The sequence below is a fragment of the Protopterus annectens genome, chromosome 3.part1, assembly GCF_019279795.1.
Source record: "Protopterus annectens isolate FY-2018-M chromosome 3.part1, PAN1.0, whole genome shotgun sequence".
Taxonomy (NCBI): domain Eukaryota; kingdom Metazoa; phylum Chordata; order Ceratodontiformes; family Protopteridae; genus Protopterus; species Protopterus annectens.
In genome coordinates, this window is record NC_056732.1 from 632,238,564 (window position 1) to 632,382,742 (window position 144,179).

Consider the following 144,179-nt stretch of genomic DNA (forward strand, 5'->3'; position numbering starts at 1 on the left):
CTGCATACATGTGGCAGCTGTGACATTGCCACATGACTCACATAAACCACAACTGGACCATAGAGGTGATTCACAGGTTACCTTTGCACATGCTACCCTAGTAGTGTGATTGCCATGGTGAGTACCAACACATAGGGCCAATGGGGAACAACATACTGAAGGTGTGTATGTGTGAGTGTACTGCTACTGTTTCATAGCACTGGCATATATGACTACACACATGGGTAAATGCCAGGTAAGACATGTGCAATGTATCACAGGCAACGTACATGCGAACAGGACGGACAGTGATGTTCTGCCATGTGTAAACCTGACATACGTATCGTACACTATGCAGATGTCACTAGGAGTCCACAGAAGCACTGTAACTCTGCATTGCAGGTATAAGCAGTGTTCCAGGGAACCCCAAGCGAACATGCATGCAAACAAAGCTACAGTAAGCAGGGCTGGAAGTAGTTCATTGTACAACAAAGAAGGGGTAACACTAACAGTAAGTAACAATGCAAATATGTAGGCACTATCAACATGTTCCCAGGAATACACAGCGCAGATGCCCATGGTAGACCTGATATTATGTCATAGTTAATTGTGATTTGGATTACATTGGTACTGCACATATATCAACAAATGCAAACATCCACATTGCATAGTCGTTGTGGGCAACTTGACACCATTACTGTACATGTCCACCATTGCATATCACTACTTGCGTTAGCTTCCCCCCTGTACTACCCATGTATGAGGCTATCTGTTGACATCCTTACCACCGGCATGCAATTATGTGCAGCTGTTACACTTTGGTACGTACTATGGGTGCAGATAACAATTCAGGACATTCATACGGTTACTGCATCAGGCATGCTGGGTTATACACACAGTCATATCAGCACACTGTACTGTTACCAACATAATACTACTAATACACTTCTATGTAGTCACCCTGTGCATCAGCAACGTGTTTACCTGTTCCCGCAATGATGTTGGAGATTGCAGGAGGTGGCACAGTGTCATCATATGCACAGGGTGTGAATTAGGTATGCCTGAGTCTGCCACTGATACCACCAATTGACATGTGTGTGTATATGTGTTGGTGAGGGGCAGCAGTACAGGGAGGGGCACTGTTGGTGCAGTGTGTGCATGTATGTGGTCACCCTAGGTGTTAACATTTCGCATGTGTGTATGCACGCACACAGTTTCACCTCATGGCTGCCATATACAAGGGTTTGTGGACAGCCACAGACTGCACCTGGCAGGTCATACAGATCAGTGTCTGTGGGCACGGACACGGTACCTGTGCCTGGCAGGGGTGCTACAGACTGTATCCAGTACTAAGCCAGACTGGGTACTGTCATCAGAAGCGGGAGTGTTTTGACTGGACACAGGTCCCTGTTGGGACTGTCCAGAGCCACTTGCACGACAGCACAGACCCAGCATTGCTGGGGCTGCTGCTGGCACTATGGGGGCATGCATGTGCCTGTTGTCATCCGTGCCGACTGCCAGCTGCTGCTGTTGCTGGCATACGGCCACGTCGACATTGCAACCACCCACCATTGCCCTGGCTCATGGACATTTGGTTGTGGAACTGCTGTAATATGTCCCCACAATGTCTGTCTATGACATCAGTGAAATTACGGATAGCATCCGCGATGTCACGCATACTGTCAGTCATGGCTGTGTGACATGCTCTCAGCTCCCTCAGACCCTGTCTGGTGTACCTTTCCATACGCGACTGTGCCTGTATGACAGCCCGAAACATAGCTGAGGTTGACAGACCTCTTTGGGCACGCCTGCCAGAGGCAGTAAGCCCACGGATGCTCCCATGAGAACCCATGGGCAACTGTCTGTGGTACCATCAGCAGGACCCTGCCCATGGCTGCTGTGTGGGGAAGCATGTGCCACAGATACCACATTACCCTGGTCAATGCCCACTGTATCCCGTCCATCACCTAGGACAATGGTGACAAAGGATGTACTGGCAGGATGACTGTAAGCACGATGGGGTTGATAGCTGTGTACTGTCAATTGGCTGACCAATGGCGGACCATGACACACCTTCCTGTACCATTACACAGATATCATCATTACCAGTACCTGTGGCACCAGGTTCAGGTTCCCTGCTGCAGGACACCAGAGCAGCACCAGAACCTGTGGGAGGAAGACAGGAAACACAGATTACAGTGTCCATACATTGTTACCAGTGATGCATTTATGCACACATGCACACATGGACACAGGCACACATGCACACATGGACACAGGCACACATGCACACAGGCACACATGCAGACATGCACACGTGGACACATGCACACAGGCACACATGCACCCATGCACACATGCAGACATGCACACGTGGACACATGCACACGTGGACACATGCACACATGCACACGTGGACACATGCACACATGGACACATGCACACATGCACACGTGGACACAGGCACACCTGCACACATGCACACATGCACACATGGGTACAGGCACACCTGCACACATGCACATGCACAGGACATACAGGCACATGCACATATGCACACAGGCAATGGTTTTTTAAAAACACCCCCACATGGATGGCCCCGGCCCCCAAACCCGCAAAATGAAATTAACATGGGCAAAAAGGCCATTTAACTGCCCCAAAGAACCCTGCAGTATACAACCCGGCCTTTTCTGGTTCACTGTGTTTTTGCCCCTATCCCCCGGACAAATTAAAATATTTTTAAACACATACCACGGACCCCTTCCTGTAACAGGACCGCAAGGAAATGGAAATGAGATTAAAGTCGTGGGCCCCCCAACTGTGCCCTTTTATTTCTTTGGTTTTTTGGGGGGGAGACAAAACCAAATTGCCCTTTTTTCTGGGGAGGGGGATTTGGGCCAAAAACCCCCCTCCTTCAACCTTTTTGCCGTAAAACCAGGCACCCTTACACATTTTTTATTAAAACTCAGTGTTCGAACCGTCAATGTCCCTTTTGGCATTTACCCCCGGCAAGGCTTCCCATGGTTCCGTGCTGCTGGGTTTTTAATCCCCCCCGGGCCCCCATCTTGTGCAGGTGGTTATTGCTGTTTCGTTCCCGGGGCGGAACCCCAACATTAGGAAATTTTGGGCCCCTTCCCGTCTTAGGGGGATTCCACCCCATTGTTGGGAATGTTGGTGGATACCATAAGTACGGAATTTCTGAAATTAAAATCCTGCCCCAAATTCCCACCTGTCATATGTCCAAATGCGGGGCCAATGCAAACCCCTCGGGGACCCCAAAGGGCTTTTAAGTGGGGGGCCCTCCCTGGTTTATTCCTTACTGGGCCGGGGAAAAAATATTCCCCCCAAACCCCACCCCCAGGCTCTTTTTTGTATTTTCATTTTCCGTTGGCGAGAGGGGGGTTCCTGAGCCCCCTCCTGGAAGAAACCCAAACGGATTTAAAACACCCCGGGCATTCCCCCAAATTATAATTGGGACACATTTTTTTTAACCCAATATACGTTAGGATTTCCTACCCCAAAGGGCAGTTGTTCTGGGGGATAAAAAACAATTACATTGGGAAAAATCGTGGTCAGCCAAAACCTGGGGCCAAAAAATCCCGGGCCACCATTCCCCAAAAATAGGTAAACCCCGGGCCCCTTTGGGAGACACTAAGGCCAAAAGCCCAATACTCTGGGGGTTTACCAATACTTAAAATTACCCAAAAAAAACAGGTTATTGGAACAATTTTTCGGCCGGTTCTACCCCCCCCCCCACCAGTTGAAAAAATTTATAAGTGATTAACCCCCCCCATTCACTTGGGGAGGGACCCCCAGAAAAAAGGAACCACAGCACACTGGGCCAGGTTTTGGGGGCCACAAACCCCCAAAGGGGTACCCCTTTAAATGTTTTAACGGGCCCTTTACAGGGTTGCCTGGAACTTGGGAAAACAAAATTTCCCAAACCCAAAAACCCTATGCCCAAAAAATTAGGGATCCGCCGGTTGGCCCAAAACAAGGGAATTGTATAACAATGCAGGAAAAGGTACCCGCAGGGCAGAGCCCGTTTCCTTTGGGAAGGGGGATCCCGTTTTAACCTGGCTTTTACCTTTCAAAACAAGGCCACGGGCCATTGGGAGGGAAAAGGACAACCTAGGATAACCAAAACCCCTTTTCAGTTAAAGTTACACCCTTTTGGAACATCCCAAATATCCTCTTTAATACAACCTATTAACATTTACCAAAAAACAGATATTAACCTTCTTTTCAACCGGTTTTTGGTGGGTACCCTCCCTTTTCCCCACCAGTTTAAAACTTAATCACAGGTTTTATGTTTTTTTTTTTCTCCTGTCCTGGGGGCCCCCTTTTTGCCCAGAAAACAAGAAACATGTGTGGGGTGGTTTTTGGATGTTTTTGGTACTGCAATCCAAGGGGGCCCTTCAAACCCAATTTAAGCCGATTTTAATTTGGGGCAACCCGGTTTGTACCCGGACCCCTGGATTTTTGGAAAAGTGGCCCCCCCCAAAAGGGTTTTGAATGGGAATTCCCTTTTAATTTTAACCACCTGGCTGGTAAGCTTGGAATTTTCGTATGGGATATTTCCCTGATTCGGTTTTGAGACACTTTTCCCACCCTTTTGTTTTGTGTTTTGGGGGTTGCCTTTTTAACCTCTATTTAAAATATAAAATTTAAAATTAAAAATTTAAATCATCCTAAAATTTAAAATTTTACATTAATGTTTTTATCAATCCCCTTTGGTGGCTTTACACACAAAATTTTAAACCCTGGACATAACCCAAATACAGCCTTTTTTTAAAACATTTATTCCCACATTATCCAAATATTAAAATGTTTTTTTATTTTTCCTGTTTTGTTGAGCTGGGTTGGCATATACCTTCTGCCTTTCCCGGGGTTGGCTACTGGGTTTTTTTTGCTTTTAAAAGCTTAAGGGGTCAACAGGTGTAAGGGGTTTTTTTTTTTTTTTTCTCTCTCTGGCCCTGTCCTCCCCCCCCCGCTTCCCGAAAAGTGCAATTTAAAATTTTTTTCTTTGGAAAAAAATGGGAGACAGGAAAAATTTGAAAAGGGACTGCATAGGGCCCGTTGGGTTTGCAAATTGGGAAGGCCCAAGGCCCCTTTCTTTCATCAGCCAGTTGTTTTATGAATTTTTCATTTCCTTCCCCCCTGGGATTTCAGGACAACAAAAAAATTGTTTTAAGGCCAAATTTTTTAATTGTAAACCGGGGCCCGCGGAAAGTGTGGAATGGGCGTATGTAAAGGGGATAAATTTTTTGGTGGGTAAAATTCCCTTTTTTTTTTTTTTTAGGGGAAGTGGTATGCAAAGGGAACCTAAACTATATTTAGGTAAAAAAAAAAAAAAATAATTATAATTTAAAATTAGGGGGGAAATATAACCCCTACCCCCAAAAAAATGGAAAATTAACCCCGGCATTATTTCCTTCAACTCCCCAAAAGGGGTGGCTGGGGCTGTTCACCAACAAGGAAACCATAAATTTTGACCGTTTTAAAGCTGGGGGGGTAAAACAATCCTTAAATTTCCCTTTTCCACCACTATTACAGGGGGATTTTTTTTAGCCCCAACTTGAAAGGGGGGTCCCCCCGGGCTTAAAATGGAAGGGCCCAATCCCGACTACTGTTTTTAAGGGTTCCCTGGGTTGGGGGGGTGGGGGTGGGTTTTATTTTGTTTTGAATGTCAGGGCCGTTTGGGAGTGACTTTAAACCCCTTTTAAAAGTTGTAACCGGTTAGGGGTTTTCCCAAAAACCAAAAACCCGGGTTTACCCGCACAAAAACAGCAAATTTAAAAAAACCGCCAACAAATGCTTATTGGGCAAAACCCCCGGTTTTTTTTGAAAGGGGGAAAAGAAAAGGGGGCAGGAAAATTTTGAAAAGGGGACAAAGAGGGGGGAAGTAGGGGGAAACCCCAAGTTGGGATTTGGAAGGGGGGGAAAAAAATTTTAAACCCCAAAACCTCCCAAATTTCTTTTTAAAAGCAAAAATTTCCCCTATGTTTAATTTGGGGTTTCCATTTGAAACCTTCCCCCCTTGGGAAGGTGTTCGGAAAAACAAATAATTTTTTGTTTTTACACCAATTGTTTGTTAGTTTCCTGTCCAAAACAAAACAAGTGTGGAAAGGGCAGCTATTATTTTATTAATTTTTTTGGGTAAACCCGAGGCCCTTTTTTTTTTGGTTTTAAATGGTTTTTTCGGTTTTAAGGAAATATACTTTATTGGGTTTTTAAACGGGCAAGACAAACCCAAACCTTCCCCGTTTTATTTTTTACGGGGGGTTTCACTTTAGGGATTTCAGGTTTTTGGTTTTTCCCAACCCCAGAGCCCACCTTTTTCAACAGTTTAACGGGGTATTTCCCCCCCATGGATTTTTCCCCTTTCCTTACTTTTTCCCGGCGGGTTTTGCTTTTCTTAAAGGGGGCAACAGGAAAAGCCGCAATTTTCCCCCTGTTTTTTAAGCTGGGGAACAAGAACAAAAATCCCATTTTCCCCACGCACAATTCCATGCTACATGATTTTTCCCCCGCCAACTTTCAGAGGGGGAACCCACCCCTGGGGCCAAGGGGACCCGGGGCCACCCAAAGGGGGTTTCCCGAAAGGGCACCTTTCCCGGTGAATTAAATGAAGGGGGAATTTGGAAACCCCCTTTCCCTGTTTAAATTTTTTCAAAATTAAAAGTAATTACCCGTTTGGGGTTGGGCATTTTCCATTCCCCAAATTAATTGGGCCGCTTTCTTTTATTTCCCATTTAACCCCACCCCGTTTAACCCCATTGAACAGAGCCAATAAAACCCCCCGCCCCCAAATTTCCCCCAAACCGGCCCCATGAGGGGTTGATTGTGGAAAAGGGCCAACCCGGGTTTTGGGTTAAAGCCCCCCCGTGCTCAAAAGCAAATATATACCCCAACGGCCAAAGTCCCGGGGGTTTAAAAGTTTAAAACCTTTTTCCGTAAAGGGGTTATATGTGGTTTTATAGGGGGGGTTTGGAAATTTAATTTAACAACCCTTTAAAACCTCATTGCTGTCCCTTTTAATTATTCCATATATTTCCAATTTTTGTTTAATACGTTTCCCTTTTGGTTAATACCCTTAAATTGGTGATAGGACCCGGGGTTAACCCGGGAAAATCTTTTTTTTTTATTTTTCTTCAACAACATTTCTTTAAAACTTTTTTTCGGGTTCTCACCTTTCCCCCTTTGCTTTTTGCTTAGGGGGGTGGTTTGGTTTTGGTATACAGCAATTATCTATCCCCATTTTGCAAAAGAAACCCCTTCCCCCTTTTGGGGATACCCCCCTTTAAATGAGCCACTTTGGGGAACGGATTTTTTTTTTTTTTGGGTTTTAATTTTTTCAAAAAAGGGGATTTCATTCTTTTACTCAGTATTTTTTTTATTTTTAGGGGTTTATTTTTTTCTTAAATTTTTTTTGGGGTGGGCCCTGAACCCTTTCCCAAAACTCTCCCACTTTTTTTTCTTTTACTTTCAATTTATTCTTTAGGGTTTATTTACTGTTTTCCCGTGGGTTTTACCAAACCCCAAAAAAAGCTCACTTCTTCAAATTTTAAAAAATTTAAACAGGGGGGATATTTCCCCTGTGTTTGATTCCCTTTCCTGGACCCGTCTTTTTACCTTTTTGGGGATTTTACTTTTTTCTTACAGGGTGGGGCACCCCCCCCTTTCAGGGGTTTAGCCTTTTATTTTCCTGTTTGGAAAATTCAGACTGCAAAACACTTTTTAATCAAACCTATTAAACACACACTTTAACCTTTCCCAATTTTTTACTTTGTAAACCCCCACCCGGAAACCTTTTTAACCGGGGCCCAAAAATTTTTTAAACTTTTAAATTAAATGGTAAATTAAATTTTCTACCTGTTTGGGGAAAAGTATGGGGGTTTTGGTCTTTTCCAAAAAGGACCCTGGCTTAATTTTTTAAAAGAAGAATATTGGAAAACCATCCCCATAAATTTTAATTTTTTTTAAATTTCTTTAAAAAATTACTTTTTAAAAATTTTAAATTTCCCCAGTAGGTTTGGGGTTCTTTTGGGGTTTCCTTGGATTTAAAAGGTTCAAAATTTTCTTTTGTTTTTTAAAGGGGTTTAAAAAAACCTTTTTTAAAGTCCTTGGAAAAAACCCTTCCTGGTAGACAAAAGAAATTCCCCCCGTTTACCCCATTTTTCTAACCAAAACCCCCCCATGAAAAATTGGGTCAATTGTGGCAGGACCAAAAAAAAATTAAATAAAACCCCCCTTGCCCCACCCCTGTTAAACAAACACCCTATACTTGGTCATTCCCGGCTGCAAACTAAATCGTTTTTGCTTTATTTCCCAACCCTTAATTTGTTTTCCCCAAAAACGTAAAAAAGGCCAATTTTGGTTTTTTTTTTTTTTTTTTTGTTTAGTTTTTTATTTTTTTTATTTGTTTTTTTTTTTTTTTTTTTTTTTTTTTTTTTTTTTTTTTTTTTTTTTTTTTTTTTTTTGTTTTTTTTTTTTTTTTTTTTTTTTTTTTTTTTTTTTTTTTTTTTGTTTTTTTTTTTTTTTTTTTAATTTTTTAAAAAAAAAAAAAAAAAAAAAATAAAAAAAAAAAATAAAAAAAAAAAGAAAAAAAAAAAACAAAAGAAAAAAAAAAAAAAAAAAACAAAAAAAAAAAAAAAAAAAAAAAAACCCGCCCTGGGGCCTAAAAGAAGCAGCCCAAAAAAACAATTCCCTGGGCTTTTTTCCCTTTCCCAAACAAAAATTAATTTAACCTTTCCCTTTTTTTGGAAACCCCCCTTTTTTTTTTTTGGTTAAAGGTTTTTTGGGCCAAAAAATTTCACATTTCCATGGACTCTGTCGTGGGTGTTTACTTTGGGCACTTTTACTCTTCTGGGGGTGTGTCTGCTTACAGGGCTCAGCCTACGGACACGCCCCCTACTGTCTAACACGGACCGTGTTAGCCTTAGGTGTGATTCAGCATGCTCTCATGAATATGCAGAGCATGCTGACATCACTCCGTTTAACTGCAGCCTCCGTGTATAAGTTATAACTCTTACACGGAGGCTTCGTGAATCCTGCCCTAAGTGTTTCTTAGCTAGTCAAACCCCCATACCCGGGAACCAGTATAAATTAACCAGGGTCCAAATTCTATTATTAAACTTAAGTATAACTAAGGCCATAAGTCCATCATTATCTACATGTTTGTAAATGATATGGGCATTTAAGAAAGTCTTTTTCCATAGAATTGTTACTCGTCTGGTCTTATTTTTATAAGAAGATTGAGCAAGTATTGTGTATTCCTTAGGGTCCCACATAAATGTGTAATTTATTTTAAAGTGTGTCTCTTGGAGAAAAACTACTTGAGCTTTGTTTAGTTTAAGATACCTTAGTAGGTTGGCTCTCTTATATGGGTTGTTTAAACCATTAGTATTTAAGGATATCAAAGTTAAATTCATATCAGAATTCTTTAAAGAATAAATAATAAAGGAACTTGTATTAATAGAATCCTGTATACATAATACTCTTCCTGAATAGACAATAGAATATCAATTGTTGTATTTCTATTTATCTCAATCCAAATAACTTTCCCCATGAAAGATAAAAGTAAAACAATTGTGTCAGGCATTTCAAAACTAAAAAAAAAAACAGTTAAATAACACAAAATTAGCATATTTCACTCTGATATAAACTTTAATACACCCTATACATGGAATGAGATACATTCCTAGTCTAGCAAACTAAATCTGCTAGACTACATATCCCAACCTTCAACCTTTGTTGGTTCGAGCCCATGAAAACAAAGTAAAAAATAGGTTCATAGGTTCATAGGTTGGTACTAGGCTATCAGCCCTGGGGCCTATAGAAGCCTAGCCATAACAATTCCCTGGCTATTTCTTCCCACACTATTTACTTCCCTGGACCCCTGTGTAGTAGGGCAACTGACGTGATCCCCGGGGTAAATTTCCTTTCTCCCATCCAATCATCAAGGTTCCTTTTGAAGAGGGCCAAAGAGGTGCTCTGCTTGACATGTATGGTAGGTCTATTCCAGAGTCTGGGGAGTCTCTGGGTCAGGAACCTATTCCTCCAGCATGTTTTGTTTATTGTGATGACAAGGTTTAGATCCCTGGAGTGTGTGGCTCTGAGGGATTGGGATTTCTTTAAGTGTAGCATGTCCAACGGCTCTGGGTTTGACATGACCTTGTACGTTAAGCAAAGATCGCCTCAGAGTAGATGATATGCGACAGAGTATAGCTGGAGTTTTTTAAGGCAGACAGCATAGGGCATCTGCTTTAGGCCTGTGATTGTTTTAGTGAGGTATTTCTGTGGCCTTTCCAGTTGTTGCAGATGTCTTGAGAGGTACATACCAAATGGAGTGCTGTATTCTATAATGGGTCTAATGAGGGATGAGTACAGTGGTTCAATGACCTCCTTTTTTTCTGTATGAAAAGCCCTTAGTGATGAGGTGTGCCACATAGAAGGATTTCCTGACTGTTGTGGCGATGTGGTTATTGAAGGTGAGACCACTGTCCACCTGTGTCCCTAAGTCTCTTATCACACTTTAGGAGTTTAGTGTACTGCCACCTATGTGGTAATTCATGGGTACATGTTTTTTCCCAAAGGGGATAACTATACATTTCTTGGCATTGAGCTTGAGCCCATGGCTCTGGCACCAACCATCTGTTTCTGTAAGGCCCTTTTGTAGAGTATCGACATCATTTGAGGATTCAGTAATGGCTCCCAGTTGGCAGTCATCTGCAAACTTTGTCAGCCAGAGTCCCTTATCATGTTGCCAAGTTTAATGTCCTGAACTGGCTGTGCATGATCTGATTGTTTAGCTGGGACAGTAGTCGAGGTATTTGAGGTCAGGTCCAAGCCGGGTATAGAGATAAGTTCCTTAGTATTGGATACCAGTACTGGCGTGGCCAGTCTGGGGCAATCAGTATCATCTTTGGCTTGTTCTGTCTGACCTTTAGGAGCACCTTGGGGAGGAGAAGCAGTGGAGGAAAGGCATATACTGATAGGTTTTTCCAGCTGAAAGAAAAGGCGTCCACTTTCCATGCTTGTCTGTGATAAGTCCTTGTGCAGAATCTTTTTAGTTGGTAATTGAGAGGGGAGGCAAATAGATCAATGTCCGGGCATCCCCATTTTCTTGTTATCATGCTGAAGACTTGTGGATCCAGCTTCCACTCGTGGGAATCCATGAGGTTTCTGCTTAGTTCGTCTGCCAGAGTATTTTCCTTTCCTGGCAGGAATTGTGCCTGCAGATGTACTTGGTATGTCAAAACTGTGTCCCACAAGGTCATGGCTAGTCTGCAAAGGGGGTAAGAGTGTATGCCCCCCTGCTTGTTTATATACCACATGGCCGTGGTGTTGTCTGTCTTTATCAGTAGTTGTCCCGGATGAAGTAGGTCCTTGAAGGTTGGCAGGACATTTTGAACAGCTAACATCTCTTTTTGATTGATATGTAGATGCATTTGGTTTGAGGACCATGTGCCCTGAATGCATCTTCCTGCCATGTGGGCTCCCCAGGCATAGTCTGATGCATCCATTGTTAGGGTCTGCATGGCTGGAGGTAATGTGAATGGCTGTCCCTTGTTATGGTGACAAGCCTTTGCCCACCATTGAAACTCCTGTTGCAGGCAGGGAATGAGAGTAATGATTGTTTCCAGGCTGTGGCAATGTTGAGTCCAAACACGTTTTAGGTACCACTGAAGTTTCCTCATATGCAGTCTTGCATATGGAATTAGTAGGATGCAGGATGCCATGAAGCCCAACACCTGCAGAATTATTCTTGCAGATAGCTGGGCCTTTGTTGCCAACATTTTGAAATAGGTAGCCAGTTGCCTTTGTTTGTCTGGCGTGAGATAAGCCATCTGGGCAGTTGTATTTAAGCTTGCACCCAGGAATGTTATCTCTTGTGAGGGTACTAGTTTTGATTTCTTTTTGTTGACTGTGTACCCTAGGCATGTTAGAAGTCTTTTCACAAACACCAGATGTTGAAGAAGAATGTCCTTGTTCTCTGCTTGAATGAGACAGACGTCCAAGTAAGGATATATTTGTATTCCTCTTTGTCTCCAGAATGCAATTACTGGTGCCAGGCACTTTGTAAAGACCCTGGGTGCAGTAGATAAGCCAAAGAGCAGTGCAGAGAATTGGTAATGCATTGAACCAGCCTTGAATCTTAGGTATCTTCTGCATGATTGTCTGATTGGGACATGCAGGTATGCCTCTTTTAGGTCTAAAGTCACAAGCCAAGCATTCTTGACCAGCATGGGCAGAAGCTGCTGGAGAATATATTATACATTAAGAGAAAAATAGTACTGATAAACAACTAATCAGATATTGATTCCAGTTAGGTTTTAGAGATGAGTTACATACACTATTATTAGAAACATTAAACATTTATACAGTAATTATTCACTAAGGAAGCAAGAGACATATTAGGATATATATAATCTTAATTTAGTGCTTAATAGATTAAGGAAACATTAGCTTTATTAACAATCTAAATGATTACCCAAAATACCTAAGCATGTCATCTGTATTAGTTCTAATAAAAACTTCAAAATGGCAGAACAAATCAAAGAATCATTTAGCATTTGTATTTACTTGGCCTCTGAATAAATCTTATCATGACAAACTCCCACTAAATAAACACTTCACGAGAATTGGGTGTTAGCACATAGTGAGTGTGTATCATTCCCAAAATATGTTAACATAGATTTTTAGAAATATTCCATAAGACATATTTGTCCTTAATTAACTCCTAAACTTTTGGAATAGCAGATGTTTAAATAACTGACTAAAATCAGTAATAACTAACTGACATCAGTTAAAATGACAAAAATTAGTAAAAAACATTATTTATATAAAACTTACTATGGATAACAGGTCTTAAAGGTGAATGACTCAAAGACAAATTAAGATAGAGATAGCTGTAAATATCTACCATAGTAATAGGGTAATACTGAAACTCATAACTTGTTTGTTGTGTTATCACAAGTCATAGATATTACTGAGCTCTTTCTCTGTCATAAAGTGCTAATATACTAAAAAACATGACTTTATAATAACTGAAAATATGACATCTGAAATATAAATAATATCTAGGATACAATATAGCAATAACCCACGCCTGGGTGTGGGTAATGCGGGATTTAACCACGGTTGGCGTGGTTTGGTCCCGTGGGCGAAGCCCGAGGGACCAAACAAAGACAACCGTGGTTAATCCATTACCAGAAGTGGTTATTACTATATGACATTATTTAAGAAAAGAAACAATTACTTTTAAATAATGGCATTGTATAATCCTCTTTGCTGCCCTTCGCGGCTGTCTGGCATCAGCGGCAGTTCTGATGTACTGCGCATGCCTACACAGTACATCAGAGCTGTGGCCAAAGTAGCGGAGAAAGCAAGATCTCCGTTGCTTTTTACTGTTCGCTATGTTAAATGGGTTTAACATAGCGAGACTTTAAAATAAGCAACGGAGATGTCTGTTGCTTATTTTAAAGCTGTCTCGCTATGTTAAACCCATTTAACATAGCGAAACAGTAAAAAACAATGGAGATCTTGCTTTCTCCGTTGCTTTTTTTTTTAACCTGTCTCGCTATGTTAAATGGGTTTAACATAGCGAGACAGCTTTAAAATAAGCAACGGAGATCTCTGTTGCTTATTTTAAAGCTGTCTCGCTATGTTAAACACATTTAACATAGCGAGACAGGTTTAAAAAAAAGCAAGGGAGAAAGCAAGATCTTTGTTGCTTTTTGCACACTGTGTCGCTATGTTAAAGGAGTTTAACATAGCGAGACAGCTTTAAAAATAGCAACGGAGATCTCCGTTGCTTTTTTTAAACCTGTGTTGCTATGTTAAACTCTTTTAACATAGCGAGACAGTGTTTTAAAAAAAGACTTATACTAATGGAAAAAGTCCGGGCGACCGGACCTTTTTCCATTAGTATAAGTTCATTTACAATGTGCACGCTGGCCAATCAGCGTGCATGTTTTGGAATATTAATAGGGGGTCATGGTATAATAAGGAAATCAACATATTAAATGCATAGTAATTATAGTTCAATCAAAATTATTCATACATATATTTGCTAGGATGTAGTATGGTGTTTGAGTATCCTTACAGTTATTACCATTAGTCATAAGCATTTCCTGTAAATGTATAAGCCTGTACTAAACACTTGCTAACTGCATTGTAAATTTATATATAAAGATCTGTTTATAAACAACACCAGTATATTCACTAGAAAGAGTGCTATAATTAACTGTTTACAACAAAAAAAATAACATTTCTGTATATATCTGATCACAAAATATAGTCACTATTATAAAAGGGAACCATGAATATGTTTGCAGACAGTGTAGCTCATAATTCTTGTAAAAGAAGCCTACTGTGAGATATTAACCAATCAGAGACTTGACATTCACAATTAGGCTTGCATATACACCTTAGATGTAATGTAAACGGATCTGCATGCATAGAATGCATGATGTCACAAGCTAAATAAGCTTCACTTCTTAGATTTCAAACTGACATTTCCCCCCCCCCAGCATGCTACACAGTACAGTTTCATTACCTCACTTTACCTGTATCACAAAGTCTGCTTATTTACAGTAACAAATGCAACGTTTAACTGTCAGATACTTGCAAACAGTAAAATAACATTCAATGCCAATGAGAGAGAAAACAGCACTTTAACATTAAACTGTACAGGAAACATAACGTGTAATCATTTAAAAACCTTGTGCCATAAAACATGCAAGCATATAACTATCAGAGAGACCCAATTTATGTCAAAAGCCGGCAAACAGCTTTTTGTTCACACAGGTACCAATATATATTCTGAAACAATCAGAAGTTATAAATATTAAAGAAACTAGTTAATAGATACTAAATCATAGATATGCCATGTTATCCCATGTATCCAAAACAGTTTTGATAAATAATCTAAGCAGTGACTATGCCTGTGTAATAACTCAGAAGAACATTTAGCAGGGCAAAGGGCTATATATTATTTGAAATAAAGCATGTCATCTTAAGGTCATAAAAGCAAAGACAGATTACTGTTCAATTATATCATTCAATAAACCAGTAATATTATACTAATGTACCAAAAGCATAAACAGTTATTTAATTTGTATATGAACAAAAAAAAGTATAGAACTAAAAAAGCAAAAAGACAAAGAAAAGCAGTAAGAAAAATATTGTCATGACATACCTTACTTGAAGATTTAGCAAGTATAAAACAAATTAAAGTCCAGTTGCAGTAGATGCTTTGAGAGATTTAATGGGAACAGCAATCTTTGACTCAGGTTTTGTTTTTTTTTTCTTTTTAACATCAGTCCAAGACACTTTATGAGTAACTTTCTTCAGAGATGCAGATGCCCATTCCATATCTTCAGGTAAGGAAATAATGTTATTGTTTTTAATAAAGGCAGTGGCTTCCTCTAGGGCATTAAATGATCTCATTTCATTCTGATATAGAATTTTTATTTTGGCAGGAAAGACAAGCTGAGTTTTGATGTTATTCTGCTTTAACAGTTTTATTAATGACCAAGCTTTTTTCCTCTGTTCCAAAACCCTGGTAGGATAGTCATTATCAGACCTAATTGGGTTTTGATTAACTTTTAATGGACTTTCCTCCAGGCAGATTTTAGGACCAACTCCTTGTCCAAATAAGATAGAAACTTTATGACTATTGATGCGGAAGGAGTATGTTGACACTGGCTTTCCTAAAGCTCAATGAGCCCTTTCAATACCAAAGGGCAGACCCTCCTTTAAATCAAAAATCTCTAGAATCTAGGTATTCAGGAAAGAAATGATATCTTCTCCTTCAGCTCTCTCAGGGATGCCAAAAATCCTTATATTTGACCTTCTCTCCCTGCTTTCCATGTCATCCACTTTATTGAGAAGCCAAATATTTTGTTTGATGAGAAAATCTTTCTGGCTTTCTTCTTCCTACAGTCTTCCATCAAGGTCATTCAAGGATGCTTCTAAGTGTGTTGCTCTGGATTGATGCTGCTATATAAGTTCCTTGAGATAATCTGTTTGTTTCTGACAATTTTCTTTGAGGTATTGTAAATTCTCCTTAAAATCATCCATTTTTAGTAAGAGTTCTTGTAGAGCAGATGTCACAAGCTGCATTTCTTTCTTTAAAGCCATGTCAGAATGAGAAATCTTTGACGTGCTCATCTCCACAAATGATATATTCTCCTTTATAATTTGATAGGAAAAAAACTTTCCTAAGTTCACCAAAATTACTAATAATATAGTTTATACTTTCATCTATCAATTCTAAGCATTTTTTGCTAAAATAAAATAAGTTATTTCCTGTTTTTTATATTAGTTTCCTGGAGCTCTGAAAAACTGCTGCTATCAGTTGGCCATCTTGACTCCGCCCCACAAACTGGCCTCTGTTAAATTGTTTTGTATTTGTTTTATTATTAGTATATACATTTTTATATTTTTGATGCAAAATAGTTCTTTTACCTAACATTTCAAAGTTGCTGTAGGCTATGTAATTGGTGTTGGTGGACATATTTTACATCCAAAATATACATATGTACACTATTTAGACTCAAAGACTCACACAAATGTGAGCAGCATTTCAGAAACTTTCTTGATTGTCTACACCTCAGTTGTCTCAATGTGATAAAATAAATGAAAAAATATATACATACAGTGCAAAGGACTGCAATCCCCCCTACATGCACACACACACACACACACACACACACACACACACACACACACACACACACACACACACACACACACACACACACACACAATTCTTAGCTGATTATGCCTCATATTTTTGCTCTGTCCCTTGAGAAACGTTTTATTATCTGATAAATCTCTGAGAATTAGAGTCAGTCAATAAATCTAGACATTTATTTATTTGACATTTGTTTATTGGGAAAAGTCAGACTGGAATAATGTCTCATTTTCCACAGAGGCAGAGGAAGAAAATCTTCACATTGATATAATATGGTTACAATTAAATAATGAAGTTATTCCAAAACCTAATAAAGAAGAACAACATATTAACTAAGTAAAAAAATTCACAACTTCAAGTTTATATTTGTAAATGTATACATATAGACTGCAAATTTCGGGATGGAGATAAGTTGAAAATAAGTACATTCCAATAGTTAAAGAATTTACAAGTTACAGTTCTTAGAAATAACATTATACGCAGAGTACACACTTTGGAACATAAATGACTAGGTAGCATAGCCTAAGCAAAATTGTATCAGTCTTTTATATAAGAAAAGGGTTGGCTATGTTCAGAGAGAATGAACTAGTTCAGCCTGTGAAATAACAGTTTTGTAGTTCTTATTGTCAAGAGAAATCATGTTTATGCAAAACCTCATGCCTTTTTAAGTGAATTAAGGTAATATTTAAAAATTGTCCCTGATTTTGCATCTTTATACCCCCATTACCGTTGGCTTTTTCTTGAATTCTTGAGCAAAAAGGTTGTGTGGTACATGCACTCTTGTGCTGTCTATCTCTTTGTCTCTTTGTCTCTCACACACACACTTGCATTACTTTTTATGTATTTTCCCCATGGTCACTAAATATGGCTTTATAAGTCATGGTTACTGAGTGGATAGTTAAACAGCTGCCAACGATAGAAATAAGCAATAAGCAAACACCAAAATATGCTAATTTTGGTGTTTGCTTATTGGATAGTTAAACGGCAAGTTCTAGTAATTGCTCCTACAGTTACTTTTGTAACTTGACTCATTTGTTTGTATTTTCTGTTTATTTTCTTAGGGTTTTTTTGTACTCTTGCTTAATTGATGCTTTTAGTGAGGGTAAACAAGATTGGAGCCATTTTTGGGAGGTGGAGAATGTCTGTTCTCCAATAACATATGTTTAAGTTCCACCCATCTTCTAAGAGGAAGTTAAACAGTACAGATGAAGTAAGTTAACAGATATTTATTTATAATAAACAAAAGAAAAAACTTCTAATGAAGAGCAGTACAAAAACAACAAATAGATGAAAGAACAAATGCCATAAAGGACACAACAACCAAAACTTTCAGTTTATAAATGATACAAAGACTTCATCAAAACAAATTATTACTACTACCAAGATCATTTAAATACCTTAAAAAAGCTAGGTGACTACAAAACCAGAAGACCCAAATGTTTAAGCACATTCAAAACATAAGCACAATGCATATAAATAAAAAGTAAATAAAACATCACAATGGAAGTAAAAAAAAAATACCTTGTGACAAAGGGAGATACTGCCAGTGCAGCTATCTGGAATTTTGTAAATAATTACATGTCATTTGTGAATATCAACATGATGTATATAAGATGCATGTGTTAAAATGTATTAGAACTGTATGTCGTATGTATATCAAACTGCTTGAATGTATTTGCAAGGTGCCATTTGAAATGTAACCACAGTGTACCCTACTGAAAAAGAACAGAAATGTACATGCCCTATTGTAACTGTTTAAATGCATATATTTTAACAGTGTGGAAACTGGGATACAGGAGGTTAACCTCAGTCCAGTAAATTTTAGAAAATTAGCTGAAATTAAATTACTTTATGGCTAAGCAATAAAAGATGATTTTTTCAGTTTCAATGCAGCAAGGAGACACAATGGGCCGATTCACGATGGCTTGCATGGACTGTACGAGTAGAGTAAGACTCCATGCAGCCATCATGTCTGACGAGTGATCCAGGAACAGCCTGGAGGGGCGTATAAGAGAGCTCCTAAAACGTCTCCTACACGGACAGGGCTGGGATATGCAAATTACCTCACTTGCAGCCAAAAGGCATGCAAATGAGGTAAATTTGCGATCCAGGAAGCACAAACCTGTCCGAGTAGGAGCCGTGTTAGTTGCAGAAATGGACTTAGTTGACAACTGAGTAAGGTTCTGCAAATAGCACAATGGAGCCTCGTCAGCTCCAAATAAAGGTTGCATATGGTTGAGGAAGCATGCCAATCACCAAATAATCGGCCAATGGAAATGTTCCCAGATGCAAAATTAAAATAAAAATACTTTTTTTTTTTTAGTGATTTCCGATGTTTAAGCATAGCGCAGCGCCGCGCAAACTGGGTGCGCTATAAAAACCATAAAATAAGAAAATAAAAGCCACAAACGTGGAACTTATGAAAATTGTTAAATTACAATGTAAGAGAATAGCAGGCTGAAGACAACATGGCCACCGAGTAGGGGTTGCTAAGGGGAGAAGCCCAGTCTAAGACGTGTAACCAAGCATTAGTAGGCAATCCTATGTAAATGAGTGTTAGGATAGTGAATCACACTTTTACATAGCAAATGAGCACAGTCAGTGGAGTGTAGGAGTAGGATATGGGGAGTAACAGAGTAGGAGATAGGTGACATCACAAGGGGGGTATGTATGAAAGTAGTGAAGCTCATTGGAGCAGAGTGGCATGTGTTAGCTGTCAGTTAGACATCATGGAAAGAGGTGTGTCAACAGGTAGGCCAGGGAAAGCTAAGAAATGGAAGATGTATACTGTGGATAACACCAAAGTTTCTTGCTGAGCGGGTATGCGCACGTGTGCGTGCCTGTAAACTCGAGTAAGACAGAGTTTGAGCGTTTAAGCCAGAGTAAGCATGTATAAGGCTGTTTAAAGACCTGTAAGCATGTTTGCACTGGTCTGCATGCATTTTAACCCAAATAAGCAAGTATTAGTCTGTCTAAGCATGTGTGCGTGCGTGTGAGCTGCTGTGAGCGTGTTTGAGCTTGTATGCGCATAGCTCTCCCCTGAGGAAACAGAAAGGAAAAAGGAAGTACAACAAATAGTAGGAAGCTACCAGGGAATACTAGTAGAGCTAGCAGGTGCAAACAATCGGAATCAGGCAATTACACAGGCAGCACACTAGCCCAGCCCAGCACTTAAAACTCTGCAAACAACAGTGCAGTTTGTTTCTCTCAAGAGACACTGCAACACTGGAGTAAGCTACTAGAAGTGAAAACTGAAAAAGCTTCACTCAGACAAAAAATGCTAAGGGCTGCCATTGCTGTTATAAGGCGACATATGCAACATGCTGAGGGTGGTGACAATGCAAATGCTGCCGGACAACCCACAGTGAGGAGACGGAGAAGAGTGTACAGGCCCAGGGTCACCTACCAGGGGTTACATGAGCTGGAGATAGTGGAGCGCTATAGAGTGGACAGAGACCTCCTGCAGCAAATTGTTGAGCTGTGCAGGCCACGCCTCACACACAGAACCAACAGAGGGGAACCCATCCCAGTGAAAACCAAGGTATGTGTTGGCCTAAGAATACTAGCAACAGGTACCTTCCAGAGACCAACTGGTGATATGATGGGGATATCACAGGCATCAGCATCCAGGGTACTGCACCAGTTCCTGGATGCCATGTCAGCACATGTCAGTGATCATGTATATTTCCCCAATTCCTGTGAGGTATTGGCCAGCAATATGCGTCTCTTCCAGCAAATAGCAGAATACCCTGAGGTAGTGGGTGCAATAGACTGCACACATATATGCATCAAAGCACCAGCTGGTGAGTGGGGTAGGGTCTACATTAACCGCAAGGGCTTCTCCTCCATCAACTGCCAGGTTGTGTGTGATGCCCAGGGCATAATAATGAATGTGTGTGCTGGCTGCCCTGGAAGCTACCATGATTCCCATATTTGGCATCTGACGCAGCTGTACCAGACATTTGCCAGTGGGGACATTCCACATGGTCACCTAGTGGGGGATGCTGGCTATGCACTGGAACCATGGCTGATGACACCTATCAGAAATGCACACACACCTGAACAGGAACGCCATAATGAGGCACACACACAAACACGAAATGTAATCGAGCGTGTGTTTGGGTTGCTCAAGTCACGGTTCTGGTGCCTGGACACATCTGGTGGAGCCTTGCAATACTCACCAACTACATGTACCCAAATTGTCATGGTATGTGCCATTCTACATAATATGATTCTGTGAAAACAGCTGCAGCAGGACAAGTATAGGCCTGGGCCAAACAGCCCCCCACCATTGCCAAGGCCATCACAGGCAGAGTGTGACTCGGAGGAGGAACAACCTGAGCCTGCCCCAGTAGGCAGAAGGAGGCGTGCCCAGTATGCCTTGGCCTTGGCAAAGAGGCAATGCCACTGGCTCAGTAGGAACCCTGGAAATGATACCTCTCTCTCACTCCCACATATAGTGAAAGGGATGCCTACATTGACACAACCTGCTTTCAAACATGTGCAGGGAGTGTAGTATGTGCATCTGACATAGGCAGCCCAGCAGCACCACCTGAGGCATGATTGTCATGTGTTAAGCAATCTAAGGTAGTGCTAAACAGCATTTACCACCATGTAGTATATGCAAACTTGATGACCTTGAGTATCATCCTACCCTCACCAAGCATGATGCCACAATATGAAGACAAGATGATCGATTACAACAATTGGCTTAAGTATTGGTGTCAGTGAAAGGGGATCCAATGCCTGTCAGCCTGGGATGACATGCTTGACAAGACATGATGCTTCGCTAGGGATGGCTTTCTCCTGTCACCTGTGGCCTTTTGGATATTGCCAAAGGCTCTTGTCACCCCCATAGTGCCTTTTTTAGGTAAGGCTGAAAAGACAAACCCACCTCCATAGGTATCACAAGGGATAAGAAACTAGAAGTAATGCTACTCAATGCCAGAAGTCTAAACCGCAAAATGCACGCACTCCAAACTTCCCTCAGCATGGAGAATGTTATCTGTGCAGTAACAGAAACCTGGCTCAAGGCTCCCAAGAGCACCCTAGCACTAACAGGTTACACCTCATACCATGCTTTACAGCCACAAAACATGGAACAAACTACAAAAGGAGGGTGAGTATCAATATTTGTCAAAGATACCCACACCCCCAGGTTGGTGGCACAGCATGAAGCATCAGAGATTATCCATGTGCAACTAACAGTGAGTAAAACCACCTTCCAGTTCATAGCCTGCTACAGACCACCCTCCTAAACCCAGGAACCACACTTGGCTGACTGGAGAACACATGAAAATATGAAGGTCTCCCCAAACACCATTATATTGGGTGACTTCAACTACCCAAACATAGACTGGGAGCATTACCCTAGCTCCAACACCCTAGCCCAAAGGTTCCTAGAATTTATAAACTCAAATGCTATGGAACAACTTCCTACCACTCTCACAAGAGGGGAAAACATACTGGACCTGATCATCACCAACATGGGGACTCTATGCCCAAGACCAGAAGTGTATCCCTCACTGGTAAGATCAGACCATAGAGTAATCTCACTGAATATTCACATCCCGACCCCAGCCCATGGCCAGAAAACCACAGTGAAAAATTTTCACTAAAGCAAATGTCACACTCCTCCAAACTGAGGTGGAATCCTTCACAGCCCCTGTGCCTGTGGAAAATATGGCCCAGACCTCAGAACCCTTTATAAACGCATTCTATGAACACCTTCAGGAATGCATGGATCATGCAATCCCAAATAAAACCAAGACCCAATCCTCCAAAGGCAGGCATCCTGTCTGGTGGACCCCAGCCATAAACAAACCATACAATACAAGGAGGAAGCTACTATATGATAGAGTAAAATCCCAAAAAGGGAAGGCATCTCTGATCAGTATTATTAAAAAACTACGGCCACACATAAAATCGTCTAAGGCCATCTTTGAGATAAAAATTGTACAGGACACTAAGGATAATCACAAGGCTTTCTTTAGTTATGGTAGGGACCTGGGTGGGAATTCCCAGATATGCTCAGAATTAGTCCTAAATGACAAACAATACACCAAACCCACAGACATTGCCAACATCTGAGCTGACAGGTACAGTGCAAACTCCCCCCCCCCACCAAAAGGGCAAATATCTATCCCAGCAGAGTGCTGGCCCCCTGACATCTCAGGTACTCAAGTAACAGCCAGCCTCTCCAAAGCAAAACACACAACATCAATGGGACCAGACAGTGTCCTGGGCTGTGTCCAACATGAACCGCAAGAAGAATTGAACACAAACATAAAACCACTGTTCAGTCTCAGCCTTACCACAGGATATCTACCCAAAGAGTATTGTACAGCAACAGTGGTCCCTCGCTACAAAGGTGGTGCCTTAATGGATACTGCAAACTATCACCCCAGAAGCCTGACTTGACTAGCTTGGTCTGCAAAGCTATGGAAAGGATCATCATGGACCTCAGAAATAAAGATATTGGGGACCTACAGACACTGGATCCTACCCAGTTTGGCTTTGTTAAGGGCAGATCCTGCCTCTTAAACCTGGTTGTGTCATTTGAAACAGTCACCAAGTCCATTGAAGAGGGGTTGGTGGTCCATACATCCTACCTGGACCTCGCAAAAGCCTTCCATACAATACCCCACTTGGTCATTATAGATAAGCTCACCAGCTTCAATATAAACCCCTATGTCACTAGATGGGTTGCAAACTGGCTCAAGGATAGAACCCGCATGGTCAGAAATTCTGGAGCCATGTCAGACCCCAAACCAGCTACAAGTGGCATCCCACAAGGCTCAGTCCTGGGACCTCCCTTGTTTGGTATATATTTCTCGGAGGTACAGGCCAACACAGAAGAACTGTGGCTGAACAAGTTTGCAGATGACTGCAAACTGGGCGCCATAATCAACCCTCCAGCTGACACAAGCATCCTACAAAAGGGCTTCATAGAAACCGACAACTGGTGCCAGAGACATGTCCTCAAGCTAAACGCAAAAAAGTGTATAGTCATCCCCTTTGGCAAAAACTAAGTGCCCACAAATTACCACATAGGTGGTAACCCATTAAGTATGGAAGAAGTGATAAGGGACCTGGGGACCCAAGTTGATAGCAATCTCTCATTCGACAACCACGTGGCCAAAGTGTTTAGAAAAACATTTCATATAGCCCACCTAATAATGAAGGTATTCTCATCTAGATCAGGGGAGGTCATTGTGCCTCTTTACTCATCTCTCATCAGGCCCATAATTGAGTACAATGCCCCTTGTGGGATGTACCTTATCAGACACCTGCAGCAGCTGGAAAGACCACAAAAGTACCTCACCAGCAGGATCAAAGGGCTCAAACAGATGCCATTTGCTGCCCAGTTAAAGAAACTGCAGCTCCACTCAGTGGCATACCGCCTGCCCAGAGGCGATCTGTGCCTGATGTATAAAGCCATGTCCAACCTGGAATCAATGGACATGCTGCACCTCGGAAAATCCGAATCCCATCAAGCTATGCACTCAAGAGACCCGAACCTCAGGACTGAAATAAATAGGACATGCTGGAGTGACAGATTCATAACCCAGAGGCTCCCTCCACTCTTGAGTAAACTCCCACTCCAGGTTAGCCAGAGTCCCTCATTGACTCTCTTCAAGAGGAATCTTGACAAGTGTATGGGAAATTGTAGGTTTACCCTGGGTATCACTTCTATGTCACTGTTAGACAGAGGCACAGTATACTAACCTTGAAAAATGTCATGGCAAACTCCACTTAAAATGTGTGTTGAAAGCCAAACACACTCTGGCTAGGATTGTAAATGCCCTAGGGCAGATAGCCCAGAATGAACCTATGAACAGAATCACACACACCAACTAGTACAACTGTGGTCAATGTGGAGTAATGTTTGGCAATGTCCACCCAAGTTGGTGAATACACAGCAATGTTGGACAGGCCTGGTTTAAGTAGGCCATAGCTGAGCAAAATGCAACGTGCTCATAGTTGCCTAACTGGCCCTTAACCAGTCTGGTCAGTATGAACATTTAAAGCAGTGATGGGACTCAAACCCATGATACTGTGCACCATAGTGAAAGCACTGAACCGCTACACCATGACAGCATTGTAGTGGTCAGCCAGTATGAAAGAATCTTGACAAGTCTTTGCAAACTATCCCATGGAAACCCTGCAGGCACAGCATAATCCCTGTTGAGTTATGACACAAAGGAGTCTGGCAGTAAGAACACAACATGACTTCCAACACACACAGTATAAATGTCAATATTGGTCATGTTCACACACAACCACAAATCTAGTGGACTTCAGATCACAACATATGGAAAGGTTACACTGGGTATGCTCACACACTTGGATAAGTGAGTCATATGTCAGGCAACAAACCATGGAAAGCCTGAACTGGGCATGCTCACACACTTAGGCCATGTCTGAGTATAGCAGTCAGCCACACACATCTGGCAGTTGTATGTGTTAAGCCAGGAACCTCCCACAATCCAGCAATCCGCCCTGTGCACACAGTTAAATGACAACAGACACATATATTAATATACTGGAATCCTGTCATGATCAAACATGTTACGCAGATACACAAGTTGTTTATAGAAACTGGGAAAGCTACGGCAATAAAGACCTGCAAACAGTATCAGCAACAAATATTGTGCATCATGAACATAAACATAGGTGCAGAGGTCGATACTAGGCTGTCTTCCCTAGGGAATTCATAAGCCTAGGCAGAGTGTATTTGGTGTCTGCCTCCCCAGTAGAGTAGCCTACTGTGCCTCTGTAAAGTAGGTCACAGAAGGCACCCTTTAAGGCTAGTTTGCTGTGCCTCTGTCAAGCAGGGACACAGTGGAGATCCCAGGGGTGAATTTGCAAGTTCCCATCCATGCGGCTGGATTTTGCTGGAACAGGGTTGGCGAGGGGCTATGTCTAACTCTAATTGGGATTCAATTCCAGAGTGAGGGGAGACTCTGGGTAATAAATCTGTCCCTGCAGCATGTCCTATTTAGTTTTGTGCTGAGGTTTAAGTCCCTGGAGTGTGCAGCTCTAAGGGTCTTGGATGTTATGAGGTGGAGCATGTCCATTACTTCTGGGTTTGACATGGCTGTGTACGTCAGGCATAGATTACCTCTGAGTAGGCGTTAAGCAACTGAGTAGAGCTGGAGATCCTTTAGTTGAGCTGCATAGGACATCTGTGTGTAGCCCATGATCCTCTTGGGGAGGTACTGTTGTGGTCACTGTAGTTGCTGCAGGTGTTGGGTAAGGTACACCCCAAAAGGGGCATTGTAGACAAACATGGGCCTGATGAGTGACTAGTAGATGGCCACAATGATCTCCCATAATCTACATGCAAACCCCCATGTGATAAGGAGGGCTATATAAAGTTCTTTGCAATGACTCTGTCAATGTGATTAGCAAAGGAGAGGTTATGATCTATGTTGGTCCCCAAATCTGTAAGTACATCTTCTGTACTTAATGGATTACCACTTATGTGGTAATTTGTATGCACCTTGTTTTCCCCAAAGGGGATGACTATGAATGTCTTAGCATTTAGCATGAGGCCATGGCTCTGGCAACAAGCATCCATCTCTGTGAGACCCTTATGGAGGAAGCATGTGTCAGCTGCAGTGTCGCTTATGGCCCCCGGTTAGCAGTCATCTGTGACGTTTGTTAGACATAATCCCCCTGTGTTAGTCTGAACCTCAGAGAAGTACATACCGAACAGGACAGGTCCCACAACTGAGCCCAGTGAGATACCAGTTGTAACTGCTCTGGAATTGGACATGGCACCTGCAATTCTGACCATGTGGGTTACATCCCTGAGGCAGATAGCAACACATCTAGTGATATAGGGGTTGATATTTAAGCTGGTAAGCATATGTATGATGCCTGAGTGGGATATTGTGTTGCAGGCTTCTGCAAGGTACAGGTAGACTGTGTGAACTACCTTGCCCTCATCCATGGCTTCAGTAACCATTTCAAAGATATGAACTATGTGTAAGAGGCAAGATCTACCCTTAACAAAGCCGAATTGTGTATGATCCACTGTCTGGAGGCTCACAACATTTTTGATTATGACTTCCATGATAATACGCTCCATAGCTGTTTCTACCACACTAGTCAGGCTTATGGGGTGATAGTTCCTGTGGTCCATTGTGGCACCACCTTTGTGGAGTGGGAGTACTGTATCTGTATGCCATTCTCAGGGTACATATCCTGTAGTAAGGCTAAGTTGGAACAGTGACTTAATGTGAGTGTTCAGTTCTACTCAGAGCTCATGTCGGACACAGCCTGGGACACCGTCCAGTCCCATACATATGCTGTGTTATTTGCTGTGGAGAGGGCACCTTTCACCTGTGCATCTGCGATGTCAGGGAGGTTACATTCATTTGGGATGGGCATCTGTACCCTTGGGGGGTAAGGGGGGGACGTCTGTGCAGACTCTGTCTGCCAGGGTGTAGGCTATGTCTGTAGGTTTGGCATATTTTGTGCTGCTATGCAACAATTCAGAGCATATCTGGGTGTTTCCACACATATTCCTGACATAACTAAAGAAGGCCTTGTGATTATCTGTAGTGTCTGGTCAATTTCACTGTCAAAACTTGCAAGTGATGATTATATGAGGGATTGAAGTGTCTTGCCAATACTGTTCAGAGATGTCCTCCCTCTGTGGGATATTGCTCTGTTATGTAGTAGCTTCCTCCTTCTGTTGTACAGCTTATATATGGCCGGGGTCAACCAGACAGGTCTCCTGTTTTGGAGGAGTCATGGTTTTATTTGGGATAGCATTATCAATGCATACCTGCAGGTGCTCATAGAATGCGTTTGTAAAGGATTCTGCATATTGGGCTGTATTATCCTCCAGCACGGGGCCTTTGAAGTATTCCACCCCAGTCTACACAAGTGTAAAGTCTGCTTTTGAGAAATTCTTTGCAGAGATTTCCTTGGCTGGGGGTGGGGACAGGATATGGATGTCCAGGGAAAGTTGTTTATGGTCTGATCTTAACAATGAGGGTTCTACCTCTGGTGTGGAACATAGAGTTCCCATGTTGGTGATGATCAGGTCCAATATGTGTTCCCCCTTGTGGCTGTGGTGACTGGTTGTGCCATAGCACATGGATTCACAAATTGTAGTGGCTGTAAGGTGATGTTGTTGAGGCCTGAGTAGTATCCCCAGTCAATATTCGTGTACCTGAAGTCAACCACTATAATGGTGTGTGTGTGAAGACCTTCATATCCTACACTGTTCCCAGGAAAGCCGAGTGCGGTTCCTGGGTATGGGGGGTGGGGGTGGTCTGAACTACACACCAAACCAAAAGGCAGTTTTGCACAATGGTAGTTGTATATGTATGGCCTGTCATGCTTAGTGCAGTGGTACCAACCCAGAGGTGTGTGTATCTGTGATGTATATGGATACACCCCCTAGTTGTGTTGTGTGTTATAAGTCCTGTGGTCACGAAGCATGGTATAGAACATAACCTGGCAGTGCCAGTGTGCATATGTGACCCTGAACTAGGCGTCTGTTAATGCACAGATATTGTTATCCCCCATACTGAGGGATAGTAAAAGATGCACATTCCTCTTTGGAAAGACTGATGATGTCAGCACCCTATAAATACAGCAGGAGAAGGGAAACCATCCAATAATGCAAATAGCATGCTGTGCTAATGCGTCTCTTTCAAGTATCATAACATACTTAGGTAGGGGGTTGAATCCTGCAAACGCTGTGTGCGTGTGTGGGGGGTGTGTATGCAATTCTCTGTGAAAAGAATGGCCTTTTTGAAGACTGGGATAACACACTAAAAGATGTACATTCCTCTTTGGAAAGACTGATGATGTCAGCACCCTATAAATACAGCAGGAGAAGGGAAATCATCCAGTAATGTGAATAGCACGCAGCGCTAATGCATCTCTCTCTCAAGTATCATAACATACTTAGGTAGGGGTTTGAATCCTGCAAACGCTGGGGGGGTGTGCATGTATGCAATGCTCTGTGAAAGGAATGGCCTTTTTGAAGACTGGGATAACACACTAAAAGATGTATATTCCTCTTTGGAAAGACTGATGATGTCAGCACCCTATAAATACAGCAGGAGAAGGGAAACATTCCAGTAATGTGAATAGCGTGCTGCGCTAATGCGTATTTCTCAAGTATCATAACATAGTTAGGTAGGGGTTTGAATCTTACAAATGCCATGTATGTGTTGTGTGTTTTGCTTTTATTATTGTATGACATATTATTATAACAGTAATTTCAATGCACACATCAGGTATGTGTGTGCCACATACAGATATGTACCTGTGACCTTTAATAGTTCCTATGTGTGAAGCCTGCCTCATAGGAATACAGTTGTTACCTTTGCCAGCATGTGCCACAGCTTCCCAGACCTTAGGCCTAGGCCAACTATGTGACACACACCCATAAAAGCTTTGATAGATTAATGTGGGTGAGGGTTCATGTCTGAAGTATATGTCAGACATGTTAAAACACAGCAAAGTCTGTGAGTGATGGACATCCAGTGTAGGTGTATGGCAACTGTTGCCGATATGCATACAGACACCTTCTTGCTGAGGTGATATACCGAGGGACTGCAGAATACCTTTGTAAATGTGAATATCACAGGATAGACAAGATAACACTTGTCCACATGTACACACCATTACCCGTTCTACATGATGGGTGCTACCACCTACATGGTACTGTTGGAATACTATGTTAAGTACATGCTGATGACAATGCTACAGTTGCGTTACAGCAATACAGCATGGCTTGGACAACAGGTATCTGTCTGTACGATACCCTTGTGGTGGTTAAGTGTGTCATGTGTAGAATGCATTGTAGGCCACTGTATGCATTTGCAGTCATGGATGGACATATCCGTAGTGTGTTGGCATGTACGTGAGACTGCTATATGCCAAAGAGTATTGTTCCCAGGGATGTGTGGGGCTCAGTAAGAATGGCTACTGGTATAGTGTAGTACTGCAGGGATATCACTGACACCGGGTTCCTACATCTGTGTATCAGTTGAGGAGACACCATGTAATGACCACTGAATGTCAGGCTATGTAGGCTGTGTATACTACCAGAATGCAGACCATTGGCATTTGGAAACCGTATCACCCACAGCATACTGTCAAACCATGTCATGTTCCATGCTAACCATGTTCACAAATGTACACCTGCAACTCTGTGCTGCAAACATCACACATGTATTGTCCACACCCCAACACATTCAGGCACAGGTACACACAACAGCCATGTGGCACATGTGCAGACGGTACACTTTGGGAATTAACAATGGTGTATACAAAACTACAATGACAATCATAGTGTTAATGCATCATGCATGCTCGGATATACCCACAACGATATCATTATACTGTACTGTTAACAACATGATAATATTACTACAGTGCTATGTAGTCACCCTGTGCATCAGCACCATGCTATCCTGTTCCTGCATCAATGTTACAGATGGCAGGAGATGGCACAGTTTCATCATATGCACAGGATGTGTACTTGGTTTGCCAGAGTCTGCCATTGACACATCCAATCGACATGTATGTGTGTGTGTGTTAGTGAGGAACAACAGTACAACATGGGGCAATGTTGATGCGATGTGTGTGTGTATGTGTTAGCCCTAGGTGTTAGCATTATGTGTGTGTGTATACATGCACACAGTTCCACCATGTGGCTGCCATATACGGGTGTTTGTGGACAGCCACAGACTGTACCTGCCAGGTCATACAGATCACTGTCTCTGGCCATGGACACGGTACCTGTGCCTGTCAAGGGTGCTACAGACAGTATCAGGTACTAAGCCAGACTGGGTACTGTCATCAGAGGCAGTGGGTTGTTGACTGGACACATGTCCCTGCTGGGACTGTCCAGAGCCACGTGCACGTGGTCTTCTAGGATGGTCTAATGACAGCACAGACCCAGCATTGCTGGGGCTGGGACTGGCACTATGGGAGCAGCTGCGGGTTTGTTGTCGTCCGTGATGACTGCTAGCTGATGATGTTGCTGGCATACGTCCACGTCGACACCTCAACCATCCTGCACTGTCCTGGCTCCTGGACATGTAGTTGGGGAAGAGATCTAATGTGTCCCCCCAATGTCTATCAATGACCTCGCTGTTATTATGGATGGCAGCTGCAACATCACGCATAGTGTCATTCATAGCGGTGCAATGTGCTCTAAGCTCCCTCAGACCCTGTCTGGTGTACCGTTCCATATGTGCCTGTGCCTGCATTACAGCCCGGAACATAGCTGAGGTTGAAAGACCTCTGTGGACATGTCTGACAGGGGTAGTACGACCACAGATGCTACCACGAGAACCCCTGGACATCTGCCTGTGTGGTACCATGTCAGGAATCTGGCCATGGCTGCTGTGAGGGGATGCATGTGCCAATGATACCACACTACCCTGGTCAATGCCCACTGTATGCTGTCCCTCAGCTAAGGACATTGGTGACAATGGATGTATCGACAGGATGACTGTGCGCATTGATGGGGTTGACTGCTGTGTAGTGTCAATTGGCTGACTAACGACAGACCCTGTCACACCTCCCTGTGCCATTACACATGTATCATCATTATCTCTATCTCCAGCAGTGGCTTTAGGTTCCCTGCTGCTCTCCACCAGAGCAACATCAGAACCTGTGAGAGGAAGATAGGAAACACAGTTTACAAATGTGTACACGATGTTAGCACACATGCACACAGGCACACAGGCACACAAGCACACAGGCACACTCCTCAGTACAGCAGATACAAACACAGACACACCTGCAGTCCAACACATACACAATACTGTTTGAGGATGGGTGACAATATCACAAGGAAAAACATCACTGCACACATGTCAGCATGAACATTATGTGTTGCACAGGAACATGCAGTGCAAGTGTAGACAGCCCTTGTTAATAACAGTATACGTGTACTTGATGCTTGTGTGTAGTTGTTTAGTGATTGTCTCCACCCTGGGACACAATGTGTACAAGGAAAGAACAATGTTGTGCAAGTGCTACAAGCTGTGGGTGCATATATTTGCAGACACACACACACACACACACACACACACACACACATACACACAAAACCCATGATGTTGCTATGCAATAACTATGTGTACTTTTGTGGTCAGTGGAACTGGATGTGGTGTAGTAACGTGAAAAAATAATCAACATGCTTTTTGTGGTCAGTCAACAATAATAATGTGTGCCAGACAGGCAGCTAGCATGCTGTACCTGAAGTGCAGTAACATGACTACATCCACAATTACACAACCACTTGTTACATGGGTGTGTAAGGTGGCCAATAGTGAGCATTGCCTAACATGAATGTATTATTTGTTCAAGACTGTTGCACAAAGACATGATATGCCCCTACCCCTCAGGTATATTATGTGTGCTGCGTAGATGATAAGTGGGATACTGAAGGGTGGGCATACAGCAGGTGTCATAATTGGACATGTGTAGCAGGCTAAGGTGTAGTGTCTATGCCAAACATGTGTGTGTTGTGTACATGTGTATCAGGTATGCCTATCCAATGTCCAGTCCTGTGTTGCCACACATGTGTGTCATGCTCTGTGTATTGCATGTGAGTGAGGCAGCTACTGAGAATAATGGGATATGCATAGTCTCACAGCAAACATGCACAGCATGCATTATGCGTAGGTGTGTTACATGTGCACACACTACACCTCCATATGACATGCACATGTCATTAGCAATAGTATTGTTATTACGCACTCACCAGCATGGATTGGCTGCCTTGCTGTCACTCCAGAGGGAAATGCAAAAATATGAGAGTGATTGCCAGTGGCCATAACTGTGCCATTGATACTGTGAGTATGATAAAGTACAGTAGTACAACAGTTGGCTTTCACAGGTATACATATTATACTCAGAATATCAATCTTGCAGATGAATCGGCAGGTTAACAGCTACAAACACAGTACACATCTCACACATGCATAAACTACCAGTACAGAGAACAGTCAACTACAGATATGGCATGTTACCTGCACACTCCATTTCAACATGCTGGGTGGCTCCGGCCTCCATGATGACACATGTTTGTGGATGTTGTTGTTGTTGGCCTGGAGCCGCAACACTTAGGAGGTGCTCCTCCACACTGGTGAGGGGGGGTGGATAGGTACCCCACCACCGGTGGCAAGCTGTTGTCTGTGGATATCAGACGCATGCTGCCAGACATGTCTAATTAAATCACTGCAGTGATGGTGTACCTGCTCATATGTCCGGTTATGTGTGCCTATGTCATTTACCCGACGGACAAGATCTTGCCACAGTGCAGCCCTCTCATGCTGGTTCTGGCTGGTCCTGGAAAACAGCACAGAGAAATTCTGCACCAGGCTCTTGTGGATCTCCTGATCCTCTGCTGCTGTATAAGGTGGGTTACGCTGATGCACCACCACCCTGGAAGGAAAGGAAAAATATGTGAGCAAGTCATGTGGCACACTTAATATTCTAATGTACTGATATCACTTAACTGCCATATATAGCATCTGTCTGTCTATCAGGGGATACACATGTTCAATACCACATATCAGTGCTCAGCCCACAACTGTCCGACAATGCCTGCCACACTCCATACAACAAACTAGTATACACCAGCACTCGGCACACTGTTTGAGATACAATGCACAACCTCACACTGGGGGTAAGTATCAAGCTAATGGATGAAGAATATTGTCATCCAATCAATGAATGCAATGCACATTTATAGTTTCAATGGTAATCCACCCTAGTCTTTGATGCCATACCCCTACCTGACATATGTGCAGAGTTGTTAATATAGCCAGCATACTGCTGTCACAGAGTATACATGTTGCCAGGTACACACACATACCCTGTAATGCACATGTGATTGCGGCCATGGTACAGGCATCATTACACACACATTACACATACATGCAACACACAAATGTATGACGACACAGATGAGCATTAACTGTGTACCTTATAGTACTGTGTGCCCCTACTTACAGATACCTATGCATGAGGTATGTAATCTGTGCAGACTACAGGAAACACACCAGACAGTGTTACCAGGGAATGTGAACATACACCATACTATAGTGTTTAGGCCTACAACTTCAGGTAGTACAACAGTTCATATGTGAGCTGGATTCAACAGCAGTACCACTTACTGAGCATACATGTATTGCTTCTGCCTACAATGGGACACCGCAGTTGTACACAGGGTGTACAGCACAACATATGCCAATCTACTATGTTTGCATCCTGATAACTAACACATCTTTCTCTGGCCTCACACCTAGGACACAAACTACCATGACAGACACAAACTCATGCTAAGCTATCACACCTTTACAGACCTTGCACACAGTCAGTGTCACACTTATTCAACCTCACATCGCTGGTATTGCACTGAGTACATGTGTGTGTGCATTGTGTCATAGGTAGGTACTATGCTATTGGCCCTGGGCCTAGGGCAGCCTAGCTATATGCTACCCTGCCCTTTGGGACACATGTAATGTGATTTTACTTGCTCCTGTAAAATGGTTACACAGAGGTGACTCACAGGACATATTACCTATCTCCATAACATTCATCAGGGGTATGTATAACATCTACTAATAAGGAGCCTTGTTTGTTAATGCTGGGTGGTTTAGTCCAGGGTATGGCATATTTTTGTAGAGGAACCTGTACCTCCAGCATGTGCTGTTTAGTGCAGTGACAAGAATTAGGGCCCTAGGTCATGCAGGCTGGACGGATTGTGAGGTGTTGTCATGGAGGTTGGCCAACTGGTATGGGTATGACATAACTCTGTATGTCCAGCAGTGGTAACCTCTGTGTAGGAAGTATAAAAGGCACTCTAGCTGTGGTTTTGTGAGTCAATCTGCATAGGGAATGTGTTTGAGGGCATTATCAGTCTTTGTTAGGTATGTCTGTGGCCTTTCCACTTGCTGTAGTTCTCATGGGAGGTACATACTGCATAGGACATTGTGAGGTGTAGAGGGGTACACTGACTTACATTTCCTAGCTGACACACCTTTTGTGATGACACGTACCATGTACAGGGATTACAATACTAGTGTGCTACTGTGGATATCAAAGGGGAGGCTATTGTACACCTGTGTCCCATGTTCCCTTCTGACACCTCCAGTGGTAGGCAGGCAACCACCTATGTGGTAGTTAGTGGGTAATGTGTTTTGGAATGGGGTATGGTACTGCAGTATCAACACTGGTGTTCAGTCCATGCCTTGGTCACCAGGCACCTGTTGCAATACATCTGCCCCCATGTCCCCCCCTCTCTCTCTCTCTCTATATATATATATATATATATATATATATATATATATATATATATATATATATATATATATATATATATATATATATATATATATATATATGTAAATATATATACATATATATATATATATATGTAAGTATATATACATATATATATATATATATATATATGTAAATATATATATATATATATATATATATATATATATATATATACACACACATATCTATAGACATTCATATCTATCGGTATATATGTATGTATCTACATATATATATATATATATATATATATATATATATATAATATCTATATGTATATACATATTCTATCTATCTATCTATATATCTCTATCTATACATACCTCTCTATCTATGTACATATATATATATATATATATATACACTTCTAAACATCCATTGCTGTACATATACATGCACATCTAGGCACATAGACTGCCCACCTTTCATGGTGGGAATATCACTTCTGAAACAGTTGTGAGACATACCATTCTGTAATGGTATTGCACAGTGTTGTGCAGAATGCATTATGCTGTCCTCAGGCCGTATAGCTGTAGCAGGCCTCACTGGCTCAGTCCCACAGACGTTCACCACCACATGACATATACCTGCACTGCATGATGTTTTCAATGCCACACACTACAACCTACATTGATATGTGCACATAGCAACCTTCAACTACATATGTGTGTCCAGCCTTCACTAACAGTTGCAGTATGTCCCTTGCCCTATGCACATCTGCATATACATATAGATACAGACTGCTAACACATATGGAGGGTTCACAGTATGTAGATTACCTTTCAGACACATCATTCAGATGCCAGCAAATACATATCTGTTACATACATTACCTTTGTATTTCTCAACTCTGTCAGTTGTACCTGTTGATGTGTTGTATATCTATATTTTGTGGATTGGTGTCTCTGACAGCTTTTTTCTTTTGGCTTGCTTGCTTGCTTGTTTGCTTGCTTTTTTTTTTTTTTTTTATCTCTGTCTCTGTCTCTCTCTCTCTCCCTCCAGTTGCTGCAATGATATTATTGCATGTGTGGACTGGCAGTACAGGCTGCATTTGTAGGTATCTGCACATGTGCATGTGATGGCCTCTGCACCAATTGGTGGCCAGCATTTAGTAATTGCATGCAGCCTGCTGTGTGGTAATTGCAGTTCTCACTGTGATTTCAGGACACTGCTATAAAATAATAGGTTAGGTAGGCGTAGGCCTTTCAGTTTTGCAAGGTGGGGACCATGCTGGTTTGCTGTGGACACTGTTGTGTCAGTCAGAAGGTTGGTATATCTCTCATATCTGAGGCTGTGTTGTAGCTACTGAAATGCATGTTGTACTGAAACCTGGCTGTTGCTTCTTCCAGTTCACTCTTCTCAGTGTGTATGTTAACTCACACCTGCTAATGCTAACACTGTTTACATGGGAGTATGTACTTTCCTGTGGGATTTGTGGATTAACTGGCATACAACAGTAGTTCTTGCAATGTGTTGTTATGTCTTTTCTATTTTCCCTTTACATTCACTCCTTGAATACCTGATATTTGTCTTTACTGGAATGTGTTGCTATGGCTTTCCTATTTTCCATTTACATTCACTCCTTGTAATGCATGATGTATTTCTTTCAGCACTAAGTTCTTATATGTCTGTTGTGGCTTGGTGGTATTTCATGCAGTCTGGTGAGCCCAAGGTCTGGGGTTTGACACTTATAAAGGTATTTTATTTTGCTGCTGAGCAGTACTAGGGCCTTGTCATACAGAGTGAATAAGGCACTTTTAAACAGTTGTAAGTGGGAAGCAGGAAGTCAGTGGGGACACCAGCTAGGGATGTGCAGGCTGGGTGTAGGGAAGGTCTATAGCTGCACATTTCTTTAACTGCAATAGCTGTACATATGTTTGACATTTGGTGTGACATTTGAAACCTTCCACCCCTGAGAGAGGGGTTAGGACAACTATGTATATTGTACTAACAATTATGATTATCAGGCACATGCAGTGCTTGTGAACTGCTATACTGTCATTAGTATGTTAGATGTCTACATCCTTTGATATTTCTGTGCTGTACTCCTACATAAGGGCATGTTTGTGTAAATAATTCTACAGCTATTCACAGAGTGTGTAACAGCAGACAGGCTGATATGCCTGTGTGTTTCTGACACTTCCAGGCCTGAGATACTTTCAGGTATATATTTGACCAGCCTCAGGGGAAGGTACATATCAGTGGGATACACCCGTGATATATTACAGATATTCTGCAGTTGTGACTGTGGGGTATTTTGAGCATATGTATTACTACACAATTTCTGACATGCAAGTAGTGTCTACTGTAACTTATTGACAGTTATCATTATGTGGAATTCCCCACCTTTCTGCCTACTGTTAGTACATTTCACAGGGAGTCAGTGGGGCACAGGTAACATTTGTTTGCAAATCAGGGACATCCCTGTAAATCAGTCACAGTTGGGCGGTCTGGCCTCTTACCTATTCAAATATGGCGGTGTTTATCCTGCTCTGATACTGTGTGGGGTTTTTAAGGTGTTACTGTAACATTATTACCTACTAGCATGGCTGTTTCTCTTATCATACTCATGTAATGCAATTCCGCAAGAATTGCCAGTAAAGATACACAGAACAAGCTTTGTGTAATGGCCTTCCTATTTTCCCTTTACATTCACTCATTGTATTTCATGATATATTTCTTTCAGCACCAAGTTCTTGTATATCTGCTGTGGCTCAGTGGTAATTCATGCAGTCTAGTGTTTCCAAGGTCCGGGGTTCGAGACTAAGAGGAGTATTTTATTTTGCTGATGAGCAGACTACAGGCCTTGTCATACAGAGTGACTAAGGCACTTTTAAGCAGTTGTCAGCAGGTTTGCGCGAGTTTGCGCGACGCTTAGCTACACTTATCTACGCTTAGCTAAGCGCACACAAGTGCACACCCGCTGACTACTGCTTAAAAGTGCTTACTCCCGCTAACACCCATGCTAATTTCTTTTAAAGAAAAGAAAATGGAGAAATAGGACAGTGGTGAAAAAGGGGGCACAAAGAGGGTAGGACAGTAGGAAAACAAGCTCAGGATGTGCAGGAAGGATGTAGGGAAGGCCCATAGCTGCCCAATTCTTTACCAGCAACAGCTGTGCATATGTTAGAAATTTAGAGTGAGATTTGACACCTTCCACCCCTGAGAGAGGGGTGAGGACAACTAAATATGTTGTACAACCAATTGTAATTATCAGTTTACATGTCTAGCAGACATGTATGCAAAATGGGCAGCTATGTATGGGGCGTAATTTTTTTGTGGAAACAGAGTGCCCTTTTTTATTTTTTTTCAGGTGAGAGTGGAATGTGAGGTACAGGAAGTAGGTATATTTGGGGAGGTAGGTTGGGGAGGTTAACAGACAAGACAAACAAGACACATACAGGGGTGGAGTATGACACATGTGGGGGGTAAACACAATTGACGGGGACGGATGTTTGGATATCGCAAGCCCATGAGCCCACAGATGGCAACAGTGGAACTGTCATCCCCACACATGGGCAGTTACCACTGTGCCTTCACAGCCCAGGCTGGGGCTGTGCTGGGGGCCGGATAGGATGGACAGGAACACCCATGACTTGCGCCACTCTCGCCTCAAGCTGGCGTAGGGGATCAGTCACGGAACGCCTGATCTCACTACGCACCACAGACCGGACCCTATGGAGGGTGAGTGGAGGCTCTCCTCCGGCCACGCCTGCAGAGGGGGGACCGAGCCCCATCCCCTGCAGCGCTTCCACCCGAAGGTGGCACAGGGCCACCAGAGAAGGAGGTCCCAGCCTGGGCACTGGTGCCAGGTGCACTCGCCAGATGAGGTGGGAAAGGTGGGTCCGCTGGAACCCGCCTTCCCTGTTGTCCTATGTTTAGCAGTATTATATGGCATTTTAGGTTAGTAACAAACAACACCATTCAAAATTAGTTGTAACAGTATGCATCAGTATTCCCATTAACCAAACACAAATGAATTCCGAACATTGAGCAGCAAGCATAACACATGCATATTTAGAACAACAGTAGACATTCCAACAGCATGCAGGGTTCATTGGTGGCAACAGGCCATCAGGTTTGGATATGTGAACAGGGCACATGCATCAACGTACATGCAAATATGTATAAACCAACAGGACAAATGTCCATGGGAATTAATTGTGAATACACATACCCAGTTTGGTGTGGAATGGCATCATTTGTGAGAATAGGGTAGGGTGGGGAAATATTACATTAACAACTTAAACTACCTATACATATACTGTACGTTCCTAGTAGATGCAGATATATATCCCCTACATGTATTAGTACAGTTTTCGGTATGTAACCTTAGGAATGTTGGTGATGGGGATGCTACTGCTACATTAATATACATTCCATTTTTATTCATATATGTTCATATCTGGCTGTGTTCAGGTAAAGCATCCTGCTACATTTGATTTATATGGGTCTAGACAACTGTGGATGTTCAGCATTTCATACAACCATACTATCTCCATAATGCAAGGGTACAGCAACATATCCAAATTGTGGGACAGACACAGTCCAGGTTCTGTACTTTATTAAAGACATTTCACTCTTTGGTTGTGGCTGTCTCATTCATTTCATTATGTAGTGAATGCAGTATACCTTTCTTCCAGACTTATTACAGCTTTCTTGGTAGCTTCAAACTGTCTTTCTCACACTCTCTCACTTATTTTATATTTACATTTCAGGATGGTACTTTATTCTAGGCTTTATTAACATTTATTACTGGGTTACAACAATCCTTTCCAGCTGACTCACTTATTTCATATGGCAGAATTTACAAGGATGTATTCGTCACTTGTCTATCCTTTGTTGATTGATTACAACACTTATTTTCAGGCTGAAGCAATTATCTGATATTACAATACAGGTGGAAACTCTATTTGAGACTTGTTTAATCTTTATTATTGGATTGCAATACACTTTTCCAGGCTGCATCACTTATCTAATCTTACAATACTAGCAGAATCTTTCTTCTAGGCTTATTTGACCTTTATTACTGGGATACAACTGTCTCACTTATATTCTATAACAATACCAGCAGAATAATTACTAACCTGCCTGGTGGTGCAACCTTGCCAGCCAATCAGCATAGGCTTGCCGATTCGTGGAACAAACACCTGCAGCTGTAATATAAATGAAGGAATATTGGAACATACCTAGCCATACTATAGGCTAGGATAGTATTTCTTACATACTTAATTACATGGATACTTACTCAGTAGTGGGGCATTGGGCATTTGACAGGCCTCCTGGATCCATCGGTTTAGTTGGTCCTCCTTTCATCGCTTCAGGTCCGCATGGTGGTGACGGACCTATTTACCAGTCCTCGGAATGCCTGTGGCACTGGTGAGACCATGTGCCAACCGGTTCCATGACTCTGCCTTGTATGCTCCCCATTGTACCTGGCCCTGCGCGAGTTGGCCTTCATGATGGTGGACTAGGAGCCAAACCATATATTTTGACTCCTCAACGCTCCACCTTTGTGCTCTAAAGCGATTTCCCTCTCCTGCACCTGCCATCCTGACTGCAAATGGGTACCACAATCAGTTATAGTGTGTATTCCCACCTATGGGGCTTATATATGCCAGTTTTCCCACAGTTATTTGTGATTGGCCATTTTGGCTATTTCTCAGCTTACAGCAAACCTGCTTTGTCATGGTTATATTTTCATTAATTCCTATATGTATGGTAATACTGTATTTCTAAGTACAACTGTTATGGCTTAGTGGTTCAGTACTTTGACTATGGTGCACAGTATCCCGGGTTCAACCCTTGTCATTGCTTTTTTATTTTACTACTGTCTAGACAGGCTAGGAGGTGTGTTTGTGTAAAGGCGACTTTGCTACAGGTTGCTCAACGTTGCCCGACGGTAAGCTGGTTGGCGTGCTGCGCAGCTCCGCGCAAACGGCTTACGCTGGGTAATGCGTTATTTAGCTATAAGCACTCATATTAAGCTGGATGAAGTGCTGCCCAGCTACGGGCACTCATATTAAGCATGTTAAAGTGCTGCCCAGCTACGGGCACTCTTTCTGGATCTATCAAAAGCCTTTGACATGGTTAATCACCAGCTCCTCCTCTCCACCCTGGAAAGCCTACATCTTGACAACCTAGCCCTAAGCTGGTTCAAGGCTTATCTCTCTGTTAGGCTACAAGCTGTCCAGTGGCAAAACAGACTATCTGACCTGCTCCCAAACACCATTGGTGTTCCTCAGGGCTCAATACTTGGTCCCCTTCTTTTTTCCATCTTCATAAATGATCTCCACTCTGTCATCCCTAAAGCCACCTGCATTCAATATGCAGATGACTCCACCCTGATCTGTTCTGATGTCTCTCTCTCGAAACTACAAACAACTACTCAGCATTGTTTTACTATAGTTGAAAAATGGTTCTCCGAGTTGAAACTCATACTCAATCCATTAAAAACCAAAATGCTTCTATTTTTCCCCACCATATCCACACCACTAGATAAAGAACTTCCTATTCCAAACAATATCTCCTTTCATGTTGAATCCATCAATGGCACCATCATTGACCCTGTCTCTAGCACCAAATTACTAGGTGTCACCATTGACCACAAGCTCAAATTTGACTTGCACATCAGCCAAACCATTAAAACTGTTAACAAGAAACTCGGGTCCCTGTACAGAATAAAGAACTTCCTTACCCCTAATACCAAACTTACTATAGCTCGCACCCATCTCCTCTCCACCCTCTTGTACGCCTCCCCAGTACTCTCTTTTCTCAAAAAGCGTGAACTCAATATGCTTACTGTTGCCTATAATCACATTGCCAGATTTATTACAGGAGCTCCATATCGAACTCACCACTGCCTTAACCTTAGGAAAATTGGCTGGTTAGAATTGCCCAACCTTCTCAAACTCAACCAACTCACTGAAGCTTTTAAAATAATAAACCACCCAGATAGAACTCCGTCACTGAGCAGTATACTGACCCCCTATACCAACCTTAACTGCCTTCGATCGTCAAACAGTGTTCAAATACTCACCATTAAATCAAAGAATATGGGCGATGCTCTTTACGCTAATTCCATTGGAAAGCCTTGGAATTCCCTTCCAAACCACCTAAGAAATATGACCTCACTTAATTCAAAAATAATCTCAAAGAATATCTTAAGTCACACTGGCTATGTCCCTGTTCTGAACCAGACTAACTTAGTGACCCTCTCCACCTAAACCTCCACCCCTTTTCAGACTTTAATACCTTTAACTCTCGCCCCACTATGTTTCCATGTGATCCATTATTTTTGAATATGTGAATGTTCTATAATCAACATGTATAGCCTGTTGTATTTGTTTTTTCTCTCATCCTATGTTAATCCTACCTCTTATGCGTGGAAATGTACAATGTCATGTCATTATGTTGGAGCTTTTCTCCCCGGGCCTCTACTGAAAAAGGACATGTATCCAGCTAGACTAGCCCGGTCAACAAATGTAAAATAAAATAAAATAAAATAAAATAAATAATAAAATATTAAACATGTTAAAGAGCTGCTCAGCTACGGGCACTCATATTAAGCATGTTAAAGCACTGCTCAGCTACGGTCACTCATACTAAGCATGTTAAAGTGCTGCTCAGCTACGGGCATTCATATTAAGCTTGTTAAAGCGCTGCTCAGCTACGGGCACTCATATTAAGCTTGTTAAAGCGTTGCTAAGCTATGGGCAATTATGATCCTTTTTTTATATATTACATCGATTTTGTTCACAAATACATGGGCCATTTCATTACATTTTACTTAAATTATAGTTATATATGTCAAGGGATTGTTTCATACTTATTTAAATAAAAATGGAGAATGCTATTGTGGGTGCTCGAACCGTGACTACCTCCTCTTTGGCCGACGTCTCTACTGCTATGCTATTGCTACTTGGCTTAATTTGCATACGTAGATCTTATATACTTTTCAATGTCTGCTAACTGTGGCTGAGTGAAGGGCATACCCGCGCAAATGAGCAAAATGGGCAAACATTTTGGAAATTATAAAAAAAAAAGGAAACTGCTATTTTTACATTTTACACAGTTTCAGTAGGGTTTAGTTTGCGGGGATGTGTGGTGTTGTGTTCCTTGACATTTCAGCGGACTCGCTCGTGGGTGTTTACTTTCAGGACTCTGATTCTTCTGGGGGCGTGTCCCTTTGCTGTACTAGGCAATCGGACATGCCCCCTACTTTCCTACACGGACCGTGTTAGACTAGGGTATGATTCAGCATGCCCTCGTGAATATGCATGGCATGCTGATGTCATACTGTTCAACTGCAGCCTCCGAGTAAGACATATTATGTCTTACACTGAGGTTTCGTGAATCCGGCCCAATGTCTAAAACTAGGGAGCTTTTTGTATTGTCTCTAAGGTTAAATAATTACTAATCTTGAAATGTGAAGGGATGTAATTGTTTTATGACTTCCAGCATCTGGAAAGATCTGAGATCTGTGTAGTTTTACAGGTAGATGCGAAATACGGGTCTATATCATATGAGCGAATAGCACAAATTGATAACGCTCATAATATCGAACGTACCGGACCTCAAACTTCCTATTGTGGGGTCTGCGCTCCCCACACCCCCCGCTAAATATATATTCCAACTCCGAGATCACACTACAGTGAGGAAAAGGCAAATATCCCATTCTTCAGTGTACCACAATCTCAGAAAAAGCACTTTGAGGTCTGGTACATCCAATATTATGAGCATTCGCAATTTGTGCGATTTGCTCATATGATATAGACCTGCTAAATACTACTAGCTTCCATCAGTGGGGGTTTCACCTGGGATAAAGTCAGATGACAAGAAATTATGTAATTCTGCAAGCTATCCTAGCAGTAATATTTGATATATTAATTTAAGAACTGTCTGAGAAAGACACAGCTTCTATATTCTGTCTTGAACCTGACAACAACTAGAAGATCCCTTCATCACATCTGCCTTGCCCTTAAGTAAGTTAACTAGGGTATAGTAATTCTCTTAGATTCATTCAGGAATATTGTGAAGCTTAGTTTAGATATTCTTTTTTATTTATTTCAGACTGTCCTGCAATGTTGTTTTAAATACTTCCTGTGATTTTGAACTCTGATGTCACTGTGAATATATATATTTAGTACTGCCTTGTTCTTTTATTATTCATTATTAAATATATTTAAACCATTCATTGTGGCTGATCTGTGTAGAGATATTATAAGTTTTGAGAATACTTGCATAATTATATTGGTGACACTGTGTAGGCCACTCCTAATAGCCTTGATCTTGGTCAAACTACCATTTGTATTAATAGTAACATTACACAATAAGATTGGGCACCCTTTGTTAAGGGCCTTAAAGTAGCTGAAAAGGAGTTGGCTGGTGGCACTGATAACTACCTTATAGTCTGGGCAAAAAAAACCCTGTGTCAGCCTTTCCCAGTGTGTGTGTGTGTGTGTGTGTGAGTGTGTGTGTGTGTGTGTGTGTGTGTGTGTGTGTGTGTGTGTGTGTGTGTGTGTGTGTGTGTGTGTGTGTGTGCATGCGTGCGTGCATAAATCAAACCTCAAAGCGTGTGTGTGTCACCTACTTGGGCAGGGACATGAAGCACTGGTTAGACATAGAGGGTGCTGGAGGTCTTGGCTTGGCCACTCAGCCAAGGTCTCAACTCTATAGCTGTGCCAGTGGGCAGCCTTATTGGAGAGCTGGAGAAAGACAGAGAAATCAGTCCCGGACTGACTGTGGTCTCTGTGTGCTCTTAAGGGAAACTGCACTTGATGCAGAGAGCTGCATCTGGAAATACTGAGTGTGTATCTTGTTATCCTCTCAGTGTATGTACCTCACTGTTGCTAGTGGTGAGGATTGGGGCTTCTTGATTACTTGTCCAGTGGTGGGTCATCACATACCTATAAATATTAGATTCTAAAACATATTTAATGCTGACATGCTCATTTAAACATGGTGGACAATTAGAACTGAAAATAATTTGCCACCCAAGTACCTTCCTTTTAAGTTCATTGTCAAAATTGCCACCTCTAACATCTGGTACCATATGGTATATAACAAAATTCTGAAACTAGAGCATTGTACAGAATGTGTATATAGTGTATTCTTTTCATCTTTTTCTGTGTATAGCAGAAAATGTTTGAAAATACGTTTACTTAATTTTCTAGTGGTCTTTCCAAAATAATAACTAACACAGGACAAACTTTGCTACATAAACAATATCCCTCAAATTGCAGGTACAGTGCAAATTTGTACAGTAAGACTAGTGTAAACTAGACAAACATTGGCACCCTCACATATAAAACTTCACAATTTAAAAGACCCACATTTATATGTTCCTTTTTAACAGCGATTAACTAATGCATACCCTAGGTTACATTCAAACAGAGTTTTTATATTCTTACTTCTCTTATACTGAAATCTTGGTCTATCCCCAACAACGTTATGTAAATCGTTACTTAAAATAATGTTTCAGCTGTTGAATTTTTAATACTTAAACTGTCAATAGACATACTTAATAAAAAAGAAGTATAATTAGAAGTGTCTATATCTTTGTCATTCAAATGTGATATAACAATCAAAATAGGAGGATGTTTTGTGGATCACAAGGAAGTAACTAAAACATGTCAACAGGTATTTACATTTGATAACAAATTGCCCACCTCTGAAGTCAGTCTAGACAGTCTAATACATTGACCCTTAACTACATTATTCTTCACATTCAATGATGTCCAGTTGTAAAATGAATACAGTAATTAACAAATGTGGGTTTTCTGTACACACAAGATTTAAAAATTCAGTAACTTTTATCCGCAGTTAACAGTAAAGCCAAAAACAGCACTTGACCCTTTACTGCTATTGATAATCTTCATGAAGGTAGTGCTAGTCTGTAATACATGCATTCACAAGGACATAGGTGACCTTCAAACTCTTGACCCAACCCAGTTTGGTTTTGTCAAGGGTAGATCTTGACCCACAAGGATAGCTAGCCTAGTACTGACCTATGACCCTATGAACCTATAATAGTGCAGTGTGATTGTTTGTGATGATTATACATCCTCCCTAGACTTTATACTCTAATATAGCCTCCCCGCAGCAGGAGTACCATTGACAAATTCAGGGAAAATGTGCTTTGTAATTGAAAAACAATGCAGCAAGAGCTCCACAGAAAACATTAAAGTAAAATAAACTAAGGCCTTCCATTCTTTTAATTAACTGGACTTCATCCACTTTAATGCCTTTTATGACAGTCTCACCTTTTTTTCGATATTAGTTTGTGTGTATGTGAATTTGAACTTTGTTTTTGGTTAGAGTGTGCTATGCAGATTACAAAGACACATTCAGTTCTATACATTTCCCTTATAAAAAGGTAATGGTGGTGAATAAGGACTGCAAGTGCAGCACCCAGATTTGCATCACCCCTCTGCCCATGAATATGCAGAACAGAAAGTAACCCCATACATTGCAAAAATATTGTACGTGAAGTATGAGTTCTTAATTTGTTGTTTTTTAATTAAAATGTGCTTCAATTATGCATACACTTAATATGGTTTGCATGGTTTACTGATGCAGTACATGGGACAGTTGAAATGGAATACACTGCTATGATTCAATTTTGGACTTGATCTTTAATTATTTTCTTCTTTCGGCTTTTCCCGGTTAGGGGTTGCCACAGCGGATCACCTGTCTGCTAATGACTGGCAGTAGAGTTTTACAGTGTCAAGTTGCCAGCCCGGTGCCCAACCTTCCATGGAAGGCACACGCACGCACACACTCACTCATGCCTAGGGCCAATTTAGAGTGTCCAATCCACCTACAACATGTCTTTGGGATGTGGGAGGAAACCAAAGCACTCAGAGGAAACCCATGTGACCACAGGGAGGGCATGCAGACTCCACACAGAAGGCAGCCCAGCCAAGGATCGAACCAGTGAATCTCTTGCTGTGAGGCAACAATGCTAACTGCTGCACCACCCTGCCCACCCGGACTTGATCTTTAAGAATATTTTAGCAAATTAATAACTTTGTTTATAATGCAACTGGTATGAAATGCGAATATGAAAGTAGTGTCTAGGCAAAAAGCAAAGTATTTTAATGTATTTGCTTGCTTTATCTTATATATCTGTGAACATCTTTGATTTGTAAGAATAGTGTTTCCATTAAGTTTTACAAGGTTGTATGCAGCCTGATGGTGTTTTATTCTTGGTAATTATCAATGTGCAGACAAACTATGTCCTTATTTAAGTGAAGTCTTCCTGAACTGTAGTCTGAAGTTCTGAGAAAAAGGTGCTGAATTTCAGGGGCAGGAGGTCATCTACACAAAGTGTGAAGGACAATTTTGCTAAATTAAGAATGAGATAGAAATTAAATAAAAAAAAAAAAAAACAGTGTGCTTAGGGTGGATTTTTGAAGAGCGTCTTTGGTGAGAAGGCCTTTGAGACAAGGACCCTTCTCAGGTAAATAATCAAAGACCTCCAGTAGAGGTCAGATTCCATATTGTTCAGCCGAGTGTTGGGAACTTTAAATGAGCACAACAAAAAGAAATGCATGAAGAGCTCAAAATGGAAACCGCAAATAAACACTCACCAAAATGTCAAATATATAAAAAACAAGTTTTAATGTTGATGTAGATTAGTGTGCTATGCCATGCCCTCTGTACCTTATCTGCCACTATAGTTTAAGGAACTTTTCAGTTTGGGGGTGGTATTAAGCTAACTGTACTGAGCATGTGTAACTAGTAAGATGTAGAATGTGCATGCAGAAGCAGCGATGTCGGGTGTACAAGGTACTATCTGTTAAACTGCCATCATGCCTTCACTCATCATTCAACATGGTGTCAGAAGCCAGATTTGAAGTTGTTTACATCTCGCAAAGTGTAACAAAGTGCCAGAAGCTGTTTCAATCCTTTCAAAGTGCAACAAAATATCCGAATTTGTACAAATCTCTTCAAACTGCAATGAATGTACACAGTAAGTCACATAAGCCACACCATGGTGCAATGAATGTCTAAAGTGCCACAGGTACTTGCATTTACTTTTACAGCATATCAAATTAATTTCATAAACTGAAAAGGGTATAAGGTGTTCATATTTATTTTAACGGCATGTCTGATGGATTTTGTAGACCTGAACCTTTGGTGTTGGATGGAAATGTTGCAGAGAATTGGCATGTATTTGAACAAGGATATGATATTTTCATAGCGGCTGCACATTCTGATAAAGATTCATGCACCTGAGCATTTATACTTCTCATAATAGCTGGCTCAGAGGCCATTCAGTGAGAATATTCTTTTGTGTATGTACCTGCTGTTTATGTCAGAGAGGGAGAAAACTGACGTATTATTGCTAAAGCAGAAATGCAGGAAGACCCAGACTGTTTAAAGCATAAATTCAGGGAACTGTGTAACCCTCAGACAAACATAACTATGAAAAGGCATAAATTTAACACAATGAATCAAAAGCATGGTAAAACAATTGAAGCATATGTTACTGATTTATGAAATAAAGCAAAAACGTAAATTTGGGGATTTGTAAGATGATTTAATAAAAGACCACCTTGTGTGTAGTATAAATAATGATACAGTGAGGAAAGTTCTACTGCGTGACTATGAATTAACACTGAGCAAAACTATTAAAGTGTGCCAGATACATGAGCTCAAAAAAAAACATAGGAACATGCTTGCTGTAACTGTTACTGCAAATGTCGACAGTGTGCAACAGAAATTGCAAATGACAAAGCCTCATAAGTGTAAACCGAAAAGCTTTACCTCATTAACTCCTACTGTTAATTGTAGCAATTCTGGGGGCAGTCATGAGTCTATACGAGAAAAGTGTTTAGCTTATGGTCGGCAGTGTCACAAATGCAAAAAGTGGAATAATTTCAAAAATGTTGCAAATCAGCACTGGCTTATAGTAAGATTAATCGGAAGCAAGCAGTGAATCAAATCGACACTGTGACAAACTCAAATGGCAGTGATGAATCTTTTTATGTTGATGGTGTCTCTGTGGTTGGTGTAACAGTTAACATAGTAAATTCATGCATGTTAGCAAATAATAAAATATTTTGTACTGTGCAAATTAATGGGAAACCAACAGAGCTCAAAGTGGTTACCGGATCCAAATGCAATGTCATGTCATTAAAAGCTTATGCAAAAGTAAAAGCTGGAAAGTATTTTGACTCCATGAAGTGTACGAAGTTGGTTGCTTATGGTGGTGAAGAAATTCAGACAGATGGAACTGTAGCCTTTTCTTCCCATTTGGCAGGCAACAGCTATGATTTGCAATTCTATGTAGTTTGCAGAGATGTGCAGCCATTACTAGACCCAAAGATAGTCTATGTATGGGTTTGATTTCGCTCAGTGAAGAACTTCATCATTTAAATACAAATGAAAATGGTAGTTTCTCATAATATATTTTGAAAGAGTATGCTGATCTCTTCACAGATAAACTTGGTAAGCTTCCAGTTACATATTCCGTGAAGCTGAAACATGAGGTAAACCCAGTTGTTCAACCAGCATGTAAGATTCCACTAGCAATGCAAAGTAAAGTTAAAGCAGAATTAGACAGAATGGTAAATTCTGGCGTTCTCACTACTGTGTCAGAACTTACTGAATGGGTATTGTCTATGGTAGTAACCCATACGAAAAGCTCAGATGATATTTGAATATGTATTGATCCTTGTGACTTAAATAAAGCTCTTAAATGTCCTTATCACCCATTGAGTATAGTAGAGGAGGTAGCAGCATTAATGCCAAATTCCACTGTTTTCTAAGTTCTAGATGCTAAGAACTCCCTTTGGCAAATTTCATTGGATTACAAATCATCTTTATTAATGACTTTTAGCACACATTTGAGAGATATAGATTTCTGAGGATGCCATTTGAGATCAGTTCTGCCAGCGAAGTATTGCAACATGCCATGGAACAAATATGTGCTGGATATCCTTGTGCCATTATAGTTGATGACATTATTGTCGGAGGCAATGGAGAAAAAGAACATAACAGAAACCTCAGGAAAGTTCTAGATCATGCATGTGAGGTCATCCTCAACCTGAATCCTTTAAAATGTCAATTCAAATTTTAAGAAGTTGCCTATGTTGGCCACATGTTCACAAGTTCAGGCCTTCGATCTGATCCATCGAAGGTAATGGCAATCAGTGAAATGCCAGTTCCAGAGAATGTTACATCTCTACAATGTTTCCTGGTATGATTAACTATCTGGAAAAGTTCATTCCTAATCTTAGCGAACTATGTGAGTTAACATACAAAGATGTAACATGGTCCTGGTATAAGCAGCATCAAGAAGCATTTGATACTTTGAAACAGAGAATTTCCAGTGTGCCTACACTGAGATATTCTGATGTTCATAAACCCGTGACTCTCACTTTTGATGCTTCACAATATAGTCTTGGTGCAGCATGTCTTCAGGAAGGCATTCCATTTGCATATGCATCTCATACTTTGACTCAAACAGAAATGCACTATGCCCAAATAGAAAGATAGCTTTTTGCAGTTGTGTTTGCATGTTCAAAATTCAGATTGAAACAGATCACCAGCCATTGGTAACGATTTTGAACAAACCAATACACATCGCTCCAGCAAGATTGCAATGTATGATGTTAAAATTGCAAAATACAATTTCAGTATTATTTACAACAATGGCAAAGAAATGTATCACACAGATGGTTTGTCTGGAGCACCCAGAAAGACATCTAAGCAGTATTAAAATGAGAAAGCAGATTTTGAAGTTATGGAAGTCAAATACAGTTCATCATCACAGCTTGATGAGTTAAGAAATCATACAGTTAAAGATCCAATTTCTCAAAGACTGTATAATGTTTTTAACCAAGGATGGCCAACATATCAGACAAGTTTGCCACTGGAAACTCAACACTATTTCCCATACAGAGATAAACTCATTGTGTAAGATGGTATCATTATGAAACCTCTGAAAGTGGTAGTTCCTAAATCATTACAAAAGGAATACATAACAATTCTGCACAGAAGTCACACAGGCACTGAATCAACTAAAAGTAGGGCAAGTGGTATTATGTTTTGGCCCTAGATGTCCAAAGATATTGAAAGAGAGACACTTTCCTGTTCATTTTGCAACAGTAGTAAACCTCATCAGCAGAAGGAACTTCTTTAACTGCACCCAATCCCTGATTTATCATGGTCCACAGTTGCTGTAGACATTTTTGAATGGAATGGTCAATACTGCTTGGTACTAGTTGACTCATACTCTGGTTGGTTCAGAGTTGACTTATTAAGCCATTTATCAGCTATCCCAGTGATTACAAAACTAAAGAGACATTTCTCTGTTCATGGAAGTCCGCATAAAGTTATATCAGGTAACGGTGCACAAGTTACTAGTCAACGTTTTAAATAATTTGCTAGATCTTAGTCCAGAATATCCATAAGCTAATAATTTAGCTGAGTATGTAGTTTGTAATGCAAAGAATTTGATGGAAAAGTCCAAACAGGAAGGATCCAATGTATTTCAAAATTTACTGAATCTTTGAAACATTCCTCATGACCAGATACTTGGTTCACCTGCTCAAAACTGATGTCAAGACAAACATGAACAACTCTTCCAATTGGCAAATGGCTGTTAGTGCCGATCACAAAGAGCAATGAGGTAGTCAAAGCTCAACTATCGAAAAAATGTATTCACAAAAGATATGCTATGACAAAACCAATAAACCTCTTCGGCCATTATAAATACACACACACACACACACACACACACACACACACACACACACACACACACACACACACACACACACACACACACACACACACACACACACACACATCTACACTGGTTACGGTCACCAGTACTTGTTGTTCTGGACTTGTTGCAAGGTAAGGTTGTCCGAATGCAAACTTTGAGAGGTCATAACATATGAAAATTGTAAAAGACATTTGGGTCAAACCAAGGTCTTACATAATTCAATCCGAAGGTGTTGACTACAGAAAAAATCATAGGCACGTTTTGCCTGTCCCAGAGCCAAAGCCACAACAGACTATGTGTACCAGTGATTCCAGTTCTTTGACTAAATCACTAACTGATTAAGTTCCAGAAAATGTAAAGTCTTGTTCATATAATTCTGATGCCCCTAATGATGTTTTTGAAGAAAATAAATCTCTTGAGACAGACCGTGTTTCTAATATTACTTGAAACTTGTATATGACAAGGGCAGGTAAGACTCTGCAAACCTAATCCTAGATGTGTACAGTAAATTGCATTTGTAGTCAGATAGCCAATGTTGAATTGTTTCTACAATATCTAATTCTTGAAAGTGTCTCAAGAAATGTCAATGCAGATTTGTGCATGTATTTGTAATAGGCACAAAGTAAAGAGGGAGTATGTACAACAGTGTGCTATGCTATGCTTTCTGTACCTTATAAGCCACTGTAGTTTAAGGAACTTTACAGATTGGGGAGCAGTATTAAGACATTTGAATTGAGCATGTGTTGCAAGTAAGATGTAGAATGTACTTGCAGAAGCAGTGATAACAGTTGTACAATAAACTATCTGTTAAACTGCCATTGTGCGTTCACTCATTATTCAACAGTTGACACCAAGTTATAAGGTTAAGAGCTTTCATCCTGATTATAATACAGTGGTCTTCAACAGAACAAAAATACCTCAGCCACCACATCATTAAATATGCTCAATTCTATAAATTAAGTCAAATATTTAGACATTAACACATTTAAAGGAGAAGTCAGCAAAAAAGCTAAAATTAGTAATATTTAAAATTTAACACAAAATATACTGAACATAAAAAAATAGACATAAAACAATAAACTATAGTTGCTTACTATCTTAAATTTAAACATTTTATAATTTTACTGCTCTTAATTTTAATACTAGCATATCATTAAGACCTGGAGGTATTATCACATTCAGTGTTAACTGCCACAATAGTTCCTTGCATTTAAAAGTGTCTTCCTATGCTCCTCCCATAAGATTAAAAGGAAATAACTGCCAGATACCAAATTTAAATCCCTGAAAATTCTCACATAATAAAGAATGTTTATAGTGGACATTGTGGTTTTCCTTACTGATATCTTAATAGTGCATGTATGTATGTATGTATGCATGTGTATATATATATATATATATATATATATATATATATATATATATATAAATACACACACAGACACACACACACACACACACACACACACACACATCAACACTGGTTACAGTCACCAGATTTCCTGTTCCCCATTTGGGTGCCACACCCATTTGTGTTTCACATTTTTGCTCTTTTTAGTTTTTGTTTAATGTTGGGGGCAGTTTTGTAAACAAAGCAAGGGCTATCACCTAGAATCTGATGAATAAACATATTTGTTTAAAAAATAACCCAGTTTCTACTTATAATATCCTTGACCATCTTACGTTCTCTACTATAGGGAACCACCATGGCCCTAGTAAATTTCTTATTATTACTAATATTAGTGTTTATAAGATATTTATCACCACTTTTAACCATTACACCATCAAATTTAAACACTCTTTTTTATAGGTTTATATTTAACATGATTATTCTTAAAAAATCCTGGCTAATATCTAACGCCATACTCTTCGGGTAACCCCTATACAGGAACATACCTCCCAGTTTTTTTGGCTTCCAAGGAATAGCGAACATCATTGGATACCATACATGACAGCCTTATAAATTAACATTTGAGTATCTTTTTCTTAAGGGAGAATGGGCGTGAACTACTAAAAAACAGATAACTATTACTAAAAGTTGACTTCCTAAATATATTTAATGTAAAACCACAATTTTGTATACTGATTGTTGTATCTAAAAAGTTAATTTGTTCTTTACTAAAGTTATATGTAAATAAGAATTCTGTGGTGGTGTTAATATAGTATATAAAGATTTGAAACCTACTTTATAATTTAGTACAGCTTTTTACATGCATAATTATTAATGCTTGCATGGGAAAATACTTTTGTGTTTCCATCAGAGTATTATAAATATTGGAAACTTTATTTAAGGTTTTTAGATGATGTGTTTATTCTGTGGAATGGTTCTGAGAATGAGTTATAGAACCTTTTAGAATATATTAACAATAACATGAGTCATACTTCTGTGTAAACCTTAGATATGTACAGAAAGATCCCAGACAAATCAGATTTTCCACAAAAGAAATGCATACCAAGATCACAAGCAAGTACGTATTACATAACATAAGCATATGAGGAATATAGTGCAACTTATCAAGCATAGAATATCAAAACATTGCTGTCAACCAGAAAAAAATATGCATGTTTCTAATAAAATATGAAGCTGGTTTGGCATGCTGCACTGCAGAAATATGTTTAGATTATTATAGCTAGCAGGACTGGAAAAAGAAGTAGACAGGCTTTTATTGTGAAGAATTTAATAAGGTGTTCATTATGTTTTCAAGTAAGATACATTTTCTTCCTAATTGAACTGCAGGCAATGAAATGTCTGACACATATTTCAAAATTATTACTATCTGGATTCCTGCTGGGAAAAGTATAAGTTAAAGAGAATGGTGTCAGTTAGTATGCAGAAATTTAATAAGAACTGTAATAAAATGCTTAATAAAGTGGTTAACCAGATCTTTCATAAATGAAAGCACTGAAATCAGCTTTTTTAAATTCATGTAAGGCATCATACGCTGGGGACACTGATGAAAATTATGGACAGTGAATACAGAGTAGGATGTGAAAATTAATTTGTTAATTTGGCTATACAAGACAAAGGGTTTTGTAATTCATAAACATATATCTAGATATCTATTTATGTACCTATATAGATAGTTATACATTAGCTACAAATATATATATATACATATATATTTATATAGTCATATATTTTATATATATATATATATATATATATATATATATATATGTGTGTGTGTGTGTGTGTATATATATATATATATATATATATATATATATATATATATACACACACACACACACACACACACACACACACACACACACACACACACACACACACACACACACATCTTGAATAGGACAAAAGCATGCTGTTTGGCTAAAACATGCTACAAATAATCATCTAGGATCAGGAATGCTTTCTAACTATATTTATTTACAGCAAAAAGGATTAATTTGAACATGAGACTTTAAGTGTATTACAAAGTAAGAAAACCTGTTCTACTTAAAAGATTTTATGATAAGCATATTAAGATCTGAGAGACACGGTGAGTAGCAATGCCACCTCATAGCAGGAGGCTCTCTGGTTCAGTTCTTGGCTTGGGTACCTTCTGTATAAAGTGTGCATATCCTTTCTGTGTTTGCATGGGATTTATCTGGGTACTCTGGTTTTGTCTCACTTCCAAAAGAAAAGCAATAAGTGAAGTGGTACATTTAAATTGTCCCTATGTGTCCATGCAGTATGCGTAGGTTTATCTTATGGCTTGTTTCCTTATATTTCCATTTGTAACCAATTCTAAGACAGTGCATACTTATGCTAACTTTTCTAAGAGAACACTGTTAAATCACATCAGTGCTAACCAATACCTAATTTAGAAGAGGTAATTGGAAATAAAAGACCTTAAAGATAACAGATACATGGAATCAACTTGGCAACTAAGCAAGTCACTTAGATAAAGATGGTAATCTACTCCAGAAATATGTATTGTTATAGATGGTGTGCCAAATTGAGAAATATATTTAAAAAATACACTATGTAAGGGAAACAGGTTTAGATATGTAACATGAGTTTGATGATTGGTGGGAATAGTTAAAAATGCTTTTAAATTACAACCTAAAACAGTCATATAACTATCTATAAAATAAGAAATACAAGTAATAATACCTGAGAAAGAGAACAGTATTGAAAAATACTGGGTCACTTACAGGTATTCTAAGTAAGGCAAGACACTCCAGACAAAGGGCCTAATTGCCTCTAAAAACTCCAATATTGTCCAGTGCTGCCCACCCTGCAGGCTATTATCACACAAAGAAAATAGTCTATCTGCATATCTGTTTTGTGTATGTTAATTTGTAAATGTGCATTTTGTGTAATGTTTTGATGCACAATAACTCCTTCAAAATAACGTGCTTTACTATAGTATAAGACTTTATAATGCAGGTTAACAAAATATTTCAGAGCAGAGAATGCAGCAGAACAACAGACTGGGCCTGGCTCCATGGTACAAAGGGAAGGAGCCCTGATCCTGACAAAGGCAAATGGGGTCTGATTATCAGACCTAGCACTGCAGGAGCCAGGCAGAGAGGGAGAGGATTTATGGGGTGCAGCATGTTTGCTTCTGTCCTGGGGGGGTTAGATGTGCATGGAGAGCACCCAGGAAAGTCAAATTTCTTCAGTGAAGACTGGGGAAACTATTACCTATGCTTAAGGTAGGTGGGTCAGGATGCTTGCTAGAATGTGCCCCTTGCAGAAGTGAGGGATCATCCATCTCCATCAGCCCATTGCATGCACCCTCTTCCTCAGCGTACATAACTGTGCTTGAGAGGCAGGGCAGTAAGGAAGAAACATAAACTATCCCTGATGGCTGTCATAATAATGGACTCTCACAGTCAACCATAATCCCAGTGATGGGAAACAAATGGGATGAATGGCCAGGAGGTGTCTGATGAGAGTGTGAAAAAAAAAAAAGGCAGCAGACTGGAAAGGAGGTGCATGCAGATTCATTAACTAGCATGTACATGTTGCACTAAAGCCTATACAATCAGCTGTCTTTGCATGATGAGCAAGTTTGCTCATCGAATATGCAAGACGCTAAACAATCCTACATGTCAAGCAGCACCTGCTATTGATCAGAACACCTGCAAGTGGCCACTTTAAGGTGCAGCTGGGTTTGAGCACATAGTATAAACACTGGATGGTAAATAAGCTTAACATCAATAAGCAAGTGTGCACAAACAGCACAGTACTAGCAAGGACTGCTTGGAGTACATAATTAAGGGACAAGAGGAGCTTAACAGTTTGGTTGCTATCCATAAATAGATTAATGTACAAAACCCCTTAACATAATTAGGGAGAACTACAGAACTAATCACTACCATTCAGGGACACTTTTATACGACATTAAAACTGAAATGTTGACAGAAAGAGATGGATGTGAATTTATCACGCATTTTTTCAATCTGAAAAGGTTACACCTGTAATTATTATACTTAATTTCAGTCATCTTTTCCACAAGGTCATTACATTTAAGAAAGGATTGAGAGAGACAGAGGTACAATGTAACAAAATGAGAGAAGTTCATAAATAATAGGGGCAGCTGACAGGTAAGATAACAGTTGACAATGAAAGCTGATACAAAAGGGGATATTGCATATATTACAGGTAGTGTATAGTTACAGAATTTCACTGTCATTGTCATGTACATTGTGAAATTAAATGAATCAGTAATTTACATAGACATGAGCTGATGTTTGAACAGACTAAAAGTTAAACATCTTTAAACTTTTTCTTGTATTACATGTATTAAAGAAACCAAAATGGATATGTATTTGCAAGTTACACACTTGTTGAGAAGATCAGTGCACACCAGTACAATCCTTTCACTGTGGGAAACAATCATTGTCAGCAACCTGCTTGAGATCAATGGTGCTACATGAGATTGTTAATATATCCCCTATAGCTATGTAGTACAATACCCAAGGACCTGCCACATATACAAAACGGTCACTTTGAACAGCATATAAATAGAATACTATGCTGAGATGCATAGTTACAGGTGTCTAACTATAACAGATGGGAGCAGTACATAGATGCAAAATGAGGGACATGGTCATGTGACATATATTAAAAATGCAGATTTTTTCAAGGCAAAAGTTATGGGGAGTCACTCCCTTGACATCTGGCTTTTGTACTTAGGAATGTCAGTATATGCCTATATATATGATCTATGTATATGAGACACAAAGATCACACATGGAGTGTTAAGCCATGGAAGATGTAATCCAAAAACAATTTATATGCTAGTAGTAGTGGGTAATGACACCTGCTACCATGAAACTGTTTCAACTGTCACTTCAGTGTAATCAAAGTATGAAGCATTTTTAGCAGTGCAATCATTATATTACATGTATATTTCCTGTTGCACCTGTCACACAATACACATTTAAATACAGTCTGTTAAAGTAAACCTCTGAATGCAGTATAGCGTCATGTTGTAAATCACATTTTGCCCTGAAGTGAGCCTTGTTGAAAACATTTGTAGTACCTGCATGACAGTACACAACCATAATTCACAAACAAGTAACACTAATATTAATTAGTAAGTGAATTTTCATTTAATTTCACATATAAAATATGCTTACATATACTTCCCCACTTAAGGTGCCATTTTTAAATCGTCATTCGATCGAGTGCGTATCCCATGTAAGTTGATTTTATCTATTATCTGTTTTTGTATCTGCTTATCTGATAATGTGATATTTGCAACTTTATAGTTCACATTAGATTAAATTTGGATTCAGAGTGACCGCATGTGTAAAACAAGCCCATAAGGTTGTTTAAAGCAACATGCATTAATACTGCAGTGAAATAACCTAACTAGATGTTACTTGTGCATGCTAAGGCTAAGATCATCGGCAAATCCAGTTAGTGATAGGCGGTCCCAGTCAATTGGATGTAAAAGCATCTGTGTCTCTAACCATTTCTCAAGAAAGTTCACTGCACTCCCGAACTGGTGATTGTAACAGTAACTGCATAATTAACAGTAATCTAGTGCTTATGTTCCTATGCTGTTGGACTGGCATTGTGTTAATATTGCTTAGATAGCTAGCATGATATCCTACGCTACTGTTGGCCTGTAAATAAGTGCATTTGTTAATTAACTTGGTTGCTTCTAGCTACTGTTTGTTTTGTTGAATGTACTGTAACTCTCATTTACCCTAGACTGAGCTAAACATAACTCCTAACCTCTGTACCCTATTCTTTCCCTACAATTTCCTTCTACAGCTGCTTGACTTACTTGGCCCCCATCCACCCAAGACCTGGGGACTTTTGCCTCTGTGTGCTTCCACCACAGTGCTACTGCCTAACCTAAAATAAAAAAACAAAGTGTATGTTTTTACAACTTCCACTTTATACCTAATAGGGTAGTACGCATTCGAGTGGGCCAGTGCTGAGTTCTCCTCTATGTCCTTCTTCTAAATTCCCCTTCCTCCACTCTTCCTGCCCTTCCTTACCAGAAATCCTGAAAAAAACTAAACCTTAAACAAATACAAAGATAACTGCTTACCTTGTAATCCTTTGCTTGGGGATGAATGTAACTGGACACCACTAAAATAATTCAATCTAGACGAAGCTGTCCACTTCTTCAATAGCACCTTCCTCAACATTCTAAACACCCATGCTCACCTAAGATATGCCAGAGTCAAAACTAAAAGCTCCCCCCAGCTTCAAAAAACCACCTAGAGACTAATGAATATCAGAGATAAAACTTGGGAACACTGGCACCTAACTAAATCCCCCCTCCGCTAGGCAATCTTTCCTTGAATTGCACAATAAGGTCAATAAGCAAATAAAAACCGATAAAGCCCTTTATTATCAGACCACTCTAAACTCCTCCCACCACAACCCTAAGAAATTCTGGTCCACAATAAACTCCATCCTCCAGCCAGGCAAAGTAGATACCCCCCCACCTACCATCCCCTCCTCCTCCAGCAGTATTGCTGACTGTTGCAACAAACACTTCACTAAAACCATTTTATCCTTAGCTAAATAACAATACCCCTCATCCACTCCCCCCACTCCCAACACTAATTCTCCACCCCCTGTTTCACCTTCTCCTCAGTACCCACCTCCTATATAAAAAGACTTCTTACAAAATTTAAGCCCACAAAACTCGCAGCTGACAACCTTCCCTCAGAATGCCTAAAAATTGCAGCTGACACCCTAACCTACCCAATTTCCATATTAATTAACCACTCCATATTGGAATCCATATGTACACTCTCTGTGGAAAATATCACACATCATTCCCCTCCACAAAGGAGGCTCCTCCACTGACCTTTCCGATTACCACCCCATTGCCATCCTTTCCTCACTCTCCAAGATTCTTGAGAAATGCATTAACTCGCAGGTATTAAACTACCTCCTAGCTAACAATCCCGTCTCCAAAACCCAACATAGCTTCAGGCCATATCACAGCACTACTACCGCCTTGCTCTCTTTCACCAACACTATCCTTCATCATAAAAATAATGGCATGTTCTCCACTGCTATATTTCTGGAGCTATCAAAGGCTTTTGACACATTATCACACAAAATACTACTCTCTGTTCTCACTAATCTTTCTTTTTACCATTCAGCCACCAACTGGTTACACAGCTCTCTGACCAGTCTCTGACCGGCCGACAACAATCAGTTGTTTGGAAAGATAACCTATCTCCTCATCTTCCCATTACTCTTGGTGTTCCCCAAGTCTCCATCTTTTACCCCTCTACTATTTTCCCTGTTCACCAACAACCTACAATCCTCCACCAAGCATGCTTCCCTCATACAATATGCAGATGACTCCACCCTCATCTGCTCTGCTCCCACTTTATCAGAACTCCAAAAGATCACACAAGAGTCATTTTCATCAGGAGAAATCTGGCTATTCAATGCCCAACTTCTACTCAGTCATAGCAAGACCTAACTCCTTATCTTCCAATCCTCCAAATCTAACCAAACTTCCACCCACTTCAATATTCTTGACAAAAGCAATACCATCATATCCCCATCAGATCACACCAAACGTCTTGGTGTGGAGATAGACAACAATCTCAAATTTGACATCCACATATCTCTTACCATAAAAAGTACACCAAACACTTGGTGCATTATATAGAAACAAACAATACCTAACCAAGGCAGCCATAACTTCTGTTGCCAATTCCCAACTAATCTCCACCTTACTCTATGCTTCTCCTATACTTACCAACCTTAGACAGTCTGACCTAAACAGGCTCGAAACCTGCTACAATAAAATTGCAAAATTTGCAATGGGCGCATCCTACCGCAGCCACCACTGTAACACACTTAGGCAACTAGACTGGCTTGAACTCCCACATTTTCTTCACCTGAATCAACTCTCATTTTCCCACAAACTAGTAAGCCATCCTCATAAAATCGCATCACTTCAAAACCTTTTCCAACCATACTGCTCCTCTAGACCCATACGCTCAAACAGCAAAAATCTAACTCTGCAGGTGAAGCTCTATCCATATCCAAACTATGGAACAACCACCCCTCTATAACCACATTACCATCCAGCATTCACTTCAAGACTGCACTCAAGTCTCACCTAAAAATGCACTGTCTCTGTCCTTGCTCCCAATCCCGACTGAAAAAAAAAAATCCTATCCCAAATAACATAGGTCTGATTTTTTTATTATCTGCTACTTGAACATGTTAGACCTTAAGTACTACTTGCTTTTCAGCATTCCTTGACTCTCGATCGCTAGTCAGATATTCCTAGTCTACATCAGCTAGTTACTTATGTTTCTTTATTATTGATTCTTCAATTTGTCACAAGTACCTATTGCTCTGTATTTATTGTATGTTTGGTTCTTAACTGTAAACTCAATTTACTCAGTTACAAGGGCCTATTTGCTCTATTTTTATTCTATGTCATGTTCTTTACTGTATACTCAATTACTCTTTTATGTTTGCTAATTTTTTACTTGTGGTGCTTTTCTCCCCAGGCCTCTGCTGAAAAAGGACCTGTGTCCAGTTTGAATTTCACAGTAAACAAATGTAAATAAAATAAATAAATACAAAAGCTGAATACTGGCCTGTAACAATGTTGGTATTTTCTGCATATTGGTCACTACTTCGATTGCATGGACATTGGTGCTAAGTGGAGAGATGATAAATCAGCAAGCAAAGGAGAGTAGTATTGCTGGAATTGAATTTATCCTCAAGTCCTGGTGAAGTGTACCCTGTTTTTCACAAAATCTCACCAATATTAAACTGATATACAGACTGTATTTTATATAGCCTAATTTTGTTTTATTTATTTATTTTATTTATTTGACATTTGTTTACCAAGAAAGTCCAACTGGGTGGATGCCCATTTTCAAAGGAGGCCTGGAGAGAAAAGATCAAAGGAAAAAAATGTAGCAAAATTATACTGTTTACATTGTAACATAGTTTATTACACAGCCAAATAGAAATTATCATAAAGACCAAGGGATATACATTAATGGACAAAACCAGTATATGCAAATATAGATCAGAACAGACTTTCAAAACATTACATACATTGGATTGCCATGATGCAGGTAGATATTACAATTCTATGATAAAAGTAAAAATAATTCTATTTATTCAAAATGGGTATAGTTGTTGTGGCAAGCATATTTTACTGAATGTATAGAACAGTCTGGAGAAAGTAGAGAAAATGAATTATAGAGGAGTAGAATATGTGATGGAAGCAGTAGGAGATATAATAGGAGGATGTATGGTAATGAAGGGTAAGTGAATATGTGGAAGGTGAATAGTGGGTAAGGTAATATATCATAAATAGAAGTAGGTTAAAAAATAAAAAAATATAGCTGGGTACCCAATCCTGGTAGGTGCACTAGTGCCAGGAATGGAAAAAAATGACAGTGTAGAATCCTCAAGACATGGAAACATTCCTACAATGGGGTGAGGCCAGGCCCAGGGGAGGGTGCCCTCCCTGTTATAGAAGGAAGTAGTAGTCCACAAAAAAAAAATCAAAACTGATAGGCGCAAAAAGAGCCATAAAGATAATAGAGCAGGGTATTAAGGCTAAGAAAGAAATTATGTATTATTACTATTATGCAAAAAGCCCAGAATTTCCAGACAGACGATATACAAAATGATTAAGAGAGAAATTAGAGGAAAGAAAAACACTTGCACAAGAAAAACTGTCAGAAGCTTCAAATAAAAATGTGCGTTCATTAATACAACATAATTATGAAAAACATTATATAGACCAAGAATCCTTAGGCCATTTGGATAAAGGAGCAACTGAGGAAGTGTGAAAATATAAAGAACGAAATCTAGAGATTTTTGAAAGGTATAAAAAAGAAATATGGACACGGAAAAGAAAGAGAGATCTGATATACAGGAATATTTATGCAAAGGAGAAAGCCAAACTAATCAATACAAAAAAGCAGACTCAGAAATATTTGAAGAGAAATATAGGCAAAGGTATCCAGATATGGAAAATTTCACAATATAAAAAATAAGATCACAAAGGGGGAATGTAGAGCAGAAGATTAGTAAAGTAGAAGTTAAAGAAAATAGAGGCTGAAGTTATGGAATACCTGTGAAGTGAAGGATTTAGTGTAGAAAGTCTAACACAGGTTATATCACAGTATGTTGGAACAATGAGTCCCCCATGTAAGGAGAAACAGGAGGAGCAGGAGACATCTGAAGGAGAAATATGGACATAGGAAAGAGAAAGGGTGTTAATATGGCACGATATTTATGAAAAAGAGAAAGCAAAACTTATCAATACAAAAAGAGCAATACCAAAGATATTTGAAGAGAAATAGAGGCAAATGCATCCAGCTATGAATAATTTTACAATACAAAAATAAGAAAACAAAAAGGAAAAGTAGAAAGGAGAATTAATAATGCAGAAGTTAAGGAAATAGGAACTGAGGTCATGCATTACCTGTGAAGTGAAGGATTTAGTGTAGAATGTCTAACTTTGATAACACCACAGCAGAATAGAGCAATGGATCCCCAAGTTAAGGAGAAACCAGTGGAGTAGGAAAAATCTGATCAGTTGCCATTTAAAGATACTTTGGAGCTTTCCACATGAAACCAGTACATAAGTTCAGTTGCAGTTGCAGAGCAAGGGAAGGAACAAGAAACTGTACAACTCTGACACAGTCAATGTTGTGAAGTGATAGGCCTATGAGTTTCCATATGACAGAGCAACAAATGATGCAGGATGAAACTGAAGAGAATGTGCACAGGAAGATGCTGTGAAACTTTATATAGAATGCCCACAGGAAATGGAGAACAAAGAATATGCCCTCAGATTAGAAGAAAATGATCTAAGAGAAGAGTTGCTTGATTTAATAGAGATGGACAGACATATTAAGCTCAATGAAAGAAACAGACTACAGAAAGTCAATAAAACCCCAAAAGTTAGAAGTTTGATAAAACAAATGAAGACAGTAGTTAGGACTGTTCATAGAGATTCATGCGATATAACAGAAGTAAATAGGATATATTACTGTGCAGCTAAATTAATAACCGATAAAGTCTTACCACAAAAACACAGGGCAGTAAGGGAGAGGAAGGGGAGAAATCAAATGCCATCATGGAAGTATTAAATAGAGAAAACTATAACGTGATAAAGACAAGAGGTGCCACTGTTAGAAGAGTATAGAAGAAGGAACAGATCAGCAAAAACACTGAAAAAGATAGACGTGACACAAGTAATGTGCAGCATCAGAACAGATCAGGATCTATCATGCACTATTGCAAATAAACTAAAAATATCACGACGGGCAGAAAAACCTAGAGGATATGCAGATAAAAATAAAGAAAAAGTAGAAAATAAGCAACCTATTGATGACCCATAAAAAGTTTTGTAGAGAATTTTGGAACAAGACAAAAGGAATTGAAACACCACCAAAAAAAGAAGAAACATACATTTTGGAGAAATTATCTAAGAAGATCCTGTGAAACATAACAAAGATGTTAAATGGATAGAAAAAGTAAAAGAAAGAATACGAAGTTCAAATATACAAGATATGAAATTGGATGAAGTAACAGCCAGAGAGACTGAAATAAAGTTAAGAAAAGCTCCTAAATGGAAAACACCAGGCCCAGATCCTGTAGCTAACTTCTGGCTAAATGTATTAACATCTTTACACTCCAAACAGACACCAACCTGGTTAACAACAGGAAAAACAACACTCCTACTTAAGAGTGAACCTGAAAGCTACCCTAAAAACTATAGACCAATAACTTGCCTTCTTGCCTTCCAATGATGGATAAACTATACACTGGAATTGATGCCAACAGAGCTTATAGTCATTTAAAAGAAAACTCAATCATGGCAATAGAACAAAAGGGTAACAAAAGGGTAACAAAAGAAAGTCATGTGGAACAAAGGATCATTTTGTGTTAAATAAAATCATAAAGGAAAACTGTAAAAAGGGGAAGAATCTAAGTATGGCATGGATAGACTATAAAAAAAGAATTTGACAGTATCCCACATTCATGGATAAAAGTGTGCTTAAAACATAAGGTATAAAATATACCCTATGCTGACTGATTACATTACAGCAACCATGAAACAGTGGCAAACCAGTTTGCAGTTAAGCCATGATAAAGGACAAATTATTATTCTGTGATTAACAATTCAAAGGGGGATATTCCAGGGTGACTGTTTGACCCCTCTGATCTTTTGTCTTGCTCTTAATCCATTAAGCTGTCCATTTATTTATTTATTTATTGGCATTTGTTTACAGGGACAGTCCATTGGGCCTGAAAAGCCCATTTTCAGTGTAGGCCCAGGGAGAAAAGCTCCAAGAGATACAAAACAAATAAGATATAAGTGGATTAAACATACATGAATATCATATAATATTTGTTAGAGGAATAGAGTACAAAATATAATATTTATTAGAGGAATAGAGTACAAAATATAATACTTGTTAGAGTAATAGAGTACAAAATATAATATTTGTTAGAGGAATAGAGTACAAATAGATCAAACAGCTCCACAAAAAGCAAAGGCAAAATAAAATACAAGTAAATAAAAAAGTACATGAATATATATAAAAATTGTTAGCGCAATAGAGTACATAATAAAAATGAATATATATAACTGTAGAGGCATTTTGTATAGTAAGACAAATGTTCAATTTAAGATGAAGATTTTTTTTGTAAATTGAAGTCAGATGAGAATGGGAAAGTGAAGTTGGAGATTTACTGAGAAATTAGGTTGGATTACAGTATAGAGTACTGAAAGAAGTAAAAAAGAAGGTAAGTCAAGTAGTTATTCAATATAACAGCAGAAAGAAAGTTAAAAGTAGCACCTGTGTAGAATGCATAATGAAAATGAGTAGAATTGAGGAATTTAGGAATAAAATGAATTGAGTAGTATGTATGGTGATAGCGAGTACAAATGAGGAATTTAGGAGTCAGAGGTGAAAGTTAAAGTGCAGTTACAGATGTAAAATGGTTATGTAGTGAAGTTTTAAAGGGTGAGAGTTTAACAGATTAGGTCATGCTTACAATTTGGCCCCCAGAAAACAGCAAAGTATAAAGACTTCTTGTCTTCTTTTTGTGGGTGATTTAAAATTGTATAGTTCATCAGATGAGGAACTGAAAGCACAACTGCAAGTTGTCAAACCCTTTTCAGATGATCTAAGAATGTCATTTGGTCTAGATAAATGTGCAAAGCAACCTTTAAAGCAGGAAAGCTGCAGCACCAAGAAAACATCAGCTTGGGAGAGGAATGTGATATAAAAGAACTTGAGCTAGAGGGAGTGTATAAATATTTGGGAACTGATGAAAGATCAGCAATAAAACATGAACAAATGTGAATAAAACTCAGTAAGGAATAGTTTAGAAGACTAAAATTAATACTGAAAACAGTGTTGACATCTAACAACAAAGAACAAGCTATAAATCAGTTTGCTCTTCCTATCCTAACTTACAATTTTGGAGTGATTGACTGGCCCCAGAAGGTGTTGGATCAGTTGGACAGGAAAAAGAAGGATGCTTCATGCTCATCAGATGATTTATAAAAAAAAATGTATACCAAGATTATATATTCCGTGTTCTGAATGTGGTATGGGCCTCCTCAAAATTGATTACATGTATAGAACTGCAATTGTAGGACTGCATACATATTTACTGAATTCACAAGACCCAAACATAGTGAATATTTTAAAATATGAGGAAAATAAGTCTAAGGTGTCTTCCTTGCTTAGTTTAGCAGAAGCATATCTGTGTCAAGTGGGAATGGAGATCAAACCAGAAGTAGATAGAAATCAGGCAGCAACTGAATGTGCCAAAAAACAAAAGAAAGAATATAAGGTGAAGGATTAGATGAGAAGGCAGAAATATGGAAAATGCATAAATATAGTTGCAAGTATAGAAAACTCTTGGAACAACATCATGTTGATCAGGATCGAAGGCAGGAATGGTTAAGGTGAGGTGAATTTAAACCAAAAGACAAAAGGGTTAATATTGTTGGCCCAAAATAGTGGACTACGTACACATTGCTTTAAAAAGTCCTTTGAACATGTGGGAGAACAGACAAATGTATGTTTTGTAACACAGAATTGGAAACAATCACAAATCTTGTTGCCACTTATGATATACTAATGGAGAAGGAATGTATACTGAAAGGCTTAATAATGTGGCAAGACTGTTCCATTGGGGATTGTGCAAACATTATAACATTTAAGAAACTGGAAACATGAGCTACAATGTATCATAGAAAATGATGAAGTTTATATCACATGGGATCATCCATTACCAACAGTTCAAAGAATAGAAAACCAGATATAGTGGTCCATGAAAAGAAGACAAAAGTAGCATTGATCATTGAAATTGCTACACCCAGTGACTACAGTGTCTCACATACAGAGAGACACAAAGTCATAAAATATCAGAATTTGCAAGCAAAAAGCAAGGCAATGTGGAAGAAGGATACCCAGACAGTTCCAATGTTAGTAAAAGCAATGGGTCTTACAAAAAAGAATTTGCAATCATACTTAGATATGTTACCGATATGTTTAACTTTGTATGCATTGCAGAAGGAGTCATTACTGGGCACATTGCGGGTGCTGCAAAGAACACTTCAGGCTAACATTAGAGATTGAAACAATACTAATTCATGAACTTTAATCATACTTTGTAGAAACCCAAAAGATTTGGAGAAATAAAAAAAAACAGAGGATAATTCTATTATGTTTTGACAAATAAATGACAATAGCTATCTCACATCATTGATTACTTAATCTGCTTTGTGTTAAATGGCATGCACCTACTACAGCATTATACTGGGCATGCTGATAAGGAATTACAGCAATAAATGCATTAACATCATCTACACACCCCAAAACCATAAGAAAGTAGAAAGTATCATATCACAGATCCAATCACAATCTGCGATCATTTAGCAGCATGACATACATCAAAACTGATGATTAAGCCATTCTTGCCTTTAACCACCATATCGTGACCAAAATAATGAAAGACATATGTAAATGTTTCCATTAAGTCATATAATAAATAGCATTCCTTTTGGGGAAGGAAATCATGACTGTAAGACCTTGCCAGACTTGAACACCTGCCTGATGCTGTAATTTACAGAGCTGTATATCAACCATTGATACCACAGAAGTAATTATATCTGATATATCATGAAATGTTTCATGACACTACACTCACATGTATTATGTTGACCTTGCTGGATTTGAACAACTATCTACCTAAGTCCACAATCTGGAGAAGTGCGTATTAATTGTATACACCAAAGCCAAGGTATTACTACAAGTGTGTAACATATCTGAAGACATGCCACCATCATTGTGTTGCATGGCACATGTGTAGCATTGGTTGAAAGAGTAGTGTGAAGCCTCTACCCATGTCAGTGGCTTGCCTGAATGGAGGTGTACACACCTCATGTTGGATAATCCAGTCATTCCTGTCACTGTAGTAACACATACTTACAATGCTTACAGACTGCCACAGTTGAACATCTAAATAAACCAGCTAGAGTACATTGCATCAACACCAGTGCCACAGAAAAAGTCTTACTGCAAGTGCCAGCTAGAACACATTTGAATGGATGACCTCAACATTGTGCTGTATAGCACATGTTTGGGCTAAAAGGGATTAAAATTAATGGCCCCAGTGTAAATGTAAACTTCAGAATTGTGGCTGAAGGCAGTCTTACCTATCTCTAGACTCACACACACACACACACACACACACACACACACACACACACACACACACACTCATGCGAGTCAGTTGCTGTTGCATTCAAACACCTACCTATCTAAATATACAAGCTGAGTACATTGTTTCAAGTGTCAGCATCACAGTAAAATCTTACTAAAAATGTGAGATACAGCATATTTGAACTGATGACCTCATCAGTATATTGCAGAGCAGATGTTTTCCCTAAAAGGGAATGAAACTGATGATACAGCCCTCTCCCAGTGTAAGTTTTTCTTCTGAGTGTGGAAGTGAACATATCAAATCTGTGGGTATAGTCACTTACTACTTAGCACTAGTGTCACACACTCATATCAGTCTTTCACCACTAGATTTGAATGCCTACCTATCAAAGTGCACAAGTTAGAGTACATTGTATCAACCACCAGCACAGGAGAAGTCTTACTACAAGTGTGAAATAGAGCACATTTGAATGGATGACCTCATTACTGTGAAGTAGAGCAGATGTTTAGCCTTAAAGGGAATGACACTGATGGGGAGCCCTCTCCCAATGTAAATGTTTCTCCTGAGTGGAAGTGTATACCGCAGATCTGTAGGTGAAGCCATTCCTACCTAGTCCTAGCATTATAGACATTTATACTAGTCAGTCACTTCTGGATTCAAACACCTGCTAATCTAAGTACACAAGCTACAGTACATTGCAACAACTGCAGTAGCCTGACTACAAGTGTGAGATGGCATTTATATGTAGTGCACGTGACATGTTTGGCTAAAAATTAATGTGTCTTGACAGGCAGGCAAAACAATGTGTGATCACACTTCATTATATATTGCACAGATAACTTATATATATAATTTCATTCATGGACATTATGGTAGCATGAATAAAATCTAGCTGTTTCACATTACTGTGTATTGACCATGTATATGACAGATAGCAATTACAGTTGTCAAACAGTGGATTAACACCCTAGCATTCCTGCCTTTCCAGCTCAGGATCACTGTATGCAAATCTTCATTATTTGGTGTGTCATTGTTAATATATCCTAATGTTTGTACAATGTGTAATGTACATACAAACATACATATCAGACATATGAAAGTACTCTAATTCATACCACTCAAAGTATGTGTCCAAAGGTCGCACACCACCATACACCATTTGCAATACTAATGTGCTGGAGTGCAAACATAATTCACAGTATGAAGTGGTTAGACAGCATTAAAGCCTGCACAAGTTTACAAGTAATACAATGCATTGGCATTACTTTATGCCAAAAACACTTACTGAAGTACACCACTGTAAAGCACATTTGCATGTATAATGTCAGAGTTTCAGTGCATGCCTAATTATTTTTTGAGGTTTTGAACTTAGAATGGGAATTAGTAGTGGTGCCTGCTGCTCCATGCCAAGCTTTGCACAAATAAGGAGGTACAGACATAAACACTGTTCTGATTGTGAGACATTTCAGAACAGACGTGTGTAATGTTAATGTTTTCTGTGTTATCATTTAAACATGTATCATTATCATAGCAATAAAGTATTAATTTTATGGGTACTGTAGAGGGATACAGTTACTGTCTCATATTTGCTGGTTGTCCATATTTAAAGCACTCTGTTTTTGCCACTTTGTAGTGTTCCTTATGCAATTTTTTTTGTTTCTATTACATCACTGAGTACTAAAGTCATTATATGATAACATACACCTACAGTATGTGTCAGACTTCATAGTTTTAAGAAAATCCATACTAATGCTAAATATTTAATCTTAGAACCTTCTAAGCATGTAGGTAGATTTTTTTAGCCTGTGCCTAGTGCTTAACAATTTGACCCCCCTTTAAGGGTTGGGATAATTGTGAACTACAAAAAGGACCAAGTAGGGTACTGCTGGGGTAACAATATATGAATCCATAACTTCACAAGGTAAACTTTTATTAGAAATTAAAATATCCATAATGTTTTACCTGCTGCTGCAATTGAACACCTACCAATCTGCATCAACAGTCTATAGATATGAGCATTAGCTGATCACACCATAAAGCAAGGCAAATATCAGGTGCTAAAACACACACAAATTTAAAAGGACAATGAAAACAGTGTGAAGCAAGGGAGTATGCATGCATCATACATCTTAACAGCAATGATAACTGAAACACCCCATATGGTGTAAATTCAACCCTGCAGCCTGTACAACATATGAGAATACCTGTCTCCTCATAGTGCTATCAGTATGTCTTTCCATAGCATAGTGAGGCTAAGCACAGTAGCACAAGAGGCACCAGGCTAATGCAGCCAAAGGCAAAACTCACCAGTGTTTGCCATGATATGTGAACTGTCATTTACTGTCAGTTACCAATTGTGCTTGATGCCAAGTATCATGCAAATGCTGAGGACCAAAACTGAGGGTTTGTTTTATGGACCATCTCTGGCCATGTGTGTTGTATGTGATTTTTAATTTTTGGCCAGATTAAATGTGTGAAGATGGGTTGTTAGGACAGTGGTGAAAATTGGCAAGCAGAAGGTAGGACACAGGGAGAAGAATAAAGGAAGGTGCAGGATGGTGGTGGGAAGTCACTTTAGCTATCCACTTCTTTACAAAATAACAGCATTGTTCTATAAATAATTTGGGAAATTTGCATTGTCATCACATCAAGTGTGTATGGCAACATAATAATATTATGAGCCCAATTAGACCAAATCAAGCATGTCAGAAAAACACACACATAGGTGAAGTGGAGAGCTATGTATGAGGCATTTATTTTTGTGGGACAGGAGCTCATTTTGTTTTTTTTTTTTTTTTATTGGAGAGAGAGGAATGTTGGACAAGATGGACAAGATGGTTAGGAATTAGGGGGTTAGGTAGATAGGGCAGGTTGGGTAGCAGGTGCAGACATACAGGACATGGAAAACAGACATGGAGGGTGATGGACACAACATATTTGGGGACACCATGCTTGGGGATAGGTAGGGGACATTGGAGGAGCATCCTTGTCCAGCTTGAGTACAGTAAGAATCTGTCCCTCACCCTCAGAACTGTCATCACTGTCTCTTGTTGCAGACAGCTGGGCCAGTGTTAGATGGGGCACTGACTTGGCTATTCAATGCATGAGGTCCTTCTCCATAATGTCTTCCTCCAGCCCTGTCAGCTCCTGATGGGTGACATAATCACCACCTCCACTAGCACTACTGCCATTGGGTACCACTGCACCAGCCTCCAGGGGCAGAGGTACTTGATTGATTAGAGTAAATAGTGTAGGAGCTGTGGAGACAAAGCTGACAAGTAGGAATCCAGAAGTGCTGGGTATTAATGCTGCCTGTGGTGGTGCTACCACAGCCACCTGTGGAGGTATGTTTGTCCAAACACCAGTGACATTCTATCTCCCTTAATGGTCATTTGTGTTGCAGCAGGAATGTTGTTGCAAATTAAAAAAAATAGAGAAATAAGGTGGGGAGAGAAAGCATGCAAAATATCATCAATGCCATGCCATTTTAACATTTTGCATTTACTTCAAATTTACTCATAACTGTGTTAACCTTTGGCTTGTGCAGATATGAATGTCACATCATATATGTGTCTTGACAGACATCTCAATCTCATTGTTATTATAGACATTAAGCAGATTTGTCACTATTGCATATATGACATATCCATTCCAATTAAAGAGGTTCTCATTTACAAATATTGCAATTGTATTACTACTTAATGATTGCAGAACATTAATTTTATATTATGTAAAAAAAGTTAATTGCTACTGCTTGGATTTGGACCCACATACAGCTACATTGATTATTCCAGGAAATCTATTGCCCAGACCCACCTCATTTCTACCCTTTACTATGCCTCTGCTATATATACTAACCTATCTAAGAATAACATCTCCAAACTTTCTACCTGTTATAATAGCATAGCAAGATTCATTACACGCACACCCTTTAAAACCCACCACTGTCTTAACCTCAAACAACTAGGATGGCTAGAATTGCAGAACCACATATTCTATCAACAGTTACTTATCACTCAAAAGATCCTACACCACCTCAATAATACCCCTATCCTCACTAATCTGATTTCACCATACAAAAATCTAGCTACCCTATGTTCTGCTAATAAACTCCTGGTCTCCTCAATTAAATCTAATAATAAAGCTGGTGGCTCACTTTTCACAAACACTACAGGCAAAAACTGGAATCAGCTCCCTCCTGAACTATCTAACCTACCTTCTACTTCTCTATTCAAAAAAACATATTAAAGAACATCTTAAAACTCAGTGGCTTTGTCCCTGTGCTAACCCAGACTGAAATCTATTTCCCCTCCTACTCCTACCCTTTTCCCCACCCCTTTATCTTAGGCCTCTAAACTAGGCCTCCTAATCGTACTTCTTTTTTTCATAGTAAGAGGAAAAATTATAAGGACTTTACTCTGTTGTGCTCATGCCCACTTTTTGTTTAGGACAGCTGCCATTCTTTACTTAAAATAAACTTTTAGCATAATGTCTATATTCTGTAATTACATTACTATATTTTTGCTTTTAACCAATGCTACCACTGTACTGTTTTCTTACATGTCCTAGTTATATATTGTTATATATTGTTAACTGTATTTTACTGTTCATGCTTGGAGCTTTTCTCCCCGGGCCTCTACTGAAAATGGATATAAATCCAGTTAGACTAGCCCAGTCAACAAATGTAAAATAAATAAAATAAAATAAATTAATGCAATGCTCAAGAGCTATTTGAGGAGACATGTATGCTATACCTTCCAAATTGATAAAGCGAATTCACAATTCTGATGTAAGATGGTATTACTTAAATTCATACCTCAGTCATACTTATCCCATGACTCTCTGAGATGTGCCAATCTCTCCTGATGCACCTTGTTATTCTTTCTGATCTCATCAGAAGCTGTAGAGGAAATAAAACAGAAAAAAAGATAATCAATGTCAACATTTCTGTGTTGGCAAGCCATTGTATTGTATTGGCTGGTAATGGGCCACTACACTTACACAACTCAGGGGTGTCAGCAAACTTTTCCTCCAATCATCAAAGGAGGCCCTCCTTGCACCTTATGGTGAGGACACTGTTCACCAGTGCATGGACTGCCAATTCCACTGGTGACAGCCTTGGCCAAGCTAATCCAAACATCAGCCTTCTACTGTGACCCAGTACAGTCCTGATGCAAAAGGCTATGGCTGTAGCACTTTACAAGCAACCCAACAAAAATCTGGGACTCCTACTGACACCACCTTTGGACTCTAAATGGAGCACCATCCTCATCATCTGCCATGTTTTCTTAAGGCTAAGTAAAGTTTTTCTTAGTTTAATAAAGGGAGGCTATAATTAGAGTAGCCCTCTAAGATTAGTTATAGACAACAGTAAAGAGTAGCACTATGCTGTGAATATGCAAATAGGCAAACACTGAGATATCTGCTATGTATTATACAGCAGAAATTAAATGTATAATTTCCCCTCACAATAAGCTTCTAACCACTACAGAAATTAAGCTACATCATTTGCAAAGAATGAAGGTGATGTTATAGTCATGTACTTGTGTGTGTTTTGAATAACTATGGAAGTTTTATTCCATTATGCATTTTCATATTATCATCTTGTGGTGGTAGCTCATAAAAATGGTGTTGTTTATTGTATGAAGAGTAAAAACATTTCTGTTGGCAAATGGATTTGGTGTGGGGAAAAATATGTTTTTTTTTGTTTACTTTTTCCATTCTTTAACTGTCTGTAAATGTACCTCTGCAGAATTTTGCTTGTAGAAATAAGGTTTCAAGATTTTTAAGCTCGATGCCTAAAAATGTTATTGAATGAAGCAAGCCCTGAAATATCTGTAGTATAGCATGCACATTTTCTTGGCTATATGATATGAATTAACATGTGTTTTCTAAATCCATACTGATAGAAAAGCAGAACACTGATCCCATCCCATAGAAGGATCTGAAAGTTGACTGAGGCAGAGCAATAAAAGTACAAAATCTGCAATACTTGAAAAATTATATAGATGCTCTGCTTACTTGCTGCTTGCTTGCTTGCTGTGGGATTTGAAGTCTTCTTAAGATACACAGTGTTGCTGTGCTGTTTACTGCTGAATCAGAGACACGTAGCTCTGCATGACTCCATCTGTAGTCTGTTTAAAGCACCAAGCCTTTCAAATTGCACACTGATAAAGAAATATATTTTGCAGCTATAAGCACAGTTACAGATAACTTATTTTATAACAAACCACACATAGTCTGTCAGATTTGTAGCATATATTTACAAAGTTTTCCTTCATTACAGATATGAATGATGACTTCTACAAAATACCTCTTTCTGTCCTTCTCTCACATAACTGAATTACTACAATAACTATATACAGAGCTAGTCACGCACACAAGAGATTGTTATTTCCTCCTGGTATATTTTTCTGGCCTTCTATGGGAAGTCACATAATGTCTGTTTATAGACTTTTCTATTGTCCTTTTGTGATTTAAGCACTTTTGCTGATGTGAGGATGCCATTCTGAAAGGAAACATCTGTATAAGCTGTTCCTACTGGAAAAAACATCATGTATTGCTGAATTTATAAAAAAGGATATCTGTTAATTGATATTTGTTCTACAAACATGAGAAAATCATGTAATGCTTGTTTTCCAGTATTGCTTTCTTAGGCATTTTCTGATGCTGTGAAGAGAAGCCTGTCTGTTATACATATAGTATGAATGCACATTGTAAACTCTATACATATATTCAAGCAAACTTTTTCTTTCAGCATATTTACAACATAATTACTTTCAGCTTTATATTCATAATATCTAACAATTTCCTCTGTTTTTAAACATACTCAAAACATTCTATATAAAAAACACATTATTTTATATAAAACCTTTAGTCTTTTTTGATACAAGTCAAAATGCAATTTTACATAGTTAATACAATGAAAACATGTATTACTACCAAACCTGAATGTATTTAACAACTTTTTCTTTTGCAGACCATTCTGTGAAAATATTTTATCAGTTATGAGCTGTGTCTGTTTTAATTTTACTTGATTAATTTATTATTTTGCAATCACAGAATTTAATTTATGACTTAGAATTGTTTCATTAACTCTTTGCAACTGTTGAATTAACTATAAGAGACAATAACTATGTGCTACTGCAAGCATTTATACACTGCTGAAAATATACAGTTTTAATGTCATTTTAACCATCACATTGTGTTCATGTCTCTGAACTGCTCAATAACATCTTGGTAAAATACTGAACTGGTCTTAGATAATAAATATTTGAAAGCAATTATTTTACTGGGGTAAAACCAGTGATATTACAACTTGACAAATTATTTTGAACTTATCACAATGTATCCTGATCAGTATGTATTTACACAGACTGTTTTCTATTTATGCATTTCAATCTAGTAGGTACCCTGGACCCATTGTTTTCTTTAAATATGTTTTTTTCACACATATTCATTACTAGACATTAATTTCATTTGTACTGAATGTTTCTGCATTTGTACATACAAAGACTATCATTTGTACTGAAATTTTCTACATTTGTATATACAAAGACTGTAAAGTACATTTAGTCTAATCTTACAAATTTAATAACATTAATATTAAGCAAAATCTTGGAAAATGTTTATGTCTCTTTAGAAATATCTAGTGGAATTGATACCATATCCATATGTCCTGTTATTTTAAACTACATACTCAGCAATTAAAAATATTCATGCTTTTTTATACCAACATTGTTTTGTCAAAAACATATTGAAATAGTGACCATTCTTGCTATTAGAAACATTTATGCATTTTGCATATCTTTATTCTCTCTTGTATAGCTTTAATAAAGCAATTTTAAATCATCTCTTGTTTTTTAAACCATCTCTTGCATAGCTTTACAATTTAACAGATTGTGAATACAATTTAATTCTAAACAATACAATAATAACCATTATGATAGCTATTAACAACTTGTAAAATATCTTATCCTGTCAGGTTTAATCCAGTTTACCAGTATTACTAATACCTGTTTTCACCCCATAAAAGTGTATTGTCAAGAAGGAATGATATATTTTTTCCTGTAGCTTTATTTTAGACCCTTGTTGTTTATTTTTTTCTGTAGCTTTATTTCAGACCCTTGTTGTTTATTTTTTCTATAGCTTTATTTCAGACCCTTGTTGTTTATTTTTTCTGTAGTTTTATTTCAGATCCTTGTTGTTTATTTTTTCTGTAGCTTTATTTCAGACCCTTGTTGTTTATTTTTTCTGTAGCTTTATTTCAGACCCTTGTTGTTTATTTTTTCTGTAGCTTTATTTCAGACCCTTGTTGTTTATTTTTTCTGTAGCTTTATTTCAGACCCTTGTTGTTTATTTTTTCTGTAGCTTTATTTCAGACCCTTGTGCAGTACTGCTTATACGGTCAGTGTAAAACTGAGAAAGTGCCCCTCCCCCTTATACAGTCAGTGTAAAACTGAGAAAGTACCCCTCCCCCTGTAGTACTTCAGCACTGTTTACCTGCCCTATGCTGTGAGAATAGAATGTATGTCAGCCTAACACTATGGTTATACATTTATTTTATTAAATTATGGACTTTTGTCTGATTTGATAATTTTTTATAAAGCTTTTGCTATTTACTACCACTAGTAGGCATTTACACCCTCCTGCACAATTGTTTTGAACTGTATGTATACTGTAGCCCATTTGCTGACTGTACTTGATGCAACTGAGGTTCTTTTCTTCTCTTTTAACATTTACTTGCAAACAGATTATCAGTGACATCTATGCACAATTGTGGCATTTTATGGCAATTACTAAATAGTGTTTCCTGTAAACATTTTAACAAGTATGTTTTAATAATAATGATGCTTTAGAAAAACTCAAGCTACTTGTCTGGCAATCAGTCTGGTTGTTTATCTGATCTTTCCAACATTTCCTGTAACTATTCATTCAGTCTAGGAAGGTCTGAGCTCACATTTTATACTCTATAAACTATAATTAATTCTTTTGGCATTTTTCCTTTAATGTGATTGTGATTTGCATAACTATGCATTTATACAGCATAAATAGACATTATTTTACAATTACCTTACATGGATTTCAGTATTTTTTATTTATTTATCTATTTAACTGTCCTGCCATTAATTTTACAAAAACTGTTTGACTAATACCACCTGTGATTTTATTTATTTTTAAAATTCAGAACTTTAACTGTTTGGTGTTACTATACAATTATAACATATGTTTATATTTGCTGTTGTCTGCCTTCTGCTTTTGTGCATTGTAAACAAATGTACTCTAGATGAAAAGAACACACATGCATGTCTGTCTTGTATATGCATATCTTTATACAAGCATGTCATGTCCCTACCATCCTAGCATGCATGCTTAACCATTTTCAAAACATAAACATATTATAAAATATATTTCTTTTGCACAGATTAACTGTGTATGCAGGAAATTCCCAGTCTTTGCCAGTTGAGCTAATTTATTTCCTTTATCCTGCAACTGTTGTTGAATTTCCTGTGATGTTGCATGGTCTTTCTGATATTCTTTAGTAAGCTGTTCTGCTGAATTTGAAACTCCTATGCACTTTTGAAAAGATGTGTGTATAACTTGTCTAAGCTTCCTGAACTCATTGTGTCTGTCTTTTAGAAGTTTATTACATTTCTTTGTAACAAAATGTACTAGAGTTTCTATCAGTAACTGATTTGACTGTTATTGCAACTCTGAAATAAACCTTTTACATCTGGTGACAGAACATAACTGTCTAACATTTGAATATAATGTCAACATATTAACTTTTCTTGGTTCTTTACCTTTACAATTTTTGTCTGTACAGTCTAACCTTTGGATAATGTCATGCATTATATTTTTATGATATTGTATACACAATAACATTTTTATACTACACATGATTTTATTTCAGATACCAGTCAAATATTATAATCCATTTGCATAATGCCTTACTATCAAATTGCAATCCATTTGCATAATGCCTTACTATTAACTTGCCCTAATAAGGTTTTACATTTGCTAATATGCTGTATATACATTTATTCTGTTATTATTATTACCTCTATGTCATTCATACTGTATGTAACACAGAATAATTTTCTTACCAGTCAACAGACAGGCAGATGGCCAAGCTGCTTTACTGTAGATGGTTGAAAAGTTTCTGTAGTCACTTGTGAAGTTGGTACAGCAAAACTGGCAGATTCAGTCTTACAACTTCATCTTGTACCTTTTCTGGAGAATTTATGGAACTGCTCCACCTTCCTGCAATGCAGTCTCACCGGATTTAGACGTCTATTAAACTGTATTGCTACAAACTGTTGAAAACTGTAGAAATCTGAAGTACTTCACATAAACATTACTGTGCTTTTACAGGAGTGACATTACCCATTCACTCCCCCTGTTTTTGGATACAGGCTAGGAACGTTGTCAAAGGGTCACCATTGAAAAATTTTATTGAGCTCTGCTTACTTGCTGCTTGCTTGCTTGCTTGCTGTGGGATTTGAAGTCTTCTTAAGACACACAGTCTTGCTGTGCTGTTTACTGCTGAATCAGAGACACATAGCTCTGCATGACTCCATCTGTAGTCTGTTTAAAGCACCAAGCCTTTCAAATTGCACACTGATAAAGAAATATATTTTGCAGCTATAAGCACAGTTACAGATAACTTATTTTATAACAAACCACACGTAGTCTGTCAGATTTGTAGCATATATTTACAAAGTTTTCCTTCATTACAGATATGAATGATGACTTCTACAAAATACCTCTCTCTGTCCTTCTCTCACATAACTGAATTACTACAATAGCTATATACAGAGCTAGTCACGCACACAAGAGATTGTTATTTCCAACTGGTATATTTTTCTGGCCTTCTATGGGAAGTCACATAATGTCTGTTTATAGACTTTTCTATTGTCCTTTTGTGATTTAAGCACTTTTGCTGATGTGAGGATGCCATTCTGAAAGGAAACATCTGTATAAGCTGTTCCTACTGGAAAAAACATCACGCATTGCTGAATTTATAAAAAAGGATATCTGTTAATTGATATTTGTTCTACAAACATGAGAAAATCATGTAATGCTTGTTTTCCAGTATTGCTTTCTTAGGCATTTTCTGATGCTGTGAAGAGAAGCCTGTCTGTTATACATATAGTATGAATGCACATTGTAAACTCTATACATATATTCAAGCAAACTTTTTCTTTCAGCATATTTACAACAGAATTAATTTCAGCTTTATATTCATAATATCTAACAATACTGTTTTTACTTGAGCTAACCCCCTTATATCCCTCACATGCATAGATGTAACTATGTTCTGTAACTGGAATACATATTGCATTGTAACTGCTGATACTATATTGTAATTTCTGTTATTCTAAGTAGTATATGTGGTGCGTTTCTTCCCAAGCCTCCACTGAAAAGGGGTTTTGTACCCGGCTGGACATTCCCAGTAACAAAATTAAATAAATAAATAAAAACATACATACATCACTGTACTTTCATATTACAGCACTGAGATTGCACAGATGCAGAAAAAAGGGACTACTTATTTATGTTTCCCTGAAATTGTACACCCTTGGACTTATTTATACATTTGGGATATAGAGTGAAGTCTCCAACATAGGGGTACAGGGAGCTTGTACCTCTACAAAAATATATTTTAATGATGCATTTTTTGACTAAATTGTAAATTTAATCATTCAAAAGACTGATGATGTGATCAGTGATAACATTTTTGGCAAATCTGAATTTGTACAGTTCATGTAAAGTCTGCAATGCATGGCCTGACTGCAACTCAGAAAACCCAAGTATGGCTAGCAGCATGGTTGCTGGAGGAACTGGGTGGGACAGTATGGGAGTGAATGGCCTGTCATTGCTTTGCTCATCCTAGGGGAAGGGTGGCAGTGCAGGTCACTGCATTAACATCACCTGCAAGAGTATAGGTGTATCACCCACAGTAAGGAGCTTAACATGCACACACTGCAACAGATGTGAGCTCAGCCAGGAGACTCAGCATGTGTGGTACTATACATGCACATCCTGGAAGCCCTACAGTGTAGCACATAAGCTACTGGGGGAGCAGTTAGGGGAGTCCATAGAATATACAGACTGACTATCTACTAACTGACTCTTACATCCATCACAGAATGAACAAGCTAATAAGGCTCAACTGTCCAAAAAAAAAAACAAATAGTGAAAAAGGGCTCTCTCCTGAAACAATGAAGTCTAGCTCTTGCTCCCAAAGCTGAAAAAAATGGCTGATTGGGTGCAGGAAGGAGGTGCCAGTGGACCACACCTGCAGACTCAATTTTAAAAATCTTATTGTGTAAATATTTTTATTAACAGATAAATAAAATTATGGAAAGTTCAGTGGGTGCCTTCATGCTATTCAACAGACTATGATTATAAATAAAAGGAATAAGGCAATGATAACAACATCATCATAAAATCAAGACACAGATGAGTTTATAATACAGAATGAATGAATGTTAATTTATCTGATAATTCGATGGATGTGCCTGTTATAAATAAGCTTTTTCCTTTAATGTGATTGTGATTTGCATAACTATGCATTTATACAACATAAATAGACATTATTTTACAATTACCTTACATGGATTTCAGTATTTTTTAAATATGACTTAAGCTATAAGAAAATGTATACACATTTAATACATTTCAGAGTGCAATAGAAAAAATATTAATAATTTTTTAGTACTTGTCTATCCCCTTGTCTCTGCTGACTATGTGGCCCTGCTGTTATAATCATGCCTATCAGTTCTCCTATCAGAACCAGCTATATTACAGCTAATATCCAGGTATCTGCAAGGTGTTTTCTCAGAGAAACGTAAATAAGTAATCCCATCAATGACAGCTGAAGTGTATACTCACAGGTGATGGTCTACCTATGCCATACCGTGTCTTATTGTACTCTGCTACAAACGTATAATAATTGCTATTGCATGAATGCAGCTTGCCACAGCCAAGCACATGTCCCTGACCCATGCACCTGTCTCTCTCTCTCTTTCTCTCTCTCTCTCTCTCTCTCTCTCTCTTTCTCTCTCTCCAGCAGGTGCTAGCACTGCAGTGGGCTAGATTACATCCACACCCCGTAATAGGTGAGTTGCCATTGGCTGCTAATTCCATCATCCCCTTGCCAGTTCCTGCAGCCCCAGGATCACTAACTGATCTTGAATACTTTGGGTCATCCTCAGGGCTTTCTCTGTCTATGACACAGTGCTGCTTTCCCCCTTTAAAACAAAACTGCCTGCATCATTATATGAAGCACTGTATATCTAATGTAATTTGCTTACAATAAACTCTAAACTTAAGAATATATAAAATGTCTTTTCTACAGTTTTCTTAGTATTTTTTTCCATGACGATGAATGTTGAGGTAAACCTGCTGTCTAGGATATCAGAAATTAAAGCTGAAGATATTATTTTTTCAAAACAAGCTGAAGATATTCTGATGTATGTCAGAGGAAGATTCACTATACTGAAAGTCATATGTTAAAACATACTACTAAGTCACTCTATTTGTCCCTGGGTATTACCAACTCCGCAATCAGGCAACTCTTCAAATGGCAGTACTTTCATGTATGATATATTCTTTCTAACTGTAGATGGAACATTTTTTTCTTCCCTCAGAAGCTTCTAGTAAGATAGGTGCTAGAAAGTGCCCTGATATAGAATGGACTCTTGGTCTGAATTAGATGCCTCCCATGACGTTGAGTCAGTACTGGTACTTGTAGAAGCACTAGCAGCTCTGCAACCAGAATGATCCTGTAACACAGGGGGCTGGTGATGGTAGTTATTTTGCATAAGTGCAGACCATGGATAGAACCGGGTAATTACAGACTTTTTTTTTTTCATTTTAATTCCTAGGGAAGGTAATGAAAATGACTCCATGTGGCAGGATTGTTCTGTACATCAGTATTAATTCTCTGGACAATGGTTTGCCAATCCAGCTTGATCTACATCTAATAAGTGGTCATTACTGGGGGACAAGGGGAACACTGAGTTTTGAAACCACAGTTGGCTTACCTGCTGATGATAATAAGACTGTTACAGCAGTCCTAGATAGGAGGCAATCCTAGATGTCGATGTACAAAGAAAAGGGAAATTATGTTGGTAGAAAGTGTGAAACATAAAGATATCAACATAAGAATGGAATGGAGGGCTTTGTTGTATAGTGCTAGACTTAAAATGCTGTGCACGGATATATTAAAGCACATATGTTAAAGGAGGGTATGCATTACACTGCACTGGGTGAGCAAATGGGAGTAGTAACAATGAAGATAGAATGGTACATGAGTGACAACTGGAAAGGGTTTGCTTAAGAAAGTTTTGAGAAGATAATGCTTCACAGAAAGCATTGTTACACTGTAAGTTATAAAGGAAGTCTGGATTTGATTTAAAGGAGTGCAACGGGTTTCGCAAATATATTCCTCAACTTCTGTGCCCTTTTTCCCTATTTATAGCTCCCCTGTATAATCAGACAACAATGCAGCGTTTAGAAAATAGAAATTTACCTTACTTCTCTAATAGAAGCTTACCTTAGCATACAGAGATGGTTTCAGTAGTAAAAACATTCTCTCGCGTTTCACAAAAGCTTGTTGGAGTCCCCCAATTACTGACGTCATCGCGGCCAGTCAGTGGAGGTTTTTTTTTTTTTTTTTTTTTTACAGTTCCCTCCCCCAAATTGACATCATCACGGCCGGCCTCTGATTCTCAGTCCAACAATGAAGACCACCCATTCTGTGATGTCACAGCTGCTCTGTCCTTCCCCCAGCCTTGGAGTGTGAAATACAGCTGCAAGTAGGGACGTTCTTTTTTCCTTTTGGTGTTTCCAGTATGCAGTATTTTGCTAGTGGAACCTGTTGTGCGATTCTCTGCCTTCATCAATTTTACTTCTTGGCCTGCTTAATTGGTGTGTTTTTAGAAAACCAGTTGTCTAAATCAAAAAAAGTAAAAGTTACAGCTTTGTTTCTTGATGCTTGTCTCCGTTTGGTTCTGTTAATACAACTTGTCGCTATTGTGTTTTTGCTGCTGTAGTTCGATTCCTAGTGTGCACGTGGTTTTGGCCTTGAATGGCAAATGATTTTCTTTTATTGCTAATGTTTTTTTTTTCAGTTGGTGTATTTGTTTTTGTGAGCATAATTGTGCGATCACGATCTAGCTATCCCTTTTTTTTTTTACACTCGCTCAGCTGTTTATTTTTTTTTTGTATGAAACACTCACTAAATGGCTTAATGAGTGTAACAGAAGGGTTAGCTAGATCATGATCGCACAGTTCTGCTCTCAAAAACGCATACACCAATTCAAAAATTAGCAATAAAAACAAATCGGTTGCTATTACCGACCAAGACCATGTGCACACAAAAACACAAGTTGCTGGTGGTCGATAACTAGGAATGCAGTTTTAGGTCACTAATAATTTCAATGGACTTCAGCTGTTGCAGTGGGACAGTTCACATATCTTACTCCCTGGCACGCTATCAGCAAAGCTGCAGTGTCATGCTATTATGTAACTCAGCATATAGTAACAGAAGCATGTTTAAAAGCTTTGTTTACCACACAGATTTATGTTACAACAGCTAAGCATGTAAGATTACTCAAAGGGGTTGTTGTTTGCATTTGAATAGCCCATGGCTTAACAATGTTGGGGTCAACCACATATAAACATATCGTCCATGTGCCCTAATGACTGATTTCTGAACCACTTTTTGTGCTACTTTAAAAAAAGAACAATGTGTTTGTAGTGATTAATATTACATGCCGTAGGTGAAATAGTAGATGTTTACTACTCCAGCCTGGCATTCTGATCGACATCATTGCAGCCTAATTTTACCTGATGAAGAACATAGTAAGTACATAAGTCCACTGAATGAGACATTATTTATAAACAGTAATGCTAGAATGGGAGAATCGGATGCATGGAATAATCTGGTATGAAAATGTCACATCCAACTCCAAATGTCTGGAACTTTCCAAGTGCAATTGCAGGAGAAAATGTAACTTAAAATTGCTGGAGAATAATTCAATGCTCAGTACAAATCTGTATTTCTCCCATCTCTCTGGAGAAGGCTTTGGATCCTTCCCATGCTTCTACCTCAGGATATGCAGTGGGAGTTGTCTACTTATCCAGATTTGGGAGACTGCTACACTGAAAATATTTTTTTGAATTAGAATGATTTTCTCCTAATGTGTCTGTATGGGATTTGACACTATCTGCTAACTACTTTTTTTTTTTGGTGTAACATACACGTATCCTGTACTGGAGGTGTTCCATTGTGGAGGGTGGGGTGTGGGAATTTGAACTAACTACAGCAAGACATCCTGATCCAGCTTCACTGACATTCCTGCATCAACAGTGTTTGCTTGCTTAAAGACTGTAATGTGTAATAATAATAACCAAGCAAACACTGTTGATGCATATGTAGTGAATTTGTCGTGTTGTACATTGAGTGAAGCTGCATTCACTGACATTCTTGTTGGGCCAGTGAGAGCTAACCTTTGAACACCAAGAGATAATAACTGTGCAGATTTTATTGCTGAATGTCAGTGGGTTCAACAGCCTAGTTAATAAAAGAACTTGAGTATTTAATTGGTTGAAGATGTTAGCCTACAACCTGGAACTTCTACATGAAAATGGTTTATCTTCTATGGAACATAAGAAAGTATCCAGAAAGGGGTATAGCCATGTTGTCTTTTAATCAGTACTATTTGACATTCGGGAATAATTGAAAATGGAAAACATTTAATGCCCATGATAAAAATTTTGTACGTAAAACATTAGCTAAGCCAAAGGACAAAAAATGTGAGGATACCCGGCAATTCTGATATGAGTTATTATTTGTATTCCACAGGGGTTATTTTGTTTCCTTTTGGAGTACTATTCTCAGATATAAAAGTAAGATATGGCTCAAAAAGATAAATATTTTTGATGATCTCAAAGTGGGTAACATAATTACACCAGTAAATGCTGCATAAGCTCTTTTGGTTGCCTCCAAAAAACATATGTGTGGGCAGTAATAATGACTTCACCTTTGATGGCAGTAAACGCAGCACTAGCAGACATGGCAAAAAGGCCATGAGGTATAAACGTAAAATAAATGAGCAAATCATTAGAGCTGACACCTTCATTAAACATTACTGACCAATGCTAGACAAAAAATTTAAAGTTATTACATAATATAAAGCCAAAGTTTCAATTTGGGGATACAGAATTTGTTTGGTAGATTTCTGATATACAAAAATAATTTACATTTTGACCGCATCTACCTCTAGAAATAACATCATATTCCTTCACCTGCCCCATTTTAAAATGCATGTCTAATCACTCCATGCAGTTCACTGCAACAGAGTATGCTTCACTAAGCTGCTTTATTATACAGAATGTCGTGCTTTAGATCCAAGATAGCAGCCTGAAACTACTTGAAATGTACGATTCCTTACTAAAAAAGGCAAATGCTTGAAGACTTGAGTTTTTGATAAAGACTACAGAAACTGTCAATACTTGTGTCATATAAGTAACTTTGTGGTGACCTCTAGGCAATATCACTCGTATCAGTTCTATTTGAACTCTGTGCTGGAACACATTACTTTAGAATGTAATATCAAAAAGAGGCAGTGAAAAGTAAATATCAGTAATATAAAAAATGGCAGACATATTGTACACTGCCTTTGCAGTGTCTTGCAAGAGTATGGAATAAGCTTCTCCTTAAAAATCACACAAGTCAGCCTTTACCATCCTTCAAAAGTAATTTACATTTAAGTAATGGGCAATGGTGATTTAAGTTTAAAAAAGTATTGCAAGACCTATTCAATTCTGGCTTTCATTTAAGGCTTAGTGCCAAAAAAGCCTTTAGTAGGTTTGCTGTTTGCGGTTGCTATTACCGACCAAGACCATGTGCACACAAAAACACGAGTTGCTGGTGGTCGATAACTAGGAAGTAACTAAGCACGTAGTTGTAAAAGACAAGCGAGGGTAGCCTAGCTATATTTTCTCAAATTAGAGTGTGTGCGAACTTGGTGATCATTTTCAACTGGGCTTTGGAGCTCTTTGGGCTACTTTTATTCCTCCCTGTGTCTTATTTAGTGGATAAGACTTCAGTGCATCCAGCAGGCATGGATTCAGATATTGGTAGTGTACCCAGCACAGGAGGAAGGTATATAATACAGGTATGGGAGTGGTTGATGGGTTTATATTTCTACATTTATAGGATGCTCTAGTACTTTTTCTTTCTGTAATGAATGTTTTCTGATGCTGTGCTATCTATGTGCATGATTTAAAGGCAGACAATTTTTTTTCAGCTTTTCGCTTTGAGAATTGCATAAAACCCCAGGCATTTGGACTTTAGATCAGATTTCTATCAACTACTGTTTACGTTTTCAGAAGGAGATTTTTTTTCAAAGCTAATATTGATAGCAGCTTGTTTTTCCATAGTGGCTGCATTACTTCCTAGACTATATTAATCTCCCTTGAATAGAGTGTTTTGTTGGATAGGGAGTGCCTCGAGTCGGTCTAGGTGAGAAATGTAACATTTTTGTCACATGACTGATTATCTATAGTTTGCTAAGATATGGTAAAGGACTCTATCCCGGTTATTTGCATGTGGGTAAATTCCGTGTGTCATCCTGTTTAAAAAACATTGAAGATTACTTGCTACTAATGAAGACTGAGACACTTCCACCTTTTGTCCGTCTCTTGTGACTGATGGTCTACATATGTGAAAGGCACATTGGCACATTGTACATTCTGTGGCTTTAAACCATATCTCTGTAAGGGCAGAAATGCAATGTTTGTATTCCCTGCAGAGATTGTAGGTTGTGGAGTTTCTTAAGGTTATTAGCATGGAGCAGTAACACCTTAAATTCCTTCTGATTTTATTTGCAGTGTCAGTCGGTTGGTCAATGTAGTGATGTGAAAACTATTTTCAATTTGCAATGGTTTCGTTTTGCAAATGGTCATCGCTGATTGTGCTACAGAACTTGAAAGCAGTGTTAGTATCACATCAGGGGAATATATTTGCTTTTGCTGCAGATGCCTGTGGGTTCTACTACCGCAACTTGTAGATGGATTGGTAATATTATATTTATCTTTATTGGGGGGGTGCTGCAGTACCTAGAGTGTGTCGTCGTTTTTTTGGTTTGACGTCCATTCCATTGCAATGTTAGCAGCTTACCATTATTTGTTAAGTCACATGGGCAATGTTTTCTTCTAAGGCAGCAGGCACTGAATCTGTAGATGAAACACTGAAATATTAAGTTGTTTGTTTGCAGCAACCTATTCATTAGTTACAGTTTTCTTTAATGTGGAATTATTCAGATTAATTTTACTGCTCCACAAATTGTGCTTATTAACTGAGTAGCCTGTTTTGGTTGAAATTTTCTGAAATGAACAGTTTTTATTACTGATGCATACGCTATGTTTCATTGCTTATTGGACAAATGTTCAAAACTACAAATTTAAAACACACTAACAACTGATGCTGTGCTATACAAGGAATATAACTGAAAACAATCAAGATGGTGCATCAAAGAACAAACGCATGTATGCATGGTCCGAAAAATTTGTGCAAGGGACCAATAGTTTGAATTAAGCCCAATGGTAGACTTAAGCCACCACAGACCGGATGCATTGTATTTGAATGGACATATCAATGCCGTTTCAATGGTAGAGAGGTTTACTGTTCATGCAAAGTCTGTTTTCATTGTGCGTCCATATTGCTTTGTTTAGTAAATGTCTGCCTGTGTTTCTGCTACAAAATTTGAAATACATCTTATAAATCTCAAATCATTTATGATTTAAAGCTTTCTACATTGCTTATGTTAAATTAGAATACTCAGCCAAGTAATGGACACTGTAATGGCTGCAGTGTAGGCTGAGGTGGATGCTGCATGAGTAGGTCCACCTTGTGGGTTAGCTTATGATGATTGGCCTTGGCTAGAGAGTGAAATAGGGGAAACCGGTTTTATTGTAGCCAATAATAAGCCACCAGCATGATTTTTGGTTGGTCCTTCTTGAGTTTCAGGAGACCTTTTGTATTGGTGGGAAGGGGGGGTGTATAGAAACATCCCCCTTCTAATAATGCTAGAGTCACTCACAGGACTGTCAGTTAATACAGGCTCTCCAATACCTAGTAAGATCAATGCTCTCATGCAATGCATTAGCTGTTTTGCTTTCTGTACCATGTGGGTACCCGAATAAGTCATGGTTTGGTGAACGATTCTCCAAGAAGTAAAGCTCGTGTGTTTCACTTTTAGATTGTATTGTCAGCCTGCATAAACACTGAGGAAATATAGTCCAGTTATTTCTTTTTTTCAGTTGATTAATACAGTAATGATGCACTGACCTTGCAGTATCATGCCTAAAATGGCAATAAAAATTAGCACAGGGTAATTCTAAATGTATGTCACCCCTGTCTTTCTAGCTAGATGCTACCTAGAAAGATACAAAAGTGTCTTGTTATAGTTCAACATTGGTGCTTCTTCAGTATTTCAGAACTCTTTTTCTGCTTATAGCTCCATTCCTAGGCTACAGCTTGATGTAACATGTTTCTTAGTGACATAGTTATCTCTGGCATATTGGATACACACTTTGTAAGATACTGCATCATTTCTAGGAACTTTTTGTAGTGCTTGTCTTTGGCATTTGTCTGACTGATATGACTTTTTTCTGTATTAGACTTCATTCTACCTGATTGTTAACTTTATATTTGCATTTAGTTAATTTTGAAGTTATAGCCATTGAATATTAAAAATAGTGTTTCAGTCTTAACTTTTTGTTATGCTTGTTTTTGGTCTAATCCCTGATTTTCATCCAGAACTGACAGTTAGTTGGAATTTGACTCTATTGAGACTACTTCAGTTGTAAGAAATGGGTAAATACTCATTTTTAATCACTTTATTAAACTATCATGACTATCCCAAAGATATGCTGTAGGTGGATTGGACACTCCAAATTGGCAATAGATGTGAGTGTGTGCATGTGTGTGTGCCTTCTGTGGAAGGTTGGGTGCAGGGCTGGCAACTCAACACCATAAAACTCCACTGCCAGTCATGAGCGGACAGGTGATCTGCTGTGGTGATCCCTAACTGGGAAAAGCCGAAAGAAGAAGAAGATTAAAATATCATGACTCAGGAACAAGTGTGAAATGTCCATTATTTTACAACGTTATCGACCCATTATGTTGCTCTAAATTCTTAATGCTACATAAGCTTTATATTTGATTCTATTCCTAAGAGCTACTAGTAGTACTTGAATCAGGTATTATTGGCATAATGTCATGACTCATTTGTGTAGAACACAGCCCTTTGGTAAGCTTCACAAGCTTGCATAGGCCTGTAGGATATCACTGTTATTGCTCTGTACAGTAACTGAGGTGTGTGTGTGTGTGTGTGTGTAAGTAGACTTTTATGATGGAAATGTTCTGAATTGGGCAGTTTTGTCATATTGGTTCATGCATTTTGTTTCATTGCCTACTGGAAAATGTTCAAACAGTACATTTAAAATGTGATTGTGTGTGTGGAAGTAGACTTTTACCATGGAAATGTTCTGAATTGGGCAGTTTTGTCATTATTGGTTCATGCATTTTGTTTCATTGCTTACTGGAAAAATGTTCAAACTATAAATTTAAAATGCACTATAACTTAAGTCTAACAAGTATGCTGTATTATACAAGGAATATAATTTGATAAAGTCAGGAAGGTGCATTAAAGAATGCATGTATGTTTCTTGTTTTGTGTGCAAGGGGCCTATGATTTGAAAATGGCCCAAAGGTAATCTTTATTACCACTGGCCAGATGCATTTTCTTTGGATGTGGTGTGGGTTTCAATGTTGTTTCAATGAATGTGAGTTTCAAGGGTAGAGAAGTCTTAATGCCAAGTCTGTTTTCACTGTGAGACAGTATTGCTTTGTTTAGCAGATACCTATTTGTGTTTGTGCATTGTGCTATAAAATGTAAAAATAAAATCCAAATAATCATTGTGGAAGTAAAGCAGTATATACACATTAGTGTTTATGGTAAATTGGGTGAAATAACCAGGTAATGGGACATTGGAATGGCTGCAGGGGGATTCTGGTGCCATATTCTGGTTGTCTGTTCTTCAGTTTGCATTTGAAAGTTGTTATCCCACAATTCCATTTGGAGTGGGAGGGGTTATGTAATTATGTATGCAAATATTATGTTAATCAGCGTACAGATTTGTACCTATTTTTCATGGGCCTTGTCCAGATTTTTGATGATTCCAGGTTGAGAGGTATGGTGTGTGTGTGTGTGTGTGTGTGTGTGTGTGTGTGTGTGTGTGTGTGTGTGTGTGTGTGTGTGTGTGTGTGTGTGTGTGTGAGTGAATATGTGCACAAACTCAGAAGAGAGTGTATGTGTAAATGTGTGGTACAGCCATATGGAATGAGATCCTTATATGCTAATGTTGGAGTAGTACAGCTACCGTAACAGATGCTGTCTTCCCCAATAGTGATAAACCGACCAGCACTGAGGCAACAGCATGTTTTTAGTATCCTGATACAGAAAAGCTGGTGTGCAAATGAGATGAGTTGATCTGAGTTTCTTTCCCAATTTGCATTGTGTAAGTCACCAGAAATGTCGACAGGACCCCACCTCTAGATAACACAAGCAAACCTTTGCAGCATTGTGATTGCAGATCAGCTTTGTGTTTACAGGTGTACATAGTTTATATTAGTTTGAGCGTTGTTTTATTTTGTGTTGAAATATACTGTACTGTGGTGGTACAGAAAGAGATAGTGGGGGAAGTTACTGTTGGATCCTTAGTTAAATATATATTTATTATATATTTATAATAAAGATGCTAGGCTTGAGACTTTGTGTTGGAAAGACGTTGAATATTATAGGCTTTGAAGTGGTAGTTATTTTATATCTAGCTAAATGTTTTACCACAAGTGATGGAGTAGCATTGTCATTTGTATGAGGTGGGATGATTGTTCAGAATGTTAACACATAGGCAAATTCCATGTTACTATTAGTGTGTGTGTTTTCTAATTTGATTCTTTTTGTTAAACGTTGGAGTCACTCTAGTGATTATTTAATTTGATGGTATTTTGGGTTGTTGCAATCCTTAGTGGCCTTGATGAATTATCATATTTTTTGGGGGTATTTATGTTTGTATAGGACAACGTGCATCACTGCAACCTGAGTGGAATTGGCGTATGTTATACTTCCTAACCATTTTAGCGTCTGTCATACAAGGTAGCATTATGTTTTGCTTCTGTTATTTGCTGTAAATGTGTGTGTAGTCTGGGTCAAACAAGGTCATGTCATGGAGTAGAATAGCTTTTCAAGTTGCTGACCTTGTCCTGTTAAGTATGGTTAGAGCTTGTGTAACTTTTTTATATCACACAGAAGCTATGAATATATGTGCATGTATGTATGTGCGTGTGTGTGTGCGTGTGTGTGCGTGTGTGTGCGTGTGTGTGTGTGTGTGTGTGTGTGTGTGTGTGTGTGTGTGTGTGTGTGTGTGTGTGTGTGTGCGTGTGTGTGTGTGTGTGTGTGTGTGTATGTGTATGTGTATGTGTGTGTGTGTGTGTATATCCAGCATTTGAGTCTGGGTAGTGTGTTTTTGGAGGCATACTGTACACTGTTTTAAACTTGGACGTTAACATTGGACTGATTCAGGACAGAAAAGAAGCAACTTTTTGTAATTTAGTAATTGTGGATCACTTGTCCACTGTTATTACACACTGGCTATAATGGTATGTAGTGAATTTAGCCAACCGACCGACATCCGAGGATCCGATTTGTGATGCGCAAGGAATTCCCAGCAGTGGATCACCAGTTTGATGTGTAGCATATGGCCAAAAGCTTGACAAAGGAAATTACAGAATCTGGCAAAATGAGAGCAAACAGAGAGTTGCTACAGTGGTGCCACATTGTTTCCAATCACCTGTGGCAGTTTGATGAAACGTGCAAAGGCAATGAAGTTGTACTACAGGAGAAGTGGTTGTCATTGCTTTACCATGTAACAAACCAACACAGCTGGAGTGGTGCAACGAAGGTTTCATGTAGTGGTCATGAGATGACAGTGGACGAAGGAGATGAGAAGAAGTGGATGGATGAAGATGATGCATGCTACAGTGCACTGAAGAGGATAGTTGCGAATCGAGTTTTTATTAAAGATTTAAAGCAGGTTACCAAGTTCTGCCACACCAGAAACCCAGAGGTGTTCCATGCATTACTGTGCAAATACTGCCAAAAGTTTTAGCATTTCAGTTTTGCAGGAATGAAGGCACGAATAATTTTGGCCATCCTTGATCACAACGAAAACCTGAATCGTGAACAAGCAGTCATCCAATTCTCTACTCGAAACTCAGCAGCAAAGGGAGAACTTAGATACAACATGGTGTATCCGAAGGCAAAGCAGGAGTGGGTAGCAAACGAAGGTTTGGCTAAATCTATGACCTGATGATGGACGTCATAAAAGCCAAAAGAGGCATATTGGAAATTCAGCCCATGTCAGTACCCACAATTCCAAAGAATATAGCTCGGTGCAAATGAAAGTTATGGGAAAGAGTAGTGGAAGCTAGGTTAAAAAGGGACGTGATGATTAGTGAACGGCAGTGTGGTTTCATGTCAGGAAAGAGCACTACAGATGTGATGTTTGCTCTGAGAGTGTTGATGGAGGAGTTGCATTGTGTTTTTGTAGACTTAGAGAAAGCATATGACAGGGTGCCTAGAGAGGATTTGTGGTATAGTATGAGGAAGTCAGGAGTGTCAGAGAAGTATGTAAGAGTGGTACAGGATATGTACAAGGTTAGTGTGACAGTGGTGAGGTCTGCGGTGGGAGTGACGGATGCATTTAAGGTGGAGGTGGGGTTACATCAAGGATCAGCTCTGAGCCCTTTCTTATTTGCAATGGTGATGGACAGCTTGACAGATGAGATCAGACAAGAGTCCCCATGGACTATGATGTTTGCAGATGACATTGTGATCTGTAGTAAGAGTAGGAAACAGGTGGAGGAGACCCTGGAGAGATGGAGATATGCTCTAGAGAGAAGAGGAATGAAGGTCAGCAGGACTAAGACAGAATATATGTGTGTGAATGAGAGGGAAGATAGAGGAATGGTGAGGATGCAAGGAGTAGAGGTGGCGAAGGTGGATGAGTTTAAATACTTTGGGTCAATAGTTCAGAGTAACGGTGAGTGTGGAAGAGAGGTGAAGAAGAGAGTACAGGCAGGATGGAGTGGGTGGAGAAGAGTGTCAGGAGTGATTTTGTGACAGACGAGTACCTGTAAGAGTAAAAGGGAAGGCCTACAAGAGGGTAGTGAGACCAGCTCTGTTATATGGGTTGGAGACAGTGGCATTGACAAAAAGGCAGGAGATTGAGCTGGATGTGGCAGAGTTAAAGATGTTAAGATTTGCACTAGGTGTGACGAGGGTGGACAGGATTAGGAATAAATATATTAGAGGGTCAGCCCAGGTTGGAAGGTTTGGAGACAAAGCCAGAGAGGCAAGATTACGTTGGTTTGGACATGTGCTGAGGAGGGAAGCTGAGTATATTGGGAAAAAGATGCTAAGGATGAAGCTACCAGGTAACAGGAAAAGAAGAAGGCCTAAGATAAGGTTTATGGATGTGGCGAGAGAGGACATGCAGGTGGTTGGTGTGACAGAGCAAGATGCAGAGGACAGGAAGAAATGGAAACAGATGATCTGCTGTGGTGACCCCTAATGGGAACAGCTGAAAGAAGATGATGATGATGATAGCTCAGTGTGAATGCCCTGAGAAGGCACTGGTAATTGAAAGACATATTTCTAGGTTGGGAAAAAATAAAGAGAACCCAAGTTAATATAGTAAAGATAACCACATGCTGGTAAGTACCTTTTGAATCAGAATTCTTCATACCATGCATCAATTTTACTTGTTTTCTCTTACTGATCTGGTTTATAAATGCATATTGATATTCATATTATGTATATGTAAGTGTGTATAGGTTCATAGGTTCATACTAGGCTATCTGCCCTAGGGCATTTATAAGCCTAGCCAGAATGTGTTTGGCTTTCGCCACCCATTTTAAATTTATTTTGCTATGCCCTTTTTCGAGGTTAGTATACTGTGCCTCTGTCTAACAGTGACACAGAAGTGATACCTGGGGTAAACCTATGATCTCCCATCCACTCATCAAGATTCCTCTTGAAGAGAGTCAATGAGGGACTCTGCCTAACCTGGACTGGGATTTTATTCCAGAGTAAAGGGAGCCTCTGGGTTATGAATCTGTCCCTCCAGCATGTCCTATTTATTTCAGTGTTGAGGTTCAAGTCTCTCGAGCGCGTAGCTCGATGGGATTTGGATTTTCTGAGGTGCAGCATGTCCATTAATTCCGGGTTGGACATGGCTTTATACGTCAGCCACAGATCGCCTCTGAACAGGTGGTATGCCACTGAGTAGAGCTGGAGTTTCTTTAAACGGGCAGCATATGGCATCTGTTTGAGCCCTTTGATCCTCTTGGTGAGGTACTTTTGGGGTCTTTCCAGTTGCTGCAGGTGTCTGGTAAGGTACATCCCAAAAGAGGCATTGTACTCAATTATGGGCCTGATGAGGGATTAGTAAAGAGGCACGATGACCTCCCCTGATCTAGATGTGAATCCCTTCATGATTAGGTGGGCTATATAAAATGTTTTTCTAACCACTTTGGCCACGTGGTTGTCAAATGAGAGATTGCTATCAACTTGGGTCCCCAGGTCCCTAATTAATTCTTCTGTACTTAATGGATTACCACCTATGTGGTAATTTGTGGGCACTTTGTTTTGACAAAGGGATGACTATACACTTTTTGGCATTTAGCTTGAGGCCATGGCTCTGGCACCAGTTGTCTGTTTCTATGAGGCCCTTTTGGAGGATGCTTGTGTCGGCTGGAGAGTCGATTATGGTGCCCAGTTTGCAGTCATCTGCGAACTTGGTCAGCCACAGTCCTTCCGTGTTGGCCTATACCTCCGAGAAATATATACTGAACAAGAGAGGTCCCAGGACTGAGCCTTGTGGGACACCACTTGTAACTGGTTTGGAGTCTGACATGGCTTCAGCAATTCTAACCATGTGGGTTCTGTCCTTGAGCCAGTTTGCAATCCATCTAGTGACATAGGGGTTTATATTTAAGCTGGTGAGCTTATCTATAATGCCCGAGTGGGGTATTGTATCAAAGGCTTTTGCGAGGTCCAGGTAGGCTGTGTGGACCACCTTCCCCTCGTCAATGGCCTTGGTGACTGTTTCAAAGAAATCAACCAGGTTTAAGAGGCAGGATCTGCCCTTAACAAAGCCGAACTGGGTAGGATCCAGTGTCTGTAGGTCCCCAATATCTTTATTTATGAGGCCCATGATGATCCTTTCCATAGCTTTGCAGACCAAGCTAGTCAGGCTTATGGGGCGATAGTTTCCAGGATCCGTTGACTCGTCAGTTGACATTAAACAGTGATAGCAGGGTTCATTAGCAGTGTAGAGTACTGACTTACTATGATCCGATGTAATGTCCATCATGGCCTTACAAGCATAGTCATGTGTTAGTCTTATCGCAATCAACCTAAGGTCTCTGTCCAGGAGACATGGGTGGATCACCCCAAGTTTAAATTACCATTACACCTCCAACGGTACATGTCACATGCAAACCAATCCTTTGTGGTGCTGAGACCGGACTCGGATATGTGGTGTAGAAATTGGCTACTAGTAAAGTCCATTGGGAAGGTTATAGTACCTTCACCTAGCAAGGGAAGCTCAGCACAACATGAAGACCATGAGCCTTCTCACTTAGAGGCATGGCAGAGCTTGAGTAGGACGGGTCAGTGTGAAACAGAAGTGCCAGTGATTTCTTTCCATCCATACAGGACAGATGAAAAGCTTGATTCACACTGGTTGTCTTCTGCAAAGTCTGTCAGCCACAGACAATAGTTTTTGGCTATTCCTTAACAAGCAATGGCAGCAAGCAGAATTGGTCCCAGACCTGCTCCCTGTGGAACAACACTGCTTAGTGGTCTGCTAGAGACAGTGGGTTTCCATGCTTGCACTTAACGGTGTTATATGCATTTGCCAGAGAGTGACCTCCCACACTACTGCAGCCTTACATGCCTGGGTAAGTTTGCGATGCCAGAGTGTATGCTAATGCTATACAACAGTATGTACGCTGTACCCAGTGAGGTCCATGATTTGCTACATAGGCTTGCAAATAAAGCGAATCATCCAGAAATGGCTGTAGTCCTTGGGGTCAGTCGAATCCCCAACTGTGGCCAAGTCATTTTTTGCAGTCAAAACCGATTGTCCCTGTCCAACAGGCATTGATGGATCAATCAAAGTTCAAATTACCATTTGCCATTCTTTAGAGATGCAAGTTAGGGGACAGGTATGGATGTCAGGTGATAAATGTGATGGCAACAGTGGGTTGATGATTTCCTGTTATCACTAATCTATCCACTCTATTTATCCCAATTTACCTTAAAACCCATGTCCACTAGTTTTGTCAAAACACTCATCAAAAAAAATGAAACTTACCACACTCTCTGCAGACCTCCTCCCTGCAGAGTTCCTACAAATAGCTGCAGATACCATTGCATATCCCATATCTATCCTGATCAACAGAAGATTATCCGTAAGCGCTATCCCCTCCCTCTGGAAAATATCCCACATCATCACACTCCATGAAGGAGTAAGTTTTACAGAACTATCCAACTATCGACCCATTGCCATTCTTTCCCCACTTACAAATAAAATGGAGAAATGTGTACACAAGCAACTAATGCTATACCTTACACAGAATAACTTACTATCAGACTCCTAACATGGTTTCAGGCCATATCACAGCACCACCTCTGCCCTCCTTTCCTTTACTAACACCATAAACCCAAACAGGAATGAGAATAGGCAATCATCCGCCCTCTTTCTTGATCTGTCAAAAGCCTTTGACATGGCCAACCATGAACTTTTCATTCTTTCACAAAAGTCAAATTCCCTCAAGCACGCAATCCAGTGGTTCCAGCTCTACCTGACTGGTAGACAACAGGCAGTTTTATGGCAGGGCAAACTATTCAGCCAGCTACCTTTCACACGGTGTCCCTCAATCAACTCTTAATAGTGCACAAAATACTATACCACCCTGAAATTACCCCCTCGCTTATAAATATTAAGCCATTTAGCAACTTGAGATCCCTACGATCAGACAACAAACTACTGGTCCAAACCCACAAGGCTAATAACTCTGCTGGTGAATCCCTGTTTGCCAACTTTGTTGGCAAAACCTGGAATTCACTGCCAAACTATATAAACCCCTACAATCCTCCAGAAGTCTCCTCAAAAAAAAAAACAAAAAAAAAAACAGTACATCAACAAAATCGAACAGTATTTCAAAGTGAACTGGCTTTGCCCATGTACCAACCCTGATTAAGTTTAAACTGAAAGCATAATCTGTAAATAATATAATATGCAATTATTTAACCAAGCTCTGCTTCCAATCAGATGTGCCTCAATTGTAATTGTGTCTGACCATGAGAACTGTAAGTCCCTATTTGGGAAGATTACTAAACCATTGTACAAAACACCTTGTCTTGAGTCAGACCGTGAGAACTGTGAGTCCCTATTTGGGAACATTACTAAACCATTGTACAAAACGCATTGTCTTGTGCCGGACCATGAGAACTGTGACTCCCTATTTGGGAACATTACTAATCCATTGTACTAAACACATTGTCTTATATTTTCTAATGTTCTGTAACTTGTGCAATCCATGTAATGTAATCTAACGTGAGTAATCTATGTAATTTCTTCTGTTGGAGATTTTCACCCTGGCCCTCTGCTGACAAAGGACACAAATCCAGTGTGACTATCCCAGTAGACAATGTAACATAATTAAATTAATAAATAGTTTCTGGCCTCATGCAATTTTGCCATCCTTTGTCTGGATGATTGGTAGCTGACATATCGCTATGGAGTCATTTACTGTCACGTTAATTCTAATCTGCTTATGTATTATGATGCATTGTGATATTTCAGTTACCATTGTTGATTATTTGTACATTAGTATAATACCATGCAAAGTGTTATTTGTAATTGCAAAAAATGAGACCAGTGAAATGCCTCATTGTATTAATCCTGTCTTATGAACTTGGTGGACATTGTTAAAAGCAGCAACATGGAAATGCTTGTTTTGGGCAGGGCCCAGACTAGGAATTGCATGTCTGCCCTTTTCCTTACACTGGGGCCTTAGCAAGTGATGGTCACAACAGAAAGATATTAGCTTTGACATAAGTGGAACAATGGGTTGCAGTTAAGATGTACTATAAGTGCTGAAAGAGCAGACGAACAGTTAGTGAAGCATATGTCACTAAGTCCCTAAACGCACTACTTTTTCATGACTTGTGAATAGTTGTATTGGTATAGACCTGGTGGTTGTGTTGTACTGAGGTCATCATTTGGAGAAACTATGCTAAACTGTTGCTCAGAAGTAATATCACATTAACTGTGGTGGACCATGTGTGCATTGATAAATGGTGTGTGGAGATTGGGTGCTGGCCAGTTCACAATCCTGGTATTGAACAACTGGTCAAACTGCCATGACTGACAAGACATGTCATACAATTTAACAACTCTGTAAACATCTCTCTAGGAATGTGTATAGGGTCGCAGTGTGCAACATTGACAACAGCACAGGCTTTCAAATTGGAATGCATATCAGAGCTCTTAGAATATAGAGCAGGTCATTCTTATACAATGGGGTAAGTATACAGGCATTAGGAAAGTCAGGTGGTTGAATTTCAGTTAATGCCATGGCTAAGAGCAATCTTAAAATTTGCATGCATCCATCAATAGAGAATGTAAATGTGTATTGAAAGTGGGATTGTTGTGTGGCACCATTACAAACTGTGTTCGAGTGAATGATGCAGCAGTGTAGTGGCACTTGTTGTTGTTTGGCAGCTGCAGTTTTACAGACTGGTCTTTGAGAACAGGAGTGAGATATATAGAATGTATAATTGGCAAGAGGATGCATGTTTGAGGTAGCCAGCGTAGCTGCAGGAGTGTTATGATAGTGGTGAGATGAGTGGATCTGGCTGCAGCTGCAAGTACTGTTGTGGTGTGAGTGAACCTCTGTGAGGCTGGCAACTGTGAAGTGGTACAGAGGCTTGTCAAAATAGTGCAGTATGCAGTAGTTTCTGCATATGCACATTGTAACCAAAAGCCAGCTTGTGGATACATCATTTAAGTACTGCCTTTTGATTGCTGCTATATAGTTAGGTATATGTCTTAATCTTCTCTTGTATTGACAGGTATTGGACAATAACAGGCAGGCTGGGATGTCAATTGGCACTATGTGATGTGGATAATGCTGGCTAAAGAATGGATGAAAATGACAAACGAGTGGTGGCTGCTGTATTTTTTAGGGTGTGAAGAGATTGGATTACTATCCCAAAAATACTATTAGAATTTCACCTTGATATGCTTGAGAAATACATGGCCTGATTGTGATTAAGGTAAGAAACTTTTTAAGTCAGACTGTTGTGCAAACAGATGGTTCATCTAGTCAAACAGTTTGATACTGCCTGATAGAAGAATTGGACATTGCAATAGATAATTCAGATCTGCCTTATGCAAGATATGTAAGGCAGCACTTAAGGGACTACAGTACAAGGTCAGACTATTGAGATGGCACCATTTTGAGCTTTTACCCCGGGACGCTGCTGGAAACGTTCATAGTGTGCCCAGTGAAACTAACCAGGTAAACAACCGGATAATAAAATATTTACTGTAACTTGTTAAGAAAGAGCAAACCTCTACAGGTAGCCAGTAAAGTGAATCAAACCAAACAGTCAGAGAAGCATGGAAATTTGTTTATACAGGAAAAAATCTTTATTAATTACATCTGGTAACAGGTCATGTTACATTTCAATATGTTCATTATGTTCAGTACTAGTGTAGTAACACCGGTTTGGAAACACAGAAATTTGGTTTGCATACTTGTACATTCTGCACGGCAAATGATGCTTAAGTGGTGTATCGCTTGCATATTTGCACCAGATACTGTTAGTGTGCACTGTGAGAATAGAAATATTAAAACATTACCCGATATCAGAGGTGGCAGTGCAACATATTTGTAGTGGCTTAACACGAGAGTAGCTCTAAGCAAGCACCATATGAAAGCTGAACAAGCACCTAGAATAATTAATTGCAGCTTCCATACCTTAAGTCTAGAAATGAATTCACATACTCACATGAACAGGAGTAGCTGCATATTGATGGTTAAAGGTGTATGGGCATGTCGGGTGATTACTACACTGCAAAACTGGTATGTAATGGTGGGTATATTTGAAAGGCATATGCAAACACACCAGTATATTACAGCCATAGCATCAATTACACGGGAGGCTGGCAAATAGATTTAGTAAGGGATTTTGTCAGTGCACAAATATTTCAAAAGTGATTCTTTGCAGTGGCGTCCATTATCTGATTCAAGGTAAATTAACCTTGATGTCCTTTATTTAAAAAAAAAATAAAAAAAATACTTTGTGATAAGTGACTTCTGGACACAAGAAAAAGGAAGGAGAAAATATAGCAATGTGGTTTGTATGTACAAAGACAAATCCAGGGACACTGCAACAGTTTTTTTTGCAAACCAACCAGTGGAGTAAAAACATATGTAGGCAAACATTGCATACCAACACACTTTGCACATGTAAATCTCAATTTTTAACAAGGTGGAAGCATGAAGTGATACCTTAGCACTTAAATTAATATGGATCTAAACTGGTTCACAGTCTAAATGTTTTATTCTTTAGCTCCTTAGTGCAAGACCTTATAGGGTTGCCACCTTTTCAAATGCCCAAAGTGGGACATTTTTTGTAGAAATATCAGATTTTGCAGGACAAAATACCTATGACCAGTACAAGGGATAGAACTTCACTTTTTTGCCAAATTAGAAGCTTACTCTTGTAGCATTTGAGTTGTTTATACTATTTCATATAACATTTAGGTGTTTCAGATAAAAAAAACAATTGTTGTATGCAACTATGAAAGAAAACTTATATTATATAATATTTTTGTCCTAAAATCTCAAGACATTTGCAATTTTTTAGATTTTTTTGCAGGACACAACTGCCTAAAGAGGGATTGTCCCTCGCAAAGTGGGACAGGTGGTAACCCTAAGACCTTACAGGAGTTGCTACATAAACTGGATGTGAATGCAGTCAAGTAAGACCATGGCTATAGTGCAGCAAAAAAAAAAAAAAAAATGTCCCCTCTAACAAAGGAAATGCTGGCGCAAAGATTAAATTACATGAGTCAGGCACCCTGCTGAGATCTGCCAGTCAATAGAATTACCAGGTCAAATTACCCTCAGGACTTTGACAGCTAGGGAAGCTAAGTGTTACGGGGGAGGGGAGAAGTAAATGGACTGGAATTCATTGTCTCACAAATTAGTGCCATTGGAACTAAATTAAAAAAAAAGGCAGCAGTAAACAGCACTTTGAGTGTGTTCTGTGACATTTGCACTGTTTCTGTTTTAAGTAGTCATTCAGCAGCAGGGAATGTTACTTACACTGTTCTGTTTTACCCAGTACTCTGTACGCATGCAACATCTATGAAATGACAGGAGCTTTAGGCAAACTGAGGCCTGCATGATGTAACATTTTTGAGCCAAACAATGATTTCTGGGATACTGAATGGCAACCTGATTTATACAAACCATGTCAAGATGCTAGCCTCCATGTGGTCAGAGTCTGGAATTACATATAAAATATTTAAAATCCTGGAAATAATCCCAGAGTGCTGTTAAAGTGTAGGAAACATCATGCCATGATGAATTAAACATGTTTTTTGAGTCTGTGGGTGTGGTACACCTTTAATTTGATAGGAAAACAGCCTTACAGAGAGAGACAACACAAATAAAGGAGGGGAAGCCATGCAAGAGCTACATTACATAAAGCAAAAAAGATAATTGAAGATTTTTAATTTTTTGATCTGTGTTTAAGTTCATTTTAACACTCTGTATTCTGCTTTAGCTAAGGGTTTTATGCCTATAATTAGAAATTTCAGTACACAGCTGTACTGCATTTTGCATTTTGCTATTAAGTGGACTGTTGGCTTTAAACCCTATTTTTCCTTATGTAGTCTGTGTGTCAGGCTAGTTCAGGACTTTGGTTTGCATTAAGGCATTTCCAGGTAACTGCAACCCTCTGGAAGAATAAATGAAGGAGATGCAATCTGAGATCCATTTTGCTAGGGTAACTTTCGATGCTGCTTGTCCAAGTCTATTCAAAGAAAAGGCTATAAAATGCTGATCAGACTTTCTGTATTGCTCGGTCCTATGTAAATACAAATGCAGCGGTCTCTGAACATCTAAAATATGTTTGAAAACTTGGGAAAGAACACTGGAAGTTGAATGGACTGATTGATATTACTCTCTGTAGCCACTTTAGGCATAAAGGATGGGTTAGTGAGTAAGGACACGCTATCCTTATGGAATAAAATGTAAGTAGGTTTAGAAGATAGAGCTTGAAGCTCAGAAATCCTCTTGGCAGAAGTGACAGCCACCAAGAGAGCTGTTTTCCAGGATAGAAACTTCATGTTGCAAATTGCTGCAAGTTTAAAGGGGCCCCGTCTTAATGCCTATAGCACCAGCATAAGGTCTCAAGGAGGAGATGGATCCCCAATGAGACCTTTAATAAGAAAATACGCTTCATGAAGGACTTACATAATCTGAATGTGAAAATTAGAAATCTGACTGTAGCTTAATAGTGGAAAAGCTAGCACCCTCATTGAAAAGGGTAGAGAGAAACAGTGACATGTCTGACACAGGTGCTGATCAATGTTCCTGTTGGTGGCCCAAACAACAAATCTCTTCCACTTGCTATTGTAAACCCAAATCTCTTCCACTTGTTATTGTAAACCTTCTTAGTGAAAGTCTTTTGTGATGCTAGAAGAATCTTTTGGACTGGGGACTGAAGCCTGGACTATCTAATCAAGGTCAAAATTGGGGAAACCAAGCGGTCAGTTTCAGAATTTGAAGAGTTGGGTGTCGAATCCCTGAAAGGTGAGACAGGAGGTCCCAAGTGGGTTCCAGTATCCTGGGAGGATATTTTAGGTGAGACCACAGGAAGGGGAACCACACTTAGCAAGGCTAGAAGGGGGCAATGAGGATGACCGAACTCTTTAATCTGCTTGCCTTCTGAAGAAATTTGGGGATGAGTGGGAGATGAGGGTAATCATACAGGAGACCTGGGGGTCAATTGTGGACTAGAGCATCCCTTGGGGACTCCCCTGGAGGAGGGATTAGAGAGGAAAAACTTTTGCATTTGTTGTTGAGGGGAGAGGCAAAGAGGTCACAGCAAGATGACCCCAACTGCTGAAGATCATGTTTGTTACTGATTGGTTGATGAACCACTCATGTGGAACTAGAAGTGACCTGCTGAATCTGTCCACTAGATTGCTGGTTTTCCCCAGAATGTGCAATGCAATTAGAAAGCAGTCTGAAGAGATTGCTCACTCCCATACCCTCATGGCCTTCCTGCATAGGGAGTAAGAACGGGTTCCTCCTGGCTTGATGATGTACCATACAACAGACATGTTGTCAGTGTGTACTGCTATAGTCCCAAGAAGGAGAATGTTCTGAAAGGCTTGTAAAGTTAGAAGGATCACTCTCATCTCTAGCACATTGATATGCAAACTGGTCTCAGGAATCGATCATGTGCCTTGAACCATCTTCTCATTGTAATGCCCCACCCCCCACCCAAACTGGGAAGCATCTGTGGTCACGGTAGCTATTGGAGGATCGCTGACAAATGGTCTGCCAAGAGTAACATTGTCAGAATGAATTCATCAACTAACATGATGTTTGCAGATTGGAGTCAATTTGATGCGAAGGGACAATGTCTGAGACAGAATGGACCATTGATTGGCTAGTGTCCACTGTAGAACATGCATGAAGAACCTGGCCAGGGAAACTAATAGGATGGCTGCAGACATGGACCCCAGGGCCTGCAAGATCAGATGAGTGGAGGGGGCTTGATTTGCTAATAACTGCTGGACTTGATTTTTCAGAATGATTACATGGTGTAGAGAAGGGAAGCTATATGATGCCTGGTATTGAACTGTGACCCTATGAACTCTCTAAGTTCTGAACTGAAGTAAAATTGGACTTGTCCATGTTTATGGTGATGCCCAGAGACTGAGCTAACTGGAGTAAGTAGTCCCTGGTTTGAATCAGTCTTCATGGGAGAGGTTAGGAGACAATCTTCTAAATATGGAAACACCTGGAGTCCCTCCCTTGAGCCTCAGGTGAGTGGCTACCACCACCGTGCATTTGGTGAACACCTATTTTGATATGATATACCCATCCTTGAGATCTATCGAGCGCATCCAGTCATCCTTGTGCAACAATGTCAGAATGGAATGAACTGTAACTATTCAGAATCTTGCTTTCTTTACATATTAGTTTAATGTGCTGAGATCCAGAATGGGTCTTAAGTCCTTTGTCTTTTTCAGCACTAAAAACAAATGGGAGTAGGTACAGAATCCTCTTTGTTCATTTGGGACCTCCTAGATGACTTTTTTTTGCAGCAGTTGTTAAATTTCCTGTGCTGCCTGCTCCCATTGACCAGATGGCATGTCCATGTAGCTTCTTGAATTAGGAGGGGGAAGGGAAAAGGTAATATAATAACCTCTGGATATCACGCTTAGCACCCAATGGTTTTCAGTCAACTGTGTCCAGGCTTCCAGGTGCAAAGCTAATCATCCCCAAACTGCCTCCAGAGACATAAGCCAGGTAGCACCTCAGGAGCACTGGTAGGGCTTATCAGAAGGGTGTTCCCTAAAGCCCTGGATCTGTGGACCCCCTCTGCCTATAGGGTGATGACTACCATTAAACTCTCCTCCTCTGCCTCTAGGATCTCAGCGGAGGTCCAGGAAAAGCCCTTGAGACTTGAGGAACCATATTTCTTCTCCCCATGCTGGCTTCTGGAAAAGGACCTCTGGGGGGTAGAAAATTTGATTTCAACAGCAGAAAGGGTCTGCCTGCCCTTTTTGCTGTGGGTCAAGGTGTCTCTAACTGAAGGCCCAAAAAAGGGAGGAGCCATCATAAGGTACATTGACAAATGGCATCTTAAAGAGCTCCTCGAAATAACATAGCCTCATCTAGACATGCCTCCTTAGGGAAAGTCCTGAACCAGCTGCACACAAGTTGCCCTCTGTAGTATGGGAAATGAACCTCATTGAAGAATTGGCGATGGATGAAAGAGTGGCCAGCTTGGGAAAAACTTTCTTAAACTCCTCCTTAGACATGGACTCAGAGAGAGAAGCTGTCAGTTCTTTGATCAGATCCCTCTGGAGCTGTGTAAAATGGGATAGATAATTTAATGACCTCAGTGCAAAGATTGCTGAGTTGTAAATGTGCTTCCCAATTCTGTCCAGCGCTCTGGACTCCTTGTTTGGCAGATGGACACTGGCAGTCTCCTCTGCCAGCTCTTTCTTGGTGGCCACCACCACCATGATAGCATTGACCATGGGACCCTTATTCCAGTGTTTCCTGTCCATATGGGCACAGGCTCGATGGAGACCAGTTCCTTCCATGCACGGTGAGATATTAAATCCACTAGGGAATCCGCTGGGGAGGGGGTCATACAGAATGTAAATGGGCCTGTCCTGAACACCTCCAAGAGAACTGACTCCTCAGAGAAAGGAGGTTGGGCAGACCACCCACCTTTCTACTTCAGAATTTCCAAATGTCTCCTAAGCAGAACATCCTCATGTGGGAATCAGGGGAATCCTTCCCCCATATCGAAATCAGTATCCTCGGTTAAGGTCTTCAGGGCAGAGTCCATGTGCCTCCTTTTACACATCCTCTTCTGAGGAACCTCCTCAGTGGGGTATTCTGGGGAGTTAGAAGGACGCTTGGGATGAGAAGACTTGTGGCAGGATGACAGAGAGGAAGGCCTGGATACAATGGCGGTACAAGGGTGGACTGAGGAACTTGTACAGTTGAATCTCCAACCTGGGAGAAGACCCTCTCCACTACATGAAAGGCTGCAGGACCAGGCAAAGCCCTACCCAGATCTCCCAGAGCTGAAACTACTGAAGATAAATGGATAGGACTTACACCGGATCCATGGCCTGCAGACAGGATCAGATCTAAGCTATCGAGTGCTGAAGCCTCCAAGGGAAGGGACAACTCCAACATGGACAGAACTGAGCTCAGATCTCTGGACCCAACACCAGCACCATGACTCTGAGACTCACTCTACTCCAACAAGGCTGGAATGGGGCTAGTCAAGGGCATACTTGGCATTGAGGAAAAAATGTTCCTCCGCGCCGAGTCTGACTTGTACATCCATCTTGAATCCCTAAGCTCCAAAGCCGGGCGACAGATTGGAGAAGGAGTCCTGATGGGGTTACTAGGGTAGCTCACAGATCTGATGGGGGACAGAGCTGAGACTACGCCCTCTGAATCTGAGCCTTAAGATACCTCCTCATCAACCTGTCCACATCCACCTCAGACAAGCTTCTGGAGGACCTGGATGAAGCCGGTGATGGTGATCTTGACTGTTTGCACCTAGAAGACAGAGTCAGTGACTTCATTGAGGCCCACTGGTCCATAGCAGTAGGGGTTGAGGTTGGGGCCAATGATGGAGTTGGAGAGATAGTGATAATCTCCCCCGGATCGAGGAAGCTTTAGGATCGAAGAGGGGAGCAGATTTAGGTGGATCCGAAGAGGAAAGACGACTCCGATGATTTCCTTGGCTTCTTAGAATCAGGAGCATCCCTCGGGGAAGCAGGGAGGGACCTGTTTTTTTGCCTTCGTAACAGAAGTCAAGGAGGTAAAAGCCTGGGAAGGGGTCTGAGCCTCAGCTGAGGAAGAAATAAGGCCCCTTAAGATAAGTTAGTTACATCATTCAGCTAAAGTCTGAGGTTTGAAAGCCAAATAGATGGAACAGTCAGCATTAAGATGGTCAGCTCCCAGGAAATACATGCACTCCTTGTGGGCATCCTGATTGTGGATCTTATGTCCACAAGAAGTGCAGAGTTTAAAGCCAAGAACCAGTTTGTCAGCCATAAGAGAGAACCCACCAAAAATAACTGATGAGCCAAAAGTCCCAGAAAGAAGGATAAGGAGATTAACTTTAACTTCAACTTTAACTCCACTAAGATTAACTCTAACTATAAAGTTAACTTAAGAAAACAGAACTAAGAAAACTTTTTTTTAAAGAACAAGAAAGTTAGAAACAGCGCACATGCGCAAACACACACACACTAGAAACAGAGGGAGGAATTGCCAAATTACAAATTGCCAAATTTGTAATTGCCAAAGCACTTACAAAACCCAATAAACTAGCGAAAGTTTGAGAGGATGGATTCCACGTCTGAGCTGTCTGAGCGGCAAATGAGATCTGAGGCAGTTGGGTGGATGCAGGGTATTGTGGGTATGAGGGAGGAGCTTAAGAGTCGGATCCAAGTCTGTGGAAAATGGCCGAGCGAGATCTGAGGGTCGGATCTGAGACCCTATAGTGAGGGTGAATGAAGGAGCAACATCAGATCTAATGGTAATCCACTCCTAATTATACCAGCTCCCAAAGTGACGAACACACCTCCTCTCACCATATTAATATTAATGCTGTAAATATGTAATGACTACTTTCCACTTCTATGTTTGGAAGGTTATTTAAATGTTAATTTTCTAAAAATATGGTTTGAAACGAAAATTTATTTTTACATAAAAGAGTGTTTGTATGAAAGTATTTTTATATAAAAATAAAACATTGTTTTGCCATTTTAAACATGATCTTTAAGCTATGCACCAAGCTGAGACCTTTGATAAAGTTCTTTATTATTGAATGCAATTATAGTATTTGCACTGTTTTCAGTAGTAAAATATTGAGTCCAGGTTTATTTGTTTACATTTCCCACTCACTAGGCTGAGCAAGGACAGTGTCACAGTCAGCTGACTGTCAGGGGCCAAGATTCACCAGATCATGTGTGCACTCAAGTTACTGCACCACAAACACCAGCATGACTCCATCATAGTCCATGCAGGTGTAAATAACGTGAGACACACTTCCCTGGACTATATGAAGAAAGACATGATAGAGCTCTCTAACTATGTTTCCCAGGCCAGTATCAGCCTAGCACAAAGCAGCATTCTACCTTCTCCAAAGATGATGCCACAGTTCCAGGAAAAAAATTATTGACTTCATTAACTGGTTTAGTTTTTGGTGTTACTGCAAGGGGGGTGGGGGTAAAATATTTGTCTGGGAGGATATGGTACATAGACCACACTGCTTTGCCACAGATGGTCTCCACCTGTCCCCCCAAGATTTAGAATATTGGCTAAAACCTTGCCCACCCTTGTAGCTCCTTTTTTAGGCACATCAACCTGATAAACCTACCAACATAGCTAAACCTATTCAGAATAGTCTAAAGGTATCACTGCTTAATGCTAGGACTCTAAACAGGAAACTCCATTCCCTGCAAGCTCTCTTCATCTTGGAGAATATAGACATCTGTGCAGTTGTCAAGACTTGGTTTACAGCTGCAGAGAGCACCCACTTTAAACAAACTACTGCACAGGTAGGGTCTAAAGCTGGAGGAGTCTCAATTTACATCAAACTTGAACACATCTCAGGTCTGGTCAAACAGTATGACACACTTGACCTTTCGTGTGTCCAGCTTACCATAAGTCAAGTCCTATACCATATCCTTTCAAGCTGCAGGTCCCCATCCATGACCCAGAAAGCCCATACTTGAACAAATAGGAGACACTCCCCTTTCAACTCAATACAATATTCATGGGTAACTTCAACTACCCTAGTATTAACTGGCAATCATACCTGACCTCAAACATGCACACTCATAAATTCTTGGACTTTGTTAGCACAAACAGCCTGGAACAGCCAGCCAGTATGCCCACCAGGGTAACAAGTATCATTGACCTGTTCATCACAAATATAGGGGAACAATGCACTCTCTCTAGTGTAATGTCATCATTCATCAGGTCAGGCCACAAAGCTGTCTACTTTGAAATAAATATAAATTATGGGACCTCAGCTAACCCTAGAATATTTAAAAAAATATTTCTTCCAAGGCTAACTACCTCCTAATATGTGACAGTCTAGTAAAATTCCAAGCCTCCCAAGCCCTGACAACACAGTGGATTTGTTTACTGAAACTCTGTACAATCATGTAAACAGCTGTAAACAGCTGTACAGAAGCAGCTGTAGCTACCAAAAATAAACATAGGACAGCCTCCAAAATCAAGCCACACTGGTGGAATCCCAGTATAAATAGGCTATATGCCAAAAAAAGGAAATTGTGTTAAAAAACTGGAAGATAATTGCCCAGCAGAGTAAAAACTCCCTCATCAATCTGAGCAAGTAACTCAGGGACTAATCAAATTCACCAAAGCTAAATTTGAGATAAAAATATCCTCCCAAGCTAAGGACAACCATAAGCCTTTCTTCAGTTATGTCTACAACCTTAAAGGCAGCACCCAACAATATGCCAAGCTAATGGCGAATGGAACCACTTATATGGAGCAGATTTGTTGACTGATAAATTTAGCTCCAGATTCATTTATTTATTTATTTTATTTATTTGACATTTGTTAACCGGGTTGGTCCATCTGAGCTAGAAGCCCATTTTCAGTGGAGACCCGAAGAGAAAAGCTCCAGGAAATTACATACATATATTCATAGAACATAGAAAAATATATTTTAAGTCATACAGAATAGTAAGATTAAAAAGTAAAACAAGGAATATACAAAAAAAGATAAGCAAAAATATAGTTACAGTAAACAAATAGAATGAGATTAAATTAACAGAATCTGGCAATTTTGAATATGCACAGTATGCATTTGCAAATGGAATGTACAATATAGAGGCAGAGTGGAGTCAATGAACTATAAAACTGTCAGTAACTACAAAAATAAAATAAAATACAATACATAGTTACATCATTAGTAGTTGTAGTGGATACATAGTATTCACACTATTTGAGTAAAGCTACTTATAATGGAAGATTCCAAGAAAAGTAGCCATAAATTTATTAGAGAGGAAGTTAAGTGAGTTAAAGGATGAGAAATAAGGTTGGAGAGATGGGAGGGTTCATGTAGGTTGCTTATCCCACAGGATCTCCAGTCACTGCCCAAGGAAATGCCCCCATTTCTCCACCAACTGTCACTAGGGATCAAGTCCTCACTGAGCTCTCTAAGGCTATCAGCACAGCTTCAATGGATCTTGATAATATCTGTGATGTCTTCTGAGTAGCATGAAACATGAACTGTCAGGCCCAATACAATCTTTATTTAATCATAGCCTCCAGACAGGTTTCATGTGACATGAATGAAAATCTACAACAGTTATTTCTGTACACAAAGGGGTATCTTCCACAGACCAAAGGAATTACAGTCCTATAAGTTCTATATGCAAGGCCATGAAAAAGCATTATTATGGATCTGATAAACAATGACACAGGAAACCTACAGACACAGGATCCTACCCAGTTTGGTTTTGTCAAATGCAGGCTATGCTTACCTCACCTAGAGGACTTCTTCAAGAAGGTCACTAAAGCTATGGACTAGGGAAAAACAGTGCACACTGTCTACCTCACCCTGGCCAAGGCATTCAACACAATACTTTACTTGGGCATTGTAGATAAATTTACAGAATTAGGCATAAACTCATATGTCACCCAATGGATAGCTATCTGCCTCACTGATAGGACACAATACATTCAGACAGAGGAATTCACCTTCACAAAGAGGCCAGTCACTATCAGAGTCCCACAAGGATCAGTGCTACAGCATCTCCTTTTTGCCATCTACAGTAAACTCTCAGTTAACAGGAACTCAAGCAACCAGAAATCTCAAGCAACCAGAAAACAAAATTGAAGAAATACAATACAATTTTCATGTGTTGCACTTTCTGTTCCCCCAGCAGAAACATACCTTATGTTTTTAGAGTTTTAGAGTTTCAAAAGGGAAGATAGGAATAAATTCAGTCTCTCTCTCCAACCTAAGAACAAGTCAAACCAAACAAATAGTATAGGGTACTGTATTAGTCAGGCCTGTTTTTAATAGTAATGTTCAGGCAACCAGAAACTACAGTTATCCGACATCTACCAATCCCCATGGATGCTGGTTAACTGAGAGTTTACTGTACTTCTCTGAAATCAATGTAAACATCAAATTCATCTGTCTGACTAAGTTTGCAAAGAAGGAGTGGTCACTGCATCCTCTAAAGACACAGATACCCTTCAGAAGAGCCTGATGCAGACAAACAACAGGTGTCAGAGGCATGGACTGAAATTCATTGTGAAAAAATACCCAGTAGCACCTTTTGGGAAAATGACCATCCCTGGAAATTGCCACATTGTTAATACACCCCTAAAAATTACTGACCACTGAGTATCTGAAAACTCATTTTGACAATAATATGAAATATGACCATCACACATCTACATTGATAAACAAATTATTCTGTGTTGAACAATTTATAAGTAAAAGCATGGCTTTCAGGTCCAAGGAGGTCATTGTTCCATTTTACTTGGTCCTTATCAGACCAATCATTGAGTACAATGTACCCATCAGCATGTACCTGACCAGGCACTTGAAAACAACTTGAGAGATCACAGAAGTTCCTCATAAAAAGAATACAAGGAGTAACCAACAGGTTTTATGCAGACCATCTCTAAGCCCTGTCTGTATACTCAGTTTTTTACAGACTGCTGCAGGGCGATCTACATATAGCCTACAAGACATCCTCTGATCCCACACTCATGGATTTGTTGCACATTTGCAAGACAAATAACATCGAAATATATATTCTAAGGGCCTAAACCTTGTCTGCAACATAAACAGGGGAGGGATAGGCATATGTCCCAAAGATTACCCCTTCTCTGGAACAGGCTTCCAATCCATATGAAGTAAAGCTGATCCTTAATCATATTTGAATGTTACATGGACCAAAGGACTGAATATCACAAATTTAGCCCTGGTTTATCACATATGTCCCTAATGGACAGGGGTAGCCTGTGAACTTTAGATCTGTACAAGCCTATATTTTAACCATAAAATTCCTTACAGTATTGATACATCAACAATATTTTGGGGTAAATTTGTCGAGGCTTAAAATGGTTCTTGTGTCAATAGCATAATAAACACCTGCGAAGATGCCTTGAATGGACATGACAGACAACAGATACTCTTCTGTCAGCATTTTCATTAAGTTTATATTTATAGATAGATGATATAGATAAGGATATACATATAGATATAGATATATAAACCCAGCTCATATGAAACATTTTTGGAATTCTACCACAAAAACCAAGCAAACAAGTGAAAAAACCTGTAAAGGCAATGAATCCAAGAAGCAAGGAACAGGCAGGATGTCAAATAACCCTTTAATACGTGAGCGCTTTCGGCAAGGAAGTTTTCCCCACCTTCTTCAGACAAAATTGAAACAACAATGAACTTTCATTACCATGTTAAATAGTTAAATTGGCAATGACATCACAATGATTTTCCAACATTTAAAGAGATACTTAGTATTTACTTTAAAACCTTATTTACATGGAAACGTTGGCTCAATAACAAAAGCCAATCAATGTTTTGAAAAAACACACACAATTCTATACTAAGATCCCCTCGTTGATTAAAAATATGTTATAAGCCTATTAACTTAATAAAAAATAATCATAAGACAAAGGGACAAAAAGACAAGGCAAGCAGGAATCAAAATTAAATATAAGTGCAAATATAAAAAAAGCAAACATATATAAAATGCACATGTATACAGTACAATACTCTAGGCGATACATACAACATAATGTGCTCTGTACATATAATGATAATCTGATTGACAGATGTTATGTCAAAACTATATAATGCTTGCTCATAAAAAATTGGTTCCAAAATTGGTGACCATACAAGGTGGTACAAAACTCATGACCATACAAATAAATGGCAGGAACAGATTTTTTGTATATATGTATATATATAAATTTAAATATACCAAATATACATATAAATAGATAGTTAAATAAGTAGAATGATACTTTTCATCTATTTAGTGCCATCAATTTCAAGAAACATTTGATGGACAATATCTCATTAAGCCCAGGAGGTATATAGGCTGCAGTACGTATCTGCCAAAAGGCTTCTTGCTCTTCCAATCTTAACTGCCAAGGCCCTCCTCTAATGTGTGGTTGAACCTGATGTATTACTGTGAAATGAAAACAATGCTCTGAGTTATGTATGTGTTTTGCAAGAGCATTGTTCAAATCACCTCTGCTCATAGCATATATATGTTCATATATTCGTTTCTTTAGTGGTCTATCGGTTTTACCTATGTAAAAAGCTGAACACATTTTACATATTGCCGCATAGACCACTCCATTAGAATTACAGTTAAAGGAGCCCTGGATGATATACTTTTTACCAGCCATTTCTACAACAGGACTGACCAAAATGTGTTTACAAAAATGACATGTGCCACATCTTCTCATGCCTAACCCCTTCTTATTTGTTTTAGTTCTTTCTAACAGTTGTTTAAGATTTGGACCACGCCTATACGTGATCTTCGGTTTCTCTCCCAGAAGTTTAATCAGCTGTTGATCTTCTAAAATGATTTTCCAATTCTTAAACATGATGTTATTAATAACATGAGCATCAATGCTATAAGTGAAAAGAAAACTAGTATTGAACCCTGTGTCGTGATTACGACTTTTCACAACCATGTTGCCCCCACAAAGTAATGGTCTAAAATGACCAGATTCTCTTTTGGTGTAAACTTCTTGTTTGATGTCATCTACAAAAGAGTATGGATAGCCTCTTGCTAGGAACATGGACTGGATGTTATCACATTCATTTCTAAAATCAATTAAATTAGACACCATTCGGGCAGCCCGTACAAATTGTCCCTTCACTACGCTCCTTTTTTGATGTATTGGGTGGGAACTATTAAAGTGAAGGTAGTTGTTTGAGAAAGTGGGTTTTCTAAAAATACATGATTTGAACTGTCCCGAATTTAGATCTTTAGTTATTTTTACATTGAGAAATGAAATTTCACTCAAACCAATAGTGTGAGTGAATTCCAAAAATTCAGTCATGTTTGACATATTCTCGACAAAAGATGGAATAATGTCCACAGAACTTTTCCACAAGAAAAACATGTCATCTTGGTACCTAGTGTACCAAGTGACATTTTCCTGGTACAGTTCACTTTGAAACAAAAACTCATGTTCCCAATATGCTAGAACACTGTTTGCAAATGTGCATCCACAGGGGGAACCCATGGCAATACCTGATGTCTGTAAATAATATTCATTTTTGAACATAAGATAGTTGTTGCCAAGGATGATGTCTAATAGTGTTTCCACTAGGTACATCTGCTCACTTGGTGCTCCTTTCCTAAGCATAAAATCAATTGTCCATTGGATTCCTACTCTGTGTGGGATAACCGTGTAGAGGTCTTTGATATCAACCACTAAAAACGTTAGGGTAGGATCAAATTCGATTTTTCCAATGTTTTCGAGAAAGCTCCAAGAATCTCTACAGATTTGAACTTCTTGTTTTAACAAGGGTTTAAGGATATTATCAACCAGTTTGGCACACGCATACGTAACTGACCCTCTACCATCCACAATAGGTCTAAAGGGAGGGTCAGTGAGATTTTTGTGTATTTTAGGTGTGCCAAACAAAGTTGGAGTCCTTGGAGCTGTCATTGTCAGATATTGAAATAGATTAGAATCTATGGTACCTTCAAGAAATAAATCATCTAATGTTTCTTTAATTTTCTTGTTTACCATGTTAACCTCATTAAGACTAAAGGGAGCGTAAGGGCCTGTATGTAGATATTCTAACATTTTATTTTCATATTCAAAATTGTCCATAAAAATAAGGCCGCCCCCTTTATCAGGTGCCATGACTCTAATGTGGCACTCATTGAGTAAATCAATGAATGCCAACTCGACATCATTGATGTTCAAACTAGTTTTTGTCCTGTTACCAAACATGTAGTGCTGTTTATTCATTGCTCGAGGATCCAGCTCACACATTCTCTCAAACATGTTAAGAGTATTATTAAGTGGTGGATTAAAAACACTGGATACTCTATATGTATCGAGCAAAGAAGGGGTGTTTCCTAAAAGTGCCATGAGGTTTAATTTGCGGACATACAATTTTAAATCAACAATGGTACTGACAAGATTGCAATTTTTATCGGGGACAAACGACAGGCCCTTGGATAAAAATTCAATGATATTTGCATCAATTGTTAAAATAGTGTAATTGTAAACTTTAAAGTCCCCATTGTTATTAAATAAAATGGTTGGCTTTTGTTCAATATTCACTACATTATTAATGACACCTTGTCTTGGGGTTAACGCCTGCATTGGTTGCCCCTTTTTTTTTTTTGATAATTGCGTCCCCGATAATTGTTGTTCATTGTGGTGTTCCTGGAAGTAGTCCCTCTCTGAAAACCCTGATTGTTATTGGTTACATTGCCATCCATGTCAGACCCTTGATTAACAGTATTGTTAACATTTCTCCCCTGGTGATCATTATTAACTCCCTGGTTTCTAATACGTTCACTTCTCCGAACTGGCTGTAATTCATTATCTTCCCCAGGGGTAATATTGTTAGTACTAGATTCATCTACCCCTCCTTCAAAAGATTGTCTCCAGGTAGCAATCTGGCCAAGTGGGGGTGGGGGGTATGCAATGTTATTTTGGTATTCTGTCACATCTCTATCAATTTTTCGTTTTTTATTTTTTACCATTTTTTCAATGGCAACTTCTATACTAGATAACACTCTTTGGTAGTCAAACTTATATCGACTAAAATCAGTGTGTCCTTGTAAAAACGTTTCAAGCTTGATCAAATCTTCCTGTAACACATTAACTTCAAGCACATAATGTTTAATGAGACATTCCATAAAATCAATGCCCTGCTTGTCAAACATATTAATAAGTTCCTTGTGAAGTTCAGAATTCTTTATTGTACCTGCTGGGTACCGCCATTGTCGCAACCCTTTAGGCACAATGTGTCTATTTACACATTCACGGAAATATGAAATCTCAAGCTGCAGTTTCCTGCAGCGAAACAATTTTAAGTCAAAAAGGTTTAATTCGTTAAGAAACGAACTCACCCTCTCATCCTGTCCATGTGCACCACTGTTATTCCCATTTGAAAAAAAGTCGTTGTTGGCCAAGAAGGAAGACAGCCTTGGCAAGATAATGGCATTAGAAGTCCTGTCTGCCCCATTTAAATTATTGTTCTCCACTCCGGTCTTGCCATTAAGAACTCCGCTCTGTTGTTGGTACAAACCGCTACCATTCCCATTAGGAGCAACACTTTGTTGTTGATTAAGTCCGCTGATATTCAGCTGTTGATTGACCAAAGAAGTTCTTTCGATATTGTCAGCACCGACGATTGTGTTTCTCCTTTCCATTGAGGGAGTAGTGCGAGAGCTGTTGTTTAACGGCAGAGTTGGCGCTTGCGCACCAACGTTGACAGAATTGCCGCTAGGATTTAAAATCCTTTGAGACAGATTGTCTACCTTAGTTAAGAGAAGATTTATCAAAATGGTCAAGTCATTTTGCGACATAGAGTTAGTCGCTTGTATAATTCTTAGTCCGGAACTATTTAAACCTGCTTGCTGCTGTCCTTCTGTACCAGAAGGAAAATCTTCATTTTGAGTGAATGGTAAGGGCTGACTTTCCATTCTGATCCACTCGTTCCTTTGCTCAGCTGGTTCATTTGCCTTCGGCATAACAAACAATTGAACCACAAAAACCAAGCAAACAAGTGAAAAAACCTGTAAAGGCAACGAATCCAAGAAGCAAGGAACAGGCAGGATGTCAAATAACCCTTTAATACGTGAGCGCTTTCGGCAAAGAAGTTTTCCCCACCTTCTTCAGACAAAATTGAAACAACAATGAACTTTCATTACCATGTTAAATAGTTAAATTGGCAATGACATCGCAATGATTTTCCAACATTTAAAGAGATACTTAGTATTTACTTTAAAACCTTATTTACATGGAAATGTTGGCTCAATGACAAAAGCCAATCAATGTTTTGAAAAAACACACACAATTCTATACTAAGATCCCCTCGTTGATTAAAAATATGTTATAAGCCTATTAACTTAATAAAAAATAATCATAAGACAAAGGGACAAAAAGACAAGGCAAGCAGGAATCAAAATTAAATATAAGTGCAAATATAAAAAAAGCAAACATATAGTTTTAATGAGGTTAACATGGTAAACAAGAAAATTAAAGAAACATTAGATGATTTATTTCTTGAAGGTACCATAGATTCTAATCTATTTCAATATCTGACAATGACAGCTCCAAGGACTCCAACTTTGTTTGGCACACCTAAAATACACAAAAATCTCACTGACCCTCCCTTTAGACCTATTGTGGATGGTAGAGGGTCAGTTATGTATGCGTGTGCCAAACTGGTTGATAATATCCTTAAACCTTTGTTAAAACAAGAAGTTCAAATCTGTAGAGATTCTTGGAGCTTTCTCGAAAACATTGGAAAAATCGAATTTGATCCTACCCTAACGTTTTTAGTGGTTGATATCAAAGACCTCTACACGGTTATCCCACACAGAGTAGGAATCCAATGGACAATCGATTTTATGCTTAGGAAAGGAGCGCCAAGTGAGCAGATGTACCTAGTGGAAACACTATTAGACATCATCCTTGGCAACAACTATCTTATGTTCAAAAATGAATATTATTTACAGACATCAGGTATTGTCATGGGTTCCCCCTGTGGATGCACATTTGCAAATAGTGTTCTAGCATATTGGGAACATGAGTTTTTGTTTCAAAGTGAATTGTACCAGGAAAATGTCACTTGGTACACTAGGTACCAAGATGACATGTTTTTCTTGTGGAAAAGTTCTGTGGACATTATTCCATCTTTTGTCGAGAATATGTCAAACATGACTGAATTTTTGGAATTCACTCACACTATTGGTTTGAGTGAAATTTCATTTCTTGATGTAAAAATAACTAAAGATCTAAATTCGGGACAGTTCAAATCATGTATTTTTAGAAAACCCACTTTCTCGAACAACTACCTTCACTTTAATAGTTCCCACCCAATACATCAAAAAAGGAGCGTAGTGAAGGGACAATTTGTACGGGCTGCCCGAATGGTGTCTAATTTAATTGATTTTAGAAATGAATGTGATAACATCCAGTCCATGTTCCTAACAAGAGGCTATCCATACTCTTTTGTAGATGACATCAAACAAGAAGTTTACACCAAAAGAGAATCTGGTCATTTTAGACCATTACTTTGTGGGGGCAACATGGTTGTGAAAAGTCGTAATCACGACACAGGGTTCAATACTAGTTTTCTTTTCACTTATAGCATTGATGCTCATGTTATTAATAACATCATGTTTAAGAACTGGAAAATCATTTTAGAAGATCAACAGCTGATTAAACTTCTGGGAGAGAAACCGAAGATCACGTATAGGCGTGGTCCAAATCTTAAACAACTGTTAGAAAGAACTAAAACAAATAAGAAGGGGTTAGGCATGAGAAGATGTGGCACATGTCATTTTTGTAAACACATTTTGGTCAGTCCTGTTGTAGAAATGGCTGGTAAAAAGTATATCATCCAGGGCTCCTTTAACTGTAATTCTAATAGAGTGGTCTATGCAGCAATATGTAAAAAGTGTTCAGCTTTTTACATAGGTAAAACCGATAGACCACTAAAGAAACGAATATATGAACATATATATGCTATGAGCAGAGGTGATTTGAACAATGCTCTTGCAAAACACATACATAACAACTCAGAGCATTGTTTTCATTTCGCAGTAATACATCAGGTTCAACCACACATTAGAGGAGGGCCTTGGCAGTTAAGATTGGAAGAGCAAGAAGCCTTTTGGCAGATACGTACTGCAGCCTATATACCTCCTGGGCTTAATGAGATATTGTCCATCAAATGTTTCTTGAAATTGATGGCACTAAATAGATGAAAAGTATCATTCTACTTATTTAACTATCTATTTATATGTATATTTGGTATATTTAAATTTATATATATACATATATACAAAAAATCTGTTCCTGCCATTTATTTGTATGGTCATGAGTTTTGTACCACCTAGTATGGTCACCAATTTTGGAACCAATTTTTTATGAGCAAGCATTATATAGTTTTGACATAACATCTGTCAATCTGATTATCATTATATGTACAGAGCACATTATGTTCTATGTATGGTCTAGAGTATTGTACTGTATACATGTGCATTTTATATATGTTTGCTTTTTTTATATTTGCACTTATATTTAATTTTGATTCCTGCTTGCCTTGTCTTTTTGTCCCTTTGTCTTATGATTATTTTTTATTAAGTTAATAGGCTTATAACATATTTTTAATCAACGAGGGGATCTTAGTATAGAATTGCGTGTGTTTTTTCAAAACATTGATTGGCTTTTGTCATTGAGCCAACGTTTCCATGTAAATAAGGTTTTAAAGTAAATACTAAGTATCTCTTTAAATGTTGGAAAATCATTGTGATGTCATTGCCAATTTAACTATTTAACATGGTAATGAAAGTTCATTGTTGTTTCAATTTTGTCTGAAGAAGGTGGGGAAAACTTCCTTGCCGAAAGCGCTCATGTATTAAAGGGTTATTTGACATCCTGCCTGTTCCTTGCTTCTTGGATTCGTTGCCTTTATAGATTTTTGGAATTCTATGTGAAAACAAGTCCACCTATATTGCATATGCTAAAACTAGCCATTGGATGTCACTTTAAGGGATACAGTATTAGACAATGACAAGAAAATAGACAAGAATTTTAAGAGAATGATAAGACCAGACACATTTGCTCAAAAATGTACTGATGATGAAATAAATGATAATTTCTCATCTAGAACATTCAAAACAAAGTTAATGGCATAGCAAACAGAAAAAATGACTCTGTTCCCCACTATTTAAAATAAGCTCTTTGAAGAAGAGAAAAAAAAAACAGAACCATTGTGCCAATGAGAATGATACATTCTGGCAGCAGTATTATATCCATACTTAGATATTCTGCCAAGAAATAGTGACTTACTTCAGTCCAAGATGTTTCAGAGCACTTTCTTTTCATTCATAGTCATTGTTTACTTAGCCTCAGGGCTATCCATTACAATTTCCTCTGTGCCTCCAGGTAAGGATTGACTATCCAGTGATAAAGCTATGAGTTGTCTTTTGCATAGTGTTTTGGTCTTATTTGATTTGTCATTCATGTATAATCTGATGAAGGCCACATGAACATGACTAGGGTCTGGTTAGTGGCAGCACTCCAATATGTGAAAAAGAAATTGCCACTGTTTATGAACTGCAAACTGTCATTTACCATAGCGTGAAGTGCTTGTGTACAACTTTACACTCACCTATCAGCAAGAACATTAGTTTTTTAGAAGCCAGCAGGCAAATGTAATATGTCAAATGCCAAATTTGCAAAGGAATGTCTGGAAGCCAAATGCCATAAGCTGGGGGCTCTTATAATTTACTAGTTACAGTGGCACTCCTGGTTTGGCAAAGAAGTCTTTTAGGTCATTAATTGTGTGACCAAAGGAATTATGTCCATATATCAAATACATTTACTCTGAATGCCATTCTTTTCAACATTAATTGCTGAAAACCACTTTCAGCATTTAGGAAATCATTTTTTGCAGCACTCCCCATGTGGAGGGAGAACCCACAACCCCAAACCTACATATACCAACTCCTCAGTCAAACAACATTGGGGAAAAGTGCAAAATCAGTCATTCTGAAAGTGGTTTCTAGTTGTTAGTATCTGATAAACAGCATTTGGAGTAAATAAGTTCAGCAGATTAACTGGATCACTACCAGAAGTAGCAGAATTTATATTAAATTCCTCTGGTGATTCACAGCATTCAAGAAAAATGTTGTTCCCCATAAATGGCCTAGCAAAACTAACTTCTTAATCAGTTCTTGGCCATCACAAATAACTTCTAACCAGTGCCTCCATTTTTGTTACTCCAAGATTAACTTAATTAAGTTTTTCTAACACTCTGGATTGGAAACATACCTCTCAACCTCTTAGAGCAAAAATCTGGACAAAGCCATTTATAAAAGTAGGGCAAAGGCCCAAAACAGGGACAATTTGAAATACTGCTCTTAAAAACTTAGAAAGTTGATAGAATAACAGGTTTTGCATTACCATGAATTTTCTGAAGGGTATGAAGTCTGAAACTCAAATGTCTGTCATTAGTTTGTATGTTCCTGCTTTAATGATTTGCCACTAATTTGCCAGAAAACCACAGTTTTATGAAAAATAAACCAAATATATGAGGCAAAAATCTGGACATTCTGCAAAAATCTGTACAGTTGAGAGGTATTGTAAAGTAGTGGTTATGATAATCCTTAACTTTCACATTACACATCCAGCTTTAAGTTAAGTTCATATCATTTTTGACAATAGCCAGCTTGTGAGGCTTTAGGTTGGGCTGTTAAGCCACGCTTCATGTCACAGTATACACTTGTGGCAAAGTTTTGTCATTATTATTATTTTTATTTTTTATTTTTTTTTGCTTTTACCATGATTACTGTAATGAGCAAGCACTCAGTTTGACTGAAAGAAACCATATCCAATGCTTCCCATCTTTTTCAGGTTTATCACTTTTATTTCCTAATAGTAATTATATTCATCATATTTTAAAGGTCACTTTACCTGAAAGTTGGACTTAGTTTTCCCAGCTAGACTTAATAGATGCACCTCCTGCTTCCTGCTCTACTTGAAGCTCAGCTTCACTTTCCTTCTCTCTCCTATCCCTCTTTATATTCTCTTCTATTACTTGTCCCTTTCCCAACTCCTTACTAAGACCCTATTCTAATAATTTCCCTCTTCCTTCTTGTTACTTTCCTTCTATGAAAAAAAAAATAGATTCAAACTCGAAAATAAGGGATGTGGTATTTTATCTATCTAAACTTTAATATATCTGTCACTGAAGTTAAATGCTTTGTAACTGTAATTTGTTTTTAAACTTGTCTGTTCTTTGTGGAGCTTTTCTCCCCGGGTCTCTACTGAAAATGGACATATATTCAGCTAGACTAGCCTGATCAACAAATGTTAAAATAAATAAATAATACAAAATAATTGGGGCAACCCATTAGCAATTGCATGAAATGTAATACATTTATTCAATTTTGTTCTGATGTTTACTCAAAAACAATGCCTATCATTACATTTAGACAGCTGCTGTGGTGCAAATTCTCATCTGTGGGCTAAAAATTGAGACAAATGACTGGTGATGTACAACAAACATAGATTCTCTACCAAACATGTACTGGTTAAACATCTTGGCATCCCTCACAAGACTTTGTGCTTGTCTATCAGTTTGGGCATCATTTTTCTTAGCATTGGATAAGAAGCAGGAAACAAATTCTATAGGCCTTTCACAGCTATCTGATATCACATTATATCAATGCTCCAATATCAGCTTTATTGGAAGGGATAGGGTAAAGTACATCAAGACAGCACCAGATCTAACCAACATTATGACCTCATGAAATGAATGTTGACATTCTTTAGTCCACTTTCATGGTATACCAGCTTGCAATAAATAGCCCATTTAGAAACCACAGCCCATTTATCAGATTTGGTGAAAGATCTGCCATAATACTTCAAAAATACCAAGAATGATCTGACCTGTGAAACATCTTGTGTTCATAGAGCCTTTAGTACAGCCTGAATTTTGTCTTGACGCTTATGCAGTTCTTTATAACTTGCCACAGTATGCAAAAGCTTTAAGAGCTCACATTTGTCCCATCTGGATCTTAGCCCATAGTCTTCTAGCCTTTTTGAGATTGTCTAAGTGTCCCTCATTTGTAGCTCCAGTGATAATGATATCAAGGTAATACTGGACTCTAGGGACTCCCTGAAAGACTTGATCCATTGCCCACTACTAAATAGCTGGGCAGAACCTACTCCAAACACCAGCCTGTTGAAATGAAAAACCTGTGATGGTTTTAATTGCCAGGAGTGTCTTTGAATCTTCTTCCTTCTCTATAAGGAGGTAGACATCAGCTAATTCCACCTTAGAAAGATGTTACCTACCTAACAGTCTGGCAAACATGTTCTCAATTATTGGTAAAGAATACTGTTCAGCTAGTGGTACCAGGTTAATTGTGACCTTAAAGTCCCAAAAGAGTCAGAATTTTCACAATTTTACTACAGGGATGTCTGGCATTGCCCATAGACTTCAGACCACTCTTAAATGTATGTTGTGTGCTTCCAGATGGTCCATCTCCTTTGCAAACAGCAGATGGATAGCATAAGGTGCCTTTAAGAAAACATGAAAACACATTTCATTTAAGTATAATTTTACCATTCATTGGCGAGTACCCATACCACTTTTAAATAATGAAGCAGCATCTTTCAATATCGGTTCTAATTCTTCTCAATAGTTTACAGCCATGCCTACAGGCTCTTTTATCTCTTTCCAATCAAGTCTCAGCCTTCATAGCCCTCATGACCCACAAGGGTGCCTCACAATTTTGTCTAACATCACTGTCACAGACAACAGTCCAACATACACATCTTTTTCACCAATGTATGTATTGACCGTACACTGTACAGAAGATGGGTTCAACTTTTCTTTACTGAAAAATGTGTTATAGTCATTTTAAGAAATTACTGAAACAAAAGAAATATAGGCTGCCCAATATGTTTTCATTGGTATTATCAGAAACTTCTACAACATTATGCACATTTTTGATTTCAGTGTGAAAGATTTTATCTTTTGCCTTACCACTGTGACAAATTATTTGCATATGGCCTTATAGTACTGTTTGCACTCTTTGTTTTTGAATTTACACTAAGAAATAAGATAGGATCTATGCCCACAACAATAGCATGGCTGCTGATCTGTACTGTTTTACTCCTGTCATTTTGTTTACATTACCACATTTAACTCAAGTTTACAACTCCAGCAAACCTGTTGCTGCAGTTTCCATAGAAAATGCAATTTTCACTGCTCATTTAACTGTTAAATCTGCTACAGTAAACAATCTCTTTTAATTCTTATTTGCAACATTTCACTCAACAAATAATCATATACAGTATCATTCAAGCCATTACCAAATTGATAATGGTATACTTTTTTTTTAATTCTGCCACGTATATGCAATTGTCTATTCCATAGTTTGATTCCACTTGTAAAATCTAAAATGTTCAGTGATTATCAATAAATCTGAGAATAAGTGGTCTTGCATCCTTCTCACCAAATCATCAAATCCTTTATCAGTAGGCCTGTCTGGGATGGTTAAACTATGCTAAAGGTTACATTCTTTTGCACTCAAAAGCACAGGAACAAGTTTGCCATTAGGAGTACTATTTGCAATCAAGTACTACTGTAGTCTGTTAACATACGTACTCCAATTTTCCATTTAACTATTAAAAAATAGTTTTATGTCTGTAGCCTCTGGTTACTCGTGTTGCACTACCCCCTCAGGTTCTGTTCTTTTTACAGATTTTCAGTAGTTTTTCACTTTCACACCTCACACTTTACCACTGTGATGTCTGTACCAGGATGTGTTGTACTGCTTCTTAATGCTTGTCTACAGTTTCACTTCCATTCTCAAAGAGAGGAAACAGCAAGACGTTACACATCAACATGAGAAGACATCAATGACAGGAAGATAGTTACAAATGCTTGCTCACATATCAAATATGCATATTACCATTACTAGACAATTTCGCGTAGAATACCCAAGTCTGTTTGAATGCCTTGAGGGCTAGTATGCAATCATTTCTTTGACACTGATATGTGTTTTCCTGACACTTTTGTCCCATGTTCTCTGATGGATTAGTCCATGATGAGACTCTGAATCTCCTGGGCCAATTTGAAGGGTATCTCCAAGTTGAAATATACTAGGGTTATCCACCATGAGTACTTTTTTCCTTCTGCAAAGTAATAGGGGTAGGGTACTACATAGCCTGGATGTGCTGACACCACCTGTTCCTGAGGTACAATTGTAGCTTCCTCGTGTGTAATCTTCCCAGAGGGACTTTACTTCCCTCACCATGATGGTGTTCTGCTCTAAGACTGCCTGAAGGTATTAGGACAATGAATGCGCATTGCCTTGGGGATGAAAGCTCCCCCCCCCTTCTGTGTCCAATAATGTTCTTAGAAACAACATGTGCCTTACTGGGGTGACATGGGACTTTTTGCAGGTTAAGAGATTGGACTAGGCTTTCTAATCATATTAAGCACTGCTTAATTAGCTGCTGTCTAACCTAATTTCAGAATATCTCCCTAAATATTTCCTCCATAAATCAAGAGGATCATCTTTAGTAATTTCCCCTCAAGTGTTTGGCAATGCCCTGTATAGACACAGGCACCTTGAGCTGACATCTTTCCTGTAAAAGCATCCTTGAAATTTCACCAATACCTTATTGCACAGAGGCCATCTAGTTTACAGTGATAAATATTGTCCCCAGAGTTGCAAACCAGATACTCCTGACATTACTTTATATTCTCACCACAACTGTCCACTTAATAAAAAAGGTTCTGTTACCATGGATATGAACTTTCCCACTATCTCCATTACCAGATTGGTGGATATGGGCTTCCTGAGAAAATGCAGAAATTGCCTCATGTTTACTGACCACCAGATAATTCTCCAACAAACCGATAAGGTATGTGATAACTGTATTTTCACAATATCATTGGAGGCAGCACTCCTAATGTCAATCAAGTTGTCAGTATTACATACGCTGTACCCATCACAAACAGTACAAAGCAGGCACAGATACCCACATATGCTGAGGCACTTAAATGTAACCTTCCTAAACCCCAAAGACCTCCTAGACGAAGTACACATAATAAATACTATCAGCAGCCCTGAATGCATTCTTTCAAAACATCACCCACATCAACACATGCAGCCACATCTCATGGAGCCTCTACTGCTAAGCCCATAAGGCAATCCACAACACAATCCAACATTCTGGTAATTAGGAACTCCATTATGAGACACACTGATGTCCCCATCATCAGGCTGAGTTAGGAGAAAGTCATGGTCAGTTGCTTATCAGGGGATATATCCACCACATTACTCATGCACTCAGGTCATTGGACCACAAGTACCAGTATAACTCAGTCATAGCCCATGTGGATGTAAATGACCTGAGATGTACCTCCCTAAAGCCACAGAGAGCACACCGGCAGTGCATGGCTATAGTACTTTCCACACATTTAGACCAGCTATGAAACAGACAGGAACTAAAGGTGGAGGTCTCTCAGTCTGCATAAAAAATAAACATACCTCAAGGCTGGTTAAACAGGATAATGCGCTTGAGCTTCTCCATGTTCAAATCACTATAGGCAAATGTCCATACAACTTCCTTGCAAGCTATAAGCCCCCAGTATGACTCAGGAAACCTATAACATGTATTTAAGCTTATTGGAAGCACTTATCATATTCATGGGTGACTTTAATTATTCCACTATTAACTAGGAATCATATATGACATCAGACATACAGGCACAAAGATTCCTGGATTTTGTAAATACAAACTCCCTAGAGCAGAATGTCAATATGCTGACCAGGGGCATAAACGTACTGGATCTGGTCTTCACTAATATAGGAGAGTGCTGCACACCCCAGAGTGTAATGTCCTCCCTGGTAAGGTCAGACCACAAAACGGGCTCCTTTTGAAGTAAAAATAAAACCCAGAACCCCAGCTAATCCTGTACTGTTCAGGAGCTACTACAAGGCTAACTTCCTACTATCAAGTGATAACCTGGCAAAATGTCAGGCCCCATAAACCCTGAGAACACTGTTGCCTATGCAGAACTGTTCACGGGAACCCTGTACAAGCATGTTAATTGCTGCATAGAGGCAGCTGTACCCACCAAGGAGAAGTACAGAACTAACTCAAAAAACAAGCCACCCTGGCATACCTCTCAACTTGTTAGTGTTAGAAATCTAGACAAAGCCTGACATAATGGGGAGACAAAGGCCCAAAAATAGGGACAGATTTTAAATATTGCCCTTATAAATGTAGAAAGTTGCTAACATAAAAGGGTTATTGTTAGCATGCATTTTCTGAAGGATTTGAAGTCTAAAACTCAAATATATGTTATTTAGCATCTTCACTGCTCTGCTTATGCCAGTGATTTGCCAGAAAACCTCAAATTTTATGAGGAACAAACTAACAATATGAGGCAAAAATCTGGACATTCTGTGAAAATCTGGACAGTTGAGAGTTATGCACCCTGGTAGGATCTCAACATCAATAGGTTCTATAACTGAAGGAAGAAAATCATGGCAAAAATTGGGAGGTGCAGCACCCAGCAGGATAAAAATACTCTCATCAAACTAAACAAACAACTCAGAGGACAAAAAGTCTACCAAAGCCACATTTGTGGTAAATTTGGCCTCCCACACCAAGGGCAACCACATGGATTTTTTTTAGCGATGTCTACAACTTCAAAGGCAATACACAATTGTGTATAGAGCTTATTGTTAATGGATCCACCTATACTTAGATTAAAGATATAGCAAACCTACTGGCAGACAAAGTCACTCTAACTTTACCCATCTGACCTCCTCAACCTCTCCTCAGGAAATAACATCAAATATACCCTCCCCTACTATCACTAGAGAACAGGTCCCCAATGCTCTAAGGCCAAGAACACTGCATTGATGGGCCCAGACAATAGCCCAGGATGCCGGCTAAGTATCATGAAACATGACCTATCAGGCCCTCTGAAATCACCATTTAACTATAGCCTCCAAACAGGATTTGTGTCTAACAAATGGAGAACAGCAACATCACCTCCCTGCACAATGGTGGGCCATCTACAGACCCTGGAAACTATAGACGTATAATTCTCACTAGTCTCATATGCAAAGCCATAGAAAGAATTATTCATGGGAATGATCAATAATGACATAGGAAAACTCCAGAGACTGGACCCAATCCAATTTGGTTTCATCACAAGCATCTCATGCCTACTATCACCAAAGCAATGTATAAGTGCAAAATAGTTCACACTGCCTACCTTCACCTAGCCAAAACATTTGACACAATACTCTACTCGAGCACCGTTGACAAACTCAAGAGGTAACGTATAACCCTTATGTCACCCAGTGGATAGCCAGCTCCTTCACAGACGGGACCCAGGAAGGTAGACTCAGGGAATTCACCTGTACAAAAAGACCAGTCATGAGCATGAGCAGAGTCCCTCAGGGACTGGTCTCGGGGCAACTCCTTTTTTGGCATTAAGTTCTCTGAGGCCAAGGCCAAGACCAATGTTAAGAGCCACAGGCTTACCAAATTTGCACATGATTGCAAATTAAGAGCAGTCATAGAATTCCCCACCAATGCTAATATTCTCCAGGAAGGGCTGGCAAGGACAAATTGTGGAACTACCATTGAATAAAACTAAATGCCAAGAAATGTATAATAGTATCCTTCAGGAAGTCATCCACCCCCGATAACTATCATACTGACAATACACTCCTAAGATCTGACCCAGTAATCAGGGACTTGGGGATATGCATAGATTGTAATCTAGCCTTTGACCATCCCGTGTCTACCATAGTGAGAAAGCCATTCCATGTTATGCAACTTAAAAACAAAAGCATGGCATCTCGGTCAAAGGATGTCATTGTTTCACTGTATTCAGCAGTCATCAAACCTATCAATGAGTACAATGCCTTGTTTGATATGTACCTAGCCAGGCACATCCAACAACTGGAACATCTACAGAGGTTCCCCAGTAAAAGAATACAGGGCATAAATGGAGTGTCCTATACAGATCAACTCAAAGCCCTATCTTTATATTCTGTCTCCTACAAGCTGTTGAGGAGAGATCTATGGCTGGCATACAAGGCATTTTCAGACCCCACTCTGATGGACCTCTTGCATATATGCAAAACAAACAGCACCAGATTTACCCATTCTAAAGACTTAAGCCCTGCCTGTGATATAATAGGACCTGCTGGAGAGACAGGTATTTATCCCAGAGACTACTCTTTCTCTGAAATAGTATCCCCCATCCATGTGAAGCAGAGTTCCTCCCTAACCCAATGCAAGTGTAACTTGGACAACTGCTTAGGGAACAAGAAATGCATCCCTGGTTTGGCACCTATATGTCTAATGGACACTAGCAGGCTGTAAATCATTCATTTCCCAGGCCCCTGCTTATAAGTGCTTCATCTCCCAAGCCCCTGCTTATGCTTATCAAGGGTAGCAGAACTTGTAATACATTTGGGATAAATGGCTAGGCTTAAAGAGGCCTTAGTGCTCATTAGCCTAGTGCAAATCAGTGACCCTATAAGGTGAATTGTAGAACAAATTGTAGAGCCTTCTGTATCTCTTTTAAAGAAGCTACCAGAATCAGGAAGTTGTTTAGATAGGGGTGGATGCAAATGCCCTTACAATAGGCAATTACTGGAACCAGGTATTTTAGAAATACCCTTGCTGCAGTAGATAAGCAAAGTGGCAAGGAGGTAAACAGGTAGTAAGTTCCCAGTTCTTCAAATATTAGAAATGCTACGCAGCTTTGACATGGAAAGTCTCTCTCTCTCACTCTTAAACCTCTCTCTTAAATCTCTCTCTCTCTCTCTCTTAAATCTCTCTCTCTTTCTCTCTCTCTCTCTTGAATCTCTGCCACAGAATGTTGAAGACCTACTGGTCATCGGTGACTACCTCTCATTCTTTCACAAAATAGACCCAATCAGCCCACTCTTTTTATGGGAGACAAGGGGGTAGCAGGCAGGGAAAGGGGGGTGGGATGGTTGAAACTGCATTTTTAAGGGAAGAAGAGGGATAAGCTTAACTAAGTAATAGCTGTTCATTCTGGATGCTATGGTCATGAGGGTCTCCAGGGCTATCTTTCTGTTCTGCTTGCCATTTTCCTATACTGTGTTCTCTATCCCTTATCAGCTATGCCTTGGTTCATGTTTAGGGTGAAGAGGTTAGCTTTTGTTGGGGTAGCCCCAGCTATCTATAGGAGCTTGCGAATGAAAAAAAAAATGCTTGAAAGAGAGCATAGTTCTCTCTTTGTCCTCTGTTTTTTTAAACACATTTTCATATGGGGTCCAAAGATAAGATCTTTGCCTCTGCCTTCACATTATCTGGCAGGGGCTGGGTCCCCAGCCAAGCATGTATCCAAATTACAATCCCATGCATATAGAGCATCATAGCTGCACTTTATGGAGTGCTTGGCAACCTGGGCACTAAAGTCACATAACTCAATCATCTCCCTTTTAGGTCTTTATCCTTGATTCCTTCTGCTTTAAACTTCAGTTGAGCAAGAAGAGATTTCTAAGAGTTCAGTCTGTGAATCTGACAGTTAGGGTTCCTAAAGGTCAAGGTAGAAGAGGTCTCTCTCTCTCTCATTCTCTCTCCTTCCCAAAGCACTCAAGTACCCTCATCTTCCTGTCATTGGGAACATGTTTTGGGATGGAGCAGAAGAGGTCTCCTTGCAAGAAACCAGGGATACCACAGCTGGACAACTGGGGGGTTCTTGTATAAGAAATTCTGGGAATTCTTGACCATATATAAGTGGTCAGTATTACTAGAAATTGAGGCTAAGCAGTCTGTCTCCATTGATGTATTGGAAAATGCATCTTTCAGTACTTCTAAGACTGGAGGAACAGCAAATGACTTTGGTTCATGCAGGGCCATAATGTTCCTGTTTCTTAACTGGGCTCGTAAGAACACCTTTACCTCCCATTTGACAGCTTCATTCAATAAGTAAAGAGTGTTTCCAGGGTGTCCACACTGCCTGACATAATGTATGAGTGAAGAAAGGTGGCTTTATATGTCAGTTCATCCACCTCCTTTGGGGTAAGTTCAACCATTCTAGTTTTAGAAGACGCCCCTGATACAGAAAGGATTTCCAAATCAGACTGCTCAGATTTCAGAAAACTCATGAAATTCTGAGCCAGTTGGAAATGATTCTGGAATGGAATATGGGTAGTGATGTGAGATGAAGCACCACCTAACACAGTCTGAAGTGAGCTGGCAGACACCCATTTTAGTTTGGACTTTTGGGGCCAGTAGTACAATGGCTGCCGCCTTGCTGCATACTTTGGAATGGTCATTTCCAAAGTAAACATTTCTAGCAATACAAGTTGTCATGCTTTGAATTGCCATGAACAAGCTAGCAAAGAGTATAACCCATTTGTAACAAACTGTACATTCTAAATTTCACCGTCAATCTCAGTCTTTATTAGAAAGCTAGCATGTTATTCTAGACAGCTATATTATCTGATAAAGTTGTACTTATACAACCTTATACTATCATTTTAATTTTTTGAATATTTAGGAGTCTGCTTTGAGCCTGACATAGATTACCACTATTCCATAAACTGTCTGGTGAACAATGTCTTGTCAGATTTTACATTAATTTTTTTTTAAGATTTCACAAAAAATCATATAAAAGACTGGGAATAAATAAAAGAAGACAAAGTCTTGAAGTAAGTAGGTGATGAAGTTGTATGAGGAATTATATGCTAATAAAGCGCTAAAGTTTTTTGACACTATCAACCCCTGAATTGTAAATTCAGTGAACAATAAGGTACCTGGCTAAATACAATATATGATCTTGGTGTATTAATCTATAAGAAGACCATCCTTGACAGGTCCTTGGTTCACTTCATCTTTACCAGTCATGCTCAGCAAATGCCTGGGGATCATGCACACAAGGATGTGCACTCATTTTGAAGTAGTGTGAGACCAAATGCCATGCACACCACTCCCAAACCTGTCAATACTGCACTCCCATGACACTAGTGAACACATTACTGCAAATTCAGAAATAGCTTAAAGTTTAACACATGCTTTACTAAGATATATATTTGCCACTTAACAGGGAAATCCAACAACCAAGGTTGGTGGAATCATCCATCTCCAGAGGATGGAGTGAGGGTAATTCCTGGCCCATCAAGGAGGTGCTATGCATGCCCTACAGTACACAGTTCTTCTAAACAGTTTAGCTGCAATAAAGTTCTCATGGAGGTTAGACCACATCTCTTGTCTCTGTGTTATTTGTCGAGGCTCTGGACATGATACAGTCAAAGAATATACAAAATATGTGCGAAAACTGAATGACTGCTTTTGCAGAAAAAAATAAACGTACTTGATTTCAAGCATTTGAGTGCTTGGAACTACAAAAATATAATTAGCAGTTGAGATTTGGCTCAACTTTAACTTACTGGAATTATTTAGCTAGAAGGAAACATCTGAAAAATGGAACTTTGGATTCAGAAATTTGATTTATTCTGCAAGGCAAGTGAATTAGCTATGAAATCTGAAAGGTACAGTGTGTAATACTGCATGCAGCTGTAGAAAAATATATAAAGATGTTTAGCTCTTTTACTTTTCTCAAAGAGAAAAAAAAAAAAAAAACTAAACTAAAGCACTTAGAGATAAAATCAGTAATTACTTTCAGAGTGGGAAATACCTTACCATTTAAAAGACATTTCTTTACAATAGCATAATGCCCTTCAGAGATAATAGTAGCTTATGTCACTGTGCAGAAGAACAGGCCCAAAGAATGATTTGTTGCATAACTGGTGAGTTTAATAAGAGGTACAAAATTTGTGGTACAAGAAATGAACAAGGATCAGGCTAATAACAGAAACAGAAACTAGCAACACAAATTCTTTATAAAAACATGAGGAAAAATTACTGGCAACTCTGCATGAAACCTTACAGGGAATACTACAAGAAATGGATAGAAAAACAGTATACACAGCCAAATCGTTAAGTAACAGCAAGTGATGCAGTACAATTAATTAAACAAGAATTTGCATCCAGTTTCATTGTTTAAACCTTCGGAACTTAAAACTGCCAAACTTCAAAATTAAAGTATTTTCTTTTAATAGTAGAAATTCCTTCATAGTCCTGTTTCCATAATATTTAATATTGCTTTTTCCAAAACAGTGACCTTCGGGCTATCAAATAACCAACTGATTTTCCTGCAAAATATACAGCCACAGAACTTTCAAGCTTTTAATTTTAATATACCTGAGTCTTTGTGGGTGGGATTCCAAAAGAAAGCTGAGGACAGTCCAGCATGCCAAAGGAAGATGTTGGTGCATTAGAGGAAGACATGATTCCATAACAGACAGTAAAACAAGAACAAGTAATAATTTATTCAGCGTAGGATAATTGCAGACTTTGCACACACCCACTGGATTCTAAAATGCAATTTGTACATCTAATGCTAGTAAATTGTGGCAGACTAGTGTGCTAACAATTAATGGCAGAAACCATTTTAGTTTACCCATTTTGTTAGAATTTCCCACAATTTTATAAGCAATCTTGCAGAGTCTGCATAATGTAACTCCAAAAAATGCAAGCTGCATTTAATACATTAGAGCATGCTGGGTACTACAAGAATAAATAGAGGACAATCTGCCAATGCATTCCATAAGGCAGCCAGTGATGCACCAAGCCAGGCTACATTTAAGCCAGCTCTCTGACTGGGAAGTCTTTAATCAAGTTAGAAAGCCAATGTAGGCTGTGTGCAGGATGTGTGAACCCCACATGTATGCAGGAAGTCTGTGGGTTAACCCTGTACTGGTAGAAATAAAAGTGTGCCTGAGTCTGGATATACTGGACTTTGGGATATTTCAGAGGCAAATGGTTGATGCCGTAGGAGTGCCAGACAGCTGCCAATCACATTCTAACACAGTTCATGGCAATAATGTGCAGGAAAGTGGACAAATACATCCACTTCCCAATAACAACCATGGAGTGTAGAACTGCCATGGAACAAAGAAGTGCCATGCAGCAGTTCTATGCCACTGCAAACAACTGCACACTTCTCAATCAAAACCTCAGCTGTACCCAATGCTGAATGGTATATCAACGGAAAAGGTCTATATTAGATCACCGAACGCTTAAAAAAAGCGAACAGTGATTAATCGACCCTATGTAAGTGAAAGCTTACAATTTTGAACTGTCAGAACAGCGATTTTTTTTCTTAGGGAAAAAATGCTGTTCCAACAAAAAGAAAAAATAATAAAATACTTTAAACGTTATATTAAGAGGGGGGCTTCGTCCCCACACCCCTCCTACTTAAATATACCAACTCCAAGACCACACTACAGTGCCGAAAACAGAAAAGTAACGAAGCGGCCCAGCGAATTCTTTCCCAGGGAAAGAATTTACTTAAAAGCCACTTCGATATTTTGCCATTTCAGGCTTTTGAGTTCGACCAAGATGCATTCAAAAGAATGTGTTTTCGGTCTTCTAATATGGAACCAACAGAAAGGGGTGGCTATTGACCATTTGTCAGGTTGTGTGTTCTGCAGACATCCTCATTACTGATATGACAACACACCCTGGTAATGTGCATGATGCAGCAAATTGTAGGGAAGGTGGTCTGGTGTCCACTTTCCAACATGGTGAAATTCCAGAGGGGCTCCTTCTCAGTAAGTACAGAACAACTGCTATAATGTAAGCATTATCCATACATGTTAACAGTAAGCATGAGGACTAAATGTGTGTTTTCATCCTCCTGCAAAGAGGTGACTGTGGTTATCCACTGGGACCTTAACTTATGATGCAATAGAGAGCCTCATCATTGCCTGCTGAGGATGCATACAACACAGCACATGCTACAACATGGAACACCATTGGGCATGTCTTTGGCATGCTGGACATATCCAGGGTGCACTCCAATGCACACCAGAAAAGGCATCAGAGATAGTCACCATGTGTGTTATGCTGCACAACATGCTAACATCAAAACATGGTGACTTACCTGCCACAGGTGTGGGTGACCTACCCCAGGAAGCTCAGATGTCTGACATGGGGCTATCAGAGAGGACTAGGGTGAGGAGAAACAGGCATGGCAATGGAAGCTGTGGATGCATTCTCTAGCTCAGGCAACATAGCAATATCTGGATCACATCTCTAAGTCATGACAAGACAAAAGTACAGAAGTACATAGACAAAACAGTGATGTTCACACAGTGTTGCCCTGCAACAGCAGCACAGAACACATCTAGTAAAAACAACCCATTATATGTCCAGAGTGAACATCATACATACAATTATCATAATATTCATTTGCAAAACCTTATACACAAATACATAACATAGCAAGGAACACATCTGGATGTTTACAGAGAAACATTCACCACAGTACTACTTTATGCAAGGTATATTACCAAAGATGATCACAATGGAATGTGTGTGGCACACCTGAGGTTCACACAGCAGAAGGTGTTATTGTTCAGGTAGGATATCATCCTTCATAAAATTAGAGTGTGAAAGGAGCAGTACAACTGACATTACCACAATAAATGTAGGATTGTGCGTTGCTTGGAAATGTATACCAACGGAACATAATTGCAGGTGTGGTACAATAACAATAAAATGCATCACACATGCCATAGGGATGTGTAACAGTGTCATGCACTACACTGTGCAGCATACAGCAACAGCAATACTGACAACATGTCAAGGACTGGCCAAAAAGCAGCCTACCTGACACGTCACAAACACGTATAGAGGGACATGCATGATATGGAATGGCACACATAAGGCAACACTATAATTCTCAGGTGTGTGCAATGTGAGTCAGTCAGATGAAAATTTAATGTTCAGTTCTGTAGAGCATCAATGACGGGAAGTACACATCTGCCATGGAACATGCATCATTGTATGTGATATAGCAATATATATATATATATATATATATATATATATATATATATATATATATATATATATATGTGTGTGTGTCTATAAGCAAGTTGTTATGGAAAGGCACAAGTGAGAAGTACACATCAGCTACAGGATGACAAAGGGGAATATGTAAACAGAGGTGCATGCTGTGCTGAAGGAGAGACGTGCAATACCAGAATAAAATGCCACAGGTATCATCGGTATGCATAATGAGGTATACCTGTGCATGCAAGTATGGCAGACAACAATGCAATGTGTAATCCATCTATCAATGCTGAAATAATAAGGTAATATGCTAATGATTGTGAGAAATGCTCACTGTAAGTCAACTATCAAGAGCTGCAAAAATGGAAGCAGGGTTTTTCTCACATAGAGCAATGCAGTTGTAAATATTTTACCTAACATATAACAATGACAAATATAAGCAACATAACAAAACATGAAAGCAGTAAATGAGCAGAAAAATCTTGTGGCATTAGACATTTGGGAAACGACTTAAAAATGTATTAGGCAGTGGCCAGCATAGCAGTCATCATTGCCACAGAGTTAGAATGACACAACAGGACACACATTGGATCAACTACCAGTGTTACTCTAATGCAGTCTAGGGCACCCACCCTGATGGCTCACACTATGGTCTTAGCTGCTCCTGCCAAGTCTGGAAACACTCGGCCGATGGAGCTGTAAAGAGGAGTTGGTTGTGGTGACGCTAGCAGGTTGGGATATGGCATGAATAGGAGCATTACTGCAATGTTTCTGACTGAATGTGACTGCTGGGTTCTGAATAGGTCACCCAACAGCAGATAAGTGTGCACATTACAGTACAGACAATGAAGTCTGAGGGACATATGTGGGACTACTGGGAGGAGATCTGCCTCTCCCCACAACAGGTAATCTGCTCATGAAGGTCAGGGCATGTAATACCTGGTCTGTACTACGGCACTACTCTAGACTACTGTAACAAGGCTGACAACAGAAAGTGCAACAGATACCAAGTTTTTATGCAGTGCAGCCAATGCTGCCATGACCACTCCATGTCTGCACTCCTGACCCTCATGTAATACATGCAGCTGGTTTGCTACATGATCGGTAACATGGACAAGTGCAGGCAGGTCAGTGGTATGACATCACTGTGGACATTCATGCACCTGTAACAATAAGCATACACCCTCTAACATGTCTTCATGCCCATCAACTACACTCACATGTGTAGTCCAACAGGAAGTAGTTTATTGTTGGGAGGACTCACCATCTCTCTACCAATCTCACCATGGGACAGTGGGTCACAGTCATACCTCTCAACTGTACAGATTTTCGTAGAATGTCCAGATTTTTGCCTTAGATTTTTGGTCTATTTTCATAAAATTGTGTCTTTCTGGCAAATTAGTGACAAATCATTAAAGATTGAAGTTAGAAAATAATGACAGACATTTCAGTTTTAGACTTCATACCCTTCAGAAAATTCATGCTAATGCAAAATCTCTTATTCTATTAATTTTCTAAGTTTGTAAGAGCAATATTTAAAAATTGTCCTTATTTGTAACACTTTTTTCATGGCTTTGTCCAGATTTCTTACTCTAAGAGGTTGAGAGGTATGGTCACACTCATCTTCATGTCCAATATCTGGTGTCATTACATTAATAGAATGGCCGGCAATACTATCCCCACAATACACAGGCTATAACATGAAACACATAATTGTCCTCTTTCGGGCTGGATAATGAACCCAGTGTAGCATCATGTGTGCCATTGGCTGTACTATCACAGTGAGACACATCACATCCCACCTCATGATCAGTGAATGGGCTACTGGAGGAGGCAGAAAGTACATGTTCTGTACATAAAGACAGATAAGACATATCATATACACTATACATTTACAAATGAGGTAGGATATGGCTGACATAATTGGACAAGTATCTGACTACACCAACTAATTATGGTGATATGGACTTACCATGTTGACGTAGCTGTGGATGGTGCAGTGGTCCTATATAGCAGAGATAGGCCATGTAAATCACATATCAAATAAATATGAAGGACAATGTTAAAGCAAACATACATGATGACAGAGCTGACATGTCCTCCTCTGACTCCACTGCCGGTGGTGAGGGTTGAAATGCCACCATCATGTAAAAAGAGACATATACACAACAAATCAGTAGTAAGCACATATATGGCATCATGTAGCATTTGAAAATGATGACACACAACAAGTAAGCTATACACATACCAGATAGCCAATGTTGGTTTGCAGACTGCAAGTGTCCTATACAGGTGAACAAGTCCACATCGGTTATAAAGGTTACAAATGAACTGAACCAGATTGCATTATAGCAACCATATTAACTGCCTTACTAGGTCTGGCCTTCCCAGTTGGGGAATGAATTATCTGGATTAATGTGATACCTGTATGTTAAAGTGGAATGCAAACAACAGGAGACTATACACCTCAGTCATAACAGCAGGCAGAGGAAGGCAAAGGCTATTGATCACCCCAACCACCTATAGAGACATATATCTGATGTTGCTAGACCTGTGTAAGTGAACAAAACCACATAAGTTATAAAGACTGCAGTTGTACTTAACTATATTGCATTATAACAACCATACAGACAGCCTTAACAGGTCTGCCCCCTCCAATGAGGAATGAACAATCCAGTATAACGCAGAACATGTAGGTTAAAGTGAAACCCAAACAATAGATGAGTGTACACCTCAGTCATAACAGCAGGAACTGACAAGCAAAGACTATTGATTACCCTGAGTACAGTGACACATACCTGATATGTTATGCCAGTGGCCTGATGCTGATGGGCCTGTGCAAGTGAAAAACACAATAGTACACACGGTGCTGAATTTGTCATCTACATATTGTTTAGGCAATATGACATGCTACTAGACTTACCAAGTCTTTCTGCATCTGGAATGTTCATGTGTACATCACGTAGTTGTGCCACTGTGACATTGTGATGTTCATGAAAAAAGGTAAGATATATGTATGAATGCTCTTAAATGACAATTTCATTTTTCTACTGGGTTTGTGAATGGTGCGTAACCTGTACATCAAGGAACACCTGCCTCAATTCTGCCCCCAGGTATACAAAGGTCCTGGCAGGTGTTATGTTGGGAGGCCAGGAAGATCGTCATCATATTCTAATGAGGCAATGGTGGCCCATCTCCAGTGGTATATCTCTCCCTTTCATAGCAATGGAGTCTGTTGGCTGCATAAAGGATCATTTCAGAGCAATGGTGATGTCAGGCATCCCTGAAGCAGTTGTGTCAATCCACAGCATTAACCATGTTGGTTATGTCCCTCCACACTTGTCTCCACATAGTATCACCTTATGTCCAAGCAAATTTTGTCCACCCATGCTGCCACAGTGCCTCAATATTACCCAGGGGAAAGGTCATGATGATTATAGTTTGACATCTAAGAAACAAGGTGATATGCATATATCAGGTGGTAAACAGGAGGTGCACTTACTGACAGATCAGCCTTTAAAGCACATGTTGATGTAATGCCTCTCATATACAGTGCAATGTTATACAAAACAATCAACATATTTATGACCATCATGTACAGATAAGCATAATATAGTAATCACTGATTATATATATGTCATGACCTCTAAAGCCTATATGTGCAATGCAATGACTCCATTCCACATCTTAGGATATGTCATTCATACAGAGGTAGGACTAGAACTCAGGTTGATGGAAAGGTTGGCAACTAACAGCCAATGACATAATCACTGCACCTCGACTTCAGTGGTAAAAATTTGTTTTCACAGTCACATGCACAGCCAACTACACCTACCAAGTCAACACCAGCCATGTGGGATACATCACATATGTCAATGTAGTCAGTAGCAAAGATCAGTACAAATGTGTCATATGTAGCTCTGTGTGTGAAAAAGCAAAGCAGAACAAGAGTGGCTTCTGAAAATGAACATTGCAGTGGCAATGGCTAGAACAACAAACAAGTTACATGCTAAGCTATCTTGAGGTTCCCCCAATCCCACTGAATGGTATAACAGCTTCAAACTTAGGAATAAGCATTAGTGAATATCTGCAAATCATACTTTGAATCTAGTTTGCAGACACCCCATACATAGTCACTATCCACAAATAGTACTAAAGACATACAGGTGAAACTGCATTACCAATGGATATGGGTATATACCATCCTTATCTGCAGTTTACCAAGGCTGCTACTCATAACCACTCATTTGCATATGGCAAACATTTCCCTAGTAATGATGGACATGTATCTGTATGCATGCATATTGGTGAAGGTTACCCTTAACCTTTATGTAAGTGACATACTGATGTGCAGACCCTTTCAAAAAGATAAATACATGAAATGTAGGTTAGAAGATTCACGCATGAGACTATGAACATAGTAGAGTGATCCTGAGCACTGTAGTTCAAAAGAGCAATATAAGCAGCTAACCTCATGACAGCTTACTTTATTGATAACTGAAGTCAGAGTTATGCCTAACACCATATATCATTAATGAGCTTCATTAGCATACAATGGTTTATATTCACATCAGCGAATAGTGTATTAACCAATAGTTCAGCAAAAATGTAGTGCTCAGTGCAAACGCCCAATAGTTACCATTGCTTGTGAATATGTGAAATATATGTCCAGTGTCCACAACAGACTGCTACCACCCTATGTGCACCACTTTTAACATGTAATACTGATACATTTTCTTATCATACTACTGCTACCTATGAAACAAGTGGTACCCCAGTGAACAATTTTCAGAAGGTGTTTCTGTTGACTATTTACACCACTTTTAATGAGTTATTGACAGAGTTGAGGCTGCAGAGCATCTGAGTGCCCAAATGTAGTGACAATGAGACTCTCCAGATGCTGATACTCTCTGTGGAACATGAACAGAGGATGCAGGCACACCACAGGAACGTTGCTGAGTTCAACATATGGAACCGAAATGTGAGGGAGCTCTGAAAACATACTGGATCTACAGGTCTGGCATTGATATGCTTATCTTCACCCTAAGGACTGGGATGACCTCTGCAACAGGATTGCAGAGTTTCCACACCAGTCCCCAGATGTCTACAGTAAGTGTTATAATCTGCACCTTAACACAGAGTAATTACTGTTACTGAACATAAGTGGGGTTGATAGATATTCCATTTATATATGTATTACTATCAGTAATGCCATTGTAATGAAAATATCATGTACTATTTAAACTTTAATGGCCATCTAATTGCACATCCTGAAGTTATTCACAAATAAGATGGGCCAGCGATGCGGGTGAAAGGATTATTAAGTAACAGCATGTGTTATTAAAGATTGCATGTCTTTGACAGATTCCAAGAGTGTGAATCATTAACAGAAGCTGGTCAGTGCTGAAAACAACTGTGATGTCTATTAGCTCAACTAGGTAAGCAATGTAGCAATATATAGGGAGATTGACTGTCTCTGGGTTCAAATCCTATAAAAGCATTGATATGCAGAATAGTTATGAACAAAGTTTTTTTATTCACTGGATATAATATGAGTACTTGGCATGGTTACATGTTGAGGTATGACATAATCTATACAGGAGCTTCACTGTTGTAGTGTGTTAATGCCTCCAGCATAGGTTGCAGATGACTATGCATTTCTTTATGTGCGAAACCCTGAGACTGTACCATACAAAGTTATTTCTTAACAAAGATGTAGGTGTGATTCCCTTGCAAAAGTTATGGAAGGATAAAACATGTAAGCTTAGTCTTAGATGTTCAGTAGTAACTATTCACACTTCTTGACTGAGTTAGAAAAATATGAGGGCAAAGCAGGTCACCATGTATTCAATATGAGTGAATGTTGTAATCACTCTTGATTTACAGCAAATGTGGATCTGTAATCCATAGACTATGGTATAGCTGAAGGGTTAGCACCCTAGGTAACATCAGTAACTACAATCCCACAATAGTCCATTAATTCCTGTAATGGAACACAGTTGTAACCTATGTAAGATAATCTCTGTGTTGTAATACATGATTATTTTATGCTGTGGATGACTATCCATTTCTTTATTGTCACAGTATTTTAAGTTTGTTCCATACCGTTTATGTTGTTACCACAGATATCCTTGTGATTCCATTGTAACTTGTATTAAAAAACAAAATAATACATGTTAATTAATAACTATTCACATACATTACTTTTTGCCTGGATTAGAACAATATGTGAGCACTGCAGGGGGCATGCATTCCATTTGAGAGAGTATTGTAACCACACCTGATTTACAAAAAATGTAGATATGTAATCCCTTGACTGTGGTATAGCTGTATGGTTAGCACTCTAGATAATGTAAGTAACTACAGTCCAACTTCTTTTGTTTCTGGGTTCAGATTCCACATAAGACCTTTAATTCCTATAATGCCCAGCTTGCTGTTTGTTAGACATTTAGACTAGTCATGCTTTCTTACTTGCAATGTATGTACGGTAATCTCTGTGCTGCATCACCTTATCCATGCATGGCATGGATACTGATGATGTCCTTCAAGGATGCATCTGCAGTCCTAACAAATGGGTTGTCCTGTCGTCAGGCAGCCCTTCGGTCGGCCGGATTCCAAAGTCTGGGTCTGGCCTCGGCTGGAGTCGCACTTCACCCGACGTCATCTCTGCTGGTCTTCGGGTATAAAGGCATCAGCCGACGCCATTTTCCTCAGTCTTTCTTGCCGCGTGGCGCCCGAAGCAGAAGCTGTTCGCAAGTGCCGGTCGGTCAGATCCAGAGATTACTACTACCGAATACAACTTCGAAGACTTCTAAAAGCTAAGTACCCCGTTGGGGACTCTTTCTTGCCTCAGCCGATGTCAGAAAAAGTAAATAACTGTTTAACTTGTGGGAAACAAATGCCTCATAAAGATTTCCACTCTTACTGCTTACCTTGTTTAGGCCCAGACCACGACGTAGCAGCTTGTTTAGCCTGTGCTTCCTTCAACCGACGAACGCTTAGGCGTCGATCGGAGTTTGCTGAACAGTTTTTCGGCTCAGACTTTGCGTACATTATGCCGTCGGATCCTCCGACTACCCAAATTGTTAAAAAACGCAAAGAAAAGGACCGACACTCGCGGTCCGTGGTTTCGGCCGAAACCACGGTAAAGCAAACCGCGAGTGTCTCGGTTTCGGCCGAAACCGAGCAAACGGTTCAATCTACAGCCGAATCCATGACTACTACCAAGGCCCCTTCTACCCTAGCTGAATCGGCCTCTGAAATTTTGCCTACAACTGTGGTTTCTCCAGAGTTATCGGACACCATCCCTTTGGATGTCTCTACCCCAGCATGTGGTGCTGCTAGGCCTCCTGCAGCCATGTCTATAAAGGCCTTTGCCAGGGCTAAAGCAGCCAAAACTGCTAAATCAGTGCCTGTTAAGCCCCCCTCTCACAGGCCCAGCTCCAGTTCACAAATGCTTACCTTGGCAGAGGATCTCATCTCCTTAATAAGAGGATCCCAATCTCACCCAGACAGGGCCTCACAACCT